General features: G+C 34.6%; 1 protein-coding gene across 1 annotated transcript; it reads right to left on the bottom strand.

Moving 5' to 3' along the window:
- Nucleotides 1-6152: 6152 nt before the first annotated feature.
- LOC148949781 (exostosin-2-like) lies at nt 6153-104591 on the bottom strand. Its single transcript, XM_089093089.1, is given in 6 exon segments — nt 6153-6421; nt 33573-33701; nt 51983-52128; nt 58231-58395; nt 86440-86623; nt 104501-104591. Coding segments are annotated over 5 exon segments (843 nt in total). The 5' UTR covers nt 104501-104591; the 3' UTR covers nt 6153-6202.
- Nucleotides 104592-111040: the final 6449 nt, after the last annotated feature.

Below are 111040 nucleotides of genomic sequence, written 5' to 3'. Positions count from 1 at the left end.
CTATACTTACAAGCAGTTTCTCCACATTTATAGTGACAATCCCCGTCTGAACGACTTTCTAGTGGAGATATCCTCTCAGACCTATATAGTATTGATTTCAGTGCCCTAAGAGTAAAGTGCTTAAAAAATGTTTGTGAATTTGTTAATTAATAAAATGTATATATATACAACAATGTCTTTAAATCTTCACTTTAGATTTCTTCATCTTCGATGTATAGGCAACTATCGTGAACCACTAATGCTGGTAAATCATTTGTATTCACTGTATATTGATCTTGATTGACTGCAAAGTCAGGGTCACATTTTCTACATTACAATGTAACTTCACTCTTGTCATATCTGTTTTTTTAGTCAATTATAATATTTGCATTCATATTATGAAATTCAAGAGTTTCAATCTGTCTATTTGAAGCAATATCGCATACAGTGTTTTCAAGTGGCGAATCACATTCGGTAACAGCCAAATAGAAATCACTTGGCTTATAGTCATAGTAGGCAGTGTGATCACAGTTATGACGTAGAAGCCAGATTGTCTTATTACCCCAACAGTTGAATCGTAGACCAGATTCTTCTTCCCAGAATAATTTAAATCCGCGACGATACCAATCTCGTAGAAATAAACTAAAATCATGCTTGGGATTCTTTCCAATCATAGCGGGGTAAGTATTCTCCCACTGATCACATTTATCGTAGTGACAATTGGAGCACAGGTGCCCTCTAGGATGAGAGTCACACACCTCCTCAAGACATGAATTACATCCTTTAATTTGTACTGCATAGCCTCTATGTAATTTACAAGGATTACATAATTTACACTTTTCACTATAGTCATCAATAATTGTACAAGTATCACATTGATTCCAACTGCCAAGAGTGTACATGCACAATGGACATATATAGAACATTTTTCGGTTTCCAATGTCAACTCACTCACCGCTAACACGAGACTGATCCTCTTCGTTCGATAAATTCAACGAGAGGGACAGGGGGGAGGAGTAACTCTGTAACGTTACCTCTTTCGAAGGAGGAGCCATCTACATTGAATCCATTGGCAATGTTTTCAAAAGTATATCCACAATATGATTCTGCCTTGTTCCAATTAATATATCAATAAATTGACTATAAGCATTTGAATCACATTTCAAAAGTTTCATACAATAGTCCAATGGCGGAGAATCACTCCTCATTATATTGTCAAGTGTTCCCTGACAAGAGAATATCCTGCGTTGAAGAGATAGCTCGAGAAAATCATCTTCCAAATTCAAATGTTTTTCCATAAACACTAGATTTGATCTAATTCTCTCTTTCTCAAATTTATTCATTTTTCAATGCTTTCACTCCGACTGCTGACTCTAGACTGACCCTGATTCGTTAGTTCTAACCTGAAAAGTAAGGGAACATTTTTGATTTTGAAACCATTTTATTGAATAATTAGAACAACATCAACAATAATACATAGCATGTACAATCGTCGATACTGTTTATTGTCTTCAATATGTTTCACCAATGCACTTAAAGCACGTTGAAGTCTATTCACATGTGCTATATCAACTTTTGTGGCGAAACATAATTGATCCTGCATTTTAAATTTGCTCAAGGATATCACATATCTTGCATATACTGCATCCCATTCCAGACAAAGCCGCGATCCTTTCGTAATTTCCACCGCAATTTTTGGTGCTCTTGCACTATTACCATCAACTCCACTATCACCTTTTAAGAGGGTAAGCATTCCACTCATCGACATCAACACAAATATATATCCAAATGAGTAAAGTCAAAACTGTTCTTCTTCTCACTCCTTTGAATTCTATTAACAGACTAATAAAACTCGTGAAAAAAACCCGGTCCTTATAGTCACTCTGCTGCTAATATTTCAGCATGCCTCTGTTTGGCTGAGAAGGGGGATGTATCCGACTCGCTGATTGGCTGAGAAGGAAACACTTGATCTAACTGTTTCCAGGAAAGTCATAACATTTGACTCGAGAGCATCAACAACAAATACTATTTCTGGACACCATGACATTCACGAACGATTACGCAATCAATTTCTTGGAAATTCACTTCCCCCTCGAGTCCTAGATCAATAACACTGTTTCCCGTTAGAATTCAATGCGCATGTGCAACCTTCGTTCCGGAGTTATTACACATAGAAACATCAAATAACTCGACCTTGGAAAAAGAGGTCATTGACCCCATTACATAATCATTCTCCCTAGGGAGGCTATGACCTTATAAGGAGCCCCCGTCAGTATTCTATACCCATATCAGGAGCCCCCCTGGGAGTCGGACTCCCTCCTCTACTCATATAAGGTTTCTATTGAAATCTTTGTCGTAGAAACTTAAAAAAAGGGCTCATTAGACTTAAAATTCAAAGGGCTAGTGCCCTTTTTAATAGTCGAGAATGATTTGAGGGCATCTAACCCCCCTCTTACGCTCACATTTTCCCCAAATACATCCAATCAAAATTTTTAGATAGCCATTTATTCAACATAGTTGAAGGTTTCGGAAATTGGGTCTTTAAGGATGACAACCCCTCCCCCAACAGCCCTTGGGGCAAGGGTTGTAAGTTATGCCCTGGTGGCATATAAAGTTTTTATTGAAAGCGTTGTCGTAGAAACTTCAAAAGAGCTCATTCAGTTGGAAATTGAAAGGGCTAGTGCCATTTTTAACAGTTGAAAGTAATTGGATAGCGACTAACGCCCCTATCAAGCCCACCATTTTCCCAAACACATCCATTCAAAATTTTGAGATATCCATTTTTTTCAACGTAGTTGGAAGTTCTGGAATTTTTTTTTTTGGAATGATAACCCTTTCACAGCCCTCAGAGGATGGGTTGTAAGTTATGCCATGGGGGCACATAAGGTAAACATAGAAAGTTGTTGTAAAAACAATATATGTGGGCACATAGAAAGTTGTTGTAAAAATTTCAAAAAGGGTTCATTTGATTGGAAATTGAAATTGCCCTTTTTAATAGTCGAAAATGAGTGGAGAGTAATTAAACCCCCTCTCACGCCCACAATTCCCTCAAAAATATTCAATTAAAGTTTAGAGATAGCCATTTTGTTCAACGTAGTTGAAAGTTCTGGAAATTATGCATTTAATGATGACAAACACCCTAGAGCCCCAAGGGCAAAGGTTGTAAGTTATGCCCTGGGGGCATATAAGGTTTTTACAGATAGAGTTGTCGTAAAATTTCAAAAGGGGCTCATTCAATTGGAAACTGAGAGGGCTAGTGCCCTTTTTAATAGTCGAAAGTGATTGGAGGGTGACTAATCCCCCTCTCACGCCCACCGTCTCTCCAAACATATCCAATCGAAATTTTCAGATAGCCATTTTTTCAACGTAAAAGAAATTTCTGGAAATTATGCCTTTGAGAATGACACCCCTCAGTCCTAAGGGCAAGGGTTGTAAGTTATGACCTGGGGGCATATAAGATTTTTATTGAAAGTGTTGTCGTAGAAACTTCAAAAAAGCTCATTCAATTGGAAATTGAAAGGGCTAGTGCCCTTATAATAATCGAAAGCGATTGGAGGGCAACTAACCCCCTTCTCACACTCACCTTTTCCCCAAACATATCCAATCAAAATTTTGAGATAGCCATTTTATTCAACGTAGATTTAAGTTCTGTAAATTAGGTCTTTGAGGATGAGAACCCCCATCACAGCCCTCAGGACAAGGGTTGTAAGTTATGCCCTGGGGGCATATGAAGTTTTTATAGAACGCATAGTCACAGAAGCTTCAAAAAGGCTCATTTGATTGGAAACTGAAAGGGCTACTGCCATTTTTAATAGTTCAAAGTGATTGGAGAGTGACTACCGCCCCTCTCAAACCCACCATTTTCCCCAAACACATCCATTCAAAATTTTGAAATAGCCATTTTGTTTAACGTTGTTGAAAGTTCTGGAAATTAGGTCTTAGAGGATGACAACAACCCTAACATCCCTTAGGGTAAGGGTTGTAATTTATGCCCTGGGGTCATATAAGATGTTTATAGAAAGCGTTGTCGTTTCAAAAAGGGCTCATTTGATTGGAAATCGAACGGCCTAGTGCCCTTTTTAATAGTCGAAAGTGATTGTAAGGCATGACATTCTTATAGTAAAGATCGATGTGGGAATAATGTATCATCTTTTTTTTATTGTTGTTGTTTAGACCAGGGCACTTCGTATCGAAGGAGTTGTCGTGGGAACTTCGAAAAGGGCTCATTTGATTGAAAATAGAAAGGGCTGATGCCATTTTTAATAGTCAAAAGTGATTGGAGGGCAACTAATCCCCCACCCCCGCCCCCCCTCCCTTTTGCACATTATGTTTAAAAACTAAATGTTGCCTTAAGATTAAACCAAACTGCACTGTGTTAATGCTAATTCCCAATAAGGCATCTCAGCAGTATCCCAAGAATGACTGAGGGTATTATGTTTAAACTTTCGGGGCTACTTCTGCTCTTAAAATTTAACCAAATCATAATAGCGTAAGTGTATCCAAGCTATCAAAGAAAGTAAACAATTTTTTGCGAATGGTATCAAGTCTTCAATTTCAGGTCAATTAGAGGAGGTATGAAACTAAATTAAACACTACTATTTGTGTCCAGATTTTTAAAAGGGTATATGCTGTTAAAAATTGCTGAAAATTTTTCTCCAGCATACAAATAGCAAGCCAAACTATAAAGTCTTAAAAAAAGAAAAGATTTAAAGTATCATTTTCTTTTTCTCTGAAAAGACTATGTCAATATAAAACGAACAGAGATTAATTAAAAAAACTTTTTACAAATGAATGCGCATTGTCAGTTTAATATACATAAACTGATATTTGGTAATCAAAATGTTAATATTATTTGATTTATTAAAGTTATAAAAGTAAAAACATTTACATTTTTTCAGTAAAGTGCAAATTTTGTTCTGACCTTGGGAAGGCATAGGGGTTTTGACCCCAACTTATGTTAATTTCTGCTCGTTTTGAGTTTGACTCGGTTATTTATTGTAATTTCAGTCCGTTTTGGGTTTCATTTATTTATCGATGCTGATTTGTATTAGTTTCCCGCTTGGTAGATTATTTAATTGTATTTTGGCTCATTTTTGGTTTAACGGAGTTCTTTATTTTTATTTGAAATACCTATTTTGTGGAAAAAGTTTTTTAAATTAATTACTATTAAAGAATAAACGAAATCAAAAACGAACAGAAATTAAACAAACAATCATAGCAAAAAAACATACATCAAGTAATTTTATAAATGAATAAATAAATCTTAAGGTGAGTAATGCTTAAATTGCATATGCAAATCAAGCTTAAAACGAAAAACAAATATTTTGCTATTGAAGCATAAATGAAACTCAAAACGAACAGAAATTAAATAAAAAATCAATACAAACAAACATACAATAGATACTAATGTAGATGAATAAATAAATCTTAAAACGAAGGAAACTTAAAATGAATAAACAAATCAAGATTGAAACGAAAAAAAAATCACTACAAACAAGAGTTTGGGTATCGCCTCCTTCTCTCACTGTAAAAGTCTAAAACCTACTGCGTCATGGCGCGGATTTCCCAGCATTATTTAAAAAACGATCAGAAATAAAAAAAAAACAACAAGTTTTTTCAACTGAAAGTAAGGCGCAACATAAAAACTTATACGCATATGAAATTAACGAACAGAAATTATTACGTATATGAGGGGGTTCGCCCCCTAGACAATACCTCACTCTTTACGCTAAAGTCTTTTTTCAGTATTTACAAAAGAGCTATCTATTCTAATTAAACCGCCTTTGTGATTCGAACGAAATTCGAACTCTAGACTAAAGAGCGAGGTATTGACTAGGGGGCGAACCCCCTCAGATACGTAACAATTTTTGTTCGTTTTAAGTTTAGAGTAGCCTATGTCTATAAAACATATATAAAATCGGTATAAATCGGTAGTGCAATGTTATTATTTGGCGTTTTTAGGAGTTGCAAGTAGGTTGCAAAGTCTCAAGTTGGTTTCAAAGGCATTTTGAGAAGGTTTCTGCCACTGTTGCCACTTTTAGCGGCAACAGTAGTCTTTTTTCCCTTTTTTCATGAAAGCTCTTTTTCCCTGTACTTCGCTCCAACTTTTAACTCTACTAGCAATAAGTCAAACTCCTTTTCCCATAACTATGAACCAGGCTAGTTTAAGACAGTTCAACTCCATTTATTATTATTTTTTTTCCAATTCAAATACAATGACATATCACAGGCTTCCTATATTTCCATAAATTTTGAAATCTTCAGGAACATCCTCCCGATATAAAACAGGGTCAGCACGGAATTCAGCATACATTAATTCTATTCTGCCAAACTCCTTGGAAAAATAATCAACACACAATGACCTTTCGGCGAGATGACCTGCATCAGCTGACAACATTTCGGTCGTACAAGATGGGCACTTGAATTTCTTGCGAGGTCCAACCTAAAAATAATTTTTTTTTCTCAAATCAATATTTAGAATCCTATCCCTAACAAAATCTATTCCTAACAAATTAAATACCCTAACAAAATAGGGCACGAAGGAGCTTGCAAATCTCTTTGCACAAGACTTGACAGACTGAAGTTTGTACTGATGCCTTGTAAGTCAGCTCTTGGCTTCGGAAGGCGGGAGAATAGATCGATGCTTGTCGTTTGCTAATATCCCTTTTCCAAAATTCATTATTAGAGCATGTCTTTGATAGAACAAAGTAGGGAAATTCAAGGACTCAATGGCGCTTTTTAGTTGCTGTAGCGGAGTCCCTTTATTATTGTGCAACCGCTTTTTGGAATATCTTCTATCTCTGCTGACAAAAACCAGTGCTCTTAGTTGGGGGATCCAAAGAAGAGCTTTTTTAACAAAAGTAATGATTGACTTTACAGTTTAAAAGAAACAGATATTATCCAACGCCCGGGTGGGAGGCTACCTTCCCTTCAATCATCCACTCTTAAAGGTGAAGTTTGACGTTTTCATCTCTGTTTTTAATTTTATTTCAAAAGAATTCCTCCCTACATCAATTTAGCTAAATGTTCTTGAAGGAATGCTATAAAACAAGAACATAGTTATACAACACTTTTTTTTTTAAATAAAACGCTTCAAGAATTATAGGTCTCATTTAATTTATGTGATTTAAACAATGGAATTTTAAAACTCCTGGGGGACCAATCGGAAAAACATGACAAAATCGGGAATGCTTGCTATTAGCAACTGACTACTTGCTACTGGTGCCCAAAAGTTACTTGATTAGGGCACCAGCAGCCCCCAAAATGTACACGATGCTTTCTATCGGTATAGGAAGCAGAAGAAGTTAGGTGGAATAAGGACTTTCTTCTAAGACGCTGAAATAAGATACTTAAGATATTTAAAATAAAACTTAAGCCAATATTTCAGCAATATGAACAATATCCGTCCATAGAAAAATAGAAAAAAGACTAAAACAAAGAAATTAATACAAAATCTAATTCATGATCAAAAAGCACCACCACAATATAAATAAAGCCAGTAATAGCAACCGAAATTAAAAGGACCTTAGCTTCATTATATCAAAAAAGTTCAGCAGACAATGGAGGCACTTAAAGTTTTAACACTACTCTTTACTTTCAACTGAGACAACTCTTAAAATTAGTTGTTTAATTATTGATTTATTCTAAAATTAATGCAGTATCCATAGTTTATCAATTATTTCACCATATAGTATATGTACTATGTGCATGTAAATTGATAGAAGATGTATATGAATAAAACAATGTACCCATTTCCGGTATACTACGTTCTTAATTACGTCGTCTTACTGAAATACTGCATCAGAACACAGAGTATTCTTAATCAAACACCAAATCTTTGCAATTAATTGCAGTTATATGATTCACTAACGACATCTACTTTGGGGGAGAATATTTATTTGGTGACACTCTTAATATAAAATCTCTAAGTTCTCCAGATCTTATATGAGACACTCTAATTTCTACTTCTTAATTTTTGGTAGACTGGATAGTGATGTAACCTTCCTAATCGTCGAAGTCATATTCTTACCCAAATAAGAATGTTACTTTACCTCGTTACTTTACTTTATTTACTTTACTTATTATTACTTTATTTTATCACAATTTTTGATAGACTGTAAAGTAATCTATTTTTCCTAATAGTCAAAGTCAGATTCTTACCCACGTGGAAATGTTACTTTACCTCACTAATTTACTTAATTTATTTTACTTATTACTTTATTTTAAAACAATTTTTGGTAGACTGTAAAGTAATCGATTTTTCTAACAGTCAATGTCAGGTTCTTACACACGAGTAAATGTTGATTTACCTCGTTACTTTATTTTACTTACTTGTTATTAAGTTATTTTAGAAAAATTTTTGGTAGACTGTAAAGTAATCTATTTTTCCTAATAGTCAAAGTAAGATTCTTACCCACGTGGAAATGTTACTTTACCTAACTAATTTCCTTTACTTATTATTACTTTATTTTATAAAAATTTTTGGTAGACTGTAAAGTAATCTGACTTTTCTAATAGTCAAAGTCACGTTCTTACCCACGTGGAAATGTTACTTTACCTGGTTACTTTACTTTATTTACTTTGCTTATTACTACTTTCTTTTATCACGATTTTTGATAGACTGTCAAGTAAGCTGACTTTTTTAAAAGTCAAAGTCACGTTCTTACCCACGCGGAAATGTTACTTTACCTCATTAGTTTACTTTATTTACTTTGCTTATTACTACTTTCTTTTATCACGATTTATGGTAGACTCTCAAGTAAGCTGACTTTCCTAATAATCAAAGTCAGGTCCTTTAACCCGTGGAAATGTTACTTTACCTAGCTAATTTCCTTGATTTTCATTGCTTATCATTACTTTATATTAGCAAAGTTTTTGGTAGAATGTAAAGAAATCTGCCCTTCTTGACAATCAAAGTAACATTCAACCACCAGTAGAAATGCTACTTTACCTCACTAATTTACTTTATTTACTTTGCTTATTATTACATTAGTTTATTTTATTTACTTTAAATATCATTAAGTTATATTATGAAACGTATAATAGGAACTTAAATAAGCATATCTTTACCAATAATCAATGTCACGTTGTTACCCGCGTCGAAATGTTAATTCACATAATTAATTTAGATTATTTGCTGGACTTATAATTACTTTATTTTAACACAATTTTTGCCAGACTGTAAAGAAATCTATCTTTCCTGATAATAAAAGTCGCGTTCCTACCCACGTCAAAATGTTACTTAGCCTAATTAGTTTCCTTAACTTATTTTGTTTATCATTTATTTATAATCGACCAATATTTGGTGAAATGTACATAGATATGCACTTTCTAATAATCAAAGCCATTTAGTTAAACGCAACAAACTGTTACTTTATCTCACTAATTTTCTTTCATTATAATTAATTAATTTTAACACAATTTTGGTAGACTTTAATTTAATCTGTCTTTCCTAATAGTCAAAGTCACGTTCTTAACCACCTGAAAATGTTACTTTACCTCATTACTTTACTTTATTTTCTTTATTTATTATTAATTTATATTATCACAATATTCGGTAGAATGTACAGAGATCTTCATTTCTGAACGATAAAGGCAAGGTTGTTAAAAACGTCAAAATGACAATTTACTTTACTTCTTTTACTTATTATTTCTTTATGATAGAACAATTTTGGTATACTTTAATTAAACCTATCTTTCTGTACAGTCAAAGCCACGTTCTTAACCACCTGGAAATGCTACTTTAACTCATTACTTTAATTTATTATTACAATTTACTATGTACTGTAAAGTAATCTGTCTTTCCTAATAGTCAAAGTCACGTTCTTACCCACGTGGAATTGTTACTTTACCTCATTACTTTACTTTATTTTCTTTACTTATTATTACTTTATGTTATCACAATTTTTGGTAGATTGTAAAGTAATCTGTCTTTCCTAATAGTCAAAGCCACGTTCTTAACCACCTGGAAATATTACTTTAACTCATTACTTTACTTTATTTACTTTTATTATTTGTAATTTATGTTATACCAATTTTTGTGAGACTTTTATGTAATCTATATTTCCTAATAGGAAAAGTCAGGTTCTTTCCCATGTCAAAGTGTTACTTTACCTCACTAATTTACTTTATTTGCTTTACTTATTATTACTTTTTTTATAAAAATTTTTGGTGGACTGTAAAGTACTCTAACTTTTCTAATAGTCCAAGCCACGTTCTTACCCACCTGGAAATGTTACTTTACCTCATTAGTTTACTGTATTTTCTTTACTTATTATTACTTTATTTTATTAAAATTTAATGTTTACTGTAAAGTAATCTGTCTTTACTATTAGTCAAAGTCAGGTTCTTACCCACCTGAAAATGTTACTTTACCTCACTACTTTACTTTATTTGCTTTACTTATTATTACTTTTTTTTATAACAATTTTTGTTAGACTGTAAAGTAATCTGTCTTTTCTAATAGTCTAAGACAAGTTCTTACCCACCTGGAAATGTTACTTTAACTCATTAGTTTACTTTATTTACTTTGCTTATTATTACTTTATTTTATTACAATTTATGGTGGACTTTAAGGTAATCTGTCTTTCCTATTAGTCAAAGTCACGTTCTTACCCACCTGGAAATGTTACTTTACCTCATTACTTTAGTTTATTTGCTTTACTTATTATTACTTTATTTTATTACAATTTATGGTGGACTGTAAAGTAATCTGTCTCTCCTAATAGTCAAAGTCACGTTCTTAACCACCTGGAAATTGTACTTACCTCATTAGCTAATAGTCAAAGTCACATTCCTACCCACCTGGAAATGTTACTTTACCTCATTACTTTACTTTATTTACTTGTTCATCATTAATTTATTTTTTCACAATTTTTAGTGGACTGTAGAGTAATCTGTATTTCCTAAAAGTCAAAGTCAAATGGAAATGTTACTTTAACTCATTACTTTAATTTCTTTTCTTTGATTATTATTAATTCATGTTATCAAAATTTTTGGTAGATTGTAAAGTAATCTGTCTTTACTAATAGTCAAAGTCACGTTCCTAACAACCTGGAAATACTACTTTAACTCATTAGTTTACTTTATTAGCTTTACTTATTATTACTTTATTTTATTACAATTTATAGTGGACTGTATTGTAATCTATCTTTTCTAATAGTAAAAGTCACGTTCTTAACCTCCTTGAAATGGTACTTTGCCTCATTACTATACTTTATATTCTTTTGTTATTATTACTTTTTTTTATCACAAATTTTGGTAGATTTTAAATTCATCTGAATTTCCTAATAGTCAAAGCCACGTTCTTAACCACCTGGAAATATTACTTTAACTCATTACTTTACTTTATTTACTTTGCTTATTATTACTTTATTTTATTAAAATTAATGGTGGACTTTAATGTAATCTGTCTTTCCTAATAGTCAAAGACACGTTCTTAACCACCTGAAAATGTTACTTTACATAATTACTTTAGTTTATTTGATGTAATAAGTATTACTTTATTTTATTACAATTTATGGTGGACTGTAAAGTAATCTGTCTCTCCTAATAGTCAAAGTCACGTTCATACCCACCTGGAAATTTTACTTACCTCATTAGTTTACTTTATTTACTTTTCTTATTATTACTTTATTTTATCATAATTTTTGGTGGACTGTAAAGTAATCTGTCTTTCCTAATAGTCAAAGCCACGTTCCTACCCACCTGGAAATGTTACTTTACCTCATTAGTTTACTTTATTTACTTTGTTCATTATTACTTTATTTTATCACAATTTTTGGTGGACTGTAAAGTAATCTATCTTTCCTAATAGTCAAAGCCACCTGGAAATGTTACTTTACCTCATTAGTTTACTTTCTTTACTTGGCTTATTATTATTTCATTTTATCAAAATTTATGGTGGACTGTAGAGTAATCTATCTTTCCTAATAGTCAAAGCCACGTTCCTACCCACCTGGAAATGTTACTTTACCTCATTAGTTTACTTTATTTATTTGGCTTATTATTACTTTATTTTATCAAACTTTTTGGTGGACTGTAAAGTAATCTATCTTTCCTAATAGTCAAAGCCACCTGGAAATGTTACTTTACCTCATTAGTTTACTTTCTTTACTTTGATTATTATTATTTAATTTTATCACAATTTTTGGTAGAATGTATAGAAATCTTCCTTTCCGAACGGTAAAATCAAGGTTCTTAAACACGTCAAAATGTTAATTTACTTTATTTTCTTTAGTTATAATTACGTTATTTTATAACAATTTTGTTAGAATTCAAATAAATCTATGTTTCTGAATAAACAAAGCCAGGTTCTTAACCACATGGAAATGATACTTTAACTCATTACTTTACTTTATTATTACAATTTAAGATTGACTTTAAGGTAATCTATCTTTCATACTAGTCAAAGTCAGGTTCTTACCCACGTTGAATTGTTACTTTACCTAATTACTTTACTTTATTTTTTTTACTTATTATTACTTTATGTTATCACAATTTTTGGTAGATTTTAAAGCAATCTATATTTCATAATAGTCAAAGTCAGTTTCTTAACACCCTGGAAATGTTACTTTACCTCATTACTTTACTTTATTATCTTTACTTATTATTAAATTATGTTATCACAATTTTTGGGAGATTGTTATGTAATCTACCTTTCCTAACGGTCAAAGTCAGGTTCTTTACCACGTGGAAATGTTAATTTACATCAATACTTTAATTTATTTGCTTTACTTATTATTACTTTTTTTATCACAATTTTTGGTAGACTGTAGAGTCATCTGACTTTCCTAATAGTCCAAGACACGTTCTTACCCACCTTGAAATGTTACTTTAACTCATTACTTTAGTTTATTTTCTTTAATAATTATTACTTTATTTTATTAAAATTTTAAGTTTACTGTAACGTTATCTGTCTTTACTAATAGTCAACGTCACGTTCTTAACCACCTGGACATGTTACTTTAACTCATTAATTTACTTTATTTTCTTTAATTATAATTACTTTTTTTTATCACAATTTTTGGTTGACTGTAAAGTCATCTGACTTTCCTAATAGTCTAAGCCACGTTCTTACCCACCTTGAAATGTTACTTTACATCATTACTTTACTTTATTTGCTTTGAGTATTATTAATTTATTTTATTAAAATTTATGGTGGACTGTAAGGTTATCTATCTTTCCTATTAGTCAAAGTCACGTTCTTAACCACGTGGACAGGTTACTTTACATCATTACTTTAGTTTATTTGCTTTACTTATTATTACTTTATGTTATCACAATTTTTGTTGGACTGTAAAGTAATCTGTCTTTCCTACGAGTCAAAGTCACTTTCTTACCCACCTGTAAATGGTACTTACCTAAGTAGTTTAATTTATTTACTTGTATTATTATTACTTTTTTTTATCATAATTTTTGGTTGACTGTAAGGTAATCTGTCTTTCCTAATAGTCAAAGCCACGTTCTTACCCACCTGAAAAGGTTACTTTACCTCATAAGTTTATTTTATTTACTTTACTAACTATTACTTTATTTTATTACAATTTATGGTGGACTGTAAAGTAATCTGTCTTTCCTAATAGTCAAAGTCACGTTCTTACCCACCTGGAAATGGTACTTACCTCATTAGTTTACTTTATTTACTTGGCTTATTATTTCTTTATTTTATCATAATTTTTGGTGGACTGTAAAGTAATCTATCTTTCCTAATAGTCAAAGCCACGTTCTTACCCACGTGGAAATGTTACTTTACCTCATTAGTTTACTTTATTTACTTTGTTTATTATTACTTTATTTTATCACAATTTTTGGTAGACTGTAAAGTAATCTATCTTTCATAATAGTCAAAGCCACCTGGAAATGTTACTTTACCTCATTAGTTTACTTTATTTACTTGGCTTATTATTACTTTATTTTATCACAATTTTTGGTGGACTGTAAAGTAATCTGTCTTTCCTAATAGTCAAAGCCACGTTCCTACCCACCTGGAAATGTTACTTTACCTCATTACTTTACTTTATTTATTTGGCTTATTATTATTTTATTTTATCAAAATTTTTGGTGGACTGTAAAGTAATCTATCTTTCCTAACAGTCAAAGCCACCTGGAAATGTTACTTTACCTCATTAATTTACTTAATTTACTTTGCTTATTATTACTTTATTTTATCAAAATTTTTGGTAGAATGGAAAGAAACCTACACGTCCAAATAATAAGAGTAAGGTCCTGTCAAACAAGGAGACGCCGAATTGCCTCCACACTTTCCTTTACTTATTATTACTTTATTTTATAACACTTTATGGAGGAATATAAAGAGATCTACATTTCTTCACGATCAAAGCCACCTGGAAATGTTACTTTTCCTCATTGGTTTACTTCATTTACTTTGCTTATTATTACTTCATTTTATCACAATATATGGTGGACTGTATAGTAATCTATCTTTACTAATAGTCAAAGCCACCTGGAAATGTTACTTTACCTCATTAGTTTACTTTATTTACTTTGCTCAGTATTAATTTATTTTATCACAATTTTTGGTAGACTGTAAAGTAATCTATCTTTCCTAATAGTCAAAGCCACCTGGAAATGTTACTTTGCCTCATTACTTTAATTTCTTTTCTTGACTTATTATTATTTCATGTTATCATAATTTTTGGTAGATTGTAAAGTAATCTATCTTTCCTAATAGTCAAAGCCACGTTCTTAACCACCTGGAAATACTACTTTGACTCATTACTTTACTTTATTTACTTGGCTTATTATTACTTTATTTTATCACAATATATGGTGGACTGTAAAGTAATCTATCTTTCCTAATAGTCAAAGCCACCTGGAAATGTTACTTTACCTCATTAGTTTACTTTACTTATTATTACTTCATTTTATAAAAATATATGTAAGGACTCAATGAAACCTTCATTTCTTAATAATCAAAGTAAGGTCGTTTAAGACGTCAAGCTGCTAAATTACACAACTAATTCCAATGACTTATCACTACGGCATATTCGCCAAATTTTTGGTAGAATATAATGAGATCTATATTTCTTAATAGTCAAAGCCACCTGGAAATGTTACTTTACCTCATTAGTTTACCTTATTTACTTTGCTTATTATTACTTCATTTTAACTGTAATGGAATTTAAAGAAATCTATCTTTCCTAATAATCAAAGTCAGGTTCTTACACAAGTCAAAATGTTACTTTACCTAACTATTTTCCTTTACTTATCATTACTTTATTTTATAAAAATTTTTGGTAGACTGTAAATAGATTTATATTTCTGAACAGTCAAAGCCACCTGGAAATGTTACTTTACCTCATTAGTTTACTTTATTTCCTTTACTTATTATTACGTAATTTTATCACAATTTTTGGTAGAATTTAAAGAAATCTATATTTCTTGATAATCAAAGTTGGGTTGTTTCCAACGTCAAAGTGTTAATTTACCTCATTACTTTACTTTATTTACTTTACTTATCATTACGTTGTTTTATAACAATTTTGTTAGAATGTAAAGAAATCTATCTTTCTTAATAATCAAAGTCAGGTTCTTACCCCAGTCGAAATGCTACTTTACCTCACTAATTTCCTTTTTTTACTTTGCTTATTATTACTTTATTTTATCACAATTTTTGGTAGACTGTAAAGTAATCTATCTTTCCTAATAGTCAAAGCCAGGTTCCTACCCACGTGTAAATGTTAATTTACCTCATTAGTTTACTTTATTTCCTTGACTTATTATTACGTTATTTTATAACAATTTTGGTAGAATTTAGATAAATCTATATTTCTAGACAATCAGTGTTAGGTCGTGTAACACGTCAAAACGCTAAATAACACAACTAACTCAATTTACTTATCACTTCGTTATATTCGAACAATTTTTGGTAGAACTCATTTAACCCATCATTTCCTAATAATCAAAGTAAGGTCGATTAACATGTCATGACGTCAAAGTACCTCACTAATTTACTTTACTTATTATAACGTTGTAATCGACCAATTTTTGTAAGAATTTATTTAGATCTATCTTTCTTAATAATCAAAGCCAGTTTCTTAAACTCATGGATATTATTCTGGTCCATATATTCATTAATTTTTATGTCGTAATTTTATCACAATTTTTGTATAAAATCTATGATACCTATATTTCTTAATAAAAAGTGCAAGGTTGAATAAACCGACGAAGCATTAAATAACATAAATCCATCCAATGACTTATCACAAAGGTATAATATCACACTTTTTGGTAGAATGTAAAGAAATCTATCTTTCTTAATAATCAATGTCAGGTTCCTACCCACCTCGAAATGTTACTTTACCTCATTAGTTTACTTTATTTATTTGGCTTATTATTAATTTATTTTATCACAATTTTTGGTGGACTGTAAAGTAATCTGTCTTTCCTAATAGTCAAAGTCGCGTTCTTACCCACCTGGAAATGTTACTTTATCTCATTAATTTACTTTATTTACCTCACTTATTTTCTTTACTTATTATTACTTTATGTTATCACAATTTTTGGTGGATTGTAGAGCAATATATATTTTTTGACAGTCAAAGTCGCGTTCTTAACCACGTTGATTTACTAATTTGACTAGTTAGTATCCATTACTATCTTTGCTTATTAGTTATTTTGTTATCCGAAGTTATAGGATACTGTTATTAAATATGCCTTTACTACAAGTAAAAGCAAGTTTATTACCACGTCAACATATTACTTCGACTAATCACTTTAGTTTCTTAAATTTATTTATTATTACTTCATGTTATCCCAATTTTTGGTAGACTGTATAGTAATCTTTCTTTCCTAATAGTAAAAGTCACGTTCTTACCCACCTGGAAATGTTACTTTGCCTCATTACTTTACTTTATTTTCTTGGCTTATTATTACTTTATTTTATCACAATATATGGTGGACTGTAAAGTAATCTATCTTTCCTAATAGTCAAAGCCACCTGGAAATGTTACTTTTCCTCATTGGTTTACTTCATTTACTTTGCTTATTATTACTTCATTTTATCACAATATATGGTGGACTGTAAAGTAATCTATCTTTCCTAATAGTCAAAGCCACCTGGAAATGTTACTTTACCTCATTAGTTTACTTTATTTACTTTGCTTAGTATTACTTCATTTTATCACAATTTTTGGTGGACTGTAAAGTAATCTATCTTTTCTAATATACAAAGCCACCTGGAAATGTTACTTTACCTCATTAGTTTACTTTATTTACTTTGCTTATTATTACTTCATTTTATCAAGGAGGCACACTTGTGCCTCTATAAAGAGGCGACCCACCACAATGTTAAGCGATTTCAGGTCCTAGAGGTCGCAGAGAGACGGCGGTTATTTCATTTTGTAGCCCAAGCTCAAACTAAGAAACTTGCAAAATTTCATCCTCCTCCGACTTTATCTTCATGGGGTAAACTGGGCCGGAAGTTTGGACCCTCCCACCACAGCCCCCTTTAACGTTGTCCGATTGGGCTGAAATTTAGAGGTTAAGCTTTCCTAGGGCCCGGGAGCTTATCCTCGAAATTTCAGCTCAATCCGATCACTCCTTCCCTGTTTTCAAAAAACCAAATATAGCCACTTAAAATTCATCTCTTTTTTTTTTTCTTAGCCACGCCTACAGGCCACAGTTGGCAACGGATCCGGTTGAATGAGGACTCATTCGAAGCAGAATTCGACCTGTTAGGGCCTTTTGATATTTTCAGACCGAAAAAATTATCCCCCGAATTTACATTTACGAAAAACCTCGTTTTCCTATATTAGCCCATGTTAATTTTTCCCTCCACAACCCCCCCTTTAACATTGTCTGATCGGGCTGAAATTTAGAGGATAAGCTTTCCTGGGGCCTGGGAGCTTATCGTCGAAATTTCAGCTCAATCTGATCACTCCTTCCCTGTTTTCCAAAAACCACATATCAAGATTTTTGGGAATTTGCTTGCGTCGAAAATACCTTCTATTTGCTAAACAACAATTACTATTGTGTTTGTATAGTCCAGCGGCTGAGACTTCAGACTTTCAGGCGGAAAACTCGGGTTCGATTCACCATCAGAGCAACTTTTTTATATACTTTGAAAAGAAACTCAGTTTCTTTTTTAAATTATTTGAAAAAAATTACGTTTTCTAAAGAGTTAAAGAGGCTGAGTTACAAGGTCGACCCTTAAAACGTACAGGGATTAGGAGGCACAGTTGGGGGCTGTTAAAGAGGCTGAGTCACAAGTTCGAACCTTAAAACGTACAGGGATTAGGAGGCACCCTGTACGACGTGATTTGAGTATTCAGGAATTAAAAGCCTTAACACAAGAATGTTCAAGAGCGGGGGGTTTGGGGGCGGCAGCCCCCCAACTTTAACTCCTGACACGATCAGCTAACAGTTAGTCAAGCAATAATAAGTAATAAACTGTACAAAAACGTGCAGAAATTATTTGAAAAAACTACGTTTTCTAAAGAGTTAAAGAGGCTGAGTTACAAGGTCGAACCTAAAACGTACAGGATTAGGAGGCACAGTTGGGGCTACCACCCCAAACCTCCGCTTTCGCAGCCTTTAAATATAAAAAATTTCTTTAAACTGAAAGTAAGGAGCGACATTAAAACTTAAAAAGAACAGAAATTATTCCGTATATGAAAGAGGCTGTGCCCTCCTCAACGCCTCGCTCTTTACGCTAAAGTTTTTATTGTTTAAAAAAGAGTTGTGAGAAAGTCAAACTTTAGCGTAAAGAGCGAGGCGTTGAGGAGGGCACAGCCTCTTTCATATACGGAATAATTTCTGTTCTTTTTAAGTTTTAATGTCGCTCCTTACTTTCAGTTTAAAGAAATTTTTTTTTATATTTAAAGGCTGCGAAAGCGGGGGGTTTGGGGGTGGTAGCCCCCCAACTGTGTCTCCTAATCCCTGTACGTTTTAAGGTTCGACCTTGTAACTCAGCCTCTTTAACTCTTTAGAAAACGTAGTTTTTTTCAAATAATCACAATATATGGTGGACTGTAAAGTAATCTATCTTTCCTAATAGTCAAAGCCACCTGGAAATGTTACTTTACCTCATTAGTTTACTTTATTTACTTTGCTTAGTATTACTTCATTTTATCACAATATATGGTGAACTGTAAAGTAATCTATCTTTCCTAATAGTCAAAGCCACCTGGAAATATTACTTTACCACGTTAGTTTACTTTATTTACTTTGATTAGTATTACTTCATTTTATCACAATATATGGTAAACTGTAAAGTAATCTATCTTTCCTAATAGTCAAAGCCACCTGGAAATTTTACTTTACCTCATTAGTTTACTTTATTTACTTTGCTTATTATTACTTCATTTTATCACAATTTTTGGTGTACTGTAAAGTAATATATCTTTCCTAGTAGTCAAAGCCACCTAGAAATGTTACTTTACCTCATTAGTTTACCTTATTTACTTTGCTTATTATTACTTCATTTTAACTGTAAAGGACTGTAAAGTAATCTATCTTTCCTAATAGTCAAAGTCCCCTGGAAATGTTACTTTACCTCATCAGTTTACTTTATTTACTTTGCTTATTATTACTTCATTTTATCACAATTTTTGGTGGACTGTAAAGTAATCTATCATTCCTAATAGTCAAAGCCACCTGGAAATGTTACTTTACCTCATTAGTTTAATTTATTTACTTTGACTATTATTACTTCATTTTATCAAAATTTTTGGGTGGACTGTGAAGTAATCTATCTTTCCAAATAGTCAAAGCCACCTGGAAATGTTACTTTACCTCATTAGTTTACTTTATTTACTTTATTTATTAATACCTAATTTTATCACAATTTTTGGTGGACTGTAAAGTAATCTATCTTTCCTAATAGTCAAAGCCACCTGGAAATGTTACTTTACCTCATTAGTTTACTTTATTTACTTTGCTTATTATTATGTACTTCATTTTATAACAATATATGGTGGACTGTAAAGTAATCTATCTTTCTTAATAGTCAAAGCCACCTGGAAATTTTACTTTACCTCATTAGTTTACTTTATTTACTTGTTCATTATTACTTTATTTTATCACAATTTTTGGTGGACTGTAAAGTAATCTATCTTTCCTAATAGTCAAAGCCACCTGGAAATGTTACTTTACCTCATTAGTTTACTTTATTTACTTTGCTTATTATTACTTAAATTTATCACAATTTTTGGTGGACTGTAAAGTAATCTATCTTTCCTAATAGTCAAAGCCACCTGGAAATGTTACTTTACCTCATTAGTTTACTTTATTTACTTTGTTCATTATTACTTTATTTTATCACAATTTTTGGTGGACTGTAAAGTAATCTATCTTTCCTAATAGTCAAAGCCACCTGGAAATGTTACTTTACCTCATTAGTTTACTTTATTTACTTTGCTTATTATTACTTCATTTTATCACAATTTTTGGTGGACTGTAAAGTAATCTATCTTTCCTAATAGTCAAAGCCACCTGGAAATGTTACTTTACCTCATTAGTTTACTTTATTTACTTTGATAATTATTACTTAATTTTATCACAATTTTTGGTGGACTGTATAGTAATCTATCTTTCCTAGTAGTCAAAGCCACCTGGAAATGTTACTTTACCTCATAAGTTTAATTTATTTACTTTGTTCATTATTACTTGATTTTATCACAATTTTTGGTGGACTGTAAAGTAACCTATCTTTCCTAATAGTCAAAGCCACCTGGAAATGTTACTTTACCTCATTATTTTACTTTCTTTACTTTGCTTATTATTATTTCATTTTATCACAATTTATGGTGGACTTTAAAGTAATCTATCTTTCCTAATAGTCAAAGCCACCTGGAAATGTTACTTTACCTCATTAGTTTACTTTATTTACTTTGCTTATTATTACTTCATTTTATCACAATTTTTGGTAGACTGTAAAGTAATCTTTCTTTCCTAATAGTCAAAGCCACGTTCTTAACCACCTGGAAATGCTACTTTAACTCATTACTATAGTTTGTTTGCTTTACTAATTATTACTTTATTTTTTAAAATATTTGGTAGAATTTACATTGATCTATATTTTTGAATAGTCAAAGCAAGGTTCTTACACAGATCAAAATGATAATTTTCCTCATTACTTTAGTTTATTTCCTTTACTTATAATTAATTTATTTTATAACAATTTTGTTAGGATGCAAAGTAATCTATCTTTCTTGATAATAAAAGTAATGTTGAGAAAGACATGGAACTGCAACATTACACAACTGATTTCAATTACTAACCTCTTCGTCTAATGATAAATATTATTTGTAATACGCAGTGAACCCATCATATACTACCAATCAAAGAAATGGCGATTACGGCAACGAAATATCGAATTGACTCACTGATTTAATTTAATTATTATTAATTTATTTTATAACAATTTTTGTTAGAATTTCTTGATACAATCATTTTTTAATGATCAAAGTAAGGTTGTTACACGCATCGAAATGATAATTTACCTAACTAATTTCCTTTAAGTATAATTACTTTATTTTATCAAAATTTTTGGTAGACTTTAAAGAAATCTGTATTTCTTTATAATCAAAGTAGGGTCGTGTAAGACCTGGAAATACTACATTACCCAACTAGTTTCCATGATTTACTACTACGTTATATTATCAAAGTTTTTGGTAGAATGTAAAGAAACATTCAAGTCTTAACGATCAAAGTAACGTTGATTAACACCACAACGCGCCAAATCGACCAATCAATTTCCTTTACTAACCATTACGTTTTTTTATCACAATTTATGCAGTAATGTAAATTAATCTATCTTTCCTAATAGTCAAATTCACGTACTTACCCACGTGGACATGTTACTTTACCTCATTACTTTAGTTTATTTTCTGTATTATATCACAATTTTGGGTTGACAGTAAAGTAGCCTAATCTGTCGTAGCCTTTATTTACTTTACTTATTGTTACTGTATTTTGTCCCAATTTTTGGTAGACTGTAATGTAATCTATCTTTCCTAAAGTCAAAGACCCGTTCTTACCCACGTGGACATGTTACTTTCCTCTATTACTTTAGTTTATTTGCTTCACTTATTATTACTTTATTTTATCACAATTTATGGTAAACTGTAAAGTAATCTGTCTTTCCTAATAGTCAAAGTCAGGTTCTTAACCACGTGGAAATGCTACTTTACCTAATTAATTTCCTTTATTAATCACTACGTGATAATCGAAATATATTCGGAGGAATGCAAATATACATATAATTTTGGACGATCAATGTTACTTTGCTAAACACGTCAAAATGATACTTTACTTCATTAGTTTACTTTATTTACTTCTTTTATTATTACTTTATTAGCCTAACCCTCTCCCTATATATTGTGGAATCCCTCAAGGAACCTTATTGGCACCACTTTTATTTCTAGTCATGATTAACGATATTGGTAAGGATTTCCCCCCAAAGGTGGAAATACGTGGATGACTTGTCGATCCTTGAAGTATGTCACAGGAATATTAAAAGTGACCCCCTTGAAATTCTAGCCCACATTTCGGATGAAGCTAAGAACCTAAATATGAAAGTAAATTCCACTAAATCAAATATAATGACGATAAGTTTCTTGAAATCTATTCCCGCCTTCCTTGACCCTATCCCCCCAGATCTTTCTTTGTCTTCCTTTAACTTATTTGGGGTTACAATTTCCTCTACTTTAAAGTGGGATCTCCACGTGCAAGAAAGTGTCCGTAGATCTAATGCTTCCGTGTCTCTCCTTAATCTATGTACTAACTTTAACGCCCCCCCCATCCCCGTCGTTACGGATCTATACTTCCTTTGTGCGCCCGCTGCTTGGATATGCTTGTTCAGTTTGGCATCCTGGCCTCTCCCGTGATGAATCAGATTAAATTGAATCTATTCAAAAAAGAGCCCCAAGAAGAATTTTTAAAGAAACTTTGGTACCATATTCACTCCTTCTAAAAAAGGCCAAGCTGGTAACTCTTGAACACAGGAGAGGAAGGTTGTGCCTCCGTTTTGCAAAAAATGCAATAATAAACCCTTGCACGGAAAACATTTTCCCCAATAGACACTCCCCATCCAGACACCGCCTGCCACCTACTGTTTCTGAACCCGTCCCTATCTTGTCCTCCATCCGTTTTTTAACCTCCAGATATGAAAAAACCTTTGTCCCCTTCATTACTGATCAAATAAACCACTAGTTTTTTTTTGTACTTGTGACACCCATGCTGGTGTCCGTTTGGTTCTTCCGTTCCCTCCCCATTTTATATACTCTCTTTTAAACCTTTTTAACACTATTTTTATCTCAGTTTTTTTTGGTTTTGTTTTAATTTGTGCCTTTTGAACTTTCTTACATTTGACACTTTTTGTTTTTTAGACTAATGAATGGCTTTGCCTTTCTGATATTGTTGTTTTTGGCATTGTATAGCCAGTTTTTTAGTTGTTGTGCTATTTCTATGTCTTTTTTATTATACGACCCCGAAATGCGAATTCGGCCCTTCGGGGCTTGTGATAGTCATTTTTTGAAATAAATATTTTATCTTATCGTGCCAAAATCCTGACACACCTTTATTTCTCTCCGCTGACACGGCTTATGAATGATTTTGCTTAAATTTTGTGTCTATAATGTAGTTGTGTAAAATGCTCTCTTTTTTTTCTTTTGTTGATTATTTACTCCGCTACCTTTCTTTTGTTCTGTAGTGGGCACAAATAAAATATTATTATTATTACTTTATTTTTGGGAGACTGTTAAGTAATCTGTCTTTTCTAATAGTCAAAGTCACGTTCTTGCCCGCCTGTAAATTCTGCTCTACCTTATTACTTTACCTTATTTGCTTACCTTATTATAACTTTAACTTATTTACTTTAATATATTATAACTTACTTTTATTTCAATTTTTGGTAGAGTGTAAAGTAATCTATCTTACCTAATAGTCTAAGTCACGTTCTTACCCACTTATAAATGCTACTCTACCTTATTACTTTGCCTTATTTGCTCCACCTTATTATTACTTTAACTTACTTACTGTACCTTATTTTTAATTTCTTTTATCGCAATTTTTGGTAGACTAATAATAATATATTTCTTACCCGTCTACAAAAAGGGAAACGGCGGAGTACTATATAAAAATAAAAAAGGAACTTTAGCACTAAAAACTTATTTCGACCATAAATAATCAAAGCAGTTTGATATCAGGAAGACTGATCTTCGTGCACTATGCATAAGAAAACTTTCAGCAAGGGCAACATCGGATGAGCTAGTGAGTCAGCCAGGAAATTTTGACATTTCGTTTAGTTTTTTACACTTGATGCTATAAGAGCGTTGTCTCATACTTCCACAATTTGCACATTTCATAAAGGCAGAACACGGTTGCTCACGGCTGGACGTATGTCTGCTAGAACATCTAGCACACCTTACCGCATTTTTACATTCGGAAGCTACGAGTCCATAAGGTTGGCATTTGTAGCAGCGTTTCAGAATAAACAGGAATTCTCTATCCGAAAGAAATCATATTCGATCCGAATACCGTGTAGGATTGCAGAGGAAAGGGCACTTTCTGTCGGAAAGTACATTTTGAAAGTTGACGAGCTTCCAATACGGATAGCTCTTGTGCATTCTGGTGAGGCAGTATTTAAGTCTTTTACTGCTACACAACTCGGTATCCCTTTCACAGCTTCGATGATGACGGGCTCGGTCACTTTCGTTGTCGCAGTGTCAATTTTCAGGTGTTTTGCAATGTTTTCAGCCGAAACCCTTTCGGAAACTTTGATCAGCCAACGACTTTTAGATGACTTGATACAAACATCAGTATCGCTAATGCCACACTTATCAATCAAATGTCTTTTTTCCGTGAGATTTGATACTTCAGGTGGATTAGCCAAAAAAATGGAGAATAGTCTTTTCTCAGAAACGTTCGCTATCTCATTGTCCACACCGGCAGCACCTTTCACAGGTGAGTTCGTTGGCGTTTCGAATTTTATGTTCAGCGCTTCTTCTAACTTGCGTTCAATTTTTAGCAGCTGGCGCGACAAATCTGCACGTGCCTTAAAACTGACTTCGGGAACCTCCGAAGGATCATACATGCAGAACACCGTCTCGTCTTTAATATCCTTATCACGAAAAATGACATAGCAATCGTATATCTCACTAATTAGTTCTTCCTTTGTACCGTTCTTACAGGCATTTATCTGACAACCAGCTTTAGCTAAACATTTTCTCGACTTCAAAATCGACCTTTTTTTGTAGAAATCGCAAGCCACAGCGCACACATCTTTCTTATCAATTTCAATCTCACTGTCAATGCATAGCGAAATATAACTCAGCAATCCATCCCAGATTACCGGCATGAGGTCAGTACAAAGCGGAATATAGCGAGATGTTCACTTGTCAACTGCTTATGAAGACTGTAAAGTAATCTGTTTTTTTTAATACTAAAAGTCACGTTCTTACCCACCTGTAAATGCTACTTTGACTTATTTGATTTACCATATTATTACTTTAACATATTTATTTTACCTTATTATTGCTTTATTTTTACCTTATTATTGCTTTATTTAAATACAAATTTCTGACAAATGCTCTGACCATGTATCTACCCCTAAAGCTTTGGTATATTTACACTTGTGAATACAAGGCTGTTAGGTGGTTTGAACCCCCCCCCCCCCAAATGTTTCTCCAACTCATAAAAAAAAGTAACAAAAATGAATATAAATGTGTTTTTTATGTGATTTTTAAAGTTTTTGTTGTAGCCCCCCCCCCTAAAAAAAAAAATCCTGGATACGGCCCTGTGTATTTTATCTTAATTTTTGGTAGACTGAAAGTAGTCTATCTTTCCTAATAGTCAAAGTCACGTTCTTACCCGCCTGTAAGTAATAACAATAATTTATTTATAACCCACTGCACAAACAATGTGAAAAATAGTGGAGTAAAGAGAAAAAGGAAAGAAAAAATAAACAAACACAGCACTTAAAGTAAGATAAACAAAGGGAAAAAAAATCAGCGAAATAAACGAATAAGATCATGGTGAGGAGACAGTTTTTCATAGGCATTTGCAGACAGTTTTATAAATCACGAAGATCACGATATGGAAATCACGAAGTTTTTCACTTATATCAGGTGCGTTATACTTTTTGATAATATGGCGATTACGAAATGACAACGGAAGATACAACAAAATTTGCAAAACCGATAATAGCATTTCCTTAATTTAGATAAGTCGTTCTTCCTAAGCAAAATGTAAATACCTGAAAGATACAAAATAGCATGGTCACAGAAAACAGAGTACAGCGACACTAAAGCTTTGATTTGTATTTCGACCGATTTGCAACAATCTTGGAATAGCCACATCTAATCTTGGTACATGTGTCCCTAACAGCTGACTGACGAAAACAAAACATATCATTAAAAAGATTAATACCAAGCCAACGTATGCTATCAACTGAACGTATAGAAGAATAATTACAATTCAAAGGAGAATTCGTAACATTACCGTTGAAAAAAGATAATCGCACTTTTTAATACTTAAATTAAGTCCAATTCCTAATAAATCTTTTCTCACATTATCAACCATTTTAGACAAAGAAAATTTGCTCCTACTATTAACTAGGATGTCATCCGCGTAAGCAATATACGATACATCAGAAAAACCAAGAAAGTAAGTATCAGCTGTCTTAGAGAGCACTCTAGCAATACAAAGCTTAAAATATAAGGGGATAACACACCTCCTTGGCGGACTCGGCATCGAACACGAACATTCTCTTGGACATTAACCCCGTTCAACTTTACCCACAAATAGGCATTACTATACCAATACCTCAGAAGAAAAATAACAGAAGTGTCGACATTATTTACAAAAAGCGAATAAAGAGCTTGACTATGGACAATACTGTCAAAAGCTTACTGTCTAGCGAACAAAGATGAATCTGCTCATTTTTATCGGCAGCCTGGAGAAGTACACTCGCGAGTGCCCCATGAGCATGCGTACAACAAACTCCTCAAACATAACCGAACTTATTTTCACCAAAAATCGCATCTTCAGTCACAGACGGAAGAAGTACATATTCAAAGATCTTACTAAATGGACACGCGACAGTGATAGGGCGGTCCGAGCTGCAATCTCCTGCATTCTTTCCACGCTTTAAAATCGATGTAACCGATCCACAAAGGAAGGTATCCGGTACAATGGAAACACACAAACACATCTGGAAAAGCAACTACAAATGGAACATTAGCTCTTTTGAATCAGGCCGTACATTTTGGGCGCAAATACCATCGATATCAATAGATTTTCATTTAAGACGCTTAACTGACTTGACTACAAGATCGTAAGAAATCCAGATAACATTTCCCTGTAAAAGAGAATTAGGCAGACATGTGTTAAGTAATTTCGAATATACCGCATGCACTGAGAAATTTACTTTCGAAAAAAATCCTTGAACAATGTGAAACCCACGGTGAAGGAGATTTGTTACATTTGACGTTCTCATCTTCGAACTTGGAGCTGTTCTGCGCTTGATTCCACTCACTCCGAGTTTGGGAAAATTTTTACCACACAATCGGTTTTTTTGAGGCTGCTTTTTAAAAGCAGATTTGGTATTTTGTTTGATATCGAATACTTTACCGGAGGAGGGTCTACCACAGGCTACCTAAATGCGAAGCCAAAACTTGGCTTTACTTTCTATCGGTTTAAGTTTGGCGTCAAGATTCCAGATCGGTTTCCGAGTATTCACTCGACACCGATCAAGAGGCACTGCGATAGCTTCAGCTTGCTTAATACATGATATAATTCTATAATAGTGGACATTCAGGTCCAGCTTCTTATTGTGACTCATAGCACTGAGTTACAAGAGATGAAAGGGCACTTGAACCGAAGATAGGAGCGACGCAAGTGTCGTTAGGTAGATACACCAATCTGATTTATCCCAGTTTCACCTCTCAAACCAGCGTTTAGGATTGTATAAACTTATGCCGTCGGTACCGATTGGAAGTTTTAATGATATAGGTAAGTGGTCGGTATCATTTTCATCATCATCAACGTGGACTATATTAGAGTGGCAACCGTCAGAACAAATACAATGATCAAGATTAGACGTAGATCCTGTATGATGCAAACAGGTATAGGGCAGGTCTTAATTCAAAAGTGTATATGAAACGGGAGGACTATCTAGAAACAAACTTGATCTTGATGAACGTGTAGTCAAGTCAGAATTTATATCGCCAATGATAATCCACTGCAGTCCATTAGAAGTTATATCGACTAATAGGTCGTGAATTTGCATACAAGCTTTGACGTAACTATTTAGAGAAACAGCAGTATTTCTACTACATGGAAGATAAGTGTTAATTAGCACAGTGTTTTGAAGTCGAACCGCCAAAAAAATATTGTTTGAAAAATATAGTGGTCGGGATACAACTGAAAGCTTTAGATCCATTAAACAGGCGAGTCCACCAGAGGGTCGGCCCCTCCTTCTTCAAGCATTCGTGATAAAACAAACGTAGTTTTTACTACGCCAGAGGAAATTTACGGAAGAAGCCGTAAGTTGGTGCTTTTGGAGGAAAACAATATCATGAATTTGAGAGCATAGAATCGATAGTATTGTCTTTATCCTTGGTGTCATTTATGTTATATGAGACTACAGATACTTCCAGTGTATTCATTTAGAATCGGGTTCTTCTTTTACTGTACAATTTTACTTTTTAAAATTCCACATTTCTGCAGATAGGAGCTTGAAACCTTAACAGTAGCGTTTTTTGATACGCTGAATCTTATTATGTGATTTTAATTAAAATTATAGGACTTCTGAAGGGTTTTTCCCCTTTTTTTCGAAAATCAGACACATTTTCTCAGGCTAGTAGCTTTTGATAAGTAAAACTAAACTTAATGAAACTTATATATTTGGAATCATAGGAAGCGCGATAGCGCTGCCTAAGTAAAGAACGATGTCGGCACAATGTGTCGTTGTTTTTTTTTTCTCCATACCCGGGCACTTCGTATCGAAGGAGTCGTCACAGAAACTTCAAAAAGGGCTCATTCGATTGGAAATTGGAGTGGCTAGTGCCCTTTTTAATAGTCGAAAGTGATTGAGGGCAACTACCCCCGCCCCCCCGCCCTTCCTTCCCCCAAATACGTCCAATCAAAATTTTGAGATAGTCATTTTGTTCAGCGTAGTTGATTTCCAGATAAAAAATATCTTCTGAGGAGGTCACTCCCCCACAACCCACGGGGCAAGGGTTGTTAGCTACGCCCTGGGGGCATATAAGGTTCTTATAATAGGCATTGTTGTAGAAACTTCAAAAAAACCTTCTACGATTACGCAATCAAAGTGATAATGCTCAGTGAAGTCGTTAGAAGGGAATTTAGGGTCTTTAGCCCCCCCAAGCCACTCAGGTCACCACACACAGTCCATCACAATTTGGAGATAGCCATTTTGTTCAGAGTAGTTGATTTCACGATAGAAAATATCTTTTTGTGGAGGACACTCCCCCAAAACTTTCGGGGCAAGGGTCTTAAGTTATGCCCTGGGGGCATATAAGTTTTTTATAGGCAACTAGCCCTCCCCCCCCGCACCCATCATTCCCCCACCCCCATCCAATCAAAATTTTGAGATGGCCATTATGTTCAGCGTAGTTGATTTCCACATAGACAGTATGTTTTTGTGGAGGACAATTCCCAATAAGCCTTAGTGCACGCGTTTTACGTTATACCCTGGGGGTATATAAGGTTTCTATAGAAGGCGTTGTCGTAGAAAGTTCCAGAAAGGCTCATTCGATTGGAAATTAAAAGGGCTGGTACCTTTTTCTAATAGTCGAAAGTGATTGGAGGGCAACTAGCCCCCCCCCCCCCCACGCCCATCATTCCCCCAAACACATCCAATCAAAATTTTCAGATTGCTATTTTTTTCAGCATACTTGATTTCCAAATAGAAAATATGTTTTCGAGGAGGACACTCCCCACAACTCTCAGAGCAAGGGTTTTAAGTTATACCCTGGGGGCATATAAGGTTTTTATAGAAGGCGTTGTTTCTAGATATTTGATCTAGCCTTAGTTGATTTCTAGATAGAAAATATGTTTTTCAGAATGACACTCCCCCACATCCCTCAGGGCAAGGGTTTTAAATTATGCTTTGGGGGTATATAAGGTTTTTAAAGAAGGCGTTGTCGTAGAAACTTCAATAAAAGCTCATTCGACTGGAAATTCAAAGGGCTAGTGCCCTTTTTAATTGTCGAAAGAGATTGGGGAGCAACTAGCCCCCCCCCACGCCCATCATTCCCCTAAACACATCCAATCAAAATTTTCAGATAGCCATTTTTTTCAGCATACTTGATTTCCAGATAGAAAATCTGTTTTCGAGGAGGACCATCCCCACAACTCTCAGGGCAAGGGTTTAGAGTTATACCCTGGGGGCATATAAGGTTTTTATAGAAGGCGTTGTCGTAGAAACTTCAAAACAGGCTCATTTGATTGGAAATTCAAAGGGTTAATACCTTTTTTAATTGTCGAAAGTGATTGGAGGGCAACTAGCCCCCCCACTTCCATCATTCCCCCAAAAACATCCAATCAAAATTTTTAGATAGCCATTTCGTTCAGTGTAGTTGATTTCCAGATAGAAAATATTTTTTTGAGGAGGACACTCCCCCACAGCCCTCAGGGCAAGGGTTTTAAGTTATGGCTTGGGGGCATATTAGGGTTTTATGAAAGGCGTTGTCGTAGAAACTTCAAAACAAGCTCATTCGATTTGAAATTCAAAGCGCTAGTACCCTTTTTAATAGTCGAAAGTGATTGGAGGGCAACTAGCCTCCTCCCCCACGCCCATCATTCCTCCAAACACACCCAATCAAAATTTTGAAATAGCCATTTTGTTCAGTATAGTTGACTTCCGGATAGAAAATTTGTTTTTGAAGAGGACACTCCCCCACAACCGTCAGGGGAAGGGTTTTAAGTTATGCCCTGGGGGCATATAAGGTTTTTATAGAAGGCGTTGTCGTAGAAACTTCAAAACAGGCTCATTCGATTGGAAATTCAAAGGGCTAGTACCCTTTTTTAATAGTCGAAAGTGATTGGAGGGCATCTAGCCCCCCCCCACGCCCTTCATTACCCCAAATACATCCAATCAAAATTTTGAGATAGCCATTTTGTTCAGTGTAGTTGATTTCTAGATAGAAAATATGTTTTTGGGGGGACACTCCCCCATATCCCTCAGGGCAAGGGTTTTAAGTTATGCCCTGGGGGTATATAAGGTTTTAAAGAAGGCGTTGTCGAAGAAACTTCAATAAAAGCTCATTCGACTGGAGATTCAAAGGGCTAATGCCCTTTTTAATAGTCGAAAGTGATTGGAGGGCAACTAGCCCCCCCCCACCCCCAACATTCCCCCAAACACATCCAATACAAATTTTGAGATAGACATTTTGTTGAGGGTAGTTGATTTCCAGATAGAAAACATATTTTTAAGGAGGACACTCACCCACAACCCTCAGGGCAAGGGTTAAAAGTTATGCCCTGGGGACATATAATATTTTTATTGAAATATTTGTCATAGAAACTTGAAAAAGGGCTCATTCAATTTGAAATTCAAAGGACTAGTACCCTTTTTAATAGTCAAAAGCGATTTGAGGGCAACTAACCCCCCTCTCTCGCCCACCTTTTCCCAAAAAAAATCCAATCAAAGATTTTAGATAGCCATTTTATTCAACGTAGTTAAAAGTTTTGGAAATTAGGTCTTTAAGGATGACAACCCCTCCCCCCACAGCCCTCAGGGCAAGGGTTGTAAGTTATGCCCTGGGAGCATATAAAGTTTTATTAAAAGCGGTGTCGTAGAAACTTCAAAAGGGCTCATTAAATTGTAAATTGAAAAGGCTAGTGCCTTTTTTAATAGATGAAAGTGATTGGATAGCGACTAACGCCACTCTCACAACCACCATCTTCCCAAATATATCCAATCAAAATTTTGAGATATCCATTTTTTTCAACATAGTTGAAAGTTCTGGAAATTAGGTCTTTTAGGATGATAACTCCCTCAGAGCCCTCAGTGCAAGGGTTGTAAGTTATGCCCTGGGGGCATATAAGGTTTATATATAAAGTTGTTGTATATGATTTATAGAATAGATTTTAGTCATCCTCAAATCCAATTTTTATATGTTTAAAAACTAAATGTTGACTTAAGATTAAATCAAAATGCACTGTGATAATGCTAATTCCCAATAAGGCATCTCAGCAGTGTCTCAAGAACGACTGAGGGTAATATGTTCAAACATTTGGGGCTACTTCTGCTTTTAAAATTTAACCAAATCCAAGCTATCAAAGAAAGTAAACAGATTTTTTTGAGAATGGTATCAAGTTTTCCATTACAGGTCAACTAGAGAAGTTATGAAACTAAATTAAACAGTACTATTTGTGTCCAGATTTTTAACGTGTATGCTGTTAAAAATTGCTGAAAAATTTTTCTCCGGCATACATATAGCAGGCCAAACCATAAAGTCTTAAAAAACGAAAAGATTTAAAGAATTATTTTCTTTTTCCCTGAAAAGACTATGTCAATATAAAACGAACAGAAATTAATTTAAAAAACCTTTTCCACAAAATAAGTTTTTCAAAGAAAAGTAAAGAACTCCATTAAACCAAAAATGAGCAAAACTAAAATTAAATAATATACCAAGCGTGAAATTACCACAAATCAGCATTGATAAATAAATGAAACCCAAAACGAACAGAAATTACAATAATTAGCCGAGTCAAACTAAAAAAGAGCAGAAATTAACATAAGTTGGGCGCAAAACCCCGTTGCCTTCCCAAGACCAGAACAAAATTTGCACTTTGCTGAAAAAATACAAATGAATGTGCATTGTCAGTTTAATATACATATACTGAAATTTAGTAATCAAAATGTTAATATTATTTGATTTATTAAAGTTATAAAAGTAGAAACATTAATATTTTTTCAGTAAAGTGCAAATTTTGTTCTGGCCTTCGGAAGGCAAAGGGGTTTTGCGCCCAACTTATTTTAATTTCTGCTCCTTTTGAGTTTGACTCGGTTAATAATTGTAACTTCTGTTCGTTTTGGGTTTCATTTACTTATCAATGAGGATTTGTGGTAGTTTCACGCTTGGTAGATTATTTGATTTTAGTTTTACTCATTTTTTGTTTAATGGAGTTCTTTACTTTTCTTTGAAAAACTTATTTTGTGGAAAAAGTTTTTTTTAATGAATCAACAGAAAAAGCCAATTCTTTTGATATACCTATTGGTATTAAAATTCTGATATTTAGAGTTTCGGTTACTATTGAGCCAGGTCACTCCATACTTATAGTTCGTTACCACGAACTGTTTGATTCAAGAATTTCAAATTCAAGATTGAAGATTATTTTGGTGAAGACTAATGAACAATTAAGTACTGTTAATTAAATAGATCACACAATCAAAATCAGTATTTTGATTGGTGTCTTTTAAGTTTTGTTTGCAACGAGAAAATTCATGATTTTTCTCTACTTGTGATTTTAAAAAATCACAAGTAATTACCTGACTTTAGGCTTCACCGATCAAACTCTAGATTAATGTTAATTTGATCAAGAATAATAAATAACTAATTACAACCATCTGAATTTGTTAAACAACAAAAATAAAATACCTTGATTGGTGACTTTCCAGTTTTATTCGCAACAAGAAAATTCATCGCTATATCCTAACAATTCATGTGATCATCAACAAATTTTTTCACTGCTGGTGGTAGGTCTGTAGCATAGATGTGGTGCCAATACTAAAAGGAATTTTAATTAGCTACAAGAAATAAGAATTCAACGGAAAAAAACAATTATTTAATCATATTTATATCCAATAGATTTTAATGATTAAATCAGTAAATAATACATTTTAAGACTAATAATGCAATTAATTAATTAAAATTAATTACCCATTAACTGATTGGCAATAATACAATTAACAATCCTATTTAATGCCCAATCAATCAATACACTCAAGTGATTATTCAATTACTACTACTACTATTAACAACTCACCACAGCACCAAGCCACCTGAGACCAACACAGCTACGCACGCTCCTTCTCCATCCCAATCTATTCAGCCTCCCTTTTTACACTCTACCACAAAGTTCCCGTTTCCTTTAAATCTTTCTTTATGACGTATTCCCACCCAAGGCGAGGACGACCTGCTTTCCGCTTAGCCCTATATGGTTGGCCGAAAAGAACAATCTTCGGCAATCTGTCATCCTTCATCCGCATAGCGGGCCCTAGCCACCTCAACCTTTCTTTCATTATAGCCCTAGAGAGCGGTATGAACCACATTTTTCGTACAGCCTATTGTTTGAAATAAGGTCAGTCAGCCGGGTACCCGGAACAATCCTTAAGCAATTTCTCTGGAAAACATCTAGCGAATCTTCATCCGTTTTTCGGAGCGCCCATGCTTCAGAGCCCTGATATAAAATTTAGAAAAAGTAGAGTTAACTACCAAAACAAAGGCTGAAAACTTTCAGGATTTTCTGAAAACAGGATTTTCAGGATTCCTGTTTTGGTTGTTTCTAAATTATGAAATATTTAGTGCCCACCATTGCCACGTTTAACCATGAAAATACATAATTAAAACTAATTAATTAGATTCGACAACATTTTCGTCCGTAACCATTTATGCTTTATTGTCCATTTAGTAATGTCTTTGTCAGCAGTACTTTCTGTACACTACTCGTTGGTTTATCCATACATCTCCTACAGTTACTTCCTACGGAGAAGTAACTTCTTTGCAACTACAGAAGAGTAGAGGTTCTACAAAATAAAGTTGTCAGAACAAACTGTAGGTATGCCCAGGATGTGCCTGACGCCTGTACTTGCTTTACGTCCCAAATGCTCCTTAATATTGGTAAAATAAGAGACTACCAGGCTGCAGTATTTGTTTTTGAGTGTATTAATGGTTTAACTCTCAAAGTTCTTAAGAGTTTGGCCATAGTGAAATGCAAAATTATGGAACTAGGCATAGTGAAAATTTAGTTTTTGACTTACGTCCTGAGTGTTAAAACGCATGGGTCTATCTGGGTCAAGCGTGGACAGCGAGTTCTATTCCGACAGCAAAGGTACTCAGTTTAAAAAGAAATTAAAATATTATTTCCGGTAGGGGGGTTAATAGTTGAATTTCGTTACGTGAGGTAGGGGAAACCAGATGTGCTGGGGGGAAGTAAGGGTGGGCAAAAAGATAAGGTGGAAGAGAGAGGAGTTGAGTTTTGATGAGAGATGAAGACTGGATGTATTATTATTGTTATTATTACTTATTCTTTTGGGACTGTTAAAAGTAAAAATTTGTATTTGAACTTGAACAATCAGTTGATACCCAAAGATAACTAAACTTTCAAAGAAAAAGCTATATCTCTATAAGCTAACTGGTGGCACATGGTTTTGGCTAATTTTTTTGCTGACTAGCCCCAGTCCACACTAGTCCCAGTAAAATCACAGATACGGAGCTTTAACTAGTAAAAAAAAGCGAGCGTCAAAGAAAGATGGCCAAAAAATGAGAAAAGATAAGTTAGAAAACCTGTATTTGGACGTCCACAGAATTTAAATACTAAAAAAGAATTGTTGTTTAACAACACCTGACAAAATCCGGATTTTCCAACCAACTGGGAATGATTCCTATACAAACTTTTTGTAAAGGAACAGCCCGTCCTTCTACAAAACAAAGAGAATGGAAGATTTCTGCACATTAAACATGCTTTCAGGCAGCCGGAGACAGAACGGGAGACTCGTTTTATTTACAACTGAATCCGCTGACTTCACGAATTGGGCATTGTCAATCCTAGACCAGTCAAGGAAATATTTAGGGACTGAGGAGACAAGGAGGAGCACTAGGGTTTTCAAAATCCGGTACACAATTGAATAAGTTGTAGGCAAATGATTGAATAAAAGATAGTCAAACAAATCAAACCTGTGTTTGAACCTGTGTCAAACACAGGTTTCAAACCTGACAAAATATTTGCATATAGACGTTATATATCTAATATATCTAGATGTAATCTATAAATCTAAAATATGCAAAATTAAACAACAACGACTCACATGTTAACGTTGTACGCGGAGACACTCACGAGGCAAATTTAGACCCAAATTAGAATATAAAGTAACCTCAAACACTATATTTTATCAAACAGTTTGTGGTAACGAATTGTACGTAATTAAGGAGCGACCCGGCTCAAGAGTACCCGAAACTCTAAAAAACGGAAGTTCTACACCAATAAATATATCAAATGAATATGCTGATTTTAAATATTTTCATTTTACTGGTTATGCTGAATTTTAAATACGTAGGTTTCATTAAGTTTAGTCTCATCCATCAAAGGTTACGAGCCTGATTTTCAAAAAAAGGGGTAAATACCCCTTAAAAGCCATAGAATCCTAATGAAAATCACACCATCAGATTCAGCATATCAGACAACCCTACAGTAAAGGTGGTTCTAGCCCCCCCCCGACGATTACCCCCCAGTAGAAAGGCCCCTATTGATCCGAGCAGGAGTCCAAATATGGGCATAGAGTCCCTAGGGAGAACACGTGGTTAATCGGTCAATGACCAAGTCTGACAAGTGATGTTAAGGTTGATTGATTTGTCACGAAAGGGGAATTAATTTATTGTTTCCAAGGAGAATTGTCTCCGGGACGAAGTTTATTAATATCTTTGGAGTTCAACCAGGAGAATTGTTTATAGAATTATTGAGTAACGAAAGGGGAATTAATTTATTGTTTCCAAGGAGAATTGTCTCCGGGACGAAGTTTATTAATATCTTTGGAGCTCGACCAGGAGAAGTGTTTCCGGAATTATTGATTCACGAAAGGGGAATTAATTTATTGTTTCCATGGAGAATTGTCTTCGGGACAAAGTTTATTAATATCTTTGGGGTTCGACCAGGAGAATTGTTTCCGGCGAATGTTTTGATCTTAGAGATGAAGAGATTAACACGGGAAAGGGTTTTCCAGTAATTTCAAATGTGACAGCGCAGGGATGCCAAAAACAAAAGGAACACGCTGAAATTACGTTTAGGGGTTATTTGGACGAAACCGTTTTAGACATTTTAGGGAATTATTTCGGTGAAACAGTTAGAGACATTTTAAAAGATGATTTTAGAAGATGTTTTAGAAGAGGATTTGAGCGTGAAACCCTGTGGTCGTTATAATACACAAGTTCCATTTGAACAGTGTCGTGAGGTCCCCTACCCCAAACCCAAAGGGTTCCCATCCCCCTAACCCAACCCCAAAGGAAGCCCCCGGCCCCAAAGGTCCCCCCGGCTCCCAAAGGGCCCACTGGGCCCCCATAAGGGCCCCCGGCTTCCTAAAGGCCCCAGAGCCCCCATTTTTAATACTTTTTTAAGGCGTTATTATATCTTTTCAGAACAATTTATTTTCTTAATGTCCATTCTAAACCCATTTTATAAGTTGAAATGGGCGAAACCGTTTTAGACATTTTAGGGAATTATTTCGGCGAAACAGTTAGAGACATTTTAAAAGATGATTTTAGAAGATGTTTTAGAAGAGGATTTGAGGGTGAAACTCTATGGTCGTTATAATACACAAGTTCCATTTGAACAGTGTGGTGAGGTCCCCTACCCCAACCCCAAAGGCCCCCGGTCCCCCTAATGCCCCTCAAGCCCCCCAAAGACCCCTGGGACCCCTCCTCCCATTTTTTTAAAATAATTTTTTAATTTTTTTAACATGGGTATTTTTTTAACTTTTTTACGTATCTTAAAATGACATGAAATATGCTTACGACTCTACCAATCGTACTCTGTGCTTGTTCATAGACACGACGCGGCTTTCCCATTGGTACTCTATGGCAGGTTATCGACACTACCTAGTTTAATGCGTGCATTAAATCAGTATTTTTTACGCAGTGGAAGGATAAACACACAATTCATATCTGTAAAAAAGTGAAGATGAAATATTCGACGAAAGTATGTGCACATGAAAAAATCATCGTCGTGTTGAATGCTGACAAGGAGAAATACCTGAACTATGAAACGAGTGCAAGTGGTAACACTATTGGAAATGTTTGCATGCGTTGTCATGACAGCGAGAAGTTAGATTTCCTTGGAGTACCCAAGAATTTCAATCGTGTAAACGGTGGATATGTGAGAGTAACATTACCAGAGAAATTAGTGCTCAAAGAGAATGCAAACTTAAAAATAATTCTCGATGATCGGGGACAACTCCTTGCTACTTTTGCTGGTAACATATTACCTGTTGATACATCCTATCATCATCTTTCCGGTATTAGCATTTTAAAGAGAACAAGAAGAAGACAAGCATACTCCTGCAATAATGTCATTAATCATATCTGGTCAATATGCCAAAACTGCTATCTATGTAAAAATAATGTGAAAATAGACAGTGAAATCGCAGGCAGAATAAAAAGGACATTAGCAGGCAATATCATCAATGAATATAAAGATGAATTTGACGGAAAGTGAAGCGCAAATGTACTAATAATGTATAATAATGTATTTAACGTATTTTTATATTAATATTCTACATGTCGTTATTTCATTAAAAATATCTTATGCATTATTTTGTTAAGTGTTCATTATTTTTAGGGTATGCTAGAACGTCAAACGTTCAGAATATCTATTAAAAAGGTCAGAGGCGTAAGAAAAAGAATTTTTAGAGATAAAAATACTACTAGCAGGCTCAATTTTTCATAGAAGATAGAAAAGGTCAAGATCTCTTCTGAATTTTACCAAAGAACACAATTCATTTCTAATTTCACCAGAGAAAATAAAAAGCTTCCACTTTAGTTTTAAGTTCACCAAGACATAAAAATTTAAAGTTCACTTCTAAATTTTTCCGTAGAATATAGGAAAAGTTATACTATGATTGTGATTATTTTCCATGAAGATAAAAAGTTTCACTTTAATTCTAAATTTTCTTAAATTCAATTCCGACCTTTCTCAAAGAGATGAAAAAATTTAAAGTTCTGTTCCAAATATTTTTCCGAGAGAAGAAAAATTCAAATTCAATTCTGAATTTTCACAATGAAAATGAAATAAGTTATTGACCAATTCTGTTTTCCAAAAATAATATAACAATTTTCCTCTTCAGTTCAGATTTTTCTCAAAGAGATGAACAAATTTAAAGTTCTGTTCCAAATATTTTCCCGAAAGAAGAAAAGTCCCAAGACATAAAAAATTTAAAGTTCACTTCTATATTTTTCCGTAGAAGATAGGAAGTTATGCTATGATTGTGATTATTTTCCATGAAGATAAAAAGTTTCACTTTAATTCTAAATTTTCTTAAATCTTAAAATGACATGAAATATGCTTACGGCTCTACCAATCGTATTCTTTGCTTGTTCATAGACACGAAACGGCTTTCCCACTGGTACTCTATGGCAGGTTATCGACACTACCTAGTTTATTGCATGCATTAAATCAGTATTTTTTACGCAGTGGAAATGATAAACACACAATTCATATCTGTAAAAAGTGAAGATGAATTATTCGACGAAAGTATGTGCACATGATAAAATCATCGCCGTGTTGAATGCTGACAAGGAGAAATACCTGAACTATGAAACGAGTGCAAGTGGTAACACTATTGGAAATGTATGCACGCGTTGTCATGACAGCGAGAAGTTAGATTCCTTTGGAGTACCCAAGAATTTCCATCATGCAAACGGTGGATATGCAAGAGTAACATTACCAGAGAAATTAGTACTCAAAGAGAATGCCAACGTAAAAATAATAGTTGATGAAGAGGGACAACTTCTAGCTAATGGTTCTGGTAGCTTGTTAGCCGTTGATAGATCTTATCGCTATCTTTCCGGTGTTAGCATTCGAATGAAAGCTAAGGGAAAAAGAAGACAAGCATACAGCTACACCAACATCATAAATCATATCTTGTCAATGTGCCAAAACTGCTATCTATGTAAAAATAATGTGACAATAGACAGTGAAATCGCAGGCAGAATAAAAAGGACATTAGCAGACAATATCATCAATGAATATAAAGATTAATTGACGGAAAGTGAAGCGCAAGTGTACTAATAATGTATAATAATGTATTTAACATATTTTTATATTAATATTCTACATGTCGTTATTTCATTAAAAATATCTTATGCATTATTTTGTTAAGTGTTCATTATGTTTTGGGTATGCTAGAACGTCAAACGTTCAGAATATCTATTAAAAAGGTCAGAAATGTAAGAAAAAGAATTTTAGAGATAATGATACTACTAGCATGCTCAATTTTTCATAGAAGATAGAAAAGTTCAAGTTCTCTTCTGAATTTTACCAAAGAACACAATTCAATTCTAATTTCACCAGAGAAAAAAAAAGTTGCCGCTTCAGTTTTAAGTTCACCAAGACATAAAAAATTTAAATTTCAGTTCTAAATTTTTCCGTAGAAGATAGGAAAAGTTATACTATGATTGTGATTATTTTCTATGAAGATAAAAAGCTTCACTTTGATTCTAAATTTTCTTAAATTCAATTCCAACTTTTCACAAAGAGTCAAATTTAAAGTTTTGTTCCAAATATTTCCCCGGAAGAAGAAAAGTTCAACTTCGATTCTGAATTTTCTCAAGGAAAATGAAATAAGTTATTGATCAATTCTATTTTCCCAAAATAATATAAAATTTTCCACTTCAATTCAGATTTTTCTCAAAGAGATGAAAAATTTAAAATACGGTTCCAAATTTTTCATAGAAGATAGAAAAGTTCAAGTTCTCTTCTGAATTTTACCAACGAACATAATTCAATTCTAATTTCTCAAGAGAAAATTAAAAGCTTCCACTTCACTTTTAAGTTCACCAAGACATAAAAATTTAAAGTTCACTTCTAAATTTTTCCATACAAGATAGGAAAAGTTATACTATGATTGTGATTATTTTCCATGAAGATAAAAAGTTTCAATTTAATTCTAAATTTTCTTAAATTCAGTTCCGAACTTTCTCATAGAGATGAAAAAATTTAAAGTTCTGTTCCAAATATTTTCCCGGAAGAAGAAAAGTTCAACTTCGATTCTGAATTTTCTCAATGAAAATGAAATAAGTTATTGATCAATTGTATTTCATCAAAATAATATAAAAATTTTCCACTTCAGTTCAGATTTTTCTCAGAGAGGAAAAAAATTAAAATACTGTTCCAAATTTTTCTTAGAAGATAGAAAAGTTCAAGTTCTCTTCTGAATTTTAGCAAAGAACATAATTCAATTCTAATTTCTCCAGAGAAAATAAAAAGCATCTACTTCAGTTTTAAGTTCACCAAGACATAAATAATTTAAAGTTCACTTCTAAATTTTTACATAGAAGATAGGAAAACTTATACTATTATTGTGATTATTTTCTATGAAGATGAAAAGTTTCGCTTTAATTCTAAATTTTCTTAAATTCACTTCCGACTTTTCTCAAAGAGATGAAAAAATTTAAAGTTCTGTTCCAAATATTTTCCCAGAAGAAGAAAAGTCCAACTTCGATTCTGAATTTTCTCAATGAAAATGAAATAAGTTATTGATCAATTCTATTTTCCCAAAATAATATAAAATTTTCCACTTCAATTCAGATTTTTCTCAAAGAGATGAAAAATTTTAAATACTGTTCCAAATTTTTCATAGAAGATAGAAAAGTTATAGTTCTCTTCTGAATTTTACCAACGAGCATAATTCAATTATAATTTATAAAGATAAAATAAAAAGCCTCCGCTTCAGTCTTAAGCTCACCAAGACATGAAAAATTTAAAGTTCACTTCTAAATTTTTCCGTAGAAGATAGGAAAATTTATACTATGATTGTGATTATTTTCAATGAATATAAAAAGTTTCACTTTAATTCAAAATTTTATTAAATTCAGTTCAGATTTTTCTCAAAGAGATGAAAAAATTTAAAATATTGTTCCAAATTTTTCATAGAAGATAGAAAAGTTCAAGTTCTCTTCTGAATTTTACCAAAGAACACAATTCAATTCTAATTTCTCCAGAGAAAATAAAAGCTTCCACAGATTATTTTCCATGAAGATAAAAAGTTTCACTTTAATTCTAAATTTTCTTAAATTCAGTTCCGACTTTTCTCAATGAGATGAAAAAATTTAAAAGTTCCGTTCCAAATATTTTCCCGGAAGAAGAAAAGTTCAACTTCGATTCTGAATTTTCTCAATGAAAATGAAATTAGTTATTGATCAATTCTATTTCACCAAATTAATATAAAAAGTTTCCACTTCAGTTCAGATTTTTCTTAAAGAGATCAAAAAAATGAAAATACTGTTCCAAGTTTTTCTTAGAAGATAAAAAATTTCAAGTTCTCTTCTGAATTTTAGCAAAGAGCATAATTCAATTATAATTTCACCAGAGAAAAAAAAAAGCTTCCACTTTAGTTTTAAGTTCACCAAGACATAAAAATTTAAAGTTCACTTCCAAATTTTTCATAGAAGATAGAAAAGTTCAAGTTTTCTTCTGAATTTTACCAAAGAACACAATTCAATTCTAATTTCTCCAGAGAAAATAAAAAGCTTCCACAGATTATTTTCAATGAAGATAAAAATTTTCACTTTAATTCTAAATTTTCTTAAATTCAGGTCCGACTTTTCTCAAAGAGATGAAAAATTTAAAGTTCTGTTCCAAATATTTTATCGGAAGAAGAAAAGTTCAACTTCGATTCTGAATTTTCTCAATGAAAATGAAATAAGTTATTGATCAATTCTTGAAAAAATTTAAAGTTCTGTTCCAAATTTGTCATAGAAGATATGAAAAGTTATACTTTGATTGTGAATATTCTTCCCAAAGATATGGAGCTCCACTTTAATTCTGAGTTTTCTCGATGAAGTGTAAAATGTACAAGTTCTCTTCTGAATTTTCATAGAGGAGAGAAAAAAAATTAGCTCAATTCTGAAATTTACCAATGAAAATGAAAAAGCTTCCATTTCAGTTCCTAATTTCTCAAAGACATAAAAAATTTAAAGTTCATTTCTAAATTTTTCCATAGAAGATAGGAATGGATATACTATGATTGTGATTATTTTCCATGAAGATAAAAAGTTTCACTTTATTTCTAATTTATCTGAAATTCAGTTCATTCATATAACCATCAAAAACAATCGGTTAGGTCCACGGACCAGGATCCCCACCCCAGGGGCCACAGGCCGAAGGCGGCACAGTCGGGGTCTCCATCCACAGGATAGGTTAGGTTACCTAACATTTCTAGGGTTAGCAGGTTAGATTATGTTAGGTTAAGTGGCCTTAACCTAACCCGGGTTAGGTTAGGTTACCTAACCCAAACTAGGGTTAGCAGGTTAGGTTAGGTTCGGTTAAGTGGCCGGCCACTTAACCTAACCTAACCTGCTAACCCTAGTTAGGTTAGGTAACCTAACCTAACCTGGGTTAGGTTAAGGCCACTTAACCTAACCTAATCTAACCTGCTAACCCTAGAAATGTTAGGTAAGCTAACCTATCTTGTGGAAGATGACACTAACTGTACCGCCTTCGGCCTGTGGCCCCTGGGGTGGGGATCCGGGTCGGTGGACCTAACCCATTGTTTTTGATGGTTAGATGAATGAACTGAATTTAAGAAAAATTAGAAATAAAGTGAAACTTTTTATCTTCATGGAAAATAATCACAATCATAGTATATCCATTCCTATCTTCTATGGAAAAATTTAGAAATGAACTTTAAATTTTGTATGTCTTTGAGAAATTAGGAACTGAAATGAAAGCTTTTCATTTTCATTGGTAAATTTCAGAATTGAGCTAACTTTTTTTCTCTTCTCTATGAAAATTCAGAGGAGAACTTGTACATTTTACACTTCATCGAGAAAACTCAGAATTAAAGTGGAGCTCCATATCTTTGTGAAGAATATTCACAATGAAAGTATAACTTTTCCTATCTTCTATGAAAAATTTGGAACAGAACTTTAAATTTTTTCAAGAATTGATCAATAACTTATTTCATTTTCATTGAGAAAATTCAGAATCGAAGTTGAACTTTTCTTCTTCCGGGAAAATATTTGGAACAGAACTTTAAATTTTTCATCTCTTTGAGAAAGGTCGGAACTGAATTTAAGAAAATTTAGAATTAAAGTGAAACTTTTTATCTTCATGGAAAATAATATGTGGAAGCTTTTTATTTTATCTGTAGAAATTAGAATTGAATTGTGTTCTTTGGTAAAATTCATAAGAGAACTTGAACTTTTCTATCTTCTATGAAAAATTTGGAAGTGAACTTTAAATTTTTATGCCTTGGTGAACTTAAAACTGAAGTGGAAGCTTTTTATTTTCTCTGTAGAAATCTGAATTGAATTATGTTCTTTGCTAAAATTCAGAAGAGAACTTGAACTTTTCTATCTTCTAAGAAAAATTTGGAACAGTATTTTAAAATTTTTCATCTCTTTGAGAAAAATCTGAACTGAAGTTCAAAATTTTATATTATTTGGTGAAATAGAATTGATCAATAACTAATTTCATTTTCAATGAGAAAATTCAGAATCTAAGTTGAACTTTTCTTCTTCCGGGGAAAATATTTGGAACGGAACTTTTAAATTTTGTCATCTCTTTGAGAAAATTCGGAACAGAATTTAAGAAAATTTAGAATTAAAGTGAAACTTTTTATCTTAATGAAAAATAATCTGTGGAAGCTTTTTATTTTCTCTGGGGAAATTAGAATTGAATTATGTTCTTTGGTAAAATTCAGAAGAGAACTTAAACTTTTCTATCTTCTATGAAAAATTTGGAATAATATTTAAAATTTTTTCATCTCTTTGAGAAAAATCTGAATTGAATTTAAGAAAATTTAGAATTAAATTGAAACTTTTTATCTTCATGGAAAATAATCACAATCATAGTATAACTTTTCCTATTTTCTACGGAAAAATTTTGAAGTGAACTTTAAATTTTTCATGTCTTGGTGAACTTAAAACTGAAGTGGGAGCTTTATATTTTCTCTGGTGAAATTAGAATTGAATTGTGTTCGTTGGTAAAATTCAGAAGAGAACTTGAACTTTTCTATCTTCTTTGAAAAATTTCGAACAGTATTTTAAATTTTTCATCTCTTTGAGAAAAATCTGAACTGAAGTGGAAAATTTTATATTATTTGGGAAAATGGACTTGATTAATAACTTATTTCATTTTCATTGAGAAAATTCAGAATCGAATTTAAACTTTTCTTCTTTAGGGCATATATTTGGAACAGAACTTTAAATTTTTTCATCTCTTTGAGACAGGTCGGAATTGAATTAAAGAAAATTTAGAATTAAAGTGTAACTTTTTATCTTTATAGAAAATAATCACAATCATAGTATAACTTTTCCTATCTTCTATGGAAAAATTTAGAACTGAACTTTAAATTTTTTATGTCTTGGTGAACTTAAAACTGACGTGGAAGCTTTTTATTTTCTCTGGAGAAATTAGAATTGAATTATGTTCTTTGGTAAAATTTAGAAGAGAACTTGAACTTTTCTATCTTCTATGAAAAATTTAGAACAGTATTTTAAATTTTTTCATCTCTGAGAAAAATCTGAACTGAAGTGAAAACTTTTTATATTATTTTGGGGAAATAGAATTGATCAATAACTTATTTCATTTTCATTGAGAAAATTCAGACTCAAAGTTGAACTTTTCTTCTTTCGTTAAAATATTTGGAACATAACTTTAAATTTTTTCATCTCTTTGATAAAATTCGGAAGTGAATTTAATATAATTTAGAATTAAAGCGAAACTTTTTATCTTCATAGAAAATAATCACAATCATAGTATAACTTTTCCTATCTTCTATGGAAAAGTTTAGAAGTGAACTTTAAATTTTTTTTGTCTTGGTGAACTTAAAACTGAAGTGGAAGCTTTTTATTTTCTCTGGAGAAATTAGAACTGAATTATGTTCTTTGCTAATAATCAGAAGAGAAATTGAACTTTTCTATCTTCTATGAAAAATTTGGAACAGTATTTAAAATTTTTTCATCTCTTTGAGAAAAATCTGAACTGAAGTAGAAAATTTTTATATTATTTTGAGAAAATAGAATTAATCAATAGCTTATTTCATTTTCATTAAGAAAATTCAGAATCGAATTTGAACTTTTCTTCTTCCGGGAAAATATTTGGAACAGAACTTTAAATTTTTTCATCTCTATGTGAAAAGTCGGAACTGAATTTAAGAAAATTTAGAATTAAAATGAAACTTTTTATCTTCATGGAAAATAATACAATCATAGTATAACTTTTCCTATCTTCTATGGAAAAATTTAGAAGTGAACTTTAAATTTTTATGTCTTGGTGAACTTAAAAGTGAAGTGGAAGCTTTTTATTTTCTCTGGAAAAATTAGAATTGAATTATGTTCGTTGGTAAAATTCAGAAGAGAACTTGAACTATTTCTATCTTCTATGAAAAATTTGGAACCGTATTTTAAATTTTTCATCTCTTTGAGAAAAATCTGAATTGAAGTGGAAAATTTTATATTATTTTGGGAAAATAGAATTGATCAATAACTTATTTCATTTTCATTGAGAAAATTCAGAATCGAAGTTGAACTTTTCTTCTTCCGGGAAAATATTTGGAAAAGAACTTTAAATTTTTTCATCTCTTTGAGAAAGGTCGGAATTGAATTAAAGAAAATTTAGAATTAAAGTGAAACTTTTTATCTTCATGGAAAATAATCACAATCATAGTATAAATTTTACTATCTTCTACGGAAAAATTTAGAAGTGAACTTTAAAATTTTGTGTCTGGGTGAACCTAAAACTGAAGTGGAAGCTTTTTATTTTCTCTGGTGAAATTAGAAATGATTTGTGTTCTTTGGTTAAATTCAGAAGAGATCTTGAACTTTTCTATCTTCTATGAAAAATTGAGTCTGCTAGTAGTATCTCTATCTCTAAAAATTCTTTTTCTTACATCTCTGACCTTTTTAATAGATATTCTGAACGTTTGAAGTTCTAGCATACCCTAAAAATAATGAACAGTTAACAAAATAATGCATAAGATACTTTTAATGAAATAACGACATGTAGGATATTAATATAAAAATACGTTAAATACATTATTATACATTATTAGTACACTTGCGCTTCATTTTCCGTCAATTCATCTTTATATTCATTGATGATATTGTCTGCTAATGTCCTTTTTATTCTGCCTGCGATTTCACTGTCTATTGTCATATTATTTTTACATAGATAGCAGTTTTGGCATATTGACAAGATATGATTAATGACATTATTGCAGGAGTATGCTTGTCTTCTTCTTGTTCTCTTTAAAATGCTAATACCGGAAAGATGATGACAGGATGTATCAACAGGTAATGTGTTATCAGCAAAAGTAGCAAGGAGTTGTCCCCAATCATCGACAATTATTTTTAAGTTTGCATTCTCTTTGAGCACTAATTTCTCTGGTAATGTTACTCTCACATATCCACCGTTTACACGATTGAAATTCTTGGGTACTCCAAAGAAATCTAACTTCTCGCTGTCATGACAACGCATGCAAACATTTCCAATAGTGTTACCACTTGCACTCGTTTCATAGTTCAGGTATTTCTCCTTGTCAGCATTCAACACGACGATGATATTTTCATGTGCACATACTTTCGCCGAATAATTCATCTTCACTTTTTACAGATATGAATTGTGTGTTTATCCTTCCACTGCGTAAAAAATACTGATTTAATGCACGCATTAAACTAGGTAGTGTCGATAACCTGCCATAGAGTACCAGTGGGAAAGCCGAGTCGTGTCTATGAAAAAGCACAGAGTACGATTGGTAGAGCCGTAAGAATATTTCATGTCACTTTAAGATACGTAAAAAAGTTAAATAAATACCATGTTAAAAAAATTCAAAAATTATTTTTTAAAAATGGGGGGGGAGGGGTCCCAGTGGTCTTTGGGGGCTCGAGGGGCATTAGGGGGACCGGGGCCTTTGGGGTTGGGGTAGGGGACCTCACGAAACTGTTCAAATGGAACTTGTTTATTATAACGACCACAGAGTTTCACCCTCAAATCCTCTTCTAAAACATCTTCTAAAATCATCTTTTAAAATTTCTCTAACTGTTTAGCCGAAATAATTCCCTAAAATTTCTAAAAAGGTTTCACCCATTTCAACTTATAAAATGGGTTTAGAATGGACATTAAGAAAATAACTTGTTCTGAAAAGATATAATAAAGCCTTAAAAAAGTATTAAAAATGGGGGCTCTGGGGCCTTTGGGACGCCGGGGGCCCTTGGGGGGGCCGGGAGGACTGTTGGGGTGCCGGGGGGACTCTGGGGGCGGGGGGCTTCGTTGGGGTTTGGGGTAGGGGGATCGGAGCCCGTTGGGGTAGGGGACCTCACGACACTGTTCAAATGGAACTTGTGTATTATAACGACCACAGAGTTTCACCCTCAAATCCTCTTCTAAAACATCTTCTAAAATCATCTTTTAAAATGTCTCTAACTGTTTCGCCGAAATAATTCCCTAAAATGTCTAAAACGTTTTCGCTCAAATAACCCCTAAACGTAATTTCAGCGTGTTCCTTTTGTTTTTGGCATCCCTGCACTGTCACATTTGAAATTACTGGGAAACCCTTTCCCGTGTTAATCTCTTCATCTCTAAGATCAAAACATTCGCCGGAAACAATTCTCCTGGTCGAACTCCAAAGATATTAATAAACTTCGTCCCGAAGACAATTCTCCTTGGAAACAATAAATTAATCCCCCTTTCGTGAATCAATAATTCCAGAAACAATTCTCCTGGTCGAACTCCAAAGATATTAATAAACTTCGTCCCGGAGACAATTCTCCTTGGAAATTCTCTTAATTTCTGTAGGGGGAAGGAATTTTGGTACTTGTTTATTATGCACCACTCACTCAAGTTTGCGCTGTGTAAAAGTCGAGAACGAATCCGTTTCTTCGTTAGTTTTTTTCAGCTTAGCGCGAACCAAGACAAAGACAAGTGACAGAATATATGGGAAACATACAATTTGGGCTATGAATTTGCACATAGGAGGGGGGTAAAGTATTTGGACAATTTGAAGTCAGAACAGTTCTTTCTAGGTAAATGGCCACTAGAAAATTATAGACTAGTCTCAATGATTAAATTTTGTTGGAGAGTCGTCCAGCTACCGAGTGTCAGGTTGCTTAAGGCAGCTTATGAAGATTTACTCCCACGGGGGAAGAAAGATCATGGTCACTAAAAATAAAAGACATTTTAGACAAAACAGGGTTTTTGGTTCGGAAAGAAGGTAGAGGACCAATGGATATAAATGCAAATTGGGAGAAGGATATTAAGATAGTACTAGAGATTCAAGTGATCCAAATGTGGAATGAAGAGATAAAAAATCAAAAACATTAAAGTTTTATAATGATGTTAAGGTGGTTTATGAGCAGGAGTTCTACCTTAAGCTCAATTTACCACCTAGATATTTGACGTTGTGGATGCAGCTCAGGGCTAATTTCCTGCCAATTAGCGCAATATTTAAAAGATATTCTAAAGAAAGATGTTCCAATGAAGAAAGATATACTTGCCCGCTTTGCAGAGTTAAAGAAGATTATTTGGTGCATTGCTTGAGCCAGTGCTAGAGCTCTCTACGATAACGGAAAGGATATTTGGGAAAAATGAATTGATGCTTCCGGGTGTCTTAAATAGTGCGCCGCCACAGTTTGTTTGTAGAATAGGGATATATCTGGAAATTTTGTTAAATAAAAAAAAAATCCCAGTATAAGCCAAATGTAATGTTTCATTTAAATGTTTTTTCCAAATGTTAAGTGTTTTGTTCTTTTCAAAGTTTACGTCATTTGTGCCTTTCATTTATGTTATTTTACTGTGTTCATGGCCGTATATTTGGCATTAAAATACACTTATCTATCTATCTATCTAATATGCAGAATAATTGTACTTAAAACATTTTGCATGCAAACCCGCTATACTTTACCCCCCCCCCCAAATGTGCAAATCTATAGCCAAAATTTGTTTCTGAAGTAATGAAGAATCTAACGAAAAACCGGTTTATTCTCAGCGTTTTCCTCGGACGGGGGGGGGGGCATTTTCCTCGTTGGGGTGGGGGGTATTTTCCGTAGGGGGGCATTTTCCTCGTTGGGGTGGGGGGTATTTTCCGTAGGGGGGCATTTCCCTCGGGGGATTATTTCCAGGGGGATATTTTCCACGGGGGGAGGGGCTATTTGCCACGGGGAGTATTTTCCGGGGGTTATTTTCCACGGGGGTATTTTCTAGGAGAGGGAGTAAACGCCGGGAGGGGGGGGGTTAAACGCCGGACACCAACGGTTTCAAGCTCATATGTTCAAAAATGTGGAATTTTGTATTTTTGTCAGAAGAAAGATCACGGATGCGTGTTTATTTATTTTTTTCCAGAGGTGATCGTATCAATCCAGTGGTTCTATAATATCGAGAAAGGGCTCATTTGGACGGAAATTCAAAGTTCCAGTGCCTTCTTTAAGTGACCAAAATAATCGGAGGGCAACTAGACCCCCTCCCTCAAAATCATCTGACCAAAATTATAAGATAGCCATTTTTTTCAGCATAGTTGAAAGGCCGAATAACTATGCCTTTGGAAAATTTGGAAGTTACAAAATTTGCCCATTGTTTACGTATAGCATTTGTTATTGGGAAGTATGCACACATTTTTCGGCTGGGGATGGGGGAATTTTTCTACTAGTGGGATTTTCCACGGGGATAATTTTCCATGGGCAGGGTAGTTTCCAGGGGGTGAATTTTTCAGGGGATATTTACACTGTGGGAATTTGCCAGAATTCCTATAGGAAATTCTTCTTATGTCTTGCTTTCTCTTTGCCGACTAAATTTTACGCATGAAAATGTTAAGGATAATTTTCCGGGGATAAATTTTCCTCAAGATCGAACTGTCTAGAGAATAAATCCGTGAGGAAGAGGGATTTTTCCCGTGAATGTGTAAGTGAAACTTCCCGGCACTAATTAAAAAACAATCAGAAATTAAATTAAAAAAGACAAGTCTTTTTAACTGAAAGTAAGGAGCAACATTAAAACTTAAAACGAACAGAAATTATTACGTATATGAGGGGGATTGCTCGTCCTCAACATCTCGCTCTTTACGCTGCAGTTTGACCTTTGTCTCAATTCTTTAAGAGCGACTCCTTAAGCACTATGTTCGTTTAAATAGAACAATAAGAAGCTTTTTTCAACAATACTAAAAAAAACTTTAGCCTAAAGAGCGAGGTGCTGAGGAAGAGCAACCCCCTTCATCTACGTAATAATTTCTGTTTGTTTTAATTTTCAATGTTGCTCCTTACTTTCAGTTGAAAAAAACTTTTTTTTTTAGTTAATCTATACAAGAAGCTAGTTTTTTCACAAGGCTAATAAATGCATAGGCATGTCTTTATTGTAATCTTTAGGCAATTAACAAGATAAAACACTCAAGATTCCACTCTCAAAGTAAAGCAGGAAAATTTGGCTTTGAATAGCCTAGAACAGAGGAATGATTCACATAGGCGACAAGTCCTCCAAAGGATCAGCCTTCGTCGTGCAGCAGCCTTGCAAGTATACATTTACACTTTTGAATTAAAAATAGAAATTATTTAAATTCAATATGTATTAACTAATCATAATATGAACGTTATTGGCATTAGTTATTAAATGAATTTATATTTTTGATTAAGACTTACTTAACTTAGAACTTAAAAGTTAGTTCTAGGCCCGACTTGTTCTAGGCCCGTTTCTTTTCTATGCCAAATTCCTTTTCTAGTTATAATTTCTTTTCTAGCAACGCTCGATATTAACGGGAGCAGTAGGCGGTCGGCTCCAGAGGTCTGGGTCCCGGGGTAGGCAGCACTTGGGATAGCAATGCAGGGTTTAATAGGTTCTCAAAGTGTTCTTTCCAGCGGTCAAATTACAATTTTTGAAAATTCGCTCAACCAAAAAAGAAACATTTTCAAACAAATGAAAATTCGCCCGTTTTTCAAGCTTGAAGCATCTCTTATTTGCAATATTGCGAAGCATTTGCAAAACATTGGCAGTACCGAAATACTTCAGCAGGAGGCAACCATTTCTAGAGTATAATAATCTACCAGAATACATCTTATAGCTTATTTGATGGTAACCTACTTCTTCTATAGCTTACCTTATGGTAAAAAGATGCTCCAGTAAGAACTAAAGAATAACTGTTTCCCCATTCTGAATCGTACACCCAAGAGTTACTTATATTGCTCCAAGTATGAGTTCTACTGGGAAATCCAACAATCCTATCAGGAAACTGTCTCCAAACCTAAAATTAAAAAAAACTAATTTATGAAGCTAAATACTTATTTCGAATAGGGCCATCTATATAAACAGGCTCATTCGATTGGAAATTCAAAGGGCCAGTGCCTTTTTTATAGTCGAAAGTGATTTTAGGGCAACTAGCCCCCCCCCTTCTCACGCCCACCTTTTCCCCAAACACATCCAATCAAAATTTTGAGATAGCCATTTTGTTCAACGTAGTTGAAAGTTCTGAAAATTAGGTCTTTGAGTATGACAACCCCCCATAGCCCTCAGGGTAAGGGTTATAAGTTATGCCCTCGGGGCATATAATGTTTTCATAGAAAGCGTTGTCGTAGAAAATTCAAAAGAAACTTCGAATAGGACCACCTATATAAAGTCTTTCATAGGGGAAGGGGGGGGGGAGTTGTAATCATTTACGACGGGAGGTTGTTAAAGTTGCATATTTTCCAGAAAAGCGCTGTATAATTTCGAATGTTGCAAGATGCTGGATTTTTGGCATATTTTATACCTTTCTTTGAGCAGCACTGTAGAAAGAAATGAGGTCTTTAGAAGTGAGGTAGGTTTCAAATAGACATAATAAACATTGAAAAAAAAAACTGAAGACACAATCTGAAATGAAATAGCAAAACCCTTTAAATTGGTATTATTTTGGTTAGTTGTGATTCCTTAGAATAGTCAAAATCTAGAAGACATTTTAAATATACGATACAAGTTGTACACATTAAATAATACAATTATTGCTTAAAAAAAATTTATTAGTTTTGAATTTCCCATCGAAACTTCAAAATTAGATTTAGAGCTATTTTAGATCTGGTAATGTATACATTTCGACTACACTTGGTTTAAACTTCATATTTAGATTTAGTGTCATTTTATAAAAATAGGTAGATATAATAAATAGATGGATAGAAATAGATAGAAAAACAGATTTATTCAGCAAACAGTACTTCAACAATAAATCTGAGCGATAAAAGCCAATTTATCATCAAATATCCCCCACCCCCTCCACATGGCTCTCATCGCTCAAAACCAAGTCAGAAAAAAATTCCCAGCCCAATAAACAAAACAAACACACATTCGCAGCTTGGCCTAGAGACACGTAACATACGTAGGCACTAAAACATAAATTACCTAGAGATAAAAAAAACTTTCACAATTTTCTGAAGACACCAACGAGTTATCCTTTTTAGATGACTCACGCACAATATTCCAGGCAGTGTGAGAAGCAGTTAGAAAATTTAAGTCTAGCCTGACTGATGTATTTGATTTACATAAGTGTTTATATTTAGAGTCGTCTCATTTATTCAACTGACCAGTAATCTAAACTTGTTTGATTAAGGTTTTATTTTTTTTCGGCTAGTGTGTTCTGTTATTTTTCTTACCCTTACACTCTCCGATGTTAAAGGTTAATAAAATATTTAAATTAAATAGGATCCATCATGATTTTATGGGGAATCTGATTAAACAAATGGTTTTAGCATCTTACAACTAACTGCACGGTGACACCAAAATGTATAGAGATGCATATAGGCTATGTCCATCTACAGATTTGTACTCTGATATAGGTCAGAACAGCCTCTGGCGATTCAGCAAATAAAACACTCAGCTGTAGTATTTCCACATGAAACCGTCAGTTAAATTATTAACAGACATTAAGTTCATCAAGTTAATGAACTACTTTGACGAAATACTAAGTTAATTAATTTCGTTAAGACAATAAGTTAATTACAAATCATTAAGTTAAATTACTTAATTAATTTTCTTCCCTTCGTTGTCACTATTCATCATCTCATCATAATATTTGATGATGAATTATTTTATGATTATTTGATTGTTGATTAATTTGATTGATTGATTATTTGATGAAATATTTGATGATGATAAGCATATTTGAATTTTCTTTTTTGTAGTGCAGTAAGTTCTTTTTTTTAAAGTGCTTTTCAATTGTCATTTCTTTCTTCTTCTTTATTAAAGGTCAAACTTAAATTCTTGGTTCGTTCAAGCTTTGCTTTCTAATGGATTAAGTGAATTTCTTAAGCGCATTTAGTTTCTTTCTTAACTTAGTAGTGCTTTAAGCTTCTTTGAGTTTGTGGTTCATAAGGTTCAAAGTGCATCTTTTTTTATTACAATTTTCGCGGCTCCATCGACAAAGATGATATGCCACTAGTCCAAGTAATTTCCTCATTTTATTTTATGCTCGCCTTTGAATGTTTGTTGTACCTTCGCTTGAATGTTTCTAGCGAGTGGTTTCCAGGACTTACCTCAGCTGGGAGGCTATTCCAGGTGGCAGTGGCTCGTCTGACGAAGTCCATATTTAGGTATTCCCGATTGGATGTACCCAATCGGGAGTCATACCGGGCTGTATTTTGACGAGATTCCTTTAAAGGCTTTGCTCCTTCAGGAGCAAGCTTCGATAACTCATCTGACTGAGGGGAATGCACGTATTTGTAAGAGACTAACATAATTACCAGGTTGAACCGATCCTGGATTGATTGCAAGGGTTTTGCACCAGGGTTTCCAGAAGTTGCTGTGCGAGCTGTTCAATTTTGAGCACGGTGAAGAGAAGCGATATGGCTATTTGGTAGCACCGGCAAAAAGAGGGTATGCATGTTTCATGACTGGTCTGATTCATGACTTGAAAAGAGGCAATATGGACTCATCACGGAGGATACTTGTTCATCTTAGGATAACTCCTAGCTTCCTGGAGCAAAAGGATTTCACTTTGTTGGAGAGCAAATGTTCTTTCTTTTGGGAAGAAAAAAGAAACAGAGCATATGTTTCTTTAAAGTCCTGTTTAAATTTCTGGCTCACTCAAGCTTTGCTTTTGAGCCTTATTATTTATTTATAATGATTCTATGTTAAATTATTAAACACTAACAAATTAATGAACGAATGAGAGAAAATAAAACTTAGCTTTAGTACCGCAAAAGATATTTTGAAAATGGTAGCATTTTTCAAATAAATTTCAAAATGAACAGCATTAAAAACAGAAAGTAAAAATCTCTAGGGTTTGAAATGTAGGAAAATTACCATAAACACTACATTGCAACTATCATAAAATGACAAGTAAAATCAAGCAGAGCCATTTTATCGCCATTGTATGTTTTTCCAGCCGCTTCATGTGGAACAGGTGGATCAGAATAACTAATTCCATACGAATCGCCATAATTTTTGTACCATAATTTTGGTATCATAATTATGGTACATAATTTTGGTACCACAATTTCGGTACTTTTTTGACTGACCGTAAATTAACCAATAAACTGAAAGAAATGTATTTGCATACCATTTGCCAGGGCTAGAAACAAAGGCTCAAATGGCTAGGCCATGTTTGCGGATAAGATGACTAGGCCATATTTTGGCGATGTCACTGCTCATAACACTAAGCTTGTGCTAATTTGTTGATATTTCTTTCGAATTTGAAGCCAAATGATTCTAAGCTACAAACGTGAGATTGTTTTAGAAAAACTTTGGCATCAGGAGAATAAAAATAGGCATGACAAAAAAAAGAAAGAAGGATATGTAACACCATAATAAAATGGCATTTGCACAAATGACATTATATAAATATATTCATATATTTTAATAAAGAATAACAATAGATTAACTTCACTTTAATAAAAAAAATATTAAAGTTCAATAAGTCAATATATACGTTTGCGATTCTACCTACACCAGAGGCACGAGCCAATACTTTATCTGAATTTAACATGGGAATGTATTGTTAAGTTTCTTTTTAAAACTTAAAAAGAAAGTTCAATAAGAGTTTAAGACAATCAATAGACAGGTGTGTATACGGAGGCACCTAAAAGGGGGTAAGCATAGCATATATGAATACGTAACCTAACCTAATCTAGGTAACGCCCTTCCCTAAACCCCCCAAAAAACAATCGTTTAAATATTGTAAACTCAATGAGAAACCACGTTTCGTTTCTGGTTTCTTTGTACAGTCTATACGGTACAAGTGCTAACTGTATTAATATTGTACTATTCTGTACTAATGGAGACCCGAGAGAAACAAGAGTCACTGTGCGAGGGCCAAATATCTGAAAATCAGACCGAGGGGAGAGATGCAAACTGCGAGGACCAGTCATAGCAAGGGAACGGATGCTAGACAGATTAATACCATAAATTTTATTTAATGACCAAATCTGAAGGTATTTTCCGACATTTTTTGCCTTTAAAAAAATTTCCTTCAATTCAATTCAATTTATTCAAATAAAAATGAAACATAACACCAATAATAATAAAGATCCTGGAAGCGAACTTGTTGAGGACCATAACAACAAAAAATTGAAAATGAAGAAGAGGGAAAAAAAGAAAAAAGAAAGAGAAAACAAGGGTGAATTAAAGCAAATTGATTAAAAAATTAAAAAATTATAATATCAAAGTTTAGTAACATTGTCATACAGCGTGCGAAAACTTGTGGATAGGTCGACACTGGAGGGTATTATATTCCTTTGAAGTATAGATTTATAAATGGGGGATCGCTGGGCGGAGCCAGAGACACACTTGGGGACAATAAAGGAACGGTTGGATGGATGGAGACAGAGGATGTTCACGTTCCTTTTTTTTCAACCAGAATCAGTGAGGTCTAATCCGGTCTACAAAAAAAGGACTTTCATGCATAGTCAAAGCTCCATGTTAGCTCTTAAAACGGAACTTTCTATTAAAAGCATCAATGATGCCCAATGACCATGCCTCTTCCCCCCCCTCCCTCAGTCTCATCCTTTCTTTCAAATTACTGAGTTCTTTATACCATTTATGGATTTGAACTCTGTTGATTTAAATTGTTTAATTTTTTTTTCATAGTGTAGCTTTAAATTTTAATTAACTCTTCAGACGGTTTCGCCATTTTTTTTTTTTTTGGTATCTCGTTTTCCTTCTGATTGAAAAGCGTTGAATACATATTTTTTGTTACTTTGATTTACACTTTGCAAATCAAATTTGTATCCCATGCTCTACCCATTCCTAATCTTTTCTAGGCCAATTTTAGCATTTTTTAAAAAATCTTGCCAATATTCTTAACGTTTTCCCACGTATATCTCGTGGAAAGTGTACAGTAATAAAGCGGGACAACATAGCCGATCCCCGAAATTACGGGGTAGGTTCATATAAATATTCAAGGTGTGCGTATCACTTATAATTGAGAGCCTTTTACACCCTTCGTTCAATCTATAGGCCTACATCTATGGGAACCTTAAGTGGAACTGTCTCAAAGCTAGGCAGAGATACAAAAGGCTGGTAGAGTTTCTTTAAACGGAAGAAACCGATTTGTCAATACATTTTTACTAGATCTTATAATGGTCAAAGGCATACAAATCTCAGGCAACTGATCTCCTAAAATACACAAATTCAAATTATTGCAGAAGGATCTCACTTTGAGAAAAAGTGATTTTGCTCAAATTAATAAATTAATAATGTAAATTTGACATTAATAATTTACTCATTTTATAATTAATCATTATTAAAGGTACTTGTATGATATACCCCCTGCAGCTCAAGTTGTTCATTCATTGACGCAGAATAAACCGGTTTCTTTCGCTAGTTTCTTTTAACTTAGCGTGAGAAAGACAAAGAGAACTGACAGAAGAGATTGGAAATACATAGTTTGGGCTATATATTTGCACATTAGGGGGATGGGGGTAAAGTATTTGGAAAGTGTGAAGTCAAAAACATACTTCATAATATCAAAATAATTGTAGCTAACACATTTTACATCCAGACACGCTGTACTTCACCCCCTCTCCCCTAATGTGCAACTATACAGCCCAAATTTGTTTCTAAAGTATTATATTTTTATTATACTGAGGTATATTTTATTAGGATTAACCTAACTTTAATTCTTGAGCAGCAGGGGGTATATCCTACAAGTACCTTATTAAATTCAAAATATGCATTTAAACTTTTGAATTCAAAATAGAAATTATTTAAATTCAGTATTTACTAACTAATCACAATATGAACGTTATTGGCATTAGTTATCGTACGTACTTCTATACCTCCATCCCATGATTTTCTCACTCCATCCTCTGAGTTCGGGATCTTGTGCGTATATGACATTTATTTTCAATGCTCCAGTTCATCTGGAGCTGATACTCCGAATCAGATATCCGAATTCCAGTTCATCGATGGTAAGCATGTTAATATCATCATCTAAAGAAAGTACGGCCTCGGTTTGAATTTCTTTATATGGAAGAAATCGATTTGTCAGTATGTTTTTGCTAGATCTTATAATGGTCAAAGGTTTACGAATCTCAGGCCACTGATCTCCTAAAATACACAATTTCAATATTAATTAATTAATCAATATATGAAGCGTTAATTTGTTAGTTATTAAATAATTTCAGATTTTTTATTCAGACCATTGATCCCCTAAAATAAACACATTTTATTAAATTGATATTATATATTTAAACTATTGAATTCAAAATAGCAATTATCTCAATTCAATAATAATCAATTAATGAAAATAAGAATGTTAATTGTATTAGTTATTAAATAAATTTAGATTTTCAATTTAGCCCATTGATTTCCTAAAATACACAAATTACTAATTATTATTGAATTTAAATTGTATATTTAAACTATTAAATTCAAAATAAAAATTATTTCAATTCAATGGAAGTTTTTATTTGTTAAATAAACTCATATTTTTTATTCAGACTGACTTAACATACTTAAATTAAAGGTTAAAACCTAGTTGCTCTTGTACTTCCAGAGTCGCTAAGGGCATCCAAGAAGAGCCTCTAGTCTATTCTCAGCACAGTATAAATACTAAACAGTAGCGAAAATTTGTTTTAGAAATGGGCCACATCAAAGCGCACGGGAAGGGATTTTCCCATTGCGGCATAGCAACAACTTCAGTTGCAACTTGGCATTCAATCAGATCCCAGCACAGATATGAAATTTTTGCTGTGAATCAGATCAACATTTACTATCCTTCCCCCTTACGAAAGAACGATTTGTAGAAGTTTCTAATGGAGGGGGGGGTTTAATAAAAAAGTTATTTGTTCTTATATTTTCTGGTGTTTCCTTATATGGGAAATTTCATCTAATTAATTCAATGGGGAAATTCAGTGAAACTCTTAGTTGATGGTTCGCGAGTGGCTTACCTGAGTGGAGACGGAACTTCTTGTGTGGGGAGTTTAAACTAGCGGTTCAAATAGGGAGCTTGCATTAATGGCCATACTAAGTCAAAATCAGATTGAGAGGTGTCTGGTTCCCTTGAGAGCGAGTGGAGCCACAAGGACTAACTATCTTGAGAAATACTAACATAGAGAGAATAAAATAAGAAAGTAATGTATTTTATTTGTACTCACATAATCGTCACAGAGCTTGGTGGTAATACCGAGACACTTTACAGTCAAAGACACTTAGGAAAATGGTTCACTTGGGCAATACAAATAACGTTCAATACGACTGTTTTGATTCACGAAAAAATCATATAATAGACTGAAAAAATGTCTGTAATAAGACTGGCATAAGACTCCTCTAAGACTGAAAAAAGACTGCACTAAGACTCAAAGAAGACTGGCACAAAATTGCTAAGTTCTAGCTATCTACTCTTTCCAATTTCGCCAGAGGTTACGTTCAGGCGTTACTAACAAGTATATTTTACAGATTCTATTGGCTCTTTTATATGTTCTATGTTACTATTGGGTAGTGATATACCAATGGGCTACTTGGGTTTAATTAAAATTTATGACTTTTAGGATATCACTTTGGAATTTTTCTCAACAAAACAAAGTTCTACATTGTAATTTTTTGCTAGCGACCTGTCACTTAGTTTCCGGAAGGCTTATAATTTATTTCTGTGAAAGTTGTTAAAGGAAAATACGATTTAATTACATTGAGATGTTTATTCTGATATTTTTCAGAACAAACAAAGTTTTACACTGTAGCTTTTTGCTAATGAGGATAATAAATTCTACCATCTCTTGATGGTTTGGTATTTCAAGCTCTAAAGATTTAAATTAGATTGTTAGTCACCTGTCATGTAAGATTTGGTCAAACTGATATTTATTGCATACATTGGCGACGCAAAGGCGGATTTATTTATTAAATTTTCTGTGGGAAAGATTCTTACAATGTATGTCTGAATTAGATACATTTGTTTCACTATGTTAAATTGGACGCTTGAGTCTTGCTTGATCTTTAGGTTACTTGAATTTTTCAGGTTCATATTTTGGGTGATTTTATTTTTTACCTGAGTAATTTTAATTAGAAAATTTTGAGGTTTTTGAAAATTGATCCCATTACATATTATCCTTCCCATTCTTAACGATGTCCTCATCGTTTTGTTATGCTACTCTCTCTACACTTTCAAATTTTGATTTTTCTTTAAAAGAATTTATCTGAGTATTCATTACTTGAATTAGCTCTGCTTTGGTAAAATTTATATCTTTTTTTTTCCATATCCCCGATTGCTCTATTAGACTACACATATAACAACATTACATTAAAGTCCGTCACCTACTCACTCGATTTGGCGAAGGGGCCAAAGAGTTTCTATTGACTAACACACTAGGTTATATGATTACATAATAATTATTATTTCCTCCAGCTAACACTAAGATTACCTTCACCTGATATGCTAATAATTCTACATGGTTTTATTAATAAAGTTCTGCTTTTGTAATTATTTTACTACTTGACGTGTTACGTGTTCGCTACTTCTAATACTAGTTTATACTTCCACCTGACGCTACATTGGTACGATAAGTATCTGACTTCAAAAGCACCTAACTACATCTAAATTTTTGACACATTGATATGTATGAATGAAAATAATTTGCAAGAAAAACTTTGACACATTAATAGGTTTAAATTTAATGTCTGATTGCAACACTAAGCTTATGTAATTTACACTTATTTTCATTTGTTTTATGAAACAATTCTCAATATTCACTAAAGTTACAAGTTAGATACATAAGATTCACACTTACTTCATCATTCTACGTGTCTATAATACTCACATACGTTATCACTCTTACTTTGGGCTTCCATTCAATTAATTATTGGGTTGGCTAATTGTTTATGGTTTGTCTTCTTGGTTTTTCGCTTTTTGGCACTTGTTCCTTGGGATGAGTGTTTATGTTGTTCGTACATATGACAACTTGCACAAAATTGTCCGTGCGTGGGTTGCTACGTCATATTCGAGGGGTTGATATTATAGATTCGTTGAAATGTTTCATGGGTACATAACCCTTGGGGAATCATTACATGAATTGGGTATTTTGATCAATGGGCTGGATATCTCTTCTTGGACACTTCTATCCTCGGGAAAATCTAATACTCGTACAGTCTGTGTTTCCCGTAAGTTGTTCACGTTTAGTCCTTCTTTTGTGTTACGCCATGTAAGGGTAATTATGGTTGGAACAGAATGTTATCTCAGATTCTATGTTTGACGCATTGTCTTTGATTTTTAATGATACACAATCATTGAGGGCTTAGTCATTTGGATTTTGGCTAAAATAACTTGGTTGGGTCTCTTCTTTAACGCTTTATTTTGGGAAAGTTTGCACGTACAGTTTATATTTCCCACAAAATTGATTATGATTGGTTCTTCATTTCATGGAGGATAGTTTGGTTTTGTGACATCTAATAATGATTGGATATGGTCACAATTTAAGCTTTGGATCTTGTTCAATATATTGTCTCTGATTTGGGGCTTAAGAAATATAATCTTTGAGGGATTGACTCCCGGGTCATTCTTGGTTTGTCGATATTGTTCGGAATCGTGTTACCTGGCTTGTGTTACTAGGCTTGGGTGACTTGGATTGTCATCAGGATATTGTCTTCAGGGGTTTCCTTGGTGAGTACTTGTCGGTGGTTGACGAATGATGAGAGTAGATGCTACTGGGTTGTATCCGTGTTGCCTGCTGGTACACCAATAATTAATTTGCACTGATTACTCTGCTTCCTGGAATATAAATATCTGGGCAGAATCATATGCTCTTTATAATGACACAAGTTAAAAACGCATACAGCAATAATACACCATTTATACGAGATTATATGGGGACTATTATTTGAAATCATAGTCGTGATTAGTCGTACTAATAATATCAATTTAATATGGGTACAGTTAAACTCAAAGATAAGATGAATAAAAGGAATTTTCATTCTTTTACATGCATATTGCAGCAACACTAGATTACTACGAGATAATCTAAGTAATCATAAGAAAAATGATTATGTTTACAAAAAATAACACAATATGAGATTTTCAAAATTTGGTGATTATATATATATACTTGTATATATGTGCATTTGACATCTGTTCAATATTTGATACATTTTTAAATGTTATTCAACACTCATCTACTTTAACATTTACTTTTCTATTATATAACTACATGCGAGGTAGGTTACATGGCTTTATGAGAGGTTTCGATTTACTATAAATTTTCAAGTCTTTACTGTTTGCGCACGTCCAAGCCACTTAAGAAATACATCTTTGCAGTTGCATGGGTTTACACAAACAATAAGTAGCGATTTGGGACTGGACATGGCACGAATGAGGACCTCTACTCTCATTCGTTCGATCATATCCTCCCTCTTTTTTTTGCTTAAGGGTTATCAGGGAGTTCCGGGCTTAGGTTTTGCATCTCAATCGGCTCGATGTGATCTGACTTTGCTCTTTTTCTACGCGTTATTCTCAAAATTCTTCCGTAATTTAGGTTCAATATGATTCTTATAGAATACGAGATCATGAATACGAATCCTACCGTTTGGAGGATATACCACCAAAAATTTGTTGAAAATAGTCTATATCTACTTTCTACATACGTCAATCTTTGGTCTTCATTAGTAGATAGGGGAATTTGAGAGTCTAAGGCTTCTTTTATTTTTTTTAGTGGTAAGGTTCCCTTGACATTCTCTGTTTTTGACAATATTGCGGTTTTCACTTCTTCGTTTTTGATATTAGGAATTGTATATGATAAATTGACTGGTTTGAAATTGACCACCTTGGGACTTATTATATTCGTGCTCGTGGTTATTAGTGGTGTTTGTACCGTGTCTTCTTTGGTTACCAGTCGGCATCCCTGTTTTATTGTTATTGTTCCCACGTCTTGTAATAGTAGTTCAGCTCTGTAGCTTGGATCGATTCTTTCTGTGTTATTATAACAAGAGATAGTCCCAACTGTTTCTTTTGGAACAGAAAATAGCCATAGGTCATTTCTAAGATGAATAAATATTTCCCGTTTAGTACTACCTACTAGCGTTTCACATAAATTGGGGATTTCTTCTTGTTGAGTCTCTTTTAAAAATATATCTAACATACAGGATCCAGGTTTTACGTTATAAATAGGCAGGGTTAGTTGACATACTAGGTTTTTGAATGTTACACATTCCTTAAGGTCCTGTGGATTTGCTACGGCATATTTTCTCCTATCTTGGTCAACTAGTAAGTGTTCCGCTTCGGGGGTGATAGTCATGAACGAATTAGTTCTACCTATATTGGCTGGAAACGTAGAAATTTTATACGAGTCATATATGGATTGTTGATTTATTAATGGAATCGTTACTACTGCAAATAGTTGTTCGTTTATTTTCGTGATGTGAACCTTTAGTTTGGTGTAATAGTGGAACAGGTTAGCTACTTTTGGCTCTGTTGGTAGATGTGGACCGAATGTTAAATGTGTTTTTATTTCATCTAGGTTATTTTTTAGGTTCGAAGGTTCCACGAGGTCATATGACAAGGTTCCTCCAGTAAGGGCGAATAATGCAAATTCAAATTTGCTGACGTCAGTTGCCAGGTTAAGTAATGACATTGTCACTATGTCTAGTGATACCATAGTAAGGCTTGAATTAGAAATCAAACGATCTACTTCATTTTTCAAATAATTCATTATGTTTACTGTCTTTGATATTTTCTTCGAGATTGCCTCAATTTTGTCTCTCTGATAATTGGCTATACTGGCTTGTATTTTTTGGACATGTAAGGTCACGTTCATGGTGTTATTTAGTTTTCCTACGTTTTCCCTTAGGATATTTAGGTCTTATTCAGTCGATAGCCCAAATAAGCGTGAGGCTAATTCTCCTACGATGGGTATTAGACTAGCTGATCTGCGGTATTTGCTTTTTTGAAAGAATACCTCGAAAATTCTTATGGTACTTTGTTTTAACTTTTGTATTTCTGTATTGAATAATTCAAATAGTGCTTGCAGTCTCTGTCTATACAATATTAAGAAAGATTGGTGAATCGATACTCTTAGGGCATTTTTCTAATTTAGCTCAGGTAACGATTCGACGTAGTTTTTGGCTGGTTCGTCTGCCATGACCAATCTGGCACATGTGTACTTGCCGTCAATTGTCCAGCATTTTTCAGGTACCTATTTTTCTTTCTTTTTACTTTCAGTAAATCTCCTTTTGTTATCCGGATGGTGTCCATGAACGAATATAATTTGAGTCTCGGTATGCAATACTGGGAGTCTTGCCCTAAATTTTATATACATGTTGCCGAAGGAGTTGGTCTTTGTAAATGTTGGTCCTGTGGACCATGACCATTTTGTAAACGTCGTTGGTTTCAAATGCGTTATGGTAATTTATTTTTCTTGGGAGAATTCATTGAGTTTGATTATCTCTGGACTTGTATTGGTTGTGATATCCGTTAGCGAGGGCTGTATTACCTCTGTTCTTGTCTCGAATTTAGGGTTGGTTGTTGTGGTATTTTTCTTTTCTTGTGGCTCGTCGATAATTTTCTTTATTTCTTTTGGAGATACTTTCTTAGTAACGTTGCTCATCGTATGATCTTTCCATAGTTGCTTGAGGTATGACCATATGCTTGGTAATTCCTTTAGCATGGCGTAATTTCCATCATAGAGTTTATTTCTGTTGGAAGTTGTCAAGAAGGAACCTGTGGTGTATTTTGTCGTATTGTATTCTCTTATAGATCCGTCCTCATTACTTAGTTCTCTTTTTCTTCTGTTTCCTCTATTGTTAGTTCCTAGATCCTTATCGATCTCTGTCATTTTCTTGTCAAAGTCCTCTATTATGAATTTCGACTTTAGTTTAGGAAGAATGGGGGGTAGATTTCCTGTATTTTCCTTGTGGTGCATGTCTTTCGTGGTCTGCAAGCTTTTATCCGATTTTAAGAATTAGAATAGAGTCCTTTAATTCATTAGTATTCTTCTCTAGTCTCATTACTTGTTGAAATAGAGTTTCAAACGGTCTGGGATCCAATTTCATAAATATCTTCCTAGCATTGTGGCTTGCAAGTAACGAATTCTCATGTTTGAAGATTACTCCATGCTTTACGATATCTTGAGCTGTAGTTTGGGTAACATATATTATCATGAAATTTTTGATCCACATTCTTTTTTGCTATTTCTGGAATTAATATTTCATCAAAAATGAGATACGAAGATTTCTCGTAGTTGATCATCGACTGAGACTTCAGATTTCCATTATAGGGGATTTTCCCTTTATTTTTTTTTTATCGGGGGAGTAGACAAGGTGGGGTTAAGATTCGTGGTCGTACAATTTGTTTCTTTGCTTAGGTCGAACTTACGGCTGATTCTTAGGTTGGGGGGATAGATATTTCAGTTGCTTTCACACAAGGATTTATCTTTTAACGTAAAAGGTGCGTGGGTTAACTTAATTATTTCAATTGGGACAGTTTTTTTGATTTTTTGGTTACTTTTGATTTTGATTCATAAGTTTTTATCCTCTTAAATGTAATTTCTTTTCTTTTCGCTTTATATATTAAGCTTTTTGTATTATATAGATATTGTTTGTAGTATTTTATTTCTTGGAGGGGGTCATGTTTACCTTGGTATTTTACGCAGTTTGAATTTCCCTCAATTTTGTAAACTAATTTTTGCTTTCTACAATTGTCAAGAAGCAATAAATCTGTCTGACAAGGACCTTTAACGTACCAGTACCGAACTTTATATTGTCTTTGTAATTTTCTAATTTCATGTTGAATAAAATGGAGGTACTTGCCCTTTCTGCCGTTATATTTTATTCCTACTTTGCCTCTCGCTGGTCGATATTTGGGTGTGTTTGCTAAATTTAGACCGAATTTATAGGATTCCACGTCAAATTTCCTTAAATCATACTTGACGTCCCATTTTTTCGCGAACTCTTCATCCCCTGATTTATTTACAATGATCATTGCCTTCGAGTATATGTCGTTTTCTTTGGCGTGCTTTATACATATGAACTCTGTATCGATAATTGCTTTGGCCATTGTTCTGAAATGAAAGGTAGTTTCTATCGGTTTTTGTCTAGTTAACTTTTTCAAGATCAGTTATAGTTACGGTTTACTCTAGGTCGAGGTCAACCTACCTTTTCACCGGCATTTCCTCAAACAACGGGTTACTCATTCATTCGACATAATTCGATCATCTAAAGCTCCATATTAACCAATAATGAATATTTACTTTGAATAAAAAAAAAGGTAACTTCAGGTCGAAGTTGAACTACTTTTTCACCGGTGCCACCTTGCACCTGGCTATTTGTGTATTCGAACGTAATTCGATTCCCTAAAGTTCCGTACTCTAGTTTAACGAGTTTGCGCTCGTTTTTTAGGCTTACAGGTATAGAGACTTTTGAGAAACTACCTTTTTTTTGTCAATATATTAACATTGTATTTAGATCTCGTGACATTCATTCTAACACATAGTTCTATAAATATTAATACAATACTGGTTTATAATGCACTTTTTAAATTGTGATAATAATCGATTTGCATAGTTATAATACTTCAGGTAATATTAGAGGGTTCTTTTATCATTCATTTTTACGAGATTATTTATATATACAGTTTCTTCCACTACTATTGGGTTTTAATTTCAATATAGGTGCATCATCCGGCAGTGCCGCCTTTGAACTTGGAGATGTAAGCATCATCGAGAAGTCGATAATTTTCCCATGACGAAACATTTGAGATGAGAATTTGAGTTCAAATATTATATTATTTTTTCCGCTTTCAGGTATATTTAAGTACATTAAATAGACTAACAACGGGTTTGGGAGGTGCAGGTACTCCAGTTTGGCCATTATGTCAGTCTTTCGCATATTTAGTTAAATGACTTTCCGGCATAACTGAGATAAGGATACTTTATTATTTATTATTTTCACTATGGGAACACTTAAGTTTACGTGTGATTGGCAGCAGCATAGTTGCTCACGCACGATTACGTCTAAGCCAGGGAATATTTTTCTTCCAAAATTTTCGTCTTCTTGGAAGATATTCAGGGTTATTTTCTTTATGTCTTTATAGTCTTTTGGGGTAACTTGAAAAATTGCGGATCCCGTTGAAGGGTTTATTTGATTGAGATACGTGTTATTTACACAATTGACGTATAAGGCCTTAAGGAAGCTTTCACCTTTTAACATATGTCCTTGGTCTATTAGTATGGAGAGAATTTTAATGGGCCAAACTGTGGTTATGTTGTTATCATCTTGATCATACCAAATGTTTTCGGCGATATAGTTAGACAACAAGCTATATTTTGTTTCTGGGACATTTTGTATTAAAATTCAGAAGGTCAAGTTGGCATTTAGTCTGGTGTGTTCGTGTTTTCTCGTCATTGCACCCGCACTAAAATTATAATGAACTAAGCTTGCCGTTAATCTTAGGATCATTCTTTGTTCTAAGATCGTCCTTCAAGATTTCGGGAGATAATACAGTTTTGAACAGTCGAGATTTACTACTGCTCTGATAGGTTCCTCTTCTTTTAATGAATTATCAGCAAGTCCCCAGTCTTTTAATGAATCATTAATGTTGTCTACACTATGTCTTTTCTTATGATTCCATGAGGCTACATTCTCCAGTCTACGACCATTTAATTGTTGATGGCTTGGGTATCTTATCATGGTTACTTTTGTTTTTTAATTTATTCTACTAGATTTTGGGTTAATATAAGCAACATACCGTATGGTTGCTTGTTTCGGCGTTTCCCTTAACCAGTGGTTGAAGGTTACTCACGTACCGTATCTGTAAATGTGTTCTTATATAAATTCTATTAGTAATTATGAAATCAATGATTACTTATTAGTAATATATTTTCAAAATGGTTATAGTAGTTTAAGGTATAATAATGATTATGAAATAATTAAAATAGTTACATAATTGGCTACACGGTACGTTGCTTAGCGCTTTCAATTTGATGATCGTTTGTAACATGTAGCTGTTTACCTTGCTTTTATAATTTTTTGGATAATTGATCTTCATTGGACTTCTTGGGTTCCTGATTCTTGTTCGAGTTGTTCTCCGTAAGAAATATCAAGCTACGTGCCTTTCCCCGAAATGATCAACAGTGAAAAACACAGAGCTTAAGCACCTCCCACGTATCTGACTTCCTTTTCCTTTTAATCGCATATTCCCGTATAGTCACTTGTGTTATCGCATTTCCTTTAATGGTGGGGTTTAGGTAGGGTAATTTTCGTGAATCACGCAATCAGTTTTATTACACTTCTGGCGTTTTTCTTCTTGTTCCAGTTGTACTTCGTAAAAAATACCCTGGCATGGCGCCAGTCCATGAAATCAATTAAACCGGGTACCTTCACCCTGTCAACGTATTCCCCACGCATCGGAATTCCTTTTCATCTTCATTGCTTATTCCCGTATGGTTACTTTTGTTGTCACATTATTTTCTTATGGTAGAGGTGAGTTAGGATAATTCTGGCGGATCACTTTTTATTGGGAGATTTGTTGATTTTCTCATGAGAGTCCTATAGCCAAGTCTCATGACCAATGGAATAAAACGCACCACAGGTCACAACAGTTGACTAACGGGTCCCCAGGTTGTAAGGTCATTTCGCTTAATTGTGGTTTATAATCCTTTATTGTTCATCCTTCATATTTATAACTGGGTAGTATCTTCTCATAGGTAGCCTGAGATCCACCTGGAGGCAGAGGGTATATATGAACTCCATCTGACCACCCAAGGCTTCCACGACTGAGGGTCCACCCATTTGTCACTTATTTCCTTGTTGCGTAATCGCTATTTGTATCCTTATAGTTGTTAATCATAGAGAGCCAGGGCCAAATGGGAATGGATACGGGATGATAAACACCGTCTCCATTCCCCGTGGCCACCGCTTCCCACGGTTGAGGGTCCGTTTGTTTAAGAAGTTTGACGAATAGGCAGTTGTAGTGCTTGCCAAGCAACGTCTTGTTGTGCAATCAAGTCTCGTATCCATGTAACTTTTTCTCAACAGAGGGTGAAAGTCAAGTGATTGCATTGTGGGGCAATATACACCATGCCCATCCTTGGCTCTAATCTCCTATGCTCGGGGGTTCATCCGTTTGCACCATTGTATGTCGTATGGATATTTGAGTTATTCCTCCTATACCATCTTCAAAGTATTTCATGACTATTATTTTATTTTGCTTTTATGAATTAGAATTGTCATGTATACCGAGCTTTTATTAATTGTCGAGACAAAAAAAAATTGTTGTTACCTTCGAAGTGTGAGGGGTATCACTACTGATTTTTGGCTAAAAGTATGTTTCACACGGTTTGAGTGTTTTTTTTTGAGAAGTTTTTAAAATCAAAAAAAAATTCTCTTTTTTTTACCGTCCGAAGTGTGAGGGGTACTAATACTGATTTTTAGCTAAAAGTATCTTTTAGATGGTTTGAGTGGGTTTTTGAGCTTAAGTAGTTAAGTAAAGGGTTGTATTATATTGTTCGTTAGCATACTTCAATTAATGCGATATCTGATTTTCATTTATCCTTACATTTTGTTTAGCTTTGACTACTGCGACTAGAGTATCTATTTTTTTTCAGTTTTGTACATGCTGAATTAACGGGAGTTAAGTGAGTTGAAGTGTAACTCATTTACTTTTAAGGTGTCAAATCATCCTTCTCCCGTGGCGGAGTTATCGCCATGTGGCAAAGGGACTTATTATCAATTGTGGTATTACCTAAAAGTTTTGTAGTTTGTCATAAGGCATATAAATTTAATCCCCTTGTATTTCCTAAATGAAAATTAAAATATATTTATGTTTAGCAGTGAGCTTATTGGCGGGCAGAAACCAGAACAAGTTAATTTGGATGTAATAATTTGCCACAAGATACAATTCTTTGGTTCTATAGTCATTGGAAATGCGACTGAAAAATATCGCAGCATTAAAATTTGCCACATGGCAGGGGTATGATATTACCTAAAATTTTACGGGGATATGTTTATGCGTTTGATGATTCTTTGAAGATTTCGTTTATTTGTCTACTTTACCCTTGCGGTGCCAGACGTTGCTGCCATAAAGGCGCCACAGACGAGGGCCGCGCGACTGAAGGGGGGGGGGCTCATAAATTTGATTAGAACATTACCTATAGTATCTGTAATTCTTTTTCTTTTGTATTCTATCGCGATAATCTTTAATAGGTTAGCCTTCTATAGGAGCTTGATTTAAGGAAAAAGTTCGAAAATTTAGCTTTATTCTATCTACCAATTTAGATTTTTTTTTAAACATGTTTCTGAACAAAGAACAAAAGTGTTTCTTATCGGTGTTAGAATCTATTCACTTCCTCTCTTTTATGGCTTCAACTTTCGCTTGATTACATTATAAATTTCCCTTGGGTCATTCATACTTCGTATAAATGTACGTTTTTTATTTTATCAATTTTAGTTATACATATATGCTAACTAGTGAATGCGTATTTTTTGAACTCTTGAATACCGTGCTTTCGCAAAGCTTGACTTCCGTGAATAACATGTGGTTACTATGCTATATTTCTTATTGGGGGAGGATTAAGGATTATGAGGGACCTGAGGTCGTAACTGGTTCATAAGGTTAGTAAAATCTATTAAATACTGTCTTGTCATAAGTGCATTTATGAATCACATAATTTTTGGAAGAATCTTCCTATTTTTACATCCATTGGTTAGTTCGTGATTAGTAATGGTTGCTAGTCCATATTTTGACAAGCCTATATTGGTTTAATTTTGACCTACTCTTAGCGATATGTTGTGTGGTTTGCGTCTTTTATGAGAACCCATAGAAATTGAATTACATTCCTGAAGCAGAATATATATGCTATTGTCAAATAGCCATTAGCCTAACTGCACGTTGCCACTTTTTATAGCGCCACAGTGAATTTATGATTGACGCAAGGGTCATTTTCACGATACGCGCTATGTGATTGTCCTTTAAATATTGTGTAAATTACGATACTTTAGGAATTAACTGATTGGTTTTATGCTTTTACCCTTCTGGTAGGCTATTTTAGTAAATTATTTGTCTTATACATATATAATATACGACTGATTGCTGGATCGTAAGCGAATATTTAATTCAAGACTAGCTTCGCATTTGGTTTTACCGGTTGTGATTATCTTACAATCATAGTTCAAAACCTCTCTAAAGTTAAGAAATTGTCTGACCTAGGAAAAAGTTTTTTTTTTATTTTTCTTTTGTTACAGGTTATTCTCTATACTTTAATTGCGCGGTTCTTTTGTATGCTTTGACTTGCTTTAAGGTAATCTTGGTTGAATTTATTGCTGCAATTTTTTAGGGTTTTTGACGAATATTTTGCCCTTTGCCTATCGGCTGTAAGCGTTAAATATTTTTGCTAAATATTGCAAAATTAATGTGTAATTTAGCTAATCGTTGGTTACGATTTTAATCTATGGTACAACAATTTTTATTAGGGAAAATACATTCTTTATAGTTGGTCATCAAAAATTGAAAAATTGATCAATATGGGTCCTTTTTTGTATTATTTCTATCTTACTTGTGATTCCCAGATATGATATCTTGGAACTTTGATAGCTATTTTCACGTATTTTTGCTTTATGAAAGGTTTTTCTTTAATGCTTGTCACTCTTGACTTAGAGGATATGTGAATTAATATTTGATTATGCCATTCAAGAAATTCAGCTAACCAAATAGGCTAGACCACAAAATAGGCTAGGCCTATCATTTTTTTCTCCGTATTTGTGGGGCTTGTTTTTATAACTTAAGAATTACACTGCCCTCGGGGTTTTGTTTGTATCTGTGGATATACTTCCTATTAAGGAATATGTTATGTTGAAACTCATATAACATAATTAACACCTTAAATTTTACAATTTTGGCTTACTTTTTGCGCTTAAGGTTATTTTGCGTTGAATCTCTGACGATATTTTTTTGAAACAGAATATTATATTTATTTTATATGTTCTGGATTATACCACATCAACCTATGATCAATATATGATCAACCATATGAATAAAGATACCGAGATTTCTAAAAGAGGAAACGAAGGAGAAAATCTTTAGTTTCTACCTATGGACTTATTCCCTACTAAAATGTCCTATCGCATTTCTATAGGTTGAAATTTACAAGCCAAAATTAGTATTTTAAGTTCTACAATTTTGATTTATTTTTACGTTTTGGAGTATTGATTTGCGCCAATTCTCTAATGGAACATTGTGTGTCTTATGATTAGTTATTGTAATAATACTAATCACGATAGCAAGATATTGCGAAAATGACGGTCTACTTTTGTAAAAAAAATCATATACATTAACTAGCCCAACTTTGGAAAATTGGTTTGTGAATAATTTTTAAATACAAGGAAGGACTTGAAGGAATTGTAAGGCCTGCTTTTGTTGTTCTGCTTGATAAAGAACTCTTTGTCTATAATAACGATTAGTTACCCTTCTCTAAGAAACGAAAAGAAATTACATTAATATTTAAGGGAGAACTAGCGTATTTCCTACTCTTTGAGTTTGAGTGGAGGCTAACTAGCACGCATGGTGCAAGTTGGGGTAAATAAATAACCTTAATGTGACAACTGTGCCTTCTATCGGTATTAAGGATTTTTTTGTATTAATTGGTTAGAGCGTGCATTTTTGAGGAAAAAACAAATGAAAACGCACGGGTGTAAGGAGGGGGTGACCAAATTTCGTCATTTTAGCTTTTGTAATTATTGGCTGCATTGGAGTTCGTGTTTTTTTTGTGTTGCGCTTACGTGGTTTGGATTTATGATGATTGGGAAGCAAAACTCCTTGAGGCTCTTTTTATGTCGTTTTGTGACTCTAATATGTTTGGAAATGGAGGACTCGGCCTGGTTCACGGGTTATCTGTAGGGTCAATGTATATTTTTCCCCTTAGGTGTGCATCTTCTCTACACTAGCGCCTGTTTTTTTTTTTTTTTTTTTTTTTTTTTTTTTTAAGAACCACTCTACTGTCTTTTAATAAAATTAGAAGAATAGATTATTTATTACAAAACTATTTCTAGGATATGACGCAGTACACGGGGTTAATCAAACTGTATTCCTTGTATTTACTTTATAAGAGAGAAGGCATTTTGACTTTGTCGGAGAAGACACCTAAACAAGTCTAACAATTTACCATTATTGTTTTTTTTGTGAATTTTTGGAACGCATAGCGAAGTTATTGGCGTGAGATAGCTTCCTATTCACTAAATTTTATCGCTAAACATTATATTCTATAAAATGTAACCACTTTAATGTATAAATTTTTTTTTTAACGAGAAAGGGATTTTTACCTCTTTCTTTTGAGTTCAATTAATTCCCATGTTTGATATTCCTTAGTTTTCCGTATCTTCTGGTAATGGTTGTGTTTTGGGTGTGACTTGTGGTGGAGAGACTTCTGAGGAATCTTGGCCCATAGTAACATTCTCTTGGGCGTCTTCGTACTGGGTCCTCATAATTATGTTATTATCCGTTGGAGGATCCTGTTGAATAGTTTCCACTTGGGGTTTTATATTATGGCGGGCTTGGTTTGGGATTGCAAAATGAACGGGTTGTGATGGTCCTTCGTTGTAATCGTTAGCAAGAATATTTTCCAAATGCGTATTGAGGGGTAGTTCAATTTCAACTGTAAAGTATGTTGCCACCGTCTTTTCTCATTTTGAGCAGAAATCTCTTTGTTTTTGTAATTCTCTGGTAATTTCGGTATGGTTTTCCTTTAGCTGTTTCTCTAAGCCGTCCTGTTGTAGTTTAATTATTTCTTTCTGTGCTTTTAAGTGGTCGTATTTATGTTGTAAGTCTAAGATCTTTGCTCATTGGAGTGCCAGGGACTCTTGTACTGCCATTGTCGCGGACAGAACAGTACTGTTTCTATAATCTTGTACTTTTTTACCAATTTCCTTCATTTTATCGTATAATACTTGTAATTTTAGGATATTGTCGGGATAATTATATCGTTTTATAAGCGTGGCGTCGCTTATTGATTCCATTTCATTCTGAATTTTGGCGGTCTGTTCTTTCACTTCCATAAACTGGGTCTCAATTAATTTATCCATTTGTTTAGTTACTAAGATCTCATTTATTTTTTTGTTAATTTTTTCTTGGGATGCCTTAACTTCACTAAGAGATTTAAGTATGGTTTCTATCATATTCTCAATTTTTTATTTTTTCTGTTATCAATTGTGCCGAGGGTTCTAGGAGTTTTGATCGTATTTGAAATAGCTGATCCATATTGGTTCTGTCTGTAACGGGGTTGCACTAGTTATCTTTCTTTTTGGAGGAGGGGTTGAACAATTCTTGTTTTCTTCTATCTTCGGTTTTTTTTATCAAGCCTGGATTCAGTTTATCTGGAAAAATTGACTATTTTCTTCTTTCGACCTTTTATGGGTAGCTTTCATCGTAATGTCTTATTCATATACTCTTGTTTTTAAGTTTTTTTTTCAAACTGCTCGTTTCGATTTAATATAATTTCATGAATTTTTTGGGGTACCTGGTCCCTAGACGATTTTCCATTTATCTGGTTTTTTACTTATTCTGCCAGATTTTGCGGTAACTTCCTGTTCAGTTTCTGGCGTTTTATTCTTTTTTGACTTTCCCATAGAGATTAGGTCAAATTTCTTGTACTTTTTGGATAGAAATTTTTTACCTTTTCCCTTAGCTTGTTTTGCAGGCGCGGTAGCCGAAGTTGGTTTTCGTTTTTGTGTGTCTTGGGGCTCATCGTCGGATTCAGTAGAACTAGTTCCTGAGGATTCATCATTAGGGCTTTCTGGGGTGGTCCTTTTTAATTTCGGAGTATCACCTGCCCTTGCTTCATATATCTCGTCTCCTCTGGAAGTGGAGGGTTAATTTTCTATTTCCTCGCGCTGAATACCTGTTTCGGGGGAGTTAAAAGATCCTTGGGGACTCTGGAAGGAATCAAATATTTGTGGAGAATGTCTCCATTTCTTGAATGCCATATTTTCTGGGGGGTGGGGTATATTTTGCAGCATGGTCTGCTTCCAAGAGTGTGATTCTTTGGGTTTTACTTTGGATACCGTTATGTGGTGGTATTCTCCTAGACTTTCATCTTCAGGATGTTCCTGGGTCCAGGGCAAGGTACTTTGCCTTGTTTTTATCGGATAATTTATAATGTCCATGGGTTCTCTCAAACTTTTTGTATTTCCCTTATTTGTATGCCTGGGTAGAGTCTTCCTTATTTTTGCACCCGGGGTTTCCATAGCTCTGTTTAATTCATCCTGTAACGATAGGGGTCTTTCTATTGGGGTTGCTGGGGATACCATGTCATCGGGAAATCTTTTAGGGGGACATGGGGTTTAAATTCTATCGGGGAAAAAGTGGGTCTTTGGAGACAGCGTATAATCTAATTTCTCCGAACTTTCTGAAGATGAACTTTCTGGATCTTTTGGGGTTCTTGCTGGTATGGGTATTAAGAGTTTTCTTTTAGGAATGACTAGGTTTTTCATGGCCACAAATTCTTCGAAATCTTCCTCTTCGCTATGGTTTTCGAAATAGTTTTGTTTGAAATTGAAGGGTTTTAACTCGTCTAGTCTTGACTTAGGGAACTCATTTTCCGCGTTTGATGAATCTGAAGATGAGGGTTTGGGTGCCCATTTAATTGGATACTTGGCTTCCTTTATACGGGTAACATGTGCCTTGTATGTTCTCCCGTTATCTGGGTTTATCCCTTTAAAAGTAAAATTATTGTCGTATTTTTTGATTATTCTGTAGGGTCCCAAATGTTTATTGGAAAGTTTTTTGCCTTCTAGCTTTGCCTCATTTTTTAGATATACACAATCTCCTACTTTAAAAGTTATGTTTCCTTTGATTTTGGACTCATTTCTTATCTCTTGGTTAATTTTACATTTTTCTAACTCTTGTCTAACTATTTTATAGGTTTTTCTCATCCTATTTATAAAATCTTGCTTATAGTCCTCTGTACTATTGTAATATTCTCTAGACTCTATAATTTCCTGATAAGGTATTTTAAAATCGCGTCCAAATAAAAGAAAAAATGGATTCTCTTTAGTTGTTTCCGAGTATGCGGTATTAATTACATTGGTTAGGTAAGGTAGATACAGATCCCAATCGCTTCGATTGTCTCTTCTATAAATACTCAAAACATTGGAAAATATTTTTTGCCTATTTTCAATTTTTCCATTAGCTTGGGGATGGTAGGGGGAGGTTAATAATTTGTCGGTTTTAAGGAAAATCATTAAATCTCTTGTTACTTTAGAAACGAAGTTAGTTCCGTTGTCACTAATAACCTAGTGAGGAACACCAAATTTTAAAAATATTTTTGCTAACGCTTTACTTGTGGCATATGCGCCTTGATTTTTCAATGCTTTGGCAAAAATGAAGCCGGTAAAATGGTCTATTACTGAGAGAACGCAAGTATGACCTCTATTAGAAACAAGTAATCCTCCACTCGTACCAGATAGGTCGAATGAAACGATATCGAAAGGAAACCTTGCTACTGGCACTCTTCCCATCGGGGGATTAGGGTACGTTTGGGGATTTTTCCTTAAATTACACGCTTCACATGTATTTATAAAATCTTTAAGTTTTGTTAATGCCGGCGGTACATAAAAATATTGTTTTAGCTTGTGAAAGGTCTTAGCTATTCCTAAATGTCCACCTATATCAGAATGGAAGTACTCAAAGGCAGGTATTATTAAGCTTTGAGGTAGTACTGGAACTATTGAAGTTTGATTTCTACTTGTTTTACTTGTTACTATCCCACAAAAGATTTCTTTGTCCAAGTCGTAATAAAAATTGTCACTGTTCCACCTCAGGACACTGAAATTATTTTAAATGTTATCCAAACTCGAAAAATAAATATTGAGAGTCAAGCACATTCGTCTTTGACCTAGTTTTTTTTAATGTTAGATAAGGACGAGGTGCTATGGGTAACTTGGTTTTCTTCTGTATGGATTTTAGGTTTATTCTTCTTGTGTTTTCGTTTACTGGGATTAATGGCATTTATTTGTTTAGTTTCATTGTTTGAGGAGTTATTCTTGGGGTATCTACTCAGGTAATCGCAGGGGGCATTTTGTTTACCGGTCACATGTTCAAATTCGTAATCTAGATCTTGGATTTTCATTATCCATCTCGCTAAAATTCCAGTTGCATTTTTGAATGTGTTTAGGTACTGTAAGCTTTTATGGTCCGAGCGCAACTTAAATTTTCGACCTATTAAATAATGTTTAAATTTGTCTAAATGGTAAATTATAGATAGTAACTCCAATTCGTTGCTGAATAACTTCTTTCGCCTTTGGTTAAAGTTCTACTTGAATAGCATATGACCTTCTCTATATACTGAGGGGGTTCCTCTAGGGGTTCGGGGTAGTCTTCCACGGGGATTAATTGGGAAAGGATTGCACCGATGCCCAGACCTGAAGCATCAGTAGTAACCATAAATTGTCCCTTTTCAAAGTCTGGCAGAGACAAAATTGGCTCAGAAGTAAGAGCTTTCTTGAGAGTGTCCAAAGAAGTTTGAGCTTCCTGCGACCAGGTAATATTTTGGGAGGTCCCTTTAGTTAGATCCGTCAGGGGTTTTGCGATTTGTGCGTAGTTACGTATAAATTTTCTAAAGTAACTGGTTAAACCAATAATTGCTCACAATTGCTTTAATAGTTTTCGGAGGTTTGAGATTTTCTACACATTTTATTTTCTCAGGGTCCGGTGATATTTGGCCTTGCGTCACTATCATTCCCAAGAATTTTATTTCGGATTGAAGTAGATTTACTTTTTCAGGTCTACATTTTAGATTACCCTCTCTGAATTTTTCAAAAACTTTGGCAAATATGTTTAAATGGTCCTCTGGTGTTTCTCCCACACAGATCACATCATCCACAAAATGGATAATATTTTCTATACCTCGTAATAAGTGTAACAGAGGTCTACATAATGCACTTTAGCTAGTTTTGAGTCCGAAGGGTACTCTCAAATATTCATAAGAACCACATTCCGTCATCGAAAAGGCCGTTTTATAGCCGTCATTGTCTGCTATCTTAACCTGATGATAACCTTGTGTGAGGTCAAGAGATGTAAAAATTTTATTTTTGGTTGAGATGGAGTGTAGGATTTCATCGATTTGGGGCAGGGGAAATTTTTCGCTAACTACCTGCTTATTTAAGGCTTTTTAGTATACAACCAGTCAAAGGTCATTGTTCTTATTTGGCGCGAGTATAACAGGGGCTGAATACGGGCTTATACTCGGCCGTAATAATATTGTTTCTTTCTAGTTCACGGATTCTGTTTTTTAACCAATCTTTGTAGCGGTGAGGGATGCGATAGGGCTGTTTAGCTACAGGCAACCCTGTGGTTTGGATAGAATGTTCATAGAACGGTATCAATCCAATATCTTCCTCACATGTAGAAAAAATATCTCTAAAATTCCAGAGCAATTCACATAATTTTTATTTTAATTGTGTATCTTGGATATGGTCTAATTTAAATTTTTCCAAAAATTGGGATCTTGTTAGTGGGTACCTATTCTTTGGATTACTGACACCAATACCATTAACTAATGTTTTCTTGGAGTTTTTCCAATTGTTTAGCTCGTGCTCAGAAATCACTTGTATTTCAACGAGGCATGTTCCCTTTTTTAATGTAATCGTATCATTTTCATGTGTGTTAGTCAGCCAAATAAAACCTTCTCCTTTCTCATATGAAATCATCTGTTCTTCACAAAACAGATTTTCGGAGATTTCTTTACACGGGGATGCAAACCAAATTTCGGGATTATCATTTACGGGGGTGAACATTTGTGAGATTTGAATTCTTTGCATAGTTTTTGGGGAGATTTTTGTTTTATGTACGGCGAATCCATAGTATTTTTCTTCCGAGTCATTTTCTATTAAATTAAGACTGGCACTTTGTTGCGTCAAATCTTCAGTTTGTCTGGTTGGCTGTTAGGGGATAGTATTTGAATTTATTATTTCATTCCATAATTCTACTATTTTCTTTATTTCTGTTTGCCTATACTCTTGCATTTTTCCTATCTTTTCTTTTATTGACTCAATCCATTTGCAGCTTGTTTTTCTCCCACAGGACGAGAGATGGGGTACAAAAGACTTTATTCTATTCACTGTTACTTCCCCTCTCTCCACGCGTTGGAGAATAGGATCGTATGGATACACGAGTCTGTTATTTGCTATATCTAATAACACTTTATTAGATTTTAAAAAATTAGCACTGATTATAGCCTCATATGGGAAATTCCTGCATATTATGAAGTTTGTAGAGAAAAGTCTATTATCTTTTGTCACATCTAGGCGTATGGAGCCTATTGCTTCCAGTCTATTTCCTGTGACACTCGTTAAACTGGGAATATTGAAAATTTTCCGTCGCCTAATATATACTGGTAGTCTATTAAATACATTCGAGTTTATTATATCAACCGATGCACCGGAATCTATCAACGCTTTAAAACTAATACTTGCAACACCAAAATCATTTAATATAGGTAATATGTCATTATTATCACTTAAGGAAGGTAGAATTACTGGAAGGGACCTATAAAAAATACTCGCTTCCAGGGTCTCGGTTAATTTTCTCGGGGGCCTAACTTATTTTCTTGTACTTTTATTGGATAGGTTGGGGTTTGACATTGGGGTTTAGTGGGAATTTCAATTGTTAGGGAATTTCCAAGTTGATTGACATTTGATTGTCTTGGTTGCCACGTATAATTACGTGGGTTAGGATTTCTTGTGCCGACGGTTCGTGGCATTTGTTCATTTTGTATTGACGAAAAATTTCTTTCGTTTCCCGAAAAATTTCTTTCATTTCCCGTCGGGAAAAAATATCCTCTGTTGTCGTATTCCTGTTGAACCTAGTTGGATACACCGTCCGTGAATTAAATTGGTACATGTTTTGTCGCGTATTTGCGGTGGGGAATCGATAAATATTTTGTCGGTTGGGGGAAAGATTTGAATAGGGTTGGGGAGGCGTATATTGAGAGGGATTCGCGTATCCAAATCCTTGCTGGTAGGGCTTGCGGAACGATGGGAGACGCGGGGGGTTATTTCTATAACTTCCTGACCCATTGGCATTTGAGTCTGTTCTCCTGAACAAACGGTTATTAAAACTGGGGGTTGCTGGTGTATATTTGTTTCTAGTACGGCGTTCCCTGGCGATATGTCCTTGTTTATTACATGCATAGCATATAATTGGGGGGTTCTGTACGTAGTTTGTCGTATTCGTGGGTACAAAACGTACCATTCTTTGCCTCGTAGGGGTTGGAGATCTACTTTGGTTCGGTTTGGGTGAGTTATCTCTCAAAAAAATCCTGGGGAAATCCCTCGTGATCGTCCTGGAGTTGAATTTTCTACATTATTTATTCTTGACTTATTGTGATTTGCCACAATCGAGTCAATTTCAATCGTTCTCTCTACTTCCTGAACTGCTAGCTCTAATGTTTGAATATTTTTGATATTAACATTCGGTACAGTTTGGGGCTTAATCCTTGCATGAAAGCATTTAGTACAATTTTATCGTATAAAGGACCGGATTCTTTTCCGTACTTAGCCTCAATGGACACCATTACCTTGTGTAGGTATTCCCTAACATTTTGTGTTTCATCGAAACATACCGTACCATGCTTTAATTTGTGTGTTGAACTGGTTTCAACAAATCTTTCTCGGAACGCTTTTAGCAATTTTTCAATTGAAATTATCGGAAGGTTGTTATCTTCCCCTATTGTATTTTCTATTTGTATTATGAATGTTAATGCTTGCCCCTTAAGTCTCATTAACAACATGCCTACTAATGATTTTAAGTCCGTTTGAGTTACTTCTACGAATTGGTTTAATTGGATAATAAATTCATCTACATCTGAATCACCGTTATATGAGGGAAGGGATTTTGAAATTTCCACTGTTTTGGCAATGAGTTTTTGCTTTAACAATTGTTCGTTTTGATCTAACGACATTTTTTTCAAAATAAATTAAAATTCGGCACTGGTTTTATTTTTTTGGATATAAGTCAAATTTGACACTTCCAAATTATATTTTTTTGTTACTATTTTAAGGGGACTTAGGCCTAACAAAATATTGCACTTCAAAGCATGCACAAAATATTGCACTTTCCCCATGCGTAATATTTCTCAATAATCTTTTTTTTGTAGAAAATTTTGTTCTTGTGTTTTGCTCCTTTAAACCGAATTGCGCCAATTCTAAGGGGGGGGGGGTTAATAAGAAATTTATGTGTTCTTATATTTTATGGTGTTTCCTTATATGGGAAAGTTCATCTAATTAATTCAATGGGGAAATTCAGTGAAACTCTTAGTTGATGGTTCGCGAGTGGCTTACCTGAGTGGAGACGGAACTTCTTGTGTGGGGAGTTTAAACTAGCGGTTCAAATAGGGAGCTTGCATTAATGGCCATACTAAGTCGAAATCAGATTGAGAGGTGTCTGGTTCCCTTGAGAGCGAGTGGAGCCACAAGGACTAACTATCTTGAGAAATACTAACATAGAGAGAATAAAATAAGAAAGTAATGTATTTTATTTTTACTCACATAATCGTCACAGAGCATGGTGGTAAGATTCTTACAATGTATGTCTGAATTAGATACATTTGTTTCACTATGTTAAATTGGACGCTTGAGTCTTGCTCGATCTGTAGGTTACTTGAATTTTTCAGGTTCATATTTTGGGTGATTTTATTTTTTACCTGAGTATCTTTAATTGGAAAATTTTGAGGTTTTTGAAAATTGATCCCATTACAAGTTCCCCTTTACTAATTTTCATTCGTATAAAGGAGAAAGAAGTTCTCCCTTATAAGTTTTTATTGTTTTTCTTCATTAAAGTTTAATTGTAAGTACTAATTTAGCCATGCATAGAAAACACCAAAAAACAGTTCTCCCATAATCCCATTGTAATACGCAAAAAATTTCTCATTGCGCGCGCGCGAAGGCAGAGTCATGAAGACAAGTTTGAGACTGATGTATCCCAAAAATCTTTAATAGAGGGTATTGGGCTATTCGCTACTGTTTAATATTTATATCGAGTGTCTCATGTCTGTCACTGCCAACATGTCTAGGCGCTTGAGTTACAGATAGACTGAGATTTAGGAGGTCTAGCTGCGTTAGAAGCTATTCTTCGTTCTGCATCCAAAAGGCTGCCACTAGAGGGCAGCTTTAGAAGAAGAGTTTCAGGCATTCAAATGGGCGGACTTCCATTTGATTAATTGTTGTAACCTAAGCTTTCTCATGTAAGCTACAATGAAAGCGTTCACCGTAAACTTTTGTAAGTCAAAGACTTACAAAAACCGTTCGCTCTAATAAATTAATCAATTTTAGCAGAAATAGTGCTTCAAGAATTTCATCCTCCACAATTTCTTGTTTAAACTTACTTACTTACTTGTAATTGTGGCGGGAATCAGGTGTTTCCCCCTTGCCCGGTATCAAGGATCTTCGAGACCTGTTTGAACCAGGTAGTGCAGTCTACTGCCAACTCCTTTGCAAATGGGAGCCATTGAGTTGTCCATCTGTGACTAAACTTTCTGAGCTCCCCAATAGGTTCAAGGTCTGATTTAACCAAGTTCCACCAGCTTTTCCGCTGTCCTTCTTGGCGGCTCTTCCATGTGCTAAGTGGCTCAGCTAGAAGGATTCGGCGAGGCAATTACTCTGTTGGCCTCCGTAAGACATGGCCCCACCATTTCAGTCGACACTCCTTGATCGTGGTGACAACGCATCTCCTGATACCTCAGATTCGTCGTATATCCACGTTTTACATGCGATCATTCAGATTCAACTTGAGGAAGCTATGCAGACAGTTATGCTCAAACACCTTCCGTGCATTTTCATGTAGTCGCTTTACTGACCAAGTTTCGCATCCATAAAGAAGGATTGTTCGAACCAAAGCCAGGTAGACTCGAACTATAGTTCTTACACAAATTTCACGCCGGTTCCACAACGGTCTTCTAAGGGAAGCAAAGACCGTCTGTGCTTTCTGCAATCGCTGCTCAATATCGGCGTCAGAAGATCCATCAGTACAAAGCTGGGAGCCAAGTTATGTGAAGCTGTTGATCTGATCCAACTGTACTTGATTTAAGTTAACGAAATACGATCAGTGTGATTTATTGCCATAAATTGTGTCTTCCCTGTGCTAATTTTCAAGCCAACGCAATCTGCCCAAGTAACAACCTTATTGAGCATAGTTTGACCTTTCTCTGGGTCCGAGAAGATTGCGACACCATCAGTGTATTCAAGGTCTCCAAGTGCAAGATTATGTCCCATCTGAACTCCTGGATGACAAGATAGTGCATGCTCAAACACCCAATCAATACAGTAGCTAAACAGAGTCGGAGACAGGCCGTAGCCTTGTTTTACTCCCAACTCAACCGGATATTCTTCAATCTCTTCTCCGTAAACTCAAACTCGGCTCAGAGAACCCTTGTAGTATGCTTTAAGTAGTCCCAGAAATTTAAGGACATTCTATCATTTTCAAAAATTTTCTAGTTTTTGGCGAGTGATCGAATCGAAGGTGGAAACAAATTCCAGAAATATCAGAATCAGGGGCAAATTACTACTACTACTACTACTAACAACTCACCGCAGCACCAAGCCACCTGAGGCCAACACAGCTACGCACGCTCCTCCTCCACCCCAATTATACCTTTCAACTGCTGGATAATGAGGCGGAGTGCAAAATTATTGTCAGTGCAGCCTCTACCAGGACGGAAACCGGCTTGATTTTCACGAATTCTTGTCTCCCTTGCCCCCTTGAAGCGGTTAAGGAGGCTAATCCCAAAAATGTATCCTGCAATGTCAATTAGACTTATTCCTCGGTAATTCTTGTTTAAACTGTAGCATCATGTCTAGCTAGACAGTTTTAGCCAGAAAAAATATTAGAAAGTATATTCTGAATCCCTCCCAGTTGACTGCGGTGTACCCCAGGGCATCCTGCTATGTCCAACCCTCTTTATTTTAGTGGTCAACAATCTTACATCGCGTCGGAATGACCTTCCGAAATTTTTCAACAACCTTTTGCAGGTAGAAATTTGTAAAAAAAAAAAAAAAAAAAAAAAAAAAAAAAAAAAAAAAGCCTAAAAAGTGACTCTTAACAGGTGCCCTAGAAGATTTAGCAGCAGGAGTTCGTGCCCAAATATGAAGCAGCAGCAGAAAGTTCGGGCCCAAATATGAAGGTAAACCATAAAAATCAAAGATTTTGACAATAAATTCCTGGAGTCTGAACCCAAATTTCTACGATCAATTCCACAAGAAACTCAAGTTAAAAATACGTAGCTTTTACGAGTAATCATCAGATGTGATTTCAGCTGGTAACCACACGCTGACAAAATCACTTTGAGCAGGCCGTACACTTTCCCCTGATTATACAGAATTTTTATTGAAGAAAGAAATTAAATTATTGATGAATACACAAATTATCATAGCCAGGATGCTCGTTAGTCTCAAATCATGAGCCACAATTAGACAAACCACATTCTACGCCTTTAAGGTTATATTTGCTGCATATACATATCTTGCAGCATCTGCTTTGTCAATACTGCTGGTAGGCTTATTAAATATGCGTTAAACTGTCATGTGTATCAGGCAAACTTGTAGGAATTTATTTTAGAGGGGTCACATTTAGAAAGGGGAGTGAAGGTAAAAAAAATATACTGTTTATTTATACAAAAATAAAGGAAATAATAGAAAATCGTAGTATTTAGAGATATAGGGAGGGACACAAGGCCCTTTGTGGACATGCTTGATCAATTATGGACGCAAAAAGATTTTAAGGGAAAGAGCGACATTTTGGGGGCATACAATTTTGATAATAAACAAACAATAGGCGAATTGCCTAGAAATAATAAAAAAAAAGCAGAAATTTTACCAGATATTGGATGTGCCACGGATCCACGGGCTTACCCTAGCTAAATTTGCTTGGCCCAAACCGTTGTTGGATCTATTTTTTGTTTAATTTACTTTCTAATAAGACTGTATTTTTTAAAATCAAAACTAAAGCTATAATTTCATAATTTTTCTGACCCAGGGAGGTCATTTCCAATCTTGGCTAGGGTACGGTTCTCAATAACATTTTCACTACTCGATAATGCAAAAAAAGGCATTCAAGATCAATCTTAGGCTATAAATCTGTCAAGCATGAAAAAGGGAAAAAAAACTACTAGGTCTAGCCTTGGTAAAGGCATTTTATCCCCCCCCCCGCCTCACGGCAACCCAGCATATAAATATGCGTAATAATACCGTATAAATATGTCAAGAAGGCAGGTTCGGTTACTCTGAATTACACGCGCAGTCTTTCTGGAACCAGGAACTGTTCCCTTCCCCGCCACACCCCAATTATGAGTCAACTCCCAAGCAAGAAAGGCAGAAAGATCCCTATAACAACTTCAATTTACAGCAAAACAGAATTGTATAGCCTGAGTTCTATTTTGTCTTTTGTTTCCAACTTGTATGGCTACCTCTATTTTAATCTGCTCACACCTCTTTATAATCCCTGTCTCTTTTTTTGCAAAAAATACTCTTTTTAGCTTTGGCTGATTTTTGGTTTATTAATTTTAATTTGTATATCGCTGTTTTTTTTTGTTTTTTTTTTATGAAACAAGAATCTATAATTGAAATTGGATCTAAAAACGTATCTTGAAATTTCATGATTATGGCAACAACAACAAAATCATGACCCCCCCCCCCCTCCCATACAATAAAATAAAAACAAGCAATAACCTTATTGAAAAATAACCTTCCCAAAAGGTTATGTGGTAAGATAGAAAAAGGCAGGGGTGTCAGTTCACGAAAAAGTATGGGAAGAAAAATTATTTTTCAAAATTTAAGGGGGGAGTACAATTTTGTGGTTTATTTCGATTATTTGAAGAGACCAAGAAAATTTATTTTTCATAATTTAGGGCAAGATCTAGCGGATAAATTGCCCTCTTCCTCGTTCCCGACTAATTGACGTCCCTGGAAGGGGGGCATTTTATACTTCCCTTGGGTAATCATAGTTTACCGTTGGTGATTATATGGTAATACACGATAATTCTGGTGATAGATTGTTTTATAGAGGTTCCCAACCACTAAATTTAACCCCTAACCTCATTAAATGCGTTGGATGACAAAGAACACAATCAAATATCAATCTAATAAATTAGTCATTTAAGAGCACAATCAAATATATAAAAAGAGTGCAAGTCTTACGTGAAGGAGGGGCCTTTAACTGATTGTTCCAAACTACTACAATATGTACCAGAGAAGGGGTAGCAGCTAAACTTCTGATTATTGCGTACAAGCTCTCCAACCGATTATATGTGAGTACTACCGCAGTAAATCCTTGAGATTTTGGTGGAGCCATTGGCAGAATGAAAGCATTCGGGTTAGACATCTAAACATACAATATAAGAATAATGACATATGTTCAAATTATAAAATATACTTGCTTTAAAGAATTTATATAATTTTAGTGGAAATATAATAAAATTATGATGGTAGTAAGTAGTAAGTAACTATGACGGCACTAGACCGTTGAGGTTCAAACCGGCGGTGCTGATCTCCGTTTCGTGGCCCTCAGCCAGGAAGTGCAATGGGGGGCTGGAGGCCAGCCATCCTGTGCTTTAACACAACCTTCCTGCTTACCTTCCCCAGATTTTTCCAGGTACCCATTTAGAGCTGGGTCGACTCTGGCTAAGCAGACAGGGTCACACCAATGACCCGCGTCCCAAACCCAAAAAACTGGCCACGCCAGGGATCAAACCCGTGCCCCTTGGCACAAAGAATTCTCAACCCAGCGCACGTCGACTTAGCCAGGACGGCTAATTATGATACTAGTGATAATTTTAATATGATTATATATTTCTATTGTTATTAGTACAACAAGAACGACTACTACTACAACCTGAAAACTCAGAGGAGCGCCAAGCCACTTAAGGCCAACGCTGCTCCTTCTCCACCTCAATCTGTTTAGAGCTTCACTCTTTACTCCCTCCAATGATGTTCTTATCTGCCAAAGAAAAAAATACTTTTCCCATCCCATCCACGGACGTCCTGCTTCTAGGTTTTCAAAAAAGCACTATTTTGGAACCAGTATTTCAAACAGTGTGTCGTTCGATAAATGTGCTTCTTTCCGGCTTTCTAGGGCTACAATAGTAGTAAGTATATATGGAATTTGCGTAGGTTATATTCCTTCCGGTGTATTTCCACCACTTTACATTCCCTGGCACCTTTCCATGGCAGATTACCAGACTGATTATTGCTATTGTTGTCAATTGAATATGGAATTATACAAAACCTACCAGACAAGTTTCCGGGCCAACCAGACATGTTTCTGGGCCAAGCAGACAAGTTTCTGCGTCAACTATAAGTTTCTGGGCCTTTACGTTCCATGGCACCTTTCCAGAGCATGTACCTATGGATTTGGGGCCTTTACGTTCCTTCCTACTATAGCAAGGCTGGTTTTATGGGTATAGTCTGGCTTGGTGGGTATAGTCTGGTTTGGTGGGTATAGTCTGGTTTAGTTTTTCAAAGAGAGTGAGTATTTGACATTTTTGCGAAACGGGATTCGCAAATTGGATACTCTGAAGTATATTAATTAATTTTTTGAATAATAGGAGTGTTAATGATTCTAGTTAGTGATTGGATTGTATGGCGGTGGAGAAAAAAAAGCATTAAATTGATTATAAGGTAAGGAGACCCCGAAGGGGTTGTTAACTCAGGGAATTTGTTATAAATTTGAAACAACATCAGTCTATGAAAATGGCTAACGGCGATAGAATGACATTTTGAGTTGACCTAGCTTTACCTCTCCGATGTGTCAATTTTGGAGGGAAAATAAAAAATACTCAGAATCGAAAATAAATGGGATCTGCCTCAAGGGTAAGGCTCAGAGTCCCTTTCTTCCCCAATTTCTGAGGGCAGGGGAGGGGGGGAGGGACAATTTTGGAAGTAAAAACAAAAATTCTCCGAATTGAAAATAAATGGGATCTGCCTCAAGGGCAAGGCTCAGAGGCCCTTCGTTCCCAATTTCTGAAGGCAGGGGAGGGGGGGGGGAGGGTCAATTTTGGAGGGAAAATAAAAAATGTTCAGAATCTAAAAATAATGGGATGTGCACCAAGGGGAAGGCTCAGAGATCAATCGGTCCCCCATTTCTGAGGGCAGGGGAGGGGGGAGGGTCAAATTGGGAGGGAAAACCAAAAAAGCTACGACTAGAAATTCAATGTTATCTCCCTCTCTGCCCCAATTCAGTGCTCCAACCTCCCTCAGTATCAGAGGGCAGAGGGGGGGGGGAGTCAATTTGGGAGGGAAAACCAAAAAGACTCAGACTTGAAAATAAAAGGGCTCTGCCTCAAGGGGCAGGCTCAGAGGCCCTTCGTTCCCCAATTTCTGAGGGCCGGCGAGCGGGGAGGTCAATTTTTTATGGAAAACCAAAAGTACTCAGAATCGAAAATAAAAGAGATCTGTCTCAAGGGGAAGGCTCAGAGGCCCTTCGTTCACACATTTTTGAGGACAGGGGAGGGGGGGAGTCAATTTCAGAGGGAAAACCAAAAATACTCAGAATCGAAAATAAAGGGGATGGGCCCCAGGGGCAAGGCTCAGCGGCCCTACGGTCCCCAATGTCTGAGGGCAGGGGAGGGGGGAGAGACAATTTTGGAGGGAAACCCAAAAATGCTCAGACTTGAAAAAAAATGGGATCTGCAGCAAGGGCAAGGCTCAGAGGCCCCTCCTTCCTCCGTTTCTGAGGGCAGAGGGGGGGAGTCAATTTGGGAGGGAAAACCAAAAATACTCAGACTCGAAAATAAAAGGGCTCTGCCTCAAGGGGCAGGCTCAGAGTCCCTTCGTTCCCCCATTTCTGCGGGCCGGCGAGGGGGGAGGCAAATTTTGGTTGGAAAACCAAAAATACTCAGAATCGAAAATAAACGCGATCTGCCTCAAGGGGAAGGCTCCGAGGCCCTGCGTTCCCACAGTGGGGAGGCCAGGGGAGGGGGAGGGGGATTCAATTTCAGAGGGAAAACCAAAAATACTCAGAATCGAAAATAAACGGGATCAGTCTCATGGGCAAGGCTCAGAGGTCCTTCGTTCCTCCATTTCTGAGGGGCAGGAGAGGGAGTCTAATTAGTGATTGGATTGTATGACGGTGGAGAAAAAAAAGGATTAAACTGATTAACAGTTAAGGTAACCCTGAAGGGGTTGTTAACTCAGGTAATTTGTTATAAATTTGAAACAACATCAGTCTATGAAAATGGCTAACGGCGATAGAATGACATTGTGAGTTGACCTAGCTTTACCTCTCCGATGTGTCAATTTTGGAGGGAAAATCAAAAATACTCAGAATCGAAAATAAATGGGATCTGCCTCAAGGGGAAGGCTCAGAGGCCCTTCGTTCCCCCATTTCTGAGGGCAGGGGAGTGGGGGAGGGTCAATTTTGGAGGGAAAACCAAAAATGCTCAGAATCAAAAATAAATGGGATCTGCCTCAAGGGCAAGGCTCAGAGGCCCTTCGTTCCCCAATTTCTGAGGGCAGGGGAGGGGGGAGAGGGTCAATTTTGGAGGGAAAACCAAAAATGCTCAGAATCGAAAATACATGGGATCTGCCTCAAGGGCACGGCTCAGAGGCCCGTCGTTCCCCAATTTCTGAGGGCAGGGGAGGGGGGAGAGTCAATTTTGGAGGGAAAACAAAAAATGCTCAGAATAGAAAATAAAGGGGATCTGCCCCACGGGCAAGGCTCAGCGGCCCTACGTTCCCCCATTTCTGCGGGCAGGGGAGGGGGGGGGAGGGTCAATTTTGGAGGTCCAAAAAAAAAAGCTAAGAATCGAACAATAATGGGAGCTGTCTCAATGGGCAAGGCTCAGAGGGCCATCCTTCCACCATGTCTGAGGGCCGGGGCGCGGGTGAGTCAATTTTGGAGGGAAAACCAAAAATACTCAGAATCAAAATTAAACGAGATCTGCCTCACGGGGAAGCCACAGAGGCCCCACCGTCCTCCATGTCTGAGGGCAGGGGGGCGGGGGAGTCCAATTTGTAGGTAAAACCAACAATAATCATAATCCAAAATAAACAGGCTCGACCTCACGGGAACGGCTCAGACACCCTTCGTTCCCCTATATCTGAGGGCAGGGGAGGGGGGAAGGCAATTTTGGAGGGAAAACCAAAAATACTCAGAATCGAAAATAAACCAGATCTGCCTTAAGGGGAAGGCTCAGAGGCCCTTCGTTCCCCCATATCTGAGGGCAGGGGAGGGGGGTTTAATTTTGGAGGGAAAACCAAAAATACTCAGAATCGAAAATAAACGGGATCTACCTCAAGGGGAAGGCCTGGGCTGATGTTTGCAAGTCGAAGAATTTGTCTTTGTTGGTTTGAATGTCTAAAGTGCCTGTCTTTCTCTGTTTACATGTCTTATATTTTTTTGTTTGCATGTCCGGGTTGGTGTTTGCAAGTCCAAGTTGGGTTTTCAGACCTACGTTTTTTTTTAGATTTTCGTGCGTGTTTGGTTCCCGGGGTTTATTATTTGAGAAGTTAACTTTAGTATTTCATAGTTTGACTTGCCTGAAATCATGAATTAGAATATTTAATTGGCTGTTTGGGAATTTTCAGACCTAGTTTTTTAGATTTTCGTGGGTGTTAGGTTCCTGGGATTTATTATTTGAGAAGTTAACTTTAGTAGTTCATAGTTTGATTTGCCTAGAATCGTGAATTAGAATGTTGAATCAGTTGTTTTGGAATTTTCATACCTAGGTGTTTTAGATTTTCATGTGTGTTTGACTCCTGGGGGTTTGTTATTTGAGAAGTTAACTTAATGTGTTTGTGGGTTTACGTGCCTGAACTCATGAATTAGAACAGTTGTTTATCTGTTTGGTTTTTCAGACGTAGTTTTTTAGATTTTCGTGGGCGTTAGGTTCCTGGGATTTATTATTTGAGAAGTTAACTTTAGTATTTCGTATTTGACGTGCCTGAAATCATGAATTAGAATATTTAATTGGCTGTTTGGGGATTTTCAGTCCTAGGATTTTTAGGTTTTCGTTTGTGTTTGACTCCTGGTGTTTATTATTTGAGAATTTAACTTTAGTATTTTGTGGTTTTACATGCCTGAAATCATAAATTAGAATATTTAATTAACTGTTTAGGGTTTTCAGACCTAGGTTTTTTAGATTTTCGTGGATGTTTGACTCCTGGGGTTTATTATTTGAGAAGTTCCTGGAGTTTATTATTTGAGAAGTTAACTTTAGTATTTTGTGGTTTTATGTGCCTGAAATCATAAATTAGAATAGTCAATTAGCTGTTTGGGTTTTCAGACCTAGTTTTATAGATTTTCGGGGGTGTTAGGTTCCTGGGATTTATTGTTTGAGAAGTTAACTTTAGTATTTCATGGTTTGACTTGCCTGAAATCATGAATTAGAATATTTAATTGGCTGTTTGGGGATTTTCAGACCTAGGTTTTTTAGGTTTTCGTGGGTGTTTGTTTCCTGGAGTTTATTATTTGAGAAGTTAAATTTAGTATTTTGTGGTTTTAAGTGCCTGAAATCATAAATTAGAATAGTTAATTAGCTGTTTGGGCTTTCAGACCTAGTTTTTTAGATTTTCGTGGGTGTTAGGTTCCTGGGATTTATTATTTGAGAATCTAACTTTAGTATTTAATGGTTTGACTTGCCTGAAATCATGCTTTAGAATATTTATTTGGCTATTTGGGGATTTTCAGACCTAGTTTTTTTTTTAGGTTTTCGTGTATGTTTGATTCCTGGGATTTATTTTTTGAGAAGTTAACTTTAGTATTTTGTGGTTTTATGTGCCTGAAATCATGAATTAGAATAGTTAATTAGCTGTTTAGGGTTTTCAGACCTAGGTTTTTTATATTTTCTTGGGTGTTTGTTTCCTGGGAGTTTATTATTTGAGAAGTTAACTTTAGTATTTTCGGTGTATGACGTGCCTGAAATTATGAATTAGAATAGTCAATTAACTGTTTGGGTTTTCAGACCTACGTTTTTTATATTTTCGTAGGCGTATCTGATGAAAAAATTTAGATCGTATGATCATTTTTATTTATTTTTTAATGCACTAGTTTTTCAGTAAGGAAATTCGATATCCTAAAAGTGTTTAATTCAAACTTTTACCATGACCATCGATGTTGTTATCAGAATTTCAAAAGGATCATTTATGAATGCTGGCGTATCTGATGAAATAATTTAGATCGTATGATCAATTTAATTTATTTTTTAATGCAGTGATTTCACCTCTTGGATATACATTACAGATACTTCATTCAAGAAATTATGAAAAAATAGCAAGTAAGTAACAAAATCTTTATTGTTTTTACCTCTTGGATACACAATACGGATATTTCATTCAATAAATTATGAAAAAATTGTAAGCAAGTGACAAACTCTTTCCTGAAGTCACATCTTAGTTATACAATGCAGAAACTTCATTTAAGAAACTATGAGAAAATTGTAAATAAATACGTAACAAATTCTTTCTTGAAGTCACCTCTTGGATACACAATGCAGAAATTTCCTTAAAGAAATTATGGAAAAATTGTAAGTAAGTAGTAATTTCTTTCTTGAATTAACCTGCCGGATAAACAAAAAGAGACATCGTTCAAGAAATTATTAAAATATTTGTAAGTAACTAACAAACTCTTTCTTGAAGTTACCTCTTGGATACACAATGCAGAAATTTCATTTAAGAAATTATGAAAAAATTGTAAGCAAGTAACAAACTCTTTCCTGAAGTCACCTCTTGGCTACACAATGCAGAAACTTCATTTCAGAAACTATGAAAAAAATTGTAAGTAAGTAAGTAAAAAATTCTTTCTTGAAGTAACATCTTGGTTACACAATACAGAAATTTCATTAAATAAACTATGAAAAAATTGTAATTAAGTATCAAATTCTTTCTTGAATTCACCTGCTGGATACACAAAAAGACATTTTGTTCAAGAAATTATGACAAAATTCTAAGTAAGTAACAAACTCTTTATTGTTTTCACGACTTAGATACACGATGTAGAAATTTTATTTCAAGAAATTAAGAAAAAATTCTCAGTAAGAAACAATTTCTTTCTTGAAGTCAACTCTTGGATACACAATATGGAAATTTCATACAATAAATTATGAAAATATGTGTAAGTAAGTAACAAACTCTTTATTGATTTCACCTCTTGGGTATACAGTACAGATACTTCGTTCAATAAATTAGGAAAAAATAGCAAGTAAGTAACAAACTCTTTATTGTTTTCACCTCTTGGATATACAATGCGGATATTTCATTCAATAAATTATGAAAAAATTGTAAGCAAGTAACAAACTCTTTCTTGAAGTCACCTCTTGGATACACAATGCAGAAACTTCATTTAAGAAACTATGAAAAAATTGTAAGTAAGTAAGTAACAAATTCTTTCTTGAAGTCTCCTCTTGAATACACAATACAGAAATTTCATAAAAGAAATTATGAAAAAATTGTAAATAAGTAACAAATTCTTTCTTGAATTCACCTGCTGGATAAACAAAAAGACATTTTGTTCAAGAAATTATGAAAAAATTCTAAGTAAGTAACAAACTCTTTATTGTTTTCACGACTTAGATACACGATGTAGAAATTTAATTCAAGAAATTATGAAAAAATTCTCAGTAAGTAACAATTTCTTTCTTGAAGTCAACTCTTGGATACACAATACGGAAATGTCATTCAAGAAATTATGAACATATTTTTAAGTAAGTAACAAACTCTTTATTGATTTCAACTCTTGGATATACAGTACAGATACTTCATTCAATCAATTATGAAAAAATCGCAAGTAAGTAACAAACTCCTAATTGTTTTCAACTCTTGGATATACAATAAGAGAATTTCATTCAATAAATTATGAAAATTTGTAAGCAAGTAACAAACTCTTTGAAGTCACCTCTTGGATACCCAATACAGAAATTTTATAAAAGAAATTATGAAAAAAATTGTAAGTAAGTAGCAAATTCTTTCTTGAATTCACCTGCTGGATAAACAAAAAGACATTTCGTTCAAAAAATTATGACAAAATTCTAAGTAAGTAACAAACTCTTTATTGTTTTCACGACTAAGATACACGATGTAGAAATTTAATTCAAGAAATAATGAAAAAATTCTCAGTAAGTAACAATTTCTTTCTTGAATTCAACTCATGGATAAACAATACGTAAATTTCATTCAAGAAATTTCGAAAATATTTGTAAGTAAGTAACAAACTCTTTATTGATTTCACCTCTTGGATATACAGTACAGATACTTAATTCAATAAATTATGAAAAAATCGCCAGTAAGTAACAAACTCTTTATTGTTTTCACTTCTTGGATATACAATACGGAAATTTCATTCAATAAATTATGAAAATTTGTAAGCAAGTAAAAACTCTTTCCTGAAGTCACCTCTTGGATACACAATGCAGAACCTTTATTTAAGAAAGTATGAAGAAATTGTAACTAAATAAGTAAGTCACAAATTCATTCTTGAATTTGCCTATTGGATAAACAAAAAAAAGTTATTTCATTCAAGATACTATGAAAAAATTCTAAGTAAGTAACAAACCCTTTCTTGAATTCGCCATTGGGTTGCACAATACAGAAATTTAATTCAGGAAACAATGAAAAACATTGCAAACCAACTCTTTCTCGAACTCGCAGCCTGGACAGACAATACATCAATTTAAATCAAAAAATTATGAAAAAATTTTAAATAAGCAGAAAACTGTTTCTTGAATTTTCCTTCGTGATGCACAATACCGATGTTTCATTCAAGAAATTATAAAAAAAATTGTAATTATGTAACAAACTCTTTCATGACTACATCTCTTGGATACACAATACGGAAATTTCATTCAAGAAATTATGAGAAAATTCTAAGTAAGTAACAATCTCTTTCTTGAAGTCCCCTCTTGGATGCGCAATACGATACGGAACTTTCATTCAAGAAATTATGAGAAAATTCCAAGTAAGTAACAATCTATTTCTTGAATTCCCCTCTTGGATACACAATACGTATATTTTATTCAAGAAATTATAAAAAAAAAACGAAAGTAAGTAACAAACTCTTTATTGATTTCACCTCTTGGATGCAAAAAAAGACATTTCATTCAAGAAATTATGACAAAATTCTAAGTAAGTAAAAAAACTCATTCTTGAATTCGCCGTTTGCATGCACAATACAGAAATTTCATTCTATGGGACCTCTAAACGTGATTAAACACGTTTTGAAACTACATGCTATTTGCTTGCCTTTCCTTGGTACCTTTCCAAACGAGCGGGGATTCCCCACTGGTTCCTACACATTGCAAAAAAGTGAGCAGTACGAAAACTCCGAAAACTTTTAGTGGTCAATCAGAGACAGCGGAGATTGCTCAATATACGATAACTTGATTGGTTATTGGTTACACACCGCAACGGCGCATACATAGTGAGAGAGACATGCCAAGTAGACATAGCTTTATTTCATTTTTTAAGGTTAATTTAGACGAGGTTACGTGCGCGCACGTAACCTCGTCTAAATTAAACTTAAAAAATATTCTATTCTAATTTATGATTTCAGGCACGTAAAACCACAAAATACTAAATGTAACTTCTCAAATAATAAACTCCATGAGCTTCTAAAATAATATACCCCAGGAGTAAAATATCCATGAAAATCCAAAACACCTAGGTCTGAAAATCCCTAAACAGCCATTTAAATATTCTAATTTATGATTTCAGGCACGTAAAACCACAAAATGCTAAAGTTAACTTCTCGAATAATAAACCCCAGGAGTCAAACACACACTAAAACCTAAAAAACATAGGTCTGAAAATCCCAAAACAGCCAATTAAATATCCTAATTCATGATTTCAGGCACGTCAAATACGAAATACTAAAGTTAACTTCTCAAATAATAAATCCCAGGAACCTAACGCTCACGAAAATCTAAAAAACTAGGTCTGAAAACCCAAACAGCTAATTAACTATTCTAATTAATGATTTCAGGCACGTAAAAACACAAAATACTAAAGTTAACTTCTCAAATAATAAACCCCCAGGAGTCAAACACACACGAAAATCTAAAAAACCTAGGTCTGAAAATTCCCAAACAGCTAATTAAACATTCTAATTCACGATTTCAGGCAAGTCAAACTATGAAATACTAAAGTTAACTTCTCAAATAATAAATCCCAGGAGCCTAACACCCACGAAAATCTAAAAAACTAGGTCTGAAAACCCAAATAGCTAATTAACTATTCTAATTCATGATTTCAGGCTCGTCAAATCACGAAATACTAAAGTTAACTTCTCAAATAATAAACCCCGTGAACCAAACACGCACGAAAATCTAAAAAAAAACGTAGGTCTGAAAACCCAACTTGGACTTGCAAACACAAGCCCGGACATGCAAAACAAAAAGAATCAAACATGTAAAATGAGAAAGACAGGCGCTTTGGACATTCAAATTAACAAAGCCAAATTCTTCAAATAGCAAGCAGCAGTCCAAGCCTTCCCCATGAGGCAGACCCCGTTTATTTTCGATTCTGATTATTTTTTGTTTTACCTCTGAACTTTACTCCCCCATCCCCGCCCCTGCCCTCAGTAAAGTGGGACCGAAGGGCCTCTGGGCCGTCCCCTTGAGGCCGATCCCGTTTATTTTTGATTCTGAGTAGTTTTGGTTTTCCCTCCAAAATTGACTCCCCCTCCCCCCTGCCCTCAGCAATGGAGGTAGGAGGGGCCTCTGAGCCTTCCCCTTGAGGCAGATCCCGTTTATTTTCGATTCTGAGTATTTTTGGTTTTCCCTCCAAAATTGACTCCCTCTCCTCTGCCCTCAGAAATGGAGGAACGAGGGGCCTCTGAGCCTTGCACTTGAGGTAGATCCCATTTATTTCCGATTCTGAGTTTTTTTGGTTTTCCCTCCAAAATTCACCCTCCCCCTCCCCAGCCCCCAGAAAATGGGGACCCAGCGGGCACAGAGCCTTGCCCTTGAGGCAGAAACCCATTATTGTAGATTCTGAGCATTTTTTGTTTTCCCTCCAAAATTGACCCTCCCCTGCCCCTCCCCTGCCCTCAGAAATTTGGGAACAATGGGCCACTGAGCCTTGCCCTTGAGGCAGATCCAATTTATTTTCGTTTCTGAACCTTTTTGGTTGTCCCTCCAAAATTGACCCTCCCCCCCCCCTCCCCTGCCCTCAGAAATTGGGGAATGAAGTGCCTCTGAGCCTTGCCCTTGAGGCAGATCCCATTTATTTTCGATTCTGAGTATTTTTGATTTTCCCTCCAAAATTGACACATCGGAGAGGTAAAGCTAGGTCAACTCACAATGTCATTCTATCGTCGTTAGCCATTTTAATAGACTGATGTTGTTTCAAATTTATAACAAATTACCTGAGTTAACAACCCCTTCAGGGTTACCTTAACTGTTAATCAGTTTAATCCTTTTTTTTCTCCACCGTCATACAATCCAATCACTAATTAGACTCCCTCTCCTGCCCCTCAGAAATGGAGGAACGAAGGACCTCTGAGCCTTGCCCATGAGACTGATCCCGTTTATTTTCGATTCTGAGTATTTTTGGTTTTCCCTCTGAAATTGAATCCCCCTCCCCTGTCCTACGAACTGTGGGAACGAATGGCCTCAGAGTCGTCCCCGTGGGTCAGATCTCGGTTATTTTCGATTCTGAGTATTTTTGGTTTTCCCTCCTAAATTGACCTCCCCCCTCCCCTGCCCGCAAGGTAGGGGGAAGTAGAGGGTCTTAGCCTTTCCCGTGAGGTAGATCCCGTTTATTTTCGATTCAAAGTATTTTTGGTTTTCCCTCCAAAATTGACTCCCCTCCCCCTGCCCTCAGAACTGGAGGAAGGAAGGGCCTCTGAGCCTTCCCCTTGAGGCAGATCCCGTTTATTTTCGATGCTGAGTATTTTTGGTTTTCCTTCAAAAATTGACTCCCCGTCTCCCTTGCCCTCAGAAATGGAGGAAGGAGGGGCCTCTGAGCCTTGTCCTTGAGGCAGATCCCATTTATTTTCGATTCTGAGCATTTTTGGTGTTCCCTCCGAAATTGACCCTCCCCCTCCCCTGCCCTCAGAAATGGCGGAACGAATGGCCTATGAGCCGTGCCCGTGCGGCCTCTCCCGTTTTTATTCAATTGTTAACCTTTCTGGTTTACCCTCCAAAATTGACCCTCCCCCCCCCCTCCCCTGCCCTCAGAAATTGGGGAACGAAGTGCCTCTGAGCCTTGTCCTTGAGGCAGATCCCATTTATTTTTGATTTTGAGCATTTTTGGCTTTCCCTCCAAAATTGACCCTCCCCCCCTCCCCTGCCCTCAGAAATGGGGGAACGAAGGGCCTCTGAGCCTTCCCCTTGAGGCAGATCCCATTTATTTTCGATTCTCAGTATTTTTGATTTTTCCTCCAAAATTGACACATCGGAGAGGTAAAGCTAGGTCAACTCACAATGTCATTCTATCGCCGTTAGCCATTTTCATAGACTGATGTTGTTTCAAATTTATAACAAATTACCTGAGTTAACAACCCCTTCGGGGTTACCTTAACTGTCAATCAGTTTAATCCTTTTTTTTTCTCCACCGTCATACAATCCAATCACTAATTAGAATCATTAACACTCCTATTATTCAAAACATTAATTAATATCGTTCATAGTGTCCAATTTGCGAATCCCTTTTTGCAAAAATGTCAAATACTCACTCTCTTTGAAAAACTAAACCAGACTATACCCACCAAACCAAACAATACCCATCAAACCAGATTATACCCACCAAACCAGCCTTGCTATAGCAGGAAGGAACGTAAAGGCCCCAAATCCATAGGTACATACTCTGGAAAGGTGCCATGGAACGTAAAGGCCCAGAAACTTATAGTTGACCCAGAAACTTGTCTGCTTGGCCCAGAAACATGTCTGGTTGGCCCGGAAACTTGTCTGGTAGGTTTTGTATAATTCCATATTCAATTGACAACAATAGCAATAATCAGTCTGGTAATCTGCCATGGAAAGGTGCCAGGGAATGTAAAGTGGTGGAAATACACCGGAAGGAATATAACCTACGCAAAATCCATATATACTTACTACTTACAATCAGGATTTCTAAGGCTATAGGCTTATACACACTCCTTCTACAGCTCAACATGTTTATAGCTTGAATATTTACTCTCTCCAATGATGTTCTTATCTCCCAAAGAAACAATAAAAATAAAGACCATCTGCCATACCATTTACAGAAGTCCTGCATCCAGGTTTTCGAAAAAGAATTGTTTCGGGAATAGTACTTCCAGCAGCAAGCTGTACGAAAAATATGGTTCTGTCTTAATTTTCACGGCTATAATCAAGCTTTCAAGGGCTAAAGACTCAAATGTGGCCCTGCTCCACCTCAAAGTGTTAAGAGTTTCACTCTTTACTCCCTCCAATGATGTTCTTATCTCTCTTTATAAAAAAAATCACGACCTTTTCCCATCCAATCCAACAACGTCTTACTTACATGTTTTTGAAAACAGTATTTCAAGCAGTAGGATGTGCGAAAAATTTGGTTCTGTCCCACTTTCTAGGGCTATAGGCTCAAACACGCTCCTCCTCCACCTCAATCTTTTTAGAGCCTCACTCTTTGCTCCTCCCCCCCCCCCCCTCAATGATGTTCTTTTTTCAAAAAAAAGACATTTTACCATCCTATTCACGGAAGTCCTGCTTAAAAGTTAAAGAAGTCCTGCTCCACCATAATGTCAAGGATTTCCGCTGATCTCCGTTTCGTGGCCCTCAGCCAGGAAGTGCAATGGGGGCTGGAGGCCAGCCATCCTGTGCCTTAACACACCCTTCCTGCTTACCTTCCCCAGATTTCTCCAGGTACCCATTTAGAGCTGGGTCGACTCTGGCTAAGCAGACAGGGTCACACCAATGACCCGCGTCCCAAACCCAAAAAAGTGGCCACGCCAGGGATCGAACCCGTGCCCCTTGGGACAAAGAATTATCAACCCAGCGCGCGTCGACTTAGCCAGGACGGCTAATTATGATGATAGTGATAATTTTAATATGATTATATATTTTTATTGTTATTAGTACAACAAGAACGACTACTACTACAACCTGAAAACTCAGAGGAGCGCCAAGCCACTTAAGGCCAACCCTGCTCCTTCTCCACCTCACTCTGTTTAGAGCTTAAATCTATACTCCCTTCAATGATGTTCTTATCTCCGTAAAATAAAAAAATCCTTCTCCCATTCCATCCACGGACGTCTTGCTTCTATGTTTTCAAAAAAGCACTATTTTGGAACCGGTATTTCAAACAGTGTGACGTTTGATAAATGTGCTTCTTTCCCGCTTTCTAGGGCTACAATCAGAATTTCTATGGCTATAGGCTCAAACACACTCCTCCTCCACCTCAACATGTTTAGAGGTTCAATCTTTACTCCCTCTAATGATGTTCTTACCTCCCTAAAAAAAAAAAATTAAAGACCTTCTCCCAGACCATTTACGGACGTCCTGCATATAGGTTTTCAAAAAAGAACTGTTTCGGGAATAGTACTTCAAGCAGTAAGCTGTACGAAAAATATGGTTCTATCCTATTTTCGAGGGCTATAATCAAGCTTCCTATCGCTAAAGACTCAAATATGGTCGTGCTCCACCTCAAAGTGTTAAGAGTTTCGCTCTTTACTCCCTCCAATGATGTTCTTATCTCTCTTTAAAAAAAAAATCACGACCTTTTTCCATCCAATCCAACGACGTCGTACTTACATGTTTTGAAAACAGTATTTCAAGCAGTAGGATGTACGAAAAATTTGTTTCTGTCCCATTTTCTAGGGCTTCTTTTAGAGCTCCATTCCATTTTTTTAGAGCTTCACTCTTTACTCTTCCCCCCCCCTCAATGATGTTCTTATTTGCCAAAAAAAGACATTTTCCCATCCTATTCACGGAAGTCCTGCTTAAAAGTTTCCAAAAAGTAGTTTCAAACAGTAAGCTGTACCAAAATGTGACTCTATCCCGCTTTCTATGGCTATAATGAGAGAAAGGTTGATATGGCTAAGACACATTTGCGGATGAAGGATGAAAGATTTCCAAATATTGTTAATGTCAGTCAACCATCTAGGGCAAAACGAAAGGCAGTTCGTCCCCGAATGGGGTAGGAGAAGGTCGCAGGCAAGGACTTAATGAAAAAAAGAACGTCTTGGGAGTGTTTAAAGTGGAGCTTAGAATAGACTGGGATGGATAAGGAGTGTGCGTAGTTGTGTTGGCTTCGCCCGGCTTGGTGAATCAGTGAGTTGTTAATAGTAGTAGCAGTATCATCCTTGATTCGTAAAGCTTAAACTAGCTATCTTAAAAGTTCTTCCATTATTACCCGTGAAAGCAGGGTGACCCCTTGACAATTCCTGTGGGAATCATCTAGTATATCTTCCTAAGACTTTTGAAACGCGCACGTTTATAAATAATCAAATACAAAACAGTATATAGCAGTCAATACATAGCAGGATTTTTTTCAATTTTCTGCTACTGAAGATGAAAAGACAAGTATTTTAAAGCCTAAGAAATGAACAGTTTTGTTGTTTTTAGATTGTTTCCAAAGGTAATAAAAAAAATTATATCTAGGTGGGGGGGGGGGGTGAGGGAGCAATTTAACCTCTGTCATCCCCACCCCAATTGGTGCGGCTCAGTTTTTTCAATAGAAATACCAAAAAAAGACATTATTTTTAAATCTAATGAAGGCTGCAATTTTGTTGGTTTTCCGATTTTTTCAATGAACATACCAAAAATAGGTATATTTTAAAATGGAGAATTTAGGGAAAAATTGAGCCCCTGTAATCCTTCTCCACATCTCAAATGATTCCCCTGGGTAAAGGTCTAGTCTAGCCAACACGTGTTGAAACTAAAGTTGTACTAGAATCTGGCAATGTGAATAAAAACTGTGCATTTGATACCATTGCTTATATTTTTACTGGAAATTCTTCAAGCAACATGAAAGTTAATAATAATAGATTCGAAGTTCTGTATAATAAACTAAATTGCAAACCGTCCACCCCCCCCCCCCAAAAAAAAAAATTAAAACACACTTGCAGCAGTGTGGCTGCATTGCTGCATAGACCTAAATACGAAAGAAATGAAAAAACATAAGCCGAAGAAGAAAATATTTAATTTCCTTTAAAAAAAAGGGATTAATTGCAGTAATTTCCAGGGTAAATTATAATTCTTTTTTAAAATTTTATTAAGAGACAATTCTTAATTTTTCTCATCAGAAAGCTTTAAGGCTCAATATCGTCTATTCTAGCACGAAGAGGCTTACGATTGATAAGCAATGGATAAAATGTATAATTATAAAACTAGATTAGTATTGATCGTTGAGACGAAATCAAAACTGGCTCTCTATGAAAGCTCCCAAGGAAAGGCTCTCCACCTTTTTCAACACTTCGACCTCTCACACTTTCAAGATTCATTCTAAATTTCTTGTTAAAATTGGCATCAATTGAGGGAGGGGGGATTACAGTGAGAATTGCTCCCTTAAGTTTTGAAACTATCTTTTTTGGGGGGGAGGGGGAGGGGTGGGATTATTTTTGTTGAATAAGCCTTTTTTGGTATCTTTATTGAAAAAACAACCAATCTGCCGCTCCCTCTATTTCTTGACAAATATATTTTGCCCCCCTCAAAGTTTTCATGAATTGACGCTACTACTTAATAATACTTTGTCTTCTAATCTTAAATGGGATATCCATCCACGTGTTCAATATCACAAGACAGACCGACATATCCCTTATGCTACTTTCGCTTCTTTAGAAATCTAAATGCCCAATAAATCATATTTCCAACATTTACATTTCTCTTGTTCAGCCTTTAATAGGAAACAGGCGTTCCATGTGACTCATCTGAGTCACACGACTATTCTGATGGTTCAACTGAGGCAAGCAAACATGGAAATAAAGCATGCACTTCTTTTAGTTCTTCAGAAATACGTATAGGGGAATACCCTAGCATTCGGATAGTGCCTAATCTTGAAAAAACATTTTTATTAAAATTCATTTCCTAAACACAGACAGCAAGTTCATAATCTTAGAAATGCCAAAAAAGGTCTTAGATAATTGGGATTAGTTGACTATAACCTTGGAAAACTTCTTTTTTCAAATTTAAGCTTTAGCAAAAGTTACCTTTATAGCCTAGCCTATTTAAGAATAGCCATTAAATCCTTTCTCACAAGATTTTTATGTGATTAAATCTGTAGAGATCGGGTATATCTGTTACTGAGATACTCTGTTCCAACTTTATGATTGTAAGATTAAGCTGTAATTTCTAGGATCTGGTTCAAGTTAAAAATGCGATATCGCATTATTAGTGACATTAATAATAATAATAATAATAACAATAATAATATAATAATAATAATAATAATAATAATAATAATAATAATAATAATAATAATAATAATAATAATAATAATAATAATAATAATAATAATAATAACAATAATAATAATAATAATAATAATAATAATAATAATAATAATAATGATTATAATAATAATAATAATAATAACAAGTTCATTAATAATAATAATTAATGAAATGGCTCTACTATTAATTATTAGTGCATTTAAAATATGGCTACTATAATCGAACACTTGAAATACTCCATCTACTTCAACACCTCTACCTCTCACTTGGACTACTCATTCTAAGCTCCTTGGTAAAAATAGCGCCAATTACAGGTGGGAGGGGGGGGAGTCGAAGAAGGAGACACCCTTGTTGTAACAGTTCAAAGAATTGACATATGGATAATTAACAGTAATTAATATTTATTACTAATTAAAATATTACTAATATAATTAATAATTTATTACTAATTGATATATAAAAACTAATTATTGGATATGGTCATTAAATTTATGCCTAAAAATTTTTATAATTTTCCGCAGTACACACCACACATTGTACTTACTTTATTTCTCATGCTGACCAAAGGGGTGCATTACGCAGGTACCGATCTCCCGATTCAATGCCTTCGGCCAGGAGTGCATTGCGTGGTTCGGGGCACATTGTACTGGGAACTCGAAATGGCGAATGCTTATTACAAAAATTTAGACAAACTTAATTTTGAAAAAAAACCATCAAATTTTTAGGTGTTATAAAATTTTCTATGATGATTTAGCTACTGAAATGGTTATTAGCTGGTTATTGAGAATTTCATCCCATCCCTTCTTTTTTTACAATCCATTGGGACTTCAAAGACACTAATCTCTCTATAGGCCTAAATAATTTCTTATCAGAAAAACAATCAAATCTAAGTGAGTATGTAAGATTAAAAGTAATATTTACGCTTTAGTAAAACATTCCATCCATCATGCCCTTTGCTTTGTAAAGGGTAAACACGCTCAGTGATGATATTAAATTTATTACTGATGAGTGATGATTAAATACTGATGATATAGTGATGAATATAGTGATATAGTGATGATATAGTGATGAATACTGATGATATAGTGATGATATAGTGATGATTAAATACTGATCAAAAAAATATCGACCATGCTCTCTTAAACTTTGTATTCTTTCTGGATTAAAACTCTTTAAAATGATATAGATATCTGGCAATTGATGTTCATACAAAAGAACAGCAGCCCTAGAAAAAAAGGAGTAAAAAGCAGTTAATTATATGCCATTAATTTAATTAATTAAAATTAAATTTATTAAGTTATTTATAAATTTAAGCAGTTAATTATAGGCCATTAATTTATTTAATTAAAATTATTGATTGTAATATTTAAATTGTCAATATCCTTAATTGCAATAATAGTAATTCATATGTACCTGGCGATTGATTTTCACACAGAAAACAGCCACTCTTAATAATAAGAAGCTATCAATTATTTGGTAATCAATATGACTATTTGTAATTAATATGAATGTTACTAATGTATTGCAATTCTACTTGGTTAAAACTCTTCAAAATGAAATATATATCTGGCAGTTGATGTTCATAAAAAAGAACAGCAGCCATAGAAAAAAGGAGGAACCATACAGAAAAAGCAGCCATAGAAAAAAAGAATACAAGAACAGCAGCCATAGAAAAAAGTAGTTAATTATATGCCATTAATTTAAATAATTAAAATTATTGATCCAAATATTTATATTGTCAATAACATTACTTGCAATAATAGTAATTCATATTTATCTGGTGATTGATATTCACACAGAAAAAAGCCGCTCTTAATAAGAAGAAGCTATCAATTATTTGTTAATCAATATGACTAATTGTAATTAATATGAATATTATTAATGTATTTCAAATCTACTTGGTAAAAACTCTTTAAAATGACATGAGATATCTGGCAATTGATGTTCATACAAAAGAACAGCAGCCCTAGAAAAAAAGGAGTAAAAAGCAGTTAATTATATGCCATTAATTTAATTTATTAAAATTATTGATTGAAATATTTATATTGTCAATAACATTAATTACGATAATAGTAATTCATATTTATCTGGCGATTGATTTTCACACAGAAGACAGCCACTCTTAATAATAAGAAGCTATAAATTATTTGGTAATCATTATGACTAATTGTAAATAATATGAATATTATTAAAGTATTGCAATTCTACTATGTTAAAACTCTTCAAAATGACATATATATAAACGAACAGCAACCATAGAAAAAAAGGAGTAAGAAGCGGTTAATTATATGTCATTAATTTAATTAATTAAAATTATTGATTGAAATAATAAGAAGAAGAAGTTAGTATTAGATTGAATAATTAATACGAAGAAGTTATCAATTATTTGTTAATCAATATGACTAACTGTAATTAGTATGAATATTAATAATGTATTGCAATTCTTCTTGGTAAAAATCTTCAAAATGACATATATATATGGCAGTTGATGTTCATACAAAAGAACAGCAGCCATAGAAAAAAAAGTTTATTATATGCTATTAATTTAATTTATTCAAATTATTGATCCAAATATTTATATTGTCAATGACATTAACTACGATAATAGTAATTCATATGTACCTGGCGACTGATTTTCACACAGAAGATAGCCACTCTTAATAATAAGAAGCTATAAATTATTTGGTAATCATTATGACTAATTGTAAATAATATGAATATTATTTAATGTATTGCAATTCTACTTGGTTAAAACTCTTCAAAATGACTTATACATAAAGGAACAGCAGCCCTAGCAAAAAAGGAGCAAGAAGCAGTTAATTAAATGCCATTAATTTAATTCATTAAAATTATTGATTGAAATAATAAGAAGAAGAAGTTAGTATTAGATTGAATGATTAATACGAAGAAGTTATCAATTATTTGTTAATCAATATGACTAACTGTAATTAGTATGAATATTAATAATGTATTGCAATTCTTCTTGGTAAAAATCTTCAAAATGACATATATATATGGCAGTTGATGTTCGTATAAAATAACAGCAGCCATAGAAAAAAAAAGTTAATTATATGCTATTAATTTAATTAATTAAAATTATTGATAGTAATATTTATATTGTCAATGACATTAACTGCAATAATAGTAATTAATATTTATCTGGCGACTGATTTTCACTCAGAAAACTGCCGCACTTAATAAGAAAAAGTTGTCAATTATTTGGTAATCAAAATAACTAATTGTAATTAATATGAATTTTATTAAAGTATTGCAATTCTACTTGGTTAAAACTCTTCAAAATGACATATATATAAACGAACAGCAGCCATAGAAAAAAAGGAGTAAAAAGCAGTTAATTATATGCCATTAATTTAATTCATTAAAATTATTGATTGAAATATTTATATTGTCAATAACATTAATTGCAATAATAGTAATTCATATTTATCTGGCGATTGATTTTCACATAGAAAATAGCCACTCTTAATAAGAAGAAGCTATCAATTATTTGGTAATCAATATGACTAATTGTAATTAATATGAATATTATTAATGTATTGCAATTCTACTTGGTTAAAACTCTTCAAAATGACATATATTTAAACAAACAGCAGACCTAGAAAAAAAGGAGTAAGAAGCGGTTAATTATATGTCATTAATTTAATTAATTAAAATTATTGATTGAAATAATAACAAGAAGAAGTTAGTATTAGATTGAATAATTAATACGAAGAAGTTATCAATTATTTGTTAATCAATATGACTAACTGTAATTAATATGAATATCAATAATGTTTCTAGTTACAATGAGAGTCAATATATACAAGCCTACCACATGCCGAGTGCCGGGCCCGGCTTCAAAATTGGCTATATAGTTTTTTTTCTTAACTGGCATATGCATATTCGTGGCCACTAAAATGATCTAAAAAGTTCACAACTTTAAAAACTTTCCTGTGTGAACATATCCCCCCTGGGCCCGGGGCTGACGTTGTAAGTTATGCCCTGGGGCATATATGGTTCTAATGGAAGGGATTCTCGTATAAGCTTCAAAGAGGGCTCATTTGATTGGAAATTGAAAGTTTTTGTTGGGTTTATAAGAGTCAAAAGAGACCCAAGGGCAACTAGCTCCCATGCCCTTTTTTCCCTAGACCTATCGGAATAAATTTTGAGATAGTCATTTTTTAAAATAGTTCAAAAATCAGATAACAAAAACTCCGGTGTCGATAAAACCCCCCAGGGCCTGAGGGCAGACGTTGTAAGGTATGCCTTGGGGGCATATATGGTTCTTATGGAAGGAATGCTCGTATAAACATCAGAGAGGGCTTGATTGATTGCAAACTGAAAGTTCTATTTCACTTTTAAAAGTCTAAAGTGATCGCAGGGTAACTAGCCCCTCTCCCCTCCACGCCTTTTCCCCCGAACCCAGCCGATAGAATTTTTGAGATGACTTTTTTTTTAAATAGTTCAAAAGTCGCATAACAAAAAATCTGGAGTCGACAAAACTCCCAGGGCCAAGAGGTAGGCGTTGTAAGTTATGCCTTGGGGGCAACTATGGTTTTTATAGAAGGGATGCGTGTATAAGCTACAGAGAGGGCTCATTTGTTTGGAAAATAAAAGTTCTAGTTCACTTTTTCAGAGTCAAAAGAGATCGGAGGGCAACTAGCCCCTGCCCTCCCACGACTTTTTTCCCCAAACTCATTCAATAAAAATTTTGAAACTACAGTTTTGTTAAAAATAGTTCAAACATCAGATATTAAAACTTCGGGGTCGACACAACCCCCAGGGCCAGGGGACAGGCGTTGTAAGTTATATTCTGGGGCATATATAGTTCTTATAGAAGAAATACTCGTATAAACTTCAGAGAGGGTTCATTTGATTGAAAATTGAAAGTTCTAGATCACTTTTAAACACTCAAAAGAGATCGAAGGCCAATTAGCCCCCCCCCCCACGCCCTTTTTTCCCCAAGCCCATCCGTTAAAATTTTGAGATAACTATTTTGTTAAAAATAGCTCAATCCTCAGATAATAAGAACTCCGAGATTGAAACAAACCCCCAGAGCCCGGTGTTGTGAAGTGTATTTTATGGTATTTGGGTGTTTTAGTCGTAGATGCCTTTATTCTCCCTTTATAGGGGAGATAAGCTCTGGCCCTTAGGTAATTAAACTTTGGTAGCCTTAGGCTATGACCGAACTAATGAGGCGTACCAACTGGGTATGTTCGAGGGGCTAAACGTAGATCGTAGAGAGGTTCAGTCTCAAAAATCTGGGTATATATATGAAAAACTAACCACGTCCTTCCCGTACATTGACGCATCTAGCCAGGAAATTGGTTATTGAGCAAGTTCCCTCCAAGCTTACACATTCCATGATTTGTATCTTTATCTTAAAAAGTGGTATTTTGAAACTTTGTTTTTGCGTCTTAATATATTTTTACTCAATTAATAATTAACTAAATTAGAAAGCTTTACCACACCGGGGCAAGTGTTTTAAGTTATGCCCTGGGGTGTATAAGGTTTTTATGTAAGGAGAGGTCGTATAAACTTCAAAAGTGGCTCATTTGATTTGAAATTGAAAGTTCTAGTTACCTTTTTATGAGTCAAAGGGTATCAGAGGGCATCTACCCCCCCCCCCCCCCCACAAAAAAACACTTTTTTCCCAAATGCATCCGATTAAAATTTTGCGATTGCTAATTTTTTGAAGTTGTCCAACGATTGGAACATAATCCCCCACCCCCAGATCCCTTGGAAAGGGCTTAAACTTATGCTGCGGGGGCATATAAGGTTTCTATGGAAGAGGGGGTCGTATAGATTTTGGAGCGGACTCAAATGACACACCCCCTAGAATGAAATCTGACCCCCAAATATTTTTGAATTTGCAAATGGAAGCGCAAATGGGAGGATAGCTTTATACAGCCTACTGTTTGTGAGTGGTTATCTCTTATGTAATGTTATTTTGTTTTTTTTTGTAACAAATTTTTTTCTGTTACTAGGTTTTAGACAATAGAAAACTAAAGGTCATAAAGGCAATAAGGTTTTGATGTTTTATTGTTTTGTTAGTTGTGCATTCAGATTAGTGAAAACAGGGCCACCAGAGAAAGGTTGTGCACAGCCAGACCCGTCCACCCCTTAACATTAAACCTGACCCCCTAATATTCTCCCATTTGCAGCACAATTGGAAAGATAGCTCGTGAATCCTTCCTGCTTGTGAATAGTCATCTCTTGTGTAAACTTATTTAGTTTTTTAAATTAATTTTTTCTGTTACTAAATTTTTGACAATAGATAATTTTGACAATTTTTTACTAAAGGTCGTAAAAGCAATAATGTTTTGATGTTTTATTGTTTTTTTTGTTGTTGTTGTACATTAAGATTAGTTAAAAAGGGCCACCATGGGAAGGTTGTGCACAAACAAATCCACCCATCGCTTAGCATTACCCCCCTCCCGCCTCCCCCCTTGTGCCTTTAAACCCAAATTTATCTTATCAAAATTTTGAAAAAGCCAATTTGTTCAAAATAGTCCAAAATTCAAATTATTATAGCTCAGGGGTTGAGAGATCCTCCTTAGCCCCCGGGGCATGGATTGTAACTAATGTAAGTTGCTTATTATTAGAATATAAGGTTTTTGTGGAAGGGCTGGTCATATTGTTTTGGAAGGGGCTCATTTGATCGGAAATTGAAGCTTCTAGTTCTTTTTTAAGAGTCAAAAGTGATCAATGGGTAACTATTCCACGCCCCACTTTTTCAAATGGCATTCAGTCAAAAATTTGAGACTGCCATTTTGTTCAAAGAAGTTCAAAGGCCAAATAACGATGCTTCCGGGGTTGACCCCCTCCCCCTCTCCCAACCCCGGGGAAATGGATCTGAGTCATGGAACTTGATTATTGTTACTTTGACACTTTGTTTACTTTAATACTTGGATTCATTGAGTTACGTGGCAACTTCAATTTGCAGTGCAAGGGCTGAAAGTTATGCAAGTTACGTATTGTTACTCTTATACATTTGTTACTTTGATGCTTTCTTTCCTTTGTTATTTTTTTACTTTGATATTGTTACTTTTATACTAGTTTTGATAATTTGATGAACATTTGATGTTAAAAAAACTTTGATTTTGAAATAAGGTTATTTTAAGAACTTGAAACTTTTTGTAATCAAAAACGAACAAAATTAATTAAAAAAAATCTTTCCAAAAAAGAAGTTTTCAAATAAAAGTAAAGGCCATTTTAAACTTACGATCAGCAGATACAAATACCTGTTAAAATTCAAACTCAAAATGACCAGAAATTTCTATTAAAGAATAAATGAAACCCAAAACGAACAGAAATTAAATAAACAATCATAGCAAAAAAACATGTAAGTAATAATATGAATCAATAAATAAATCTTAAAGCGAGTAATGCTTAAATTCAATATTTAAATCAAGCTTAAAACTACGAAAAATATTTTGCTATTCTTACTACATGACGTCA

The sequence above is a fragment of the Artemia sp. Qi Xiang Cuo genome, chromosome 8, assembly GCF_049724085.1.
Source record: "Artemia sp. Qi Xiang Cuo chromosome 8, ASM4972408v1, whole genome shotgun sequence".
Classification (NCBI taxonomy): Eukaryota; Metazoa; Arthropoda; class Branchiopoda; order Anostraca; family Artemiidae; genus Artemia; species Artemia sp. Qi Xiang Cuo.
The sequence above is the reverse complement of the archived record's forward strand: the minus strand, read 5'-3'. Positions and strand labels throughout refer to the sequence as shown.